At 40.7% G+C, this 144,179-nt stretch overlaps 1 protein-coding gene across 1 annotated transcript; it reads right to left on the bottom strand.

The window, feature by feature from the left end:
* Positions 1-27,929: 27,929 nt before the first annotated feature.
* On the bottom strand, positions 27,930-142,236 carry LOC148149952 (uncharacterized). Its single transcript, XM_087987765.1, has 2 exons — positions 141,475-142,236; positions 27,930-28,229 (listed from the first exon to the last, which is right to left on the bottom strand). Exons 1-2 carry the CDS (start codon positions 142,234-142,236, stop codon positions 27,930-27,932), a joined length of 1,062 nt encoding a protein of 353 aa, XP_087843891.1.
* Between the last annotated feature and the right edge of the window lie 1,943 nt (positions 142,237-144,179).

Below are 144,179 nucleotides of genomic sequence, written 5' to 3'. Positions count from 1 at the left end.
TGGTCTCCTTACTTGAGAAAGGATGTACTGGCACTGGAGGGGTGCAGAGGAGTTTCACGAGGTTGATTCCGGAGTTGAGATGGTTGGCTAATGAGGAGTGACTGAGTTGACTGGGATTATATTCATTGGAATTCAGAAGAATGAGGGGGGATCTTACAGAAACACATAAAACTATGAAGAGAATAGATAAGATAAAAGTAGAGAGAATGTTTTCACTGGCGGGTGAAACTAGGACAAGAGGGCATGGCTTCAAAATTAGAGAGAGCAGATTTAGCACCGAATTGAGAAGGAACTTGTTCACCTAGTCCAGTGAAATATTTGATGCTACTTCAGTAAATGTTTTTAAAGCTAAGATAGATTTTTTTTGAACAATGAAGGAATTCAGGGCTATGGTGAGAGGGTGGATCAGTGGAGCTGTATCCATGAAAATATCAGCCATGATCTTATTGAATAGCAGACTCGAAGGGCCAGATGGCCTACTCCTGCTCCGAGTTCTTATATTCTTATGTTCTTATGTCACCAAAGTATAGAAAGGATGTGATTGAACTGGAAGGGATTGCAGAGGAGACTCACCAGGATGTTATCTGGGATGGAGCATTTTAGCTATGAAGAGAGGCTGGATAAACTCAGATTGTTTTCTTTCAAACAAAGAAAGCTGAGAGGTGATCTAACTGAGGTGTGTAAGATTATGAGGGGCATGGATAGGGTGGATTGAAGGCAACTGTTCCCCTTAGATAAAAAGGACTATTTTGAAGGTGAAAAGCAGGGGTTTTGGAGGGGATTTGTGGAAAATGTTTTTTTTCATGCAGAGGGTGGTGGAATGCACTGCCTGGAATGATAGTTGAGGCAGGAAACCTCACAACCTTTAAAACCTTGGATGAGCACTTGAAATGTCATAACATCAAGACTACAGACCAAGTACTGGAAAGTGGAACTAGTGTAAAATTAGAGCAGTTTTCGTCAGTGTGACTCCGTACACTAAGGGCCTCCTTCCGTACGATATGATTCTATGAATCAAATGTAGTTTATCTTCTAAAAAGGAGCATAGAATAGTTCAGGGAAACTCAGTTACCTTGAAGTAAAGGTTAGCTTGTGGGGAGATGGCAAAATAAAAAAAACTCAGGACAGAAGTGTTTGGTTAGATGTCAGCGGACAATTAAGAGATTGAGAATCTCTAAGTTTTCAATTTTGAGAGTGTTCACGTAAAGATTTCACAGATCATTTTCAAGAACTGGGAGAAGAAGAGAAGTCAAAATAAAGATTTGATATAGAAGGATGATTTCTCTGAATTTGTAACATTGTAATGTAATGGTGTTGGGGAATAAACGAGACTTTATTTTGCTGTGGGTTTAAAATTTTTCAAATTGTGTTCTATGTTTTGTCACCCCTTTTATGTAATAAGCTTTATATGTTTACTGTTAAAGGAAATCTGCAGCCCATACTTCAGTGAAAGACTACCATGTTCAGTAAAAATAGTGAAAATAAAAATGCCAGATTTCATTCTGTGTTCTGATTTGCCCGGTTGTAACATCAGCTGGGATTACAATAATATTTTTGAAGTAATAATGAGAAGAAATAGAAGAAAAACCAACAAAAAATAAATAAGAACAATATTGCATAGCAATAGATATTTTTAACATAGTACACAAATAGATGGTAAAGTTAATAGAATACATACAAGATATCAGAAGTAAGTGAATAAAATAATTAAATCCTTAAAACTCATTAAGAATAGCTGCTCATGTTTTATTTCAAGGCTGCAGTATGTGGAAGTTCTTGGATGCTATTGTGATCCAATCCAAACACTGTGTTTCCACTGAGTCACAAGTTAAGTTCAAATTGATGAAACTGAATTCACCAGTTGAAGGCTGAATTATAGGACCTGTAATTCATCAGAGAAAGGGAAAGCTACTTGGATTTTTGTACCAGGAGGCAGTCACAGTACTTGGGATTGGATCTTCTAAGTAGTTTAGGTGGTCAGGTACCGAGATGCGTGATGACGAGTGAAGCAGGTAAGTGGACAGCAGGATTTAAGGAATGTCAACCTCTGCAATTTTCCAATAAGTTTGAGCTTCTCTCAGCCGGTGTGAATGAGAATGTAATTGTAGGGTGAGAGTACAAATAGGTCATGGTACCACTGGAAAAGGAAGACTTCTGCTGGGGGAAGAACAAGGGAAGTAAAACGACTTGATAGTATAGTGAAGGGGATTGACACTGTTCTATGCAGCGAAGAGCAGGAGTCCAGACTGCTGTGTTGCCTGCCCAGAGCCAGGGTTCAGGACACTTACTCATTGCTGGAAAGCATCTTGCACTGGGAGGGTGAGGATCCAAAGTTTGTGGTCAAAGTAGGTGCCGGTGCCACAGGCCAAAGCAGGAAAAGAGTCCTGCACAGAGAGGCTGAGGAGTTAGATAGTAAATTACAAAAGGAGAACTTTAAAAATTAAAGTCTCTGATGCAACATGCAAATTGGCAGAAGTTACATACGTGGCTCAAAGACTGGTTGAGGAGAAGTGGGTTCCAGTTTGTGGGCCACTAGCACAAATACAGGAGACAGTGGAGGTTGTAATATTGGAATAGTTTGTACCTGAACCCTCCTGAGATCAATAATCTTGAGAACTGCATGACTATAGAAGTACAAAGGATGTTAAATGAAGTAGTGGGAGCTAGGAATCAGACCTGGTATATGGAAGAATATGGAAAAGATAAGAGAGGAAAATAGTGATATGGGAAATGAGATCCAGAGAATAGCAGAAAAGGGGGCAGAGAGAAAATAAATGTTAAGAACACACCAGCAATTAAGACTCAATGTGGCAAAGATAGCACAAGGTCAAAACTAAAGGCCTGTGATTATGTGTAGCATTCAAAATGAAGTAAATAATTTGATAATGCACATTGAAGTAAATAAATATAATCTGATTGCAATTATAGAGACATGGCTTCGGCATCGAGAGTGTGGTGCTAGAAAAGCACAGCAGGTCAGGCAGCATGCAAGGAGCAGGAGCATCAATGTTTCGGATGAAGGCATTCCTGATGAAGGGCTTATGCCCCAAATGACGATTCTCCTGCTCCTTGGATGCTGCCTGACCTGCTGTGCTTTTTCAGCACCACACTCTCAACTCGTCTACCGGCCTCACTTTCTTCCATGGCTTCAGCATAGCAACTATTGGGTCCTGAATGTTGAGGGATGTGTAACATTCAGGAAAAGTGGAAGTTGATGAAGGTGGAAGTGTAGAACTATTAATCAAGGATGACACTTGCACAATGGTTTGAGATGAGCTTGGGTCATATACAGATCAGGTTTGGGTGGAGATGAGGAATATTTGGGGAAATAAGTCAGAGCATGAATGGTCTACAAACCCCCAGCAACAGTAACTAAAAAACATACAAGAGCAAAATATTCAAGAAGAAAAGTGTGTGTTTGTGATGAAGGGGTGTACATAATAATGTGTGACTTTAATCTGCATGCAAACTGTAAAACTCAAATTAATGTTAATAACCTGAATCAGAGGTTCATAGAATGCTTTCCCAATAATTTCTTAGAGCAGCACATTCTGGAATGACTATAGTTTTCCTTCATGAAGGATATATTTTCTGTTGAAACAAGCAAATTATTTTTGCAGTCTCCCAGATTATTGAAACAGGCAAAATTTTCATTGTTATATCCTGGATCTCTGAAGGGGACAGTTTTGTTTTGACTGTATTCTGGATCTCTGAATATTTGTCCACCTTTGCCCATGGAGTTGTATGCACCAGTCTGTTTCACTTATTTTTATTCTCAACCTGCTGAGTTAAAGTGTATAGTCTCTCCTTTAACTTGTTGATGAGCTTGGACACATATTCAGCTTCAGTGATTGTATTATTGGTGAAAGCAGCATGTTCACTTTCTCAGTTCTGCTATTTGATGAGTGTTTCTTGCTGGCCATGATCTCTGTCACTCCTACTGAGGGTTCTTTCTGGGAAGATAATGAACTGAAGTTCTATGTTGGAACTTGTACAGTACTTATGTATGCCATAACTACTTTTCTTATTAAGTTGTGTTGCACTCTGTATTACTTCAGTTAAAGATTTGTGAAGGATATTAAATGGAATATGCTGCTCATTTGCTATCTAATTACTTTCATTCTCACAGAACCCTTGTTGATTCTTATAGTCTCAACTCTCTTCAGGATAGATACAGTAAAAATAATTCTGCCAATCCAGTATCGTTACAGGTTTCCATCTTTCCTACAGATTGAAACACATCTACCCAATAATGTGGAAAATTGTTCCAGTATGTCCTGTACATAAAAATCAGATCAAATCCAACCTGGTTAATTACCACCCCATAAGTCTACTCTCAATCATCAGTAAAGTGATGGAAGGTGTCATCAACAGTGCTATCAAAGCAGTACCTGCTCAATAATAATCTGCTCAGTGACGTCCAGTTTGAGGTCCGCCAGGGCCAGTCAGCTTCTGACTTCATTACTGCCTTGTTTCAAACATGAACAAAAGAGCTGAATTTCAGAGGTGAAGTGAGACATCAAGGCTGCTTTCAACTGAGTATGGCATCAAGAAGCCTTCGCAAAACTGGAATCAATGTGCATTGGGGTCAAACCCTCCGATGGTTAAAGTCATATCTGACACATAGGAAGATGTTCACAGTTATTGGAGGTCAGCCATCTCAGCTACAGGAAATCTCTGCAGGAAATCTTCAGCATAGTATCCTCAGCCAAACCATCTTCAGCTGCTTCATCAACGACTCTCCCTCCGTCATAAGGTCAGAAGTAGGGATGTTCACTGATGAATGCAAAATATTCAGCACCATTCACAAATCCTCAGATACTGAACCATTCCATGTCCAAACGCAATAAGACCTGGACAACATCCAGGCTTGGGCTGACAAGTGGCGAGTAACATTCATGCTACACAAATGCCAGGCTATAACCATCACCGATAAAAGACAATCTAACCACTGTCTCTTGACATTCAATGGTATTATCATCACTGAAGCCTCCACTATCAACATCCTGGGGGTTATCATTGATCAGAAACTTAACGGGACTCACCACATAAACATAATGGCTACATAAGCAGGTCAGAGGCGAGGAATACCTCGGCAAGTAATTCAACCCCTGACAGACCAAAGCCTGTCCACCAAGGCACACGTCAGGACTGTGATGGAATACACCCCACTAGTACATCCACAAACATCTACTCTCTCCAGCACTGATGCTCAGTAGCAGCAATGTGCACTAACTACAAGATGCACTGCAGAAATTGACCAAGGATCCTTAGATAGTACCTTCCAAACCCATGACCACTTCCATCTTGAAGGACAAGGACAACAGATATATGGCAACACTACTTCCTTCAAGTTCCCCTCCAAGCTAGTCATTATCCTGATTTGGAAAACAACACTATTCCTTCACTGTCACTGGGTCAAAATCATGGAATTCCCTCCCTAATGGCATTTTGAGTCAATCCACAGCAGGTGGACATTAATGGTTGAGTAAGGCAGCCCACCACCACTTTCTCAAGGGTAACTGGGGATGGGCAAGAAATGTTGGCCAGCCAGCGACGCCCACATCCCATAGAAATGTTGAAACATAGCTAAAATCGATAAATTCTGTCTTTTATTTGTGTTCTGCCATGAGTCTAGGGAGGCCTATGAAGTCTTTGACCTATTTTCATTTGAAATGTAGCGCCATAGCTGTGTCTATTTAAAACTGCTGTTTCTCGCCTTTTAACTAATTTGAATCATTGTATCTTCTGAGGAAGCTTGAGAATATACTTGGTACTCATATTCAAGAGTGAGAATTCTTGATTGTGAAGAATGCATAAATTCTCTACTATCTTGTATTTGTGACGGCAAGTTTCTTGTTGTATAACATTAATCCGAAGTGCAGTTCCTCCTGGACCATGTAGTTGCACAGCTATCACTTGTTAATAGTGTTTCCTCAGGCACGGTAAATTATCTGATAATGTTTGCCCTTCTAATGACCTTAAAATTTACTGAGATACCTATTCATGTGAATAACTTCATATCATATTTCTCCTTGTAATACTTTCAATTTTTCTTCTGTTGCAGCCTGTTCTATCTCATACATTTGAGTCACGAGCTATTTAATTTCTTGTTGCTCTGTGACTGTGTCTGATTTCAGAAAAGATCCATTGATTTATAGGTAAAGCATTCTTTTTGAATAGCTGGGTACTACTTGTACCAGAAATATTTCTTTGCTCCCATTCCCATTGGACTAGTTTTGTAGATAAGACCTTTGTGCTTTTGGACCTTAAGAACTGAATCACTTCTGCTGATCAACAATGTTGATTGTTTGTTTGATTTTCTCTGAAGATTGATCTGTGTTGCCTCCAGGCTTCTGTTTCACTGATCATTTGAATGGTTTTCTCCAGAGTCAAAACTTCTTTTGACCACAATAAAATTGACAAAGGCTCATCAGCAAATCCAACAATTCTGTCTGATTTAAATTCTGACTTGATATTTCTGGAGTCATGTTTTTCCACTGATATGTAGCAACTATTTGTGAAATTACTATCCCCTGGAAACTGAACTTTTTTGTTGAATATTACTCCTTCAAGAAATGTATTTGTTCTGAGGTCAAAATAATTGTCAAAGACAGTCAGTGCTTCTTCAAAAATATCTGTTATTCTTTTTATGCATTGACATTATTACATCATGTGCAATCTACCAATTGTACGTAAAAGCTTTTTAACTTTTGCAGCTTCTCACTTTGTATCTAATTTGGAAGTTATTCTGTACCTAAAATTGTTCTCTCTACAATGGCCAGCTCTGCTCTCTTTGGTCCATCTCTGAAATTAAGTATTTCTGTATGTATTATTTCTGATGTAATGTCTTCCCAATGTATTTATCTTCCTTGCTATAAAGTCTTTTAATTTTACAATATGGCATTGCTGCTGATGATGTGTAATGCTGTACTGGAAGGACTTTGCATGCCTGAACATTTAAATGGAGGATTCCCTCCTTCCGTGAGTAAATTGGAGGATTCGCCTCTTTTCCACAGCTTCACTTGATATGACTTGCTAATCATAGTCTTAGTAAATGATTCACACTTCCTTAACAGCTGTACTGAACAAATTGCCCTGTCTGCAGCTTTAACAGCCAATTTCCATCCCAATCAAGATTTCAGTAAATTTCTCCTGCTATTTGTGGCTTTCTAAGATGAATTTTGTTCCTTTCACTACTTTTCCGGATGTTTCCCACTATCTGCAGTTTACATAAAAGGTTCCTGCCCTTATCGCTGCTTAAGTAATAAGTCTCCCACATTTTCATCTTGACTGATTAAGTTTCTCAGGTGATCTTTTATTACTTTAGAACCCCTACAGTGCGGAAAGAGGCTGTTCGGTTCATCAAGTCCATAGCGGCCCTCTGAAGAGTCTCCCATCCAGATACAGTCCCAACCCTACTCCTGAAACCCCGCATTTAGCATGCCTAATCCACCTAACCTGCATATCTTTGGACTGTGGGAGGAAACTGGAGCATCTGAAGGAAACCCATGCAGACTGAAGGAGAATGTGCAAACTCCACATAGAATATCATCCAAGACTGGAATCAAACACAGGTCCTTGATGCTGTGAGGTAGCAGTGTTAACCACTGAGCTACTGTACCATCCTAATTTATTTAATTCTGGTTTGATGACATTTCCAGATCTGTGACCATGTTTTAATTTGTTCTTGTGGCCATTTATTTCCTCACTATAGCTGTGCTTTGTAATGGCTACTCGCTATGACAATGTTATTTGTTGTCACTGTAAATACTTTTCTCACTTCTCACTCATCCAGCCTGTAAACCTTCAGCAATATTTAATATATTCCCTTGCCCACCATGGATTTGAAATTTACTCAAGGATGCTTCGATACCCATTCACTTTCCAGATGAACTCTGACCTGGAGCTACTCCTACAGAACACCCTATGCAAATCGATTAATGCCTTGGTCTGACTAATGCTCCAGCTTCAGGGTGCTCTGAACACTCTTCAGCTGCTGCATCTCTCTTACCAGATCTGAAATGGCATTCCTACCATTTACTGTAAATATGGCCTTGTTGAATCTTGCCATGTCTGTTCTGTTGCATTCTTGAATGTTCTTCCCGGCAGAGCGTCCAAATAAGAAATCTTGTGAAAGCTGTCCAAAAATAGAAAGTGCTGGAGAAACACAGCAGGTCTGGTAGCCTCTGTTGAGAGAAAAACAAAGTTAATGTTTTGAGTTCAATCAGCCTTTGTCAGAACCCAGAGAGAGAGGGAAAGAATAAAAGGTATAAACAAACAAAAAGACAGCAGATGATAAGCCAAGAGTGAGTTAATACTAGAGAGGGTGCTAACAAGAAGTATGAATAGTTGAAAATGGGTTGTCTGCACAGGGAGCAAACTGTACAATGCAGGACCTAGGTCATTCTGATTCACTCTTTCTCCACTTCCAATACCTCCCCACACCTCTGTGACTCCTTCCCCTGCAATTGCAGAAGTTGCAACACTTGCCAGTTTACTTCCTCCTTCCTCACTATCCAAGGCTCGAGACACACCTTCCAGATGAAGCAGCAATTACTTGCACTTCACTCTATTGTATTTGCTGCTCACAATGTGGTCTCCTCCAGGGAAATAAAATGCAGACTAGGTGATTGCTTTGCCTGGTCTGTAAAGGTGACCTCGAGCTCCTAATTGCGTGTCGCTTCAACTCACCAATGTGTTCCCACACCAACATCTCTGTCTCAAGCCCGCTGCATGTTCCAGAGAGGTAAAAGCTGGAAGAAGAACAACTCATCTTCTGCCTCGCCACTTTATAGCCATCAGGGCTCACTGCTGTGTTTGACAATTTCCGAACGTGAACACCGTCATCCATGTCAGTGATCCTCCCCCCACATCCCTAGGTCCTGCGTTGTAGGGTTGCTCTCTGCACAGCCAACTCATTTTGCCATGCCTCTTCTGTTTCTCCAGCACTTTCTGGTTTTGTTTAAGATTACCAGCATCCAGTGTTCTTTGTGTTTATCTTCTTACAGCTGTGTGTGAAGAAATCTTCAGATAAAGACTGCTGTCAGCATATGGTATGAGACAGGAAAATCATCATTTTCCATCATGGTGTATGAACAATCCAGACTGATATTCACCATGTTATAGGAGCTCTCCAAACTATTGATCATTCTGGGATGGATTTACTGCCAGTATCCTCTTCCAGGGTAGTGACCTGTATGGTCTGACTGGTTTAGTGTGGTAGAAGAAAACCATTCAGTCTAATGAAAAGAGACCGTTGTCTTAAATAAAATGTAGTTTATGGTATGGTAGCAATTAGGTGACAGTCACACTGAAGTGACAACCATTTTTACAGAAACTACAAGGAAAACTGCACGGAAGACTTATGTGGTATATTTTCTTCCTTTGAGATCTTAAGCTATCCTCCCGCCAAGTCCATATGACATAATTATAGTGGATGATACTGAAGGCTCATTCAGTATTAACCTCTTTCAGGCACTTCTATCCTTATTCAACAGCTAACTTAACAATATTAATTTAAGAAAAATACCGGTACTATCTAGATTTGCAATACATCCATATGCTCATGTAACTCATATGCACAAGGAGATCATAGGCTAAAGTGTGGTTGGTTTACATGTAGGAAAATTTAAGGTAGATACAGATTCCAATCATATAGAAAGTGCAATAAATGTATTAATATTACATCATTGCTCATATCTCCTCTGTTGCATGTTCTTCTGATTAGGACTTGCTAATGTGATAGGAATAGTTGATACAGCACAATAAAAGATGCATACTGGGTTAATGCAGATGATATATTACATTCTGTACATTAAATGTTTTATATTTTAATGGACAAAAGCATGTGGCTTGGTATCAGTCTAAACAGTATATAATGTTAATTGGTTTGGTCTGACAGATTCCCTCAGCTGAAGTGGATAGGAAACATATTTTCCCATTGGTCTCACTTGCTACATGACAGGTTGATGGGGGAAGATTCAGTGTTAATGTGCTGTTGCTCTCCTCACTCATCACTTTGAACTGCCAAAAGGAAGACTGGAATATTGAAGATGAGGCTGTGGCATAGTGGTGTCACTAGACTAGTAATCCAGAGTGCTCTGGGGATATCTGTTTCAATCCTACCATAGAAGATGGTGAAATTTGAAATCATTTAGTATATCTGGAATTAACTGGCTAGTCAAATGACCAGGCTGTAAAAACCCATTTGGTTCGCTAATGCCTCTCAAGGGTGAAACTCTGGTCTGCCCTACCTGTGGTTCCAGATCCATATCAATGTGGTCGACTCATAATTGTGCTCTTAAGTGATAAAGTCTGATAAAAGGAGTGAATTGGATGGATCAAATAAATGACCCAGCATTGACCAAGGCAGAGGAAATAACCAGCCTTTTGATTCTAGAAAGTCCTCCTCACTAACATCTGGACGCTTGTGCCAAAATGGAGAAAGCTGTCTTGCACACGAGTCAAGCAACAGCATCAGGGGGCCTTGGTGGCTCAGTGGTTGGCACTGCTGCCTCAGCGCCAGGGACCCGGGTTTGATTATCACCTTGGGCGAATGTCTGTGTGGAGTTTGCACATTCTCCCTGTGTCTGTATGGGCTTCCTCAGGGTACTCTGGTTTCCTTCCACAATCCAAAGATGTGCAGGTTAGGTGAACTGGCCATGCTAAATTGTCCATAGTGTTCAGGGGTAATTGTAGAGTAATGGGGAATGGGTCTGGGTGGGTTACTCTTCGGAGGATCAGTATGGATGTGTTGGGCTGAAGGGCCTGTTTCTACACTGTCGGGATTCTATAAAGATGCAGGACAAACTGATGGAATCATATAGTTTGGACAATGTTTCAGACAACACCATCATCATCATCATGACAGGTTATGTACTGTTCAACTAGCCTGACAGACCTGCCAGAGGCAATGTACAGTCGGAGGAAAAAACAATGACTGCAGATTCTGGAAACCAGATTCTGGATTAGGGTGGTGCTGGAAAGGCACAGCAGTTCAGACAGCATCCGAGGAGCAGGAAAATAGATGTTTCGGACAAAAGCCCTTCATCAGGAATACAGGCAGAGTGCCTGAAGGGTGGAGGGATAAATGAGAGGAGGGTGGGGGTGGGGAGAAAGTAGCATAGAGTACAATAGGTGAATGGGGCTGGGGATGGAGGTGATAGGTCGGGGAGGAGGGTGGGGGAAGGTAGCAAAGAGTACAATGGGTGGATGGGAGTGGGGATGAAGGTGATAGGTCAGAGAGGAGGGTGGAGTGGATAGGTAGAAAGGAAGATAGGCAGGCAGGACAGGTCATGGGGACAGTGCTGAGCTGGAAGTTTGGAGCTGGCGTGAGGTGGGGGGAGGGGAAATGAGGAAACTGGTGAAGTTCACATTAATGCCCTGGGGTTGAAGTGTTCCGAGGCGAAAGATGAGGCTTTCTTCCTCCAGGCGTCGGGTAGTGTGGGAGCACTGGTGAAGGAAGCCCAGGATCTCCATGTCCTCGGCAGAGTGGGAGGGGGATTGAAATGTTGGCCACAGGGTGGTAGGGTTGATTGGTGCGGGTGTCCTAGAGATGTTCCCTAAAGCACTCTGCTAGGAGGCGCCCAGTCTCCCCAATGTAGAGGAGACCACATCGGGAGCAACAGATACAATAAATGATATTGGTGAATGTGCAGGTAAAACTTTGATGGATATGGAAGGCTTCTTTAGGATCTTGGATGGAGGTGAGGGAGGAGATGTGGGCGCAGGTATTGCAATTCCTGCAGTGGCAGGAGAAGGTGTCAGGATGGGAGGGTGGGTTGTTGGGGGGCGTGGACCTGACCAGGTAGTCACAGTGGGAACGGTCTTTGCGGAAGGCGGAAAGGGCTGGGGTGGGAAATATACTCCTGGTGGTGGGATCCGTTTGGAGGAGGCGGAAATGTCGGTGGATGATTTGGTTTATGTGAAGGTGGTAAGGTGGAAGGTGAGTTTCGGTGGGGGGGGGGGGGGGGGGGGGGGTTCTGTCCTTGTTATGATTGGAGGAGTGGAGTCTGAGGGCAGAGGTGCAGGATGTGGATGAGATGTGTTGGAGGGCACCTTGAACCACGTGGGAAGGGAAATTACAGTCTCTAAAGAAGGAGGCCATCTGGTGTGTTCTGTGGTGGAACTGGACCTCCTGGGAGCGGATGTGGAGGAATTGGGAATATGGGATGGCATTTTTGCAGGAGGTAGGGTGGGAAGAGGTGTAATCCAGGTAGCTGTGGGAGTCGGTGGGTTGTAAAAAATGTCAGTGTCAAGTCGGTCGTTACTAATGGAGATGGAGAGGTCCAGGAAGGGGAGGAAGGTGTCAGAGATGGTCCAGGTAAATTTAAGGTCATGGTGGAATGTGTTGGTGAAGTTGATGAATTGCTCAACCTCTTCGCGGGAGCACGAGGTGGCGCCAATGCAGTCATCAATGTAGCGGAGGAAGAGGTGGGGCATGGTGCCGGTGTAATTACGGAAGATGGACTGTTTTAAATAGCCAACAAAGAGACAGGCATGGCTGGGGCCCATACACGTACTCATGGCTACCCCTTTGGTCTGAAGGAAGTGGGATGATTCGAAGGAGAAATTGTTAAGGGTGAGGACCAGTTCCCTTCCCACGTGGTTAAGGGTGCCCTCCAACGCATCTCGTCCACATCCCGCACCTCCGCCCTCAGACCCCGCCCCTCCAACCGTAACAAGGACAGAACGCCCCTGGTGCTCACCTTCTACCCTACCAACCTTCACATAAACCAAATCATCCACCGACATTTCCGGCACCTCCAAACGGACCCCACCACCAGGGATGTATTTCCCTCCCCATCCCTTTCCGCCTTCCGCAAAGACCGTTCCCTCCGTGACTACCTGGTCAGGTCCACGCTCCCCTAACAACCCACCCTCCCATCCTGGCACCTTTCCCTGCCACCACAAGAATTGCAAAATCTGCACCCACACCTCCTCCCTCACCTCCATCCAACGCCCTAAAGGTGCCTTCCACATCCATCAAAGTTTTACCTGCACAACCACCAATATCATTTATTGTATCCGTTGCTCCCGATGCGGTCTCCTCTACATTGGGGAGACTGGACACCTCCAAGCAGAGCGCTTTAGGGAACATCTCCGGGACACCCGCACCAATCAACCACACCGCCCTGTGGCCCAACGTTTCAACTCCCCCTCCCACTCAGCCGAGGACATGGAGGTTCTGGGCTTCCTTCACCGCCGCTCCCTCACCACCCGACGCCTGAAGGAAGAACGCCTCATCTTCCGCCTCGGAACACTTCAACCCCAGGGCATTAATATGGACTTCACCAGTTTCCTCATTTCCCCTCCCCCCACCTCACCCTAGCTCCAAACTTCCAGCTCAGCACTGTCCCCATGACCTGTCTTACCTGCCTATCTTCCTTTCCACCTATCCACTCCACCCTCCTCTCTGACCTATCACCTCCATCCCCACCCCCATTCACCTATTATACTCTATGCTACTTTCTCCCCAACCCTACCCTCCTCTCATTTATCTCTCCACCCTTCAGGCACTCTGCCTGTATTCCTGATGAAGGGCTTTTGCCCAAAACGTCAATTTTCCTGCTCGTTGAATGGTGTCTGAACTGCTGTGCTTTTCCATCACCACTCTAATCCAGAATGTACAGTAGGAGGTCCTTAGAGTCATCAACATTGATTCAAGTCCCTCTGAAGCATCATGATATCAGGCCAAATATGGAGAAATAAACCTCCTGCTTATTAACATTGACAAAAGCCCCCAGTCCTAACTACAGCTGATGAATCAGTTCTCCTGTGTTGAACATCAATTGGAGGACACATTGAAAGTGGCAATGGTACAGAATGTACTCTGGGTGGGAGATTCAATGCCAGTCACCAAGAGTGGCTTGGTAGCATGACTACTGACTAGTGTTTCATCCTGAAGGATATAGCTTCTAGACTTGGTCTACAAGAGTGGAACGGGAACTAACAAGAGGGAAAACTGACATCCTCCAGGAGAAAGTGAGAACTGCAGATGCTGGAGAGCCAGAATCAAAAAGGGTGGTACTGGTAAAGCACAGCAGGTCAGGCAGCATCCAAGGAGCAGGAGATTTGACGTTTTGGGCATAAGCCTTTCATCTGGAATGATGAAATGTCGACTCTCCTGCTCTTGGATGCTGCCTGATCTGCTGTGCTTTTCCAGCACCACACGTTTTGACCTTGATCTCATCGTTACCAAACTACATATAGCAGATGCTTCCATCTGTGACAATATCAGAAGGAGTGATCATCACACAGTCTTTATGGATTTGAAGTCCCAGACCCTTATCGAGAATTCCCTCCATTGTGTTGTGTGACACTAACTCTGTGCTGAAAAGAATAGGTTTTGATCAGATCTTGTAACTCAAAACTGGACATCCATGAGGTACTATAGTCCATCGCAACAGAATTAATTCAATAACAATCTGTAATCTCCTAGCGTGACATATAACCTTACTCTACAATTACCAAGAAGCCAGGTTTTAACCCTGGTTCAATGTGGAACTGCAACATGCATAAATAAGAAGGAGGTGTCAACCTGGTGAAGCTACAATACAAGACAACTTGCAAGCAAAACAGCATAAGTAGCATGCAACAGCCAGTGTTAAGTGAACCCATGATCAACATATCAGATCTAAGCCCTACAGTCCTGCACCACCTAGTTATGCATAATGAAACAACTGAGTGGAAGAGGCGGTTCCATAATTTCTGATGAAGGGCTTTTGCTGCTCCTCAGATGCTTTTCCAGCACCACTCTGATCTAAACTCTGGTTTCCAGCATCTGCAGTCCTCACTTTTGCCTGGTTCCATAAATAACCCCATCTTCAAACATGAGGCAGTTGAGCACATCACTGTAAACGAGAAAGCTGAAGCATTTGTATCTATCTGCAGCCATAGGTATTTCATCCTGTGGTCTTAGCTCACTCTATGTGATATCAAGAAATGTTGAAGGCACTAGATACAGCAAAGGATATGTGTTTAGACAACATTCCATTAACAGTAACGAAGACATGAGCTTAAGAACATGTCTAAACAAGTTCTTCCAGCATGGAATCAGCAATGTATAAAATTGCCCAGGTATGGTCTAATGAGAGAAAGCAGGCAAATCTAACCTGACAAACTATTGCTTTATCAGTCTACTCTTGATCATGTGTAAATTGATGGAAGGAGTCACCAACTTTGCTATCGAGCGGCGTTTACCCAACAAAAACCTGCTGGTTAATGTTATTTTTTGTTCCATGAGACCCACTCAATGCCAGACCTCTTTACAGCCTTAATCCAAACATGGACAAATGAACTGAAGTCAAGAGTGAGAGTGAGGGTGAGCACCCTTCATATCAGGACAGAATTTTACATAGTGCAGCTTTAGGGAGCACTAGAAAATCTAGAGAACATGGGAATCAAGGAGAAAACTCTCTGCTGGCTGGAGTCATATCTGCCACAAAGGAAAATGCTTGTGATTATTGGAATTTAGGGCATCTCTGCAGGAATTCCTCCAGGTAGTGTACTCGGCCTAACCATCTTTAGCTGCTTAATCAATGACCCTCCATCCATCATAAGCTGTTATGTGGTGTTATTCTCTGATGAATGCAAAATGTTCAGCATCATTTACATCTCCCCACATACTATAGTAGCCTGTTACATGAGCAGAAAGACATGGACTACATCTAGGTTTGAGATCATCTCCAACTACTGCCCTTGACATTCCATGGAGTTGCCATCACTGAATTCCCCATATTTATTTCCTGGTGGCTATTATTGACCATGAACTGAACTGGACCAAATACATAAATACAGTGGCTAGAAAAACAGGTCAGAGTTTGAGAATCTAGCAACTTTATTCTAATGATGATTGATCCAAAATAAGATATTTTATGAGTCAGCGAAGATTTAGCATATCATGTTACAGATAATTCTGAATGTAGATCAATGGGAAATGTCTGTAAATTATACAACATTGTCATGTTCTAGAAGTTTTATTCATAGGTAATAATGCTATTGTAGCAAGTCATTCAATCAATTTGATATTAAAACTGGCATTACAATTGCAACAATAAATGGATAAAGTTAAAAATCACACAACACCACATTATAGTCCAACAGGTTGATTGGAAACACCAGCTTTCAATGTACTGCTTCTTCCTCAGGTCCTTTTTTACCACTCTTACTTCTTTTTTTACCCCAGCTCTATCCCCCATGCTGAGGAGCATCTCAAGACCTTCACTTCATTACAATTTCTGGACATCAGTTGAAAAAATAAAGAGCAGAAGATAGGAGGTTAGAACCTTAGCAGTTTATTGGTTAAGCAATATGACCCTACCTTGGCCACAGAATTATTCGAGTAGTTTGGCGCACTGACCTTTACACCGCTGAGGCCAAACGCCAGCTCGCAGATACCTCCTCCTACCGTCCCCTTGACCATGACCCCACCCCCCACCACCAAACCATCATCTCCCAGACCGTCCATAACCTCATCACCTCAGGGGACCTCCCATCCACCGCCTCCAACCTCATAGTCCCACAACCCCGCACCGCCCGTTTCTACCTCCTGCCCAAAATCCACAAACCTGACTGCCCCGGACGACCCATCGTCTCAGCCTGCTCCTGCCCAACCGAACTCATCTCGGCATACCTCGACACGGTCCTGTCCCCATTAGTCCAAGAACTCCCCACCTACGTTCGTGACACCACCCACGCCCTCCACCTCCTCCAGGATTTCCGCTTCCCCGGTCCCCAACGCCTCATCTTCACCATGGACATCCAGTCCCTGTACACCTCCATCCCCCATCACGAAGGACTCAAAGCACTCCGCTTCTTCCTTTCCCGCCGTACCACCCAGTACCCTTCCACCGACACCCTCCTTCGACTGACCGAACTGGTCCTCACCCTGAACAACTTTTCTTTCCAATCCTCCCACTTTCTCCAAACAAAAGGAGTAGCCATGGGCACCCGCATGGGCCCCAGCTATGCCTGCCTCTTCGTAGGGTATGTGGAACAATCCATCTTCCGCAACTACACTGGCCCCACCCCCCATCTTTTTCTTCGCTACATTGATGACTGTATCGGCGCTACCTCGTGCTCCCACGAGGAGGTTGAACAGTTCATCCACTACACTAACACCTTCCACCCCGACCTCAAATTCACCTGGACAGTCTCGGACTCCTCCCTCCCCTTCCTAGACCTTTCTGTTTCTATCTCAGGCGACCGAATCAACACGGACATCTACTACAAACCTACCGACTCCCACAGCTACCTGGACTACACCTCCTCCCATCCTGCCCCCTGTAAAAACGCCATCCCATTCTCCCAATTCCTTCGTCTCCGCCGCATCTGCTCCCAGGAGGACCAGTTCAAAATACGTACAACACAGATGGCCTCCTTCTTCAAGGACCGCAATTTCCCCCCCGACGTGGTCGACGGTGCCCTCCACCGCATCTCCTCCACTTCCCGCTCCTCCGCCCTTGAGCCCCGCCCCTCCAACCGCCACCAGGACAGAACCCCACTGGTCCTCACCTACCACCCCACCAATCTCCATGTACAGCGCATCATCCGCCGTCACTTCCGCCACCTCCAAACAGACCCCAGCACCAAGTATATATTTCCCTCCCCTCCCCTATCAGCTTTCCGTAGAGACCACTCCCTCCGCGACTCCCTTGTCAGATCCACACCCCCCACCGACCCAACCACCACTCCCGGCACCTTCCCTTGCAACCGCAGGAGGTGCAACACTTGCGCCCACACCTCCCCCCTCACTTCTCTCCAAGGCCCCAAGGGAAACTTCCATATCCGCCACAGATTCACCTGCACCTCCACCCACATCATCTACTGCATCCGCTGCAGCCGGTGTGGCCTCCTCTATATTGGGGAGACAGGCCGCCTACTTGCGGAGCGATTCAGAGAGCACCTCTGGGCCACCCGGACGAACCAACCCAACCAACCTGTGGCACAGCATTTCAACTCCCCCTCCCACTCCACCGAGGATATGCAGGTCATTGGACTCATCCACCGCCAAACCACAACAACCCGACGGTCGGAGGAGGAGCGTCTTATCTTCCGACTGGGAACCCTCCAACCGCAGGGGATGAACTTGGACTTCACCAGTTTCTTCATCCCCCCTCCCCCCACCTTGTCTCAGCCGGATCCTTCCAGCCCGGCACCGCCTTCCTGACCTGCAGTCTTCTTCTTGACCTCTCCGCCTCCATCCTACTCCGACCTATCACCCTCACCTTGACCTCTTTCCACCTATCACATTTCCAACTCCCCTCCTCCAAGTCCCTCCTCCCTACCTTTTATCTTCTCCTGCTGAACACTCTCTGCTCATTCCTGAGGAAGGGCCTGTGCCCGAAACGTCGAATCTCCTGTTCCCTGGATGCTGCCTGACCTGCTGTGCTGTTCCAGCAATAAAGTTTCAACCACAGAATTATCACTTGCAATCCTCACCACCCTCCAAGACCCAGAACTGAACAAAGTTTTGCCTAACTCCTTATCACACCACACTATAGCACTTCCCCACCCTCACTCATCCAAATCCTGGGATTCTTTACCTAAGGGAAGGAGCGCCATCAGTGTTCAGTAATGCTGGTAGTGTCAGATGATGAGGGTTGAGAGAGGGCTTTTGTGAAGCATAAACACTTAGTAAGGCCAGTTTCTGCTCAACATATTCCATGTGAAAGATGGAAACAGTTCAAGAACAAGGCCCACAAACATCTTCAAAGGGCAATTTACAGCAAGCAATAAATAGTGCACTTTCCAAAGCTTCTCACATCCTGAGAATAATGAAAAGACCTTTGCTGAACTCAGTGTAACAGTCAATAAGTTTCCAAAGGCCAGTTTCAAAGTTATGTCACAGAAGTGTGAATTTATATTGCATTGAGCTTGTATTGTGATTTACTGACATTGCTAAAATTACTCTCAATGTCAATAATGTCAGCGTTTATTGGCAATGTCATCTGCAACTGCCCCCATCAATAGAATCCATTATTGAGTGTTATATTGTTTATTCAATCATGGACAAAATTAATTTACTTTTACAGGACAGTGTTAAGTAGAAAACAATTCTTCAAATTCTTTTATGTAAAATTTGTTAGTATTCAGCATACATTTAAAATGCAACCTACATCTTTATTTTTAAGTTGAGAAAGCTTAGTGATGTGTCAATGGTCTCAAGAACTATAGCATAGTACTGACTAAGATAAAGAAGAATGGAAAACTAAGCTGTAAATTCCTTGGGCCAGTGACTCTGCAACTGAACTAAGCACCCATTGAGAATGCCTTCCATTGGCCCTAACAAAGCTTGCAGGATTAGAGAGAGGTTCCATAATTAGTACACCATTAACTGCAACCATAGTATCGGGAACATGTAGAAGAGATCATAGGTTACATAACTACACTGTAAATTCAAGCAGGTGTGTAAAAGGTAAAGTGAGCCAGTTTTTCTCTTCTCCTTTCATTATAAAATGATTGCTTCGAAAAAACTTAGACAAAATAGTCTTCTAAATTTCAAGGTTCCCAGCCATGATCTTCAACTGCATTCCTAGGTGCCAGCGAAGTACAACTAGTGAAGTATTGGGAAAACTCCACTGAAATCTTAGCCCAGGAACTCAAATACTTAGAGTTCACATCCAATAGGACCGATACCTCAATATAGGTGGGATGTATTGTGTGATCCCAGGCTAGATTTTGGCTTGTTTTTGATAATCTTATCGATTTTATAGTAGAAATACATCAGAATAGCTGTAAGATTTGTCAGTTCTGTGGTCACTTTCCAAGACAAATAAAGTACATAGAAAATATTCCCATTCTTCAACATGTAAAACATGTGAAGAACGTACAAATTAAACTATCTTTGCTTCTATTATAACCGTTTTACTTCTAAATTTCTTTGTAGATTTTGATCCTTAATCTATTTGGAATTTTATTGTTTGTGACAATGCCCTTTTCAAATTCAGTATTCTAAATACAGTGTTTTTATGGTAAATTATACCAGTGAAAGTGATCTAATTCAATTAATCAATTGAAATATATCTAAAACATTGATCAGCCTTGCCTGTCAATAATATATATTGAGGACTTTGAATGACTTAAGAATTGCAACCAGATTCTTTCCTTTTCCAAATTTTTTTTTTAAAAGTTGCTGTTCTGATATTAAGCAACTTTTCTATCTTTGACTATGAATGATCAGAGATTTAACTCCATGTTTTCTATTCTAGTGGAGGTAATCTTACGTTTTATTCACATTAATTTCATTAGTCTTCATTACATCCATTGATTTAATTTGCCCATGGTTTTAAACATTTTTAATGCTGTGGTTTATTTGTCTTCTGGTCTTTGTCACCTGTCAATCTTGGAGTATTGCTTGAAGTACACTTCCCTCCCTCATTTATAAATAGTGTGAACAGCCAAGAAACCAACAATAAACTCTGACACATCCCACAGCATGTTGTCTCTCATTCATATTTTTCGAAATTTTACTTCTACCGACTGTCCAGTTTTCAATTCAGCCAATTATTTAGCTTATAATTTCATTAGATTCAATCTCCTTTAAAAGCTTCACATGATATAATTAATCTTTATTAAAAAAAAGTATGTTAGATGAAGCAGCCAAGCAATCTAAATGTTTTCACTCTTTCATTTGACAGTTTAAGCAGGAACAGATGTCTCTCTGCTCTTTTCACCAATGCAACTGTCACCTACTTCATATGTCAACATATGCTCTCTTCACCAATGTAACTACAATACATTGCTGATGTCACCAATTCCACTGAAATCATCAACAGACCTACAGAACAGATATTCTGGTAAATTTTACAGCAAGTTGACTCTGGTTTCAAATTGTTTGCAGATCTGCTGAACCTAAATGCTGCATTACACCCTAATCTAAGAGGGTCAGTTAGTACTAATAAATTTATAGATTGGTTGAAAAATTAGGTCGTGCAACATTTGTTCCTCAGCCTTCTCAGTTCCAAGTTCTCCAAAAACAGCAACATACTTTGAAGGATGACAATAACTAACTTATCGGTCAAAAGAATTTAACTATGAAAAACATTCCGTTTTTGCAGGAATGTCTGTAATGAAGGCAAAGAGTCAGTCTTCCATTATTAATGCTCATACTGCTCTTAACTACAGTGGCAATTTGTATGTGTGCTTTTATTACAAAAGTCATCTTCATTGTGAGATATAAAATTGAGCTGGGAAGTATGACAAGTGGTATAGATAAATACATGTGCATAATGACAGTAATGGAGACAGTTATCACTTCCAAGTTATTATTTGGCTTACTTCTCATGAAAGGCAGAGACTGTGTTATATCATAAATTAAAGTATTTTTAACTTACCGATAGAAGGATGAATGCCTTGGAGGAAGGAAGTGAATGTACTGTAGCCACATTTGCGGGCAACCACAAAAATAGGTGGAAAGGCAGGCTGTGAGAGGGACACAAACAGTTTGCAGAGAGATATTGATAGTTAAGTAAGTGGTCAAAAAGTTGGCAAACGGAATACAATGTTGGAAAATGCAAATATGTGCATGTTGGAAGGAAGAACAAAACAAACAGAATATTATTTAAATGGAGAAAAACTGCAGAAAGCTTCACTACAAAGTGACTTGGGAGTATACATGCACAAAACACAGAAAGCTAGCAAATAATTAGGAAGCCTAATAGAATGTTGGCCCTTTACAAGGGGGCTTATGTATAAGAGTAGGGAATACTTAATAGAACTGTATAAGATGCTTGTGAGACCACATTTAGAGTACTACAAACAGATTTGATCTCTTTATTTAAGGAAATACATCACTTCATTGGAGGCAGTTCAAAGAAGGTTCACTAGGGTGATTCCTGGTATGAAGGGACTGTCGTATGAGCAAAGGCTAAAGAGGTTGGACTCTGCTCACAAGAGTTTAGAAGAATGACCGGTGATCTCATTGATCATGATTCTTAGTGGGCTTGACAGGGTAAATGTTAAGAGGATGTTTCCCCTCATGTGAGTCCAGGATCAGACAGCATAGTTTCAGAATAAAGAGGTACTAATTTAAGACTGAGGAGGAATTTCTTCTCTCAGAAAGTTGTGAGACTCTGAAACTCTTTGCCACATAAAGATATGGGAACAGGGTCCTTATAAATATTTAAGGCTGAGATAGATGGATTCTTGATCAATAGGGGAATCAAGGTTTACAGGGAAAGGGCAGAAAAGTAGTCGTGAGGAATGACAAGTCAGCAATGATCTTATTGAATGGTGCAGTTGGCCTGAGGGAGCGATTGCCTACTTTGATATTGTTTTTAACCTTATGTGATGGCATGATTAATATTGAAATATGTACACATTTCTCTTCAAAAGTCATAATTATTTTACTTGATTACACTTTATAGATGTTAAAAATCATAGCCTAATTTTTACTGGTCACATTCAATGCCTCTGAAATGAAATTGAATTGTGCAGAGTTAAAAGGCATTTATAATGGAACATCAGTTATAAGCAAATTATTACCCCAGGGTCACAGGAAAGCAACATCATTTTCAAAAATTGTATTTCCTTTGATAGAATGGATTGAATAGTTGAATGCGCTAAAACGTTGATTCTAAACAATGATGGAGAAGAATAATTCAGGAAATACCACTTCTGTTTCACAGAAAAGAATATTTAATATTATAGCTTAGTTTTGCTGACAGTTGAATTTGTAATAACGTTATTGATCATGACGCTAATTCTGCCTGTTTTAGACCTGGAGTGTAATCAATACAACAAAATTATTAGCTGAGGGCATTGAATTGAACAAAATCTGCTTCAGACATTATCCACTGAATTATGGAGTAATGATCAGAATTGCTGCCAAGTTCACATGACTGCTTGAATCTCCAAAATCTAAACAAGAAAGCAATAAAGCATAGTTAATTAAAAAGTGCAATGTCAAAGTTATGTTCGCCTCAGCTCAGCATGAGACATTTTATGCATTCTGGTGTAATAGCAACAAAAAAGGGGCAAAAGAAAGCTCCAGTCATTTGGAAGGATATAAACCGTTTGATGTTAATGACAGTAATGATGATTCCTGCTGAGTTCCTCTACTGTGGCTCTTCTACACTCAATGTTCAACTGAGTTCATTTGAACATATCTATGATTTGCCATATGAACATTATGTAAGCATTGCAAAATATTGCCTACATGCTTTGAATGGATAAATTATACACATTATTTATGTATTAAGACTTAGCATTGGAGAAAATGTAATAGTTGTGTCCTTGGTTGTGGTATTGTTCAAAATGACTTAGAGAGCATTGCAGTGAACTGCATGAGTTTGCTAAATTGTATGAAACTTGCAGATGTTAACCTAAAGTTTGTTGGATTATATGAAATTAAATTAAAGAAATAAATATGCAAAGTCTGCTTTATTGAAAAGTCAATCAGTCCAATGGTGATTTAATAATTAGAAAAGTCCCTGGCTTTATTGTACTTTGTGTCTGAAAGAATGTACATTTGCATTAAGTGCTGTAACTCAGTAATAAAGCTAAAATCATGATAGTTTTAACTTGCTGTTGGGTTCCTTTCTACTTATAAAGAGAGATGACTGGTGGTGGTTTAATGTGATGATCACCACACCTTAGGCAAAGGAAAGGTTGAGAAGCAGAGACCTTCATGGTATCTTCAAAGTGTAGGAACTGAACCCATGTTATCCAGCCAACTAAGATAACTGACTTCCAACTCAATAGCAATAGATTAAACTGACATAATATGTCTGAAAGATAGGAGTCTTGGTTTAAAATAGACTAAGATATCAATATGGACTAAGCAGAAAGTGCTTGATCATATGATTGTGCTGTATAAAGAGATGGGCTTGATTGGATCACATAAAGATAGCAATAGTGTGAGCAAGCTACAGCTGAAATCAAAGTTACTTAAAATCAAGGGATGAGCCTTTTTTTCCAAGGAGAAATTAGTAAGTCTTAACAAGCAATTGCTCAAACTGAATGTGCAAAACATGACACATTTGTGATATTGCCAGTGGTAAAACTGATCAAAAATGCATAGTCTATCTATATGGAAGAATGGTACAAGAAAGCTTGCCTCAGAATAATAATTAGCTAGATCAGGAGGATGTCATCTGCTCATTGACTGATGATTGAGAAGGACTGAGCTGAGCATTTGTTTCAATCTAATTCTCAGATAAGCCCATTAAACTGGTTGATTTTAAGCATTGTATAGCTCTGAATCTTTGCAGTACTTTTCAGTGTATTTTGGTTTGATACTGAATATACATCTGGTTGTTAGAATTGCCTGGGGTTACCGATATCCAGAGTAAACTCAATGGACCAGGGAAAATATGAATAAAACCCTACAAATCTGAGGACTTTTTTTCCACATTAGTGAATGAAGTACACTAACAATAAATACAGTCTATGCAGAAATAGAAAAAAAAACATAAAAGTAATCAGCCTTGAGCAAATCTAGGACTAGAAGAATAACTGCAAATCAAGATTTGATATGTAGATTAGGTTTCCAACCAATGTAATAATACTGATTTAATTATGAACTGTAAAATAAAATCTTGAATAAATATTACACTATCAATAGAAATCTGAGAATTGACCCAAATGTAGCTTCAAATCTCTAAAGTTGTTAAATATTTCTGTCATTCATTTGCAAAGGTTGGATAGGTCTATGAGATAAATGACCTATGAAGTGTATGGGTTAGCTTTTCTCTACTGTAATTTCCTCAGTTTAGTCCAGCCACACATGCTTTAGCCAATTGTCAGTCACTATAGCCATAAAGGGCTGGATTCCTTTCCATTAAATGGTTAGTGTCTGGGTGGAACTTCTACCTGTGCCCAGAAACTTGGTAGAATAGCCTTCACTAGTTATGCAAACATAGATCCATGCTAGGGTAATTATTGCTGAATGGTGGAAAGAAAGGAAAATTCAGCTGTACCTCGGCCAATTGAAAGGTCTGAACTATTTTTGACTGGTTGCAGCAGAATTGAAAAAGGAAGGATCAGCAGCACGTATGTTAGCAACATGAAGATTTACTGCAATATCTCTGAATGGCTAGCAGAAATAAAAGGAAGAAGTGTACTCCTGCGGGTTGAAGGCAGAAAGAACATGAGGCTATGGTGCAGGCATGATAGATTGATAGAAGGGGTAATGGACAAATTTTCCACCACCTAACTAACTGTCACACGGTGCAAGAAGCATTTTCATCACCTCACCCTGCTAAAGGTGTAGGAAGGTATATTGCTTCCATGTATATACTTTGGGAAAATGGAGCCTTATCTCTCATGCAATGTTATTGCATTATCTGAGTGACAGATGAATTGACCAACTGACAGAAAGTCACTGGAAAAAGAATTAACATGATATCTCTGAATCGCTGTAAAAACTCACTGCCTGTCAGCATGGGTTTTGCTAGTCTTTAAGGAGTGGCATTTCTAGGGACAATAACTTGTCAATGTAAATAATTATGGTATGCATTGAAACTTTTGGATATAAGAAATGTTATCAACAATCAACAATACTAATAACGATTTGTGATGTTTCATGTTCCAAGTCCCTTGAAAAGATCATTATGAAACAAAACATGACACTCTTATATAAGGAGTTATCAGAGTATTTGATCATATGCTTAGATGGGAAAGTAGGTTTCAGTGAATGTCTTAAAGGTTGGATGTGAGATGGAGAGTCAGCGGCTGAGGAAGGAATAATCAGAGGTTGAGGCACAATCACCAAAGCTGGAGCAATTAAAATTGGGGATTCTCAAGAAGCAAGAATTAGAGGAGTAAAGAATTGTTGGATTGAAGGAGAAAACAGAGAAAGGAGTTGGCAAGGACAATAATTTGAAAGTCATGGAATTGCAAATTTGGAAGACAGCTTAGGCCAGTAAGGACAGGCCCATTGTGGTTATAGTGTGAGTTTGTGCAGCAATCTCAGATGAACTTCAGTTCACTGAGAGGAGAGTATGGGAGGCCAGTCAATTATCAAGTCTGGAGGAAACAAAGATATTAACGAGGCTTTCAAACAGATAGATTTAGGTGATGCTGTGGAGGCAGTTATTCGCGTTGCCCCAATTTTCTGGTTCGAACCTGAATTCAGGATCACATATGATAACAAGGTTGTGAACAGATTTGGTTGCCAAGGATCAGGATGGGATTGGGATTAAGGACAGTGATTTTGCAATGGGATATAAGATAATAGTTTTGGTCTTCTTAATTGGAGGAAATTTCTGCTCATCCAATATCAAATGTCAGATAAGCAATCTAACAATGTAGAGCAAGTGGAAGATTCATGAGAGATGGTGGTGAGTTGGAGGTTGTCAGTGTAAGTATGGAAACAGCTGTTTTGTTTTCAGGTGGTTTTGATGAGACGTAACAAACAGATAAGACAGGGAAGAATAGAATCTTGGAGAACACCAGTGGTAACTGTGTGGAAGCCAGAGAAGCAATTACAGATTTTCTGCCTGCAGTTAAATAGATATGTATAGAAACAAGTAAGAGTGGTCCCAACCAGCGAGATTATGGTTGAGATCTCTATAAAGATTGATGCTATGAGGACTGTGGGCAGCTTGACAAGGGGCAGGGAGAGGTAGTATACTGTCATCACAGTCACATAGGATGCTTTTGTGACCTTTAAAAGAACTGTCCTGTTTGCATTCATATTCCTTTCAGTTTATTTTCTCTCATTGCAGAGGAGCTAGTGCAGGACAAGAGAGAAACAGTTGCAGCTGGAAGTGATAGGAGCTATGGCATGATGCGGCTGTACAGGACATTGGTTAGGCCACTGTTGGAATATTACATGCAATTCTGGTCTCCTTCCTATCAGAAAGATGTTGTGAAACTTGAAAGGGTTCAGAAAAGATTTACAAAGATGTTGCCAGGGTTGGAGGATTTGAGCTATAGGGAGAGGCTGAAGAGGCTGGGGCTGTTTTCCCTGGAGCGTTGGAGGCTGAGGGGTGACCTTATGAAGGTTTACAAAATTATGAGGGGCATGGATAGGGTAAATAGGAAAAGTCTTTTCCCTGGGGTTGGGGAGTCCAGAACTAGAGGGCATAGGTTTAGGGTGAGAGGGGAAAGATATAAAAGAGACCTACGGGGCAACTTTTTCACACAGAGAGTGGTACATGTATGGAATGAGCTGTCAGAGGAAGTGGTGGAGGCTGGTACAATTGCAACATTTAAGAGGGATTTGGATGGGTACGTGAATAGAAAGGGTTTGGGCCGGGTGCTGGCAGGTGGGACAAGATTAGGTTGGGATATCTGGTTGGCATGGACGGGTTGGACCGAAGGGTCTGTTTCCATGCTGTACATCTCTATGACTCTATGACTTTATGTGTGGCACAATCTGGTGACAGTGTGGGAAGATTCACCTTTACGTCGAGATCATCTTACTCCATCTTCTGAGCTTTTCACAAGTGGCATGGTGAGATTCTTGTCAGGCAGCAGTAGTGCCAATTAACACCTGTTAAAAGCTTTGTTATAACCACAATCACCAAATTAATATTCAGCCTCCCATTTTACCCAGCTCACCAAACAAGCTTGATGTTGGAAAAACTCAACAAGTAAACCAGAATGTGTACTGAGTGGATTCAGCTCGCCACTTGCTCCAAATAACCTTCATGTAGGATACAAGGTGGCAATATCTCAGGATGTGATCTGCAGGCATTAGCTGCTCCTTGGATGCTGCCTGAACTGCTGTGCTCTTCCAGCACCACTAATCCAGAATCTGGTTTCCAGCATCTGCAGTCATTGTTTTTCCCTGCACACACCTTTGTCCATGGACATTGGCATTGCAGGGTGCACCAGCATCTAACATTGAAAGGTTGCAGCGTGGACACTCTACACACAGACACAGGCACCCAGCTGATAGTCTGGTTCAGACTGCAACCAGAACTGCTGGCTTGCCATCTTAACACTCATTCATGGAGGCATGATAGATGGTCACAGGATTAAGTACAGTGATGCAACCTCTGGTTAATGAGCGCCATTGTGTCCCTCTTTGCTTTCTGCTCCTGCTGCTTCACCCTGTGTATTTGGATGATGTCCTTTATTGTTAAAACTTTCAGATCATCTGCTACCTGGGGTTGAGCAGAGTGTTTCTTACTCAGTTGGCAGGACATAGATACTTCTGTATCTTCTGCTGCGAGGGCCAGGATCCTCTTCTCATCAGGATTGAGGACACGGATGTTAGGCACCCATCCACCTGTACTGGCTCTCTGTCTCTGTGCCGTGTTATGGACTGTCTTGTTCTGCAAAAAAAAATGCAGGAAAGATTCAGTGGATGCCAAACCTTCTGAAATTCTAGATTTAAAATAAAATCAATTTACAATGTGCAGACAGGAAACGCAAATGCTGAGATGATACAGTCTGAAGCAGGGTTTTCATAGCCACATCTTGTCAAGTGTATCTCTGGAGGACAACTGAACTTCCCTCTTCAGATTCTCAGCAACCATCCACCTGATGTGACACTGCTACTTCAAAACACTGTGTATCCACTCAGGGTAACCGTGGGGAATAGTTTAACATTTGTAAGTGCTGTTGGTTATGCCATGTTTTATTGTTTGTTTTTGCTTCTCATAAAGATTGATAAAGATGATTGGATGGTGGCAGAATTGATTATGCTTTTATTATGTAACTCAGGGGAAGGATATGAAATGATTGGATGCATTTAGTGTACTTCTGGATGGATTCTCAATTGTGGCATGTAATGCATATAACACAAGAGCTCTAAAGTCTGATTGGAGAGGATGTCTTCAAATGGAGGGTGATATTCACCTCTCTTAAGTCTGGCCCATCTACCAACAGGTTTATGGTGCTCCCCTTGTTGTATTATTGCTATTTGGAGTGATATCCCTTTAAGAAACCCACAATGCAAATCAGTCACATACTCTGAAGTTATCACATGTTCAGAACCCAACGGTTCCATGCATTTCAAAACTCTAGGCCTTGCCTGATAAAAAAACGAAAGCACTGTGGATGTTGTAAAACAGAAACGAAAGGAGAAATTGCTGGAAAAGTTCAGCAGGTCTGGCAGCATCTGTGGAGAGAAATCAGAGTTGAAGTTTCAGGTTGAGTGACCCTTCCTCAGTTCTGACTTCTCTTCACAGATGCTGCTAGATCTGCTGAGCTTTTCCAACAATTTCTATTTTTGACTGTGCCTGATAATTCCTGCATACTGTATATATTAGTTTACTTGTTAATAAACTCACCAGCAATCTGTAAATAAACAGAATCCATACACCTTGTTGTTGCATTTAGGTAGCACAAGAAAATCATTGCCTGGTGTGCTGCTGAGATATTTTTACAGAGCAAAGAAGAAACCAGCCTTACAAGCTTGAAGGCAAAGGCGCCAATATGAAACAAAATATAAAACTAACCCAGAAGTTTCCACAGTGCAAAACAAAAACCAAATGAAAGTAAGACTTATTTGTAACCTTTGAGTATCTCTGAATTGGTCAGTTGTATGCAGTCAGCCAACTGAATCAAACATGTCCTACCTAAAGACCATTTCAGATGTGAGTTGCTCTTGGGAGTCAGCTGCATGGTGAACTAAAAGAAACATAAAACAGAGGAAGAGAAAATGGCTATATCCATGAACATTGAAGGGCAAACAGAGCAAGCCAACACCATGTTAAAAAGATTAAAAAAAAGAAAAGAACACTGTGTACAGTGCTGAAAGTACAGATGTAAAAGGACAAAAGAATAACAGAGGATGGATATACAATCCCTCAGAATAAGCAGAAGCCATTGACCTACAAAGCAATAGAGTTCATTGAGCATTGAATCACAGAGCACAGACACAGGCCCTTCTACATTAAGTCCTGATGAAGGGCTTTTGCCTGAAAAGTCAATTCTCCTGCTCCTTGGATGCTGCCTGACCTGCTGTGCTTTTCCAGCAACACATTCTCGACTCTAATCTCCAGCATCTGCAGTGCTCACTTCAGTCTACCAAACTACACTAATCCCATTTACTTACACTTGATCCATAGCTTACTATGCCCTGGCATTTTAAGCGTTCATCCAAATCCTTCTTCTATATTGCGACAGTATCTGCCTCTCCACCATCGAAGGCAGCATATTCCATATGTATCCCCCAACCATTGGAAGAATTTTTTTTTCTCAGATCTCCTCTAAACTATTTGTTCCCCACCTTACACTTATACCCTCTGATCTTGGACACTTCCACCTTTGGGAAGTGATGGTATATCACTAGTCACAGGCTTCCAATTACAAAAGCACCATCACCTTTTGCATCCCATTTATCAACCAAGTTTTGGATTCAGTTGCCAACCTGCCTTGGATCCTGTGGGCTCTGACCTTTTGGATCAGCCTTCCATGTGGGACCTTGTCAAAGATCTTATAAAGTTCATGTAAACCACATCAACTGCATTACCCTCATCAATATATTTAGTTACTTTTTCAAAAAGTTCAAGTAAATCAGTCAGACAGGATCTCCCTCCAACAAATCCATGTTGACTATCCCTGATGAATCCCCGCCTTTCCAAGTATTGACTAATGCTGTCTTCAGAATTTTTTCCAATAAATGCCCCATCACTGATGTCAGACTAACTAGTTTGTTATGACTTGGCCTTCCTTGATGCACTTCTTGATTAAAGGAACCACACTAGCTATCGTTCAGTCATCTGGCACTTTGCTAATGGCCGATAAACTGTTAAATATCTCTGCCAGGACACCAACAATGTCCTCCCTTGCCTCCCATAGCACCCTGAATTACATCTCATCAGGTTCTGGGCAATTTATGCACCTTTATGCCTGCTAAGCATGTAATATCACCTCATTATTAATCTTAACATTTTCTCAAATCTCACTATACCAACTGAAATCCCTAGCTGCACTGTCTTTCTCCTCTGTGAGCACAATGAATAGTATTCATTTAAGATCTCAACCAAGTTCAAACTTTTTTATTGTTTTTAATGAAACTCTGTGGATTTCTGGTACAATTCAGTTCTCCGTGACCTTCCCTATCCTTAAATGCCACTTAAATATGATCTAACCTAAGAATCTCAATATATCTAGCTAGGTATAAAATATTACTTAAAACAGCTGAAGCCTTCTTGCTGAAGAGAAACTACGCCCAGTTATGGTAAGCTAATTTCTTTTGGGCAGAATTTTCTCATTTTCAGCTGAAGTATTTTGTTGGTGAGGAATGGCACCCAGTCCACCACGGCTCTGAATAACTTCTTCCACACAACTTTCTGCTAGTCAACTCATTAATTATGCAACCAGGGTTTTAGAATCATTGAATGTCTGCAGTGTGGAAGCAGGCCATTCAACCCATCGAGCCATACCTGCCCTGCAAAGTGTATTCTACCCAGACCCACTCCTTTTACCCTATAACCCTGCATTTTCCATGGCTAATCCACCTAGCCTGACACTATAGGCAATGTAGCCTGACCAATCCACCTAACCTGCACATCTTTGGACTGTGGGAGGAAACCCATGTAGACACGAGGTGAATGTGCAACTCTACACAGACAGCCACCACATGGTGAATCAAGCCCAGGTCCCTGGCGCTGTGAGGCAGCAGTGCTAGCTACTGAACCCCCATGTCATTTTGCAGTCTGTCATGGAATCACAAGGCAGGAGAGTTTGAAGAGTTGGCCATGAACATGAAGGACTGGTTGTGACCAGCCGCTGGTGTGAACTAAGACTACCCCTTTAGATGAATGTGGACTTATTGCTGCATTATCTGGATGAAGATTCTCAGAGGATGGTGACCATGGAGCATGCAAGGGAATTTTTCTGAAGAAATTTGCTCTGTTATTTACTCAATCTTTGACTGAAGAAGAAGAGAATGGAAGTGGCATGCAAACTAAGCAGACTGAGCCTTTATTGACATGGAAATACAATGGTCGCAACTTAATGGAGGAATTCTGTAATCATTATTTAAGGCTTGAAGGGAAATTAGGAAAATCATTCTCGATGATTTATTGAGTATATTCTTGGTGATTTCTTGAGTCTCAATTCACATTGAATATATTTAAAACTGAGATAGATACGTTCTTGATTGCCAAGAGGATCAAAGACGACTCTCTGTGTGGAGTTTGCACATTCTCCCCGTGTCTGTGTGGGTTTGCTCCAGTTTCCTCCCACAGTCCAAAAGTGTGCAGGTTAGGTGAATTGGCCATGCTAAATTGCCCGTAGCGATAGGTGAAGGGGGAATGGGTCTGGGTTGGTTGCGCTTCGGCGGGTCGGTATGGACTTGTTTGGCCTAAGGGCCTGTTTCCACACTGGAAAGTAATCTAATCATTACAGGGAGAAAGTGGAAAAATGAGGTTGAAAAAGCTTATCAGCTATGATTGAGTGGCAGAGCAGACTTGATGGACCAAATGGCCTAATTTCTGCTCCTATAGATGTTGAAATTTTTTTTTTTATCTGCATTGTACTTTGTCATCCTTTTTGCCATTGTGCACCACCGATGAAGGGAAAATTCTGCCCTTTATTTTTGATCCTCAGTCAATAAAGCTCCCAAATTAGCATTCTACAATTGTGGTCTTGCACTAATTGTTTGCTTACTTAAATTAGAAATGAAGTACTCAATGGTTGAAACTTCATAATTATATTTTAAATAATTCTGCCGTTCTGCAATTATCTTAGTTTCCACTTGTTAACAAAAGTGATGAGTGCAATTTGATACACTTCATTATTATGTACTCCTCTGACTGTACTTTTCAAAAAATATTACTGTATTTTTAAAACCTGTTTAATTACTATCCATGGATGTTAACTTATTCAAATTAGCCTCCAAGTAAGCTTTGTAAGTGATATCAACTAACTAAACAAATAGCAGCTGGAATCGATGTATACTTAATACTATCACAACATAAACTGGTGTTTACCATGCACAATGCAATAACAAGCTGAGCTTTTCAAAGAATGAGATGTCCTGTTACTGGGTTTGGACATGGAAATTGAACCCCGTGCAGCTGAGTGGCAGGACCCTGATGTAGCATTTTCCTCACAGTAGCCAAACAGGTCTAATTGTGGATGGCAACTAAATAGAGCCAGGAGGAGTATTTTCACCAGCAATGCTATAGCTGCAGGGGTAATCCATTGTGACTAGAGAGGTCTCATTACAGGTACAACCAGAGCCACAACACCTTCAGGAATCCTCTGCAAACCTATAGACTCTCCCTTGTTATTTCCTCACAGGGCAATGGGTCATTCCACTGCCACCAAATGTCATGGGGTGGTAATGGCCCTTAGGTTTTACAATGAGCATATGCTTGCCAGGAATGTCAGTTACTTTCCTATCAACGGTAATTAATCATGACAGCAGGATAATATTGATCTTCCCTTCTGAAGTCTTCCTCCAACATATTAAGAGTTTTTCCACATCCCAGCCCTCCACAACAGGTCAGCAACACAGCACAAGTAGGGTTTTGTTTTTTGCCTCCAGCAAAAGTAACAATCCTATAGATTGCAGAACTGAGATATGTAAAGTTAAAGTACTGGTGTATTCGTAGTGTTTCAACAGCAACATTTTAAAAAAGCATCATGTTTGTCTGTTTTCCTATTGTATGTCAATACAAGTCAATCAATTAGTACATGGGATTGCTAATCATGGCTTCAGAATGGATGGCATTGTTGGAAATCAATCCTCCACACCATAAATGCGAATATACAAGGTAGAATAGGGTAGGTCTTTCGGTTCATAAATCTACTCCATAATTTGATAAATCATGGCTAATCTGTTTGCACTTCCCTTTCCACTCTGAAACTTCTAAGTATTTTGTTAGTCATTCTTTTTTATTCACACCCAGGATGTGGACATTGCTGACTGAGTCAGTATTGATTGCCTATCACTAGTTGGCCTTGAGAAGGTGTTACTGAGCTGCCTTCCTAAATCGCTGCAGCTCATTTGATGCAGGTACACCTGCAAAGCTATTAAACTGGGAGTTCCAGGAGTTTGACTCAATGTCACTGAAGGAACAGTGATTTATTTCTAACTCAGTTTGACAAGTGGCTTGCAGGAGAACTTGCGGGTGGTGGGCTGTTCCCATGTGTCTGCTATCCTTGTCCTTCTAGTTGAGAATGGATTTGGAAGATGCTGCCTACGGATCTTTGGTGAATTTCTGCTGGGTATGTGAAAAATGGTATCCTTTGCTGCTACTGAGCATTGGTGGTGGAGGGAATTGATGTTTGTGGATATGGTGTCAATCAAGTTGGCTGCTTGGTCCTGCAAACTTCTCGAGTGGTGTTGGAGCTGCATTCACCCAGGCAAATGGGGAGTATTCAATCAGACTCCTCACTTCTTCTTCCTTGTAGTTGGTGAACAGGCTTTGGGAAGTCAAGAGGTGGAGTACTTGCTGCAATATTCATAGTCATACAGTCATAGAGATGCCAGCATGGAAACAGACCCTTCGGTCTAGCTTGTCCATGCCGACCAGATATCCCAACCCAAACTAGTCCCACCTGCCATTATTTCTAGCCTCTGATCTGATCTTATAAAAACTGTTTATATGTGTTGAAAAGTGTGGCGCTGGAAAAGAACAGCAGATCAGGTAGCATCCAAGGAGCAGAAGAATCGATGTTTTGGGCATAAACCCTTCATGACATTCCTGATGAAGGGCTTATGCCCGAAATGTTGATTCTCCTGCTCCTCAGATGCTGCCTGACCCACTGCACTTTTCCAGTGTCACACTTTTTGACTCTGACCCTCCAACATCTGCTGTCCTCACTTTCTCCTAGGCTGTGTTTATATGGCTAGTCCTGTTCACAGCTGGTCAATGTTAACCTGCAAGATGTTAACAGTGATCGTGATGCCGTTGAATGTCAAGGGACAACAGTTAGATTCTTTCTTGTTCAAAATGGCACTTGTGTGGTACAAATGCAAGTTGCCACTTTCCAGCCCAAGTCTGGATATTATCCAGGTCTTGCTGCCTTTGGACACAGACCTCTTCAGTACTTGATGAATCACAAATGGTGCTGAATACTATGCAATCATCAACAAATATTCCCAGTTTTGACCTTACGATGGAGGAAAGTCATGAATTGATTTAGCTCAGCCATAAACATATTCAATGACCTTGTATCCACTGCTGTCGAGGAGAAAGAATCCCAAAAATTAGCAAAGGTCTGACAGAAGAAAAAGATTTCCTAATCTTTGTCTTATATGGGACATCTCTAATTTTTAACTTATGTTCAAGTTCTAATCTCTCACAACAGGAAATTTCCTTTCTACATTCACCCTGTCAAAATCCCTCAGAATCTTATGTTTCAATAAGATCAATTCTCATTATTGTAAACTCTATTGGATATAAACCCAAACTTTCCACTTAAGATGTTCTTACACCCCAGAACTCTGTTGAATGAAATTTTGCTGCATTACTTCCAAATTAGTGATATACTTTCCTATAAAAAACCAAACCTGTACACAGTACTCAGAAGCAATCTCCACCACAGCATGTACAACTGTAACAACCACCTGTTACTTTTATAACCATTTTGATGGCTTTGGAATCACATATATATTTTAGCAGGCAAAATATGAAGTATAAAATGCAAATTTTGCATCAAACATAATGAGAAACCTTCTGCATCGAAATTCAGAAAACATAGGTTGAATTTTAAGATCTAATAAAGATCAGAAATTGGGGAGGCACTGAAACAAAGAACAATGGCTGTGAAACAATATGACTGCAAACCAAACCTGATATTACTTTGTCCACGTAATGGTTGAACACCAGATTTCCACTTTAAAACCAGGTTGAATTAATCACATCTATCTAAATACAATAAAAATTTTAATTATAATAAATGATTCCCAACACTATCACAAATTATCAAAGAGTATTTGTTCCCAATGTGTATACATCTTGACAATGATAAATACAACTCTGTGTTGTATAGATTTCAATATTAAGAACGAAGAACAAAGAAAAATTACAGCACAGGAACAGGCTCTTCGGCCCTCAAAGCCTGTGCCAATCCAGATTTTCTACCTAAACATGTCACCTATTTTCCAAAGTTCTGTATCCCTCTGCTTGCTGCCCATTCATGTATCGATCTAGATGCATGTTAAATGACGCTATCATGCCTGCCTCTAATACCTCCGCTGGCAACATGTTCCAGGCACCCATCACCCTCTGTGTCAAGAACTTTCCATGCATATCTCACTTAAATAGTTCCCCTCTCACCTTGAAATAGTGACCCCTAGTAATTGAATCCCTCACTCTGGGAAAAAAAGCTTCTTGTTATCCACCCTTCTAAACCTCTCATGATTTTGTAGACCTCAATCTCCATCTTTCTAATGAAAATAATCCTAATCTACTCAACCACTCTTCATGCCTAGTGCCCTCCGTAATAGACAACGTCCTGATGAACCTCCTCTGCACCCTCTCCAAAGCATCCACATCGTTTTGATAACGTGGCAACCAGACCTGTACGCAGTATTCCAAATGTGGCCAAACCAAAGTCTTATGCAACTGCAATATGACCTGCCAACTCTTGTACTCAATAATTTATCTGATGAAGGAAAGCATGCCGTATGCTTTCTTGATGACTCTATCAACCTGTGTTGTCACCTTCAGGGTACAATGGACCTGAACACACAGATCTCTTTGTACGTCAGTTTTCTCCAGAACTTTTCCATTTACAGTATAATTCACTCTCGAATTGGATCTTGCAAAATGCATCATCTCGCTTTGGCCATTTCTCCGCCTAACTCTCCAATCTATCTATATTCTGCTGCATTCTCTGACAGTCTTCTCCACTACCTGCTACTCCACCAATCTTATTGTAATCTGCAAACCTGCTAATCAGATCACCTGTACCTTCCTTCAGATCATACATGTATATCACAAACAACAGTGGTCCCAGCACAGATTCTTGTGGAACACTACTAGTCATAGTTCTCCATTTTGAGAAACTCCCTTCCACTACTACTCTCTATCTCCTGTTTCCCAGCCAGTTCTCTATCCATTTAGCTAGTACACCCTGGACACCATGCAACTTCTCTTTCTCCATCGGCCTACCATGGGGAACCTTATCAAATACCTTACTGAAATCCATGTATATGATATCTGCAGCCCTTTCGTCGTCAATCAACTTTGTCACTTCCTCAAAGAATTCTATTAAGTTGGTAAGAATGATCTTCCCTGCACCAAACCATGTTTCCTATCACTGATAGGCCTATTTTCTTCCAACTGGGAATAGATCCTATCCCACAGTATCTTCTCCAGCAGCATCCCTACCACTGACATCAGACTCACCACTCTATAATTACCTGAATTATCCTTGCTACCCTTTTTAAAAAAAGGGACAACATTAGCAATTCTCCAGTCCTTTGTGACGTCACTTGTTCAAGGATGCTGCAAAGACATCTGTTAAGGCCCCAGCTATTTCCTCTCTTGCTTCCCTCAGTAACCTGGGATAGACCATCTGGACCTGGGGACTTATCCATTTTAATGCCTTTTAGAATACCCAACACTTCCTCCCTCCTTATGCTGACTTGACTGAGAGTAATCAAACATCTTTCCCTAACCTCAATACCGTGGGCGACACGGTGGCACTGCTGCCTCACAGCACCAGGGACCCGGATTTGATTCCAGCCTCAGGCGACTGCCAATGTGGAGTTTGCACATTATCCACGAGTCCGCATGGGTTTCCTCCGGGTGCTCCGGTTTCCTTCCACAATGCAAAGATGTACAGGTTAGGTGAATTGGCCATGCTAAATTGCCCATAGTGTTCAGGGATGTGTAGGTTAGGTGTATTAGTCAGGGGTAAATGTAAAGTAATGGGGAATGTGTTTGTGTTGGATACTCTTCAGAGAGTTTATGTGGACTTGTTGGGTCAAATGGCCTGTTTCCACACTGTAGGGATTCTATGATTCTATAATTCTATGATTAACCCTGTTAGTTAAAGGTATTTCATGACCCCTTTTAGTCCTCTTAATTCCTCATTTCAGATTGATCCTACTTTACTGATACTTTTCCAAAGTTTTGTCCATTTTCCATTGCCTCGACCTCATTCCTGAAGAAGGGCTTATGCCCGAAACGTCGATTCTCCTGTTCCCTGGATGCTGCCTGACCTGCTGCGCTTTTCCAGCAACACATTTCCAGCTCTGATCTCCAGCATCTGCAGACCTCACTTTCTCCTCGACCTCATGTATGCTACCTTAGCTAGTCTCACAATTTCATCTGTCATCCATGGTTTCTAATCTTGCCCTTTCTATCCTTCATTTTCTGAGGGACACGTTTGTCCTGAACTCTAATCAACCTCTCTTTGAAAGCCTCCCACATACAAAATGTGGATTTACCCTCAAATAGCTGCTCCCAATCCACATGCCCCAGCTCCTGTTGAATTTTGCTATAGTTGGCCTTTCTAAATTTTAGTACTCTTCCTTTAGGACCACTCTCTTCTTTGTCCATGAGTATTTTAAAACTTACGGAATTATGATCACTATTCCCAAAATAATCCCTATTAAAACCATCTGGCCGGTCTCATTCCCCAACACCAGGTTTAGTATGGCCCCTTCCAAAGTTGGTTGATTTACATACTGCTCTATAAAACCCGCCTGGATGCTCCTAACAAATTCTGTTCCATCTAGACCTCTAACACTAAGTGAATCTCAGTCAATGTTGGGAAAATTAAAATCTCACATCACCATCACTTTGTTGCTCCTACATCTTTCCATAATCTGTTTACATATTTTTACCTCTATCTTACACTTGCTATTGAGAGGCCTGTAGTACAGCCCCAATATTGTTACCGCACCCTTCCTATTTCCGAGCTCTGCCCATATTGCCTCACTGCTCGAGTCTGCCATAGTGCCCTTGTTCAGCACAGCTGTGATATCGTCTTTGACCAGTAATGCAACTCCTCTACCTTTTTTGCCTCCCTCTCTATCCCACCTGAAGCATCTATATCCTGAGATACTGAGTTGCCAATCTTGCCATTCCTCAACCATGTCTTAGTAAAAGCAACAACATCATACTCCCAGGTATTAATCCAAACCCTAAGTTCATCTGCCTTACCTACTACACTTTTCGCATTAATTGCAAATTAAGGGCAAATGTAAGAAGTCAATGTATAATGTATAATGAATTGATTAGGATCAGAAAAAAGTTTAAAAATTTTGAGTATATTCAAAGCTACTTTATGATGCTACTTATTTATTCTGTTTCAGTTGGGCATAAATTTACACTTTTGAAAGCATTTTTTGGTGTTTCTTCAATATTTCTCTCCAACGTAATCCATTTCTACCATTTATCATTTCAACATTTCTTTGACAGGATATTAATGCTGGAAAATGCAAGACCATAAGATGTAGTAGCAGACAGAGGCCATTCTGCCCATCGAGTCTGCTTTCCATCCAATGATCTGATAATTAGATTACATTACAGTGTGGAAACAGGCCCTTCGGCCCAACAAGTCCACACCGACCCGCCGAAGCGTAACCCACCCATACCCCTACATTTACCCCTTAGCCAACACTATCCCCACCTCCAATTCCCTGTTCTTTCCATGTAACCCCTAATTCCCTTACTGATTAAAAATCTGTCTGCCTCAGATTTTAATATACTTAACAACTCAACCTTGTCAGCTGTATGAATTCCACAGATTCACTACCCTCTGTAAGAAGAAATTCCTCTTCATCTCTGTCTGAAATATGCAACCCCTTATTCTGAGACCATTCCCTATAATCCTAGACCTTCCCACAGTGGAAACAACTTCTCAGTATCTACCCTGTTCAAATTCCCAAAGATTGTGCATGTTTCAATAAGGTCACCTCTCTTTCTTCTAAAATCCAAAGAGAACAGGCCCAACCTACTCAAGCTCTCCTTATTAGACAATCCCTCTTTATCTGGTGTTAGCCCAGTGAACCTTGTCTGGACTGCTTCCGGTATCAGGATATTTTCCTTCGATAAGGGGCCCAACACCGTTCACAATATTCCAGCTGTGTTCTAACTCGTGCCTTGTACAGTTTTAACAAAACATCCCTACTTTTATACTTCATTCCTTTTGAAATAAAGGACAATATTCCATTTTCCTTCCCTGTCACTCAATGAACTAGGATGTTAGCTTTTTGTGATTAGTGGAAGAAGACTCCCGAGTCTCTCCAAGCTGTGGCTTACTGCCATCATTCTCCATTTAAATAATATTCAATTCCACCATTCTTCTGCCAAAGTGCATAATCTCAAATTTTCCCATGTTGTATTCCATCTGCCAAGTACTTGACCACTCAATAACCTGTCTATATCCCTCTGTAAACTCTTGGTGTTATCCTCGCCACTTCCCTTCTTATCTATTTTTGCTTGCCATGATGAAAATAGCCCCATCACTGTCTTCTACTAGTCTGTAAATCCTCTAACATGTTAATATATGTCAAGTCGGTCGTCATTAATGGAGATGGATTTGACACTGACATTTTTTACAAACCCACCGACTCCCACAGCTACCTGGATTACACCTCTTCCCACCCTACCTCTTGCAAAAATGCCATCCCGTATTCCCAATTCCTCCGCCTCCGCCGTATCTGCTCCCAGGAGGACCAGTTCCACCACAGAACACACCAGATGGCTTCCTTCTTTAGAAACCGCAATTTCCCTTCCCATGTGGTTAAAGATACCCTCCAACGCATCTCATCCACATCCCGCACCTCCGCCCTCAGACCCCACCCCTCCAACCGTAACAAGGACAGAATGCCCCTGGTGCTCACCTTCCACCCTACCAACCTTCGCATAAACCAAATCATCCACCGACATTTCTGCGACCTCCAAAAAGACCCCACCATCAGGGATATATTTCCCTCCCCACCCCTTTCCGCCTTCCGCAAAGACCGTTCCCTCCGTGACTACCTGGTCAGGTCCACGCCCACCTACAACCCACCCTCCCATCCTGGCACCTTCCCCTGCCACCGCAGGAACTGCAAAACCTGCGCCCACACCTCCTCCCTCACCTCCATCCAAGGCCCTAAAGGAGCCTTTCACATCCATCAAAGTTTTACCTGCACATTCACTAATATCATTTATTGCATCCGTTATACCCGATGCGGTCTCCTCTACATTGGGGAAACTGGACGCCTCCTAGCGGAGCGCTTTAGGGAACATCTCTGGGACACCCGCACCAATCAACCACACCGCCTTGTGGCCCAACATTTCAACTCCCCCTCCCACTCTGCCAAGGACATGGAGGTCCTGGGCCTCCTTCACCGCCGCTCCCTCACCACTAACTCAATATCTTCAAGCTGAGAAATTGAGCCCATAATGTTTACCTTACACACAAGTGCCCTAAAATTGTAACACTCTAAATTGATTGGTAGTAATGAGCTCATATCTTCAATAATCACTTTCATGCAAAAGTCAAGAATAAAATTTTCCAAATAGCCCATCACCAATTCTCAGGGAGCCATGCAAAACATGTTCCAGGTAGCTGACCAAAAATGTACTAATCTAATGTGACAAACAGCACAAATAGTGCTCTGTAATGACTTGTATCCAAAGGCATATCTCTCATTTCTAAAATCTTAGTTTAGTGGAGAAAATTCAGTTCAAGACAAGCCCTTACATCTTGCCCTCTGCCAGGTGTACAAACGTATACAGCCAGAACTCTGGGGCATCTAGATTGACTAAATAATTTGGTGGAGAAAGTGAGGACTGCAGATGCTGGAGATCAGAGCTGAAAATGTGTTGCTGGAAAAGCGCAGCAGGTCAGGCAGCATCCAAGGAGCAGGAGAATCGACGTTTCGGGCATGAGCCCTTCTTCAGGAAATAATTTGGTGAGTGAGACTGTCAGAATCTTTTCAGCAACTGTGATACCATCCTCTATCTTTTCTTATTTGCAATCACACTAAAGCAAAAATGTAATTAACTGACAATTAATTTAACTGCTAGGGTTTAATTATTATTCTGCAATAGAGTTCATGATAAAGGTCACATATACTCATATTATTCATTGCAGCTGAATAATGATATATTTCAGCTGTATTCTTTAGACTTGATTGATAAAATGTCTGATTTCTGCTCAGAGCCAGTTTGTTTGCCTATAAATGCACACAACTGCTTTGTGAGGGACTAAGGTGTGTGACTCTCCAAGAACAATTTACTTAATGTTATCTCTTCCACACGTGTGCATCAATTTTAAACATGCAAAGAACACATAATATAAATTGTGGGCAGTTATAAATAATACAAACAGTGCTAATATTTGATACTAAGTACATGGTGCAACCAGAGAAAAAAATCATTCGATACTCAATAAAAAACAAGTGATTAGAAATTATAGCAGTGTAAGTTAGGGAGCTCTGTATCTTTTAATGCTGGGAAGAAAATAGCAGATTGTAGTGTGATTCTTCAGTAAGAAAAATTTAAAAATTGCAGTAAAATAAGTAAAGACTTCATCATCTGTAGAGGATTCTGGTTCTGATGTAACTTATCAGCAAGATGATATATCACAGCTGCAAGTACAATTCTGCCTTGAAACAACACATATTTTCTTGGAACTAATTCTCAGTGTTTACCTGATACAGTTTTCTGCCTCTATAGGCAGGGAGCTTATCAAAGGAAGGATAAATGAAGACTTCCATTTATATAACTCCTTAAAAGCACTGGAATTGCCAAAGCATTTCATGGCTAATAAATTACTTTTGAAAGGGTTGTTGCTGTTATAACATAAGAAACGCAGATATCAATTTTCACACAGTAAGCTACCGCAAATAACAATGCGATAATTCTTTTATCATGTTGTTTGATGTCAAGCTATGAGTTTCGATTCAAATCAGACTAGTTGAGAAGAAGGCAAAGTCAAGGCAGTCATCAGACTTAGACATTACAGTAATAATACTTAATATCCTTTCATACTAACCACTGCAATACATGCTAATGACAAATATACCAGGCTCTGACTTATAGATACATTATAGAGTCATAGAGTCATAGAGATGTACAGCACGGAAACAGACCTTTTGGTTCAACTCGTCCATGCCGACCAGATATCCCAATCCAATTTAGATCCACCTGCCAGCACCCGGCCCATATCCCTCCAACCCCTCCTATTCATATACCAATCCAAATGCCTCTTAAATGTTGTAATTGTACCAGCCTCCACCACTTCCTCTGGCAGCTCATTCTATACATGTACCACCCTCTGTGTGAAAAAGTTGCTTCTAAATTGTAAACTAACTAATGCTCCTCAATATTTACACAATCTGAGTATAAAACTCTCAATATGAACAATTTCCTATTATTGCACCTGAAGCTCCCTATGTCACACTGGTTAAAACAAAAGATTCCAGAAATACGAAGTACGGATAGGACAGCACAATGGCTCAATGGTTAGCACTGTGGCCTCACAGTGCCAGGGACTCAGCTTCAATTCCACTCTTGAGCAACTGTCTAAGTGGAGCTTACACATTCTCCCTGTTTATGTGTGGGTTTCCTTCCACATTCTAAAGATGTGCAAGTTAGATGGATTGTCCATGCTAAGTTGCCCATATTGTCCAGGGAGATGTAGGTTAGGGAATTAGTAAAGGGTTGGGTCTGGGAGGGATGCACTTTGGTTGGTGTGGACTTGATTACAAGTCAGCTAAATGCAAATTTTGAAAAGTTTTCTGAAGGTTTCCTTGCCAGGCGTCCTAATGGACTTTCTAAAGCTATCTTCCAGACTTGCATCATTACCTATGTACTATGCCCCTATGGTATCTCTTCTATTGTATTCTTCCCTTCACTAAAGGCAGAATCACTGATCACTGCAGGGAGTTCAGAGGATTCCTGTCACTGGTGCCAGCTTTATAGCTCAGCCATGCACCCAGTCCACAGGTGCCCCACATGGTTGCTGACATTTTCCCCTGACATGTTGGGAAATTGGCAGCCTACTTTGCTGATGGGGATTTGGAGGTCCTGGTGGATGGGGTGTGTTTAGTTGCTGTCCATGGAACATGTCCTGAGATGTAGGTGACTGGTGTCCAAAGGGCGTGAGGAGTGACCCCCCTGAATTTTATGACAGGAATTATCATTCTCTGGATTCTATCTGGCAGGCAAATAGGAATGAGGTGAGCATACTTATTAATAATAATCGTAATAATGAGCTAATGCACTCAAATAGGTCTTTTGCTAGGTTCTGGCAAGAATCTGATACTTCAACACTTGGTTGGAAAATGGGACGTTTTACTTTTGACTTCAAGAATCTCCATACTGCCGATCCTAATGTGATTCTCCCGACTTCCTCACCATTGCCCGTGTTATTCAGTGACTGGGAAGATTTTACCCCACGTTCTCAAGTGAATGTATAAATTTTCTGAAGTAAAGCTCACCTGTCCATACAAAGTGATAAAAAGCAACAGTCTTTTCTGCAATATAGGAATCATATGAAATTGTGACACATACCAGATGTACATTGTTTATGACTTGAAATGTGATGCATTTAGATTTTTGCCATAGTGCTAGTTGCAACCTAAAGTACATCTTTACCCCATATAGATGGTACTTCCCTTGAATTACAGCTTAGTAGCATTTGGGAAACATGTAGGAGCTGAGGCTGTATCATCCTTGGTAATACAGAACAGACATTCCAGCTAACATTGCCAGCAAATTTCAGGCATGGTGAGATATCATCTACTAAATCTCACAAAGTTCTACATCTGCCATATTTGACCTGATTTTCTTCCCCAGTATTCATCATAAAGATAGGAATAATTTCTTCCTCCCCGGCATCCAACGACTTTCTGAAAACATTTGGGTGGGGAAACAAGGCAGCATCAAGTATTTGCATAATTTCTCTGGAATGTTTGCTCTAGAAATTATACTTGAATGCTTCAAATTTGTGACCCAATTGACATTATTTGGTTTACAATTAGTTTATAAATTTTTCCCTTCAAACTTGTTTCTGTCCTGTCGTATTAAAAGTAACTTCTCTCAGTAGTTACATTCTTACTACATGGTCAAAGAGATTGTAGGCCTCAGCCCTGACTGGAGAGTTTGAGCACATCATTCAGGCTGGTATCCCAATGATCTGAATAGATGCTGCAATGATCTGAACTGCTGCCTTTTCCCAGTCTGAATTGTTTTCAGAGTTCTGACTGAAAACTGCAGAAACAGTGAAACTGCTCTCGATCTCTACAATTAGCCATCTTTAGAAGTGTTCTGTAGAAGGGTCACTGGACTCAAATTGTTAAACCTGATTTATCTACACAGATGCTGCCAGACCTGCTGAGATTTCCCAGCGATTTCTGTTTTATTTCAGAACTCCCCCATCCACAGCTCTTGTACTCTTTTTATCAAATATTTAATACCCTGCTAAGTAAGTGTTCAAAGACAGAAATAAGGGTCCAAATTTTATACTTGTGTGTTTGAAGCACATGGTGGGGACTGTCAAATCCAGTAGGGCATCTTCCCATTCCCATTCTGTGTAATTTTACAGAGGTCAATGGATGTGCCAGACAGCTCACCAATAATGGCAGTTTAGTGCCCATCCCATCCCGACTGTTAGTTTTACCTAGTGTTCCACATCTTACAGTAAGACTGGCAGCTTCAGCAGGTCAGGTAATTGTTGGGCACGTGTGAAAGTCTCAGTTTCAAGCAAATAATGCTGCTCTCAATTTTAAGTTGCTGCAGGGCATCCATCCTGATTGTGAGTGGGATCTCCACAGACATTTTAGCTGGGAGTGTGGAGCAGAGAATGCAGCCCCCTGTCAAATTTCACCCATGGAATCAGATGGCGCAAATCATAAAGTTGTCCACAATTGGTCAGGTCCATGTTGACTGTAGGTATCATTAGTTCACTGGATCACCTCTCCTCATAGGATTGATATTTTAAACTGACTGTCCCTTATTTGATTAAAGTTTCATCACCATGCTGGAGGCCAGTTCTTACTTTCCAACGTTCTTCAGCCGGACTCAGCTGTGTTGGCATACTTCCAAACAAATCTGTGTCATTAGCCTGTCAGCCATTGTCAGTTGGAAATGTCTTATCTAAAGTAATCAAAACTCATCAGTTCTCAAGGTCGCAGCACAGTTGTTACATCTCCCAGCATGAAGGCTTTATTCAATTTAATAGCATGAGCTTCGAAAATATGATTATTGCAGAGCACTGAAATGGCAGTTCTGAGGAAGTGTGACTGGACCCGAAACGTTAACTCTGATTTGTCTTCACAGATGCTGCCAGACTTGCTGAGCTTTTCCAGCAACTTTTGTTTTCATTTATGGGAAGTTAATCTGTTTGCTATGGAGTGGACTTATAAAAGACTACTGTTCACCATACTAATCCAAGAATAGCAGACTAATATTCATCACTCACCACTACCAAAACAATTAATTAATCTTTTTACTCTGTTGCTTTTTGTCATGAACAAATTGGCAGTTGCAATACATTTCCAAAATAAGCGGTTTACATTTCAGAAATAATTAGCTGATTGTGAAACACTGTGAGATGTCCTGGGGATGTAAGGGGTGTTGTAGAAATATAAATGGCTATGTTTTCAGAAAAACATGATGACAAGCTGGGGCAGGGATTGATCTAAAATTCACTGTCACTTAGAATGTCTGAGCAGCAGAATTTTTAAAAAAATGGCTGTAATGCATAATTCTGATCTCTTTTTCATTTTATATCAGACTGTCAGGTGGAACGAGACACAGGGAAAATATCCTTGCATCAAACAAGAAGGCTCAAAATCCAATCAAAATTGATTTAATTTGATTTGACTGATTTATTGTCACATGTACCTAAGAACAGTAAAAAGCTTTGTTTCCGAGCAGTGCAAGCAAATCATAATGAGCAAAGAAGTACATAGGGTGATAAAAAACTTAGATGGAGGCATACATGTTACATCGTACAGTGCATGCGCTAGGCAAGATCAACATTAGCAAGATCAGTATTATCTGAAGTTATAGAGTCCATTGATCACTTTAATATTGACCAGGAAGAGGCTGTGCCTGAACCTGCTGGTGTGTCTGTGTGTGTTCAAGCTTCTGTATCTTCTGCCTGACAGAAGAGGTTGTATGAGCACATTCCCAGGGTGTAAGGGGTCTTTGATTATGTTGGCAGTCTTCCCACAGTAGTGAGACATTTAAATGGAGACCATGGATGGAAGGTTGGTTTCGGTGATGGTCTGGGCTGTGCACACAACCTGCTGTAGTTTTTAAATGGTCTTGGGCAAAGCAGTTGCCATACCAGGCCGTTATGCATGGGACAGTATACTTTCAATAGTGCATCTGTAAAAGTTGGTGAGTGTCCTTAAGGACATGCCAAATTTCCTGAGCTACCTGAGGAAGAAGAGGGGTTGTTGTGCCTTCTTAACTGTCGCATCTACATGGAAAGTCCAGGGAGGCTGTCAGTTATCGTCACTCATAGGAACTTGATGCTCTCCACACTCTCAACATCAGTTCCATTGATGTAGATGGGGGCGTGTTGTCCTCCTTTCTTACTGAAGTCAATGATCAGATCTTTAATTTTGCCGACATTGAGAGAGAGGTCACCAAGCCCTCTATCTTCGATTGATAGGACTGATGTGTTGCAGATGCCAATTGCACATCTCCAGGCAGCTTACTAGAGATGCTCAGATGAAATGTTAGGTCAGACAATCACAATATTGAGGGCAGTGAAAGAAGGAGGCCAAGGGGAGACCAGCAATTTTACTCGAGGTGATTCTACTTCTTCCACTGTGAAGCAAATTACCTGTCGAAATAGCCCTTTTTACACATGGTTTTCAATGGGCTTGACTGCAAACATACTAAGTAATTCAGAGCAGAGCACCTATTGGAAAAAATAATGTTTTGAGTGGATATTGGAAATGGGATTGGACCCTCTCTAGCACAATTAAAAGACCTAGTGCCTGTCTACCATGTGTATATACTTGAACCAACAGAGGAACCAATGTTGTTCAAGTGTGGGAGGTTGATTTCTAAATTGGAGTGTCAGCTCACTCAGTAGCGATCTCACTCAGAATATTCTGAGTAGCGATCTCACTCAGAATATTGTGGCTCAGATTTTCACTGTGACAGAAAACTCTCTATTATGGCAAAAATGGCAGAAATCCCCCAAAATTAGAAGTACAGATCTTCAATGTGCCATGTCCATTTTTTTGCATGGGTGGGTTTGGAAAAGGCCCAGAACTTATGCCTGTAAGATTCTAGGAGCTCGGTGCTCATTTAAATAGCTATCCATCTCAATTTAAATGTCATTTTGGCATCTCTCCTGTCTTGAAGCCTCTGTGAATTTATTTTGTGTAGCCAGGCTATGCTATTGGAGAAGTGAAAGTGCACCAGAGGATAAGATGCAGAACATCTAGGAATGGAGTGGGGTGGTGTCAGGTTTCTTTGGTACTCTTGTCAGGTACTTTTGTGATTGTACAACATAGACAAGGATGTGTCTAAATAACAAATGCACTCATGGAATTATCAAAGCTGTTAAAGAACTGAAAAAGGTTTCACAGCTATCAAAGAACTGTCAAGGCTGTCAAATCTGTCGGACCAACTTAAAATGCAAATGTTTGTTTTCATATGAGATCTGTTCAAAGATTTTAAATGTATGATTTTTATTCATGGGTCATAAAGTCATAGAGTCACTCAGGATAGAAACAGACCCTTTGGTCCAACACATCTATGCTGATCAACAAACACCAAACTACATTAAACCCATTTATCTGCACTTGGCCTGTAGTCTACTAAGCACTGGAATTTTAAGTTCTTATCTAGATGCTTTATAAATATTGTGAGAGTACCTGCCTTTACCATTCTCTCAGGCAATGTATTCAATATTTCTACCACCCTCTGGATGAAAAAAAGACTTCTCAGATCTCCTCTAAACCGTGTTCTCCTCACCTTAAAGTTACACTCTCTGGTCTTAGACATGTCTGCCACGGGGAAAAGATTTTCACGATCTACTCTGTCCTGCTGTAATAGCTCAATCAGATCCACCCTCAGCCTTCTCTGCTCCAAGGAGACCAAACCCAGCCTATCCAGTCTCTCCTCATAACTGAGACTTTTCATCACAGGCAAATCTGGATGTATCTCCTCTGCAAGTTGTGCAGAACAATGACATCCTTCTGATAGCATGGCAACAAGAACTGCACTCAGTATTCCATCTGTAGCCTAGCCAATGCTTTATAAGGTTGTAAAAAGATTCCTTGCTCCTTTTATTATTAATATAGTGGGTTTTTAAATTAAAGTCATGATGTCATCAATTCACACATAAATTTATTTAATGTCAGCATGACTTCTGAGGTATGTCCATGAATATTAGATGAGACAGAATGAAATGGAGAGGGCGAAGGTTCGTGGATGGGGCATGAGAGTTGTCATAAGTTGGTACTAAGTGACACAGAGATTACAAAGGTGTTGGATATAAATTACCACAGGGGTTATGTTGGGCCAGGGTTTTGAGTACAGAGCCAAGGTTTGACACTGGGTGTGGGGACCATGGAGTGGGAGGGGACCTTGGGGGGCTAGGGAGCATTCATATTTCTAGAATGGCAATATGGGGTTATAGTGGGCCGTGGGATCAGTGGTTATGTGATGCCAATTGATTGATGTGAGTGGGCATGGCAATTTTACGGTAAAGAGAATGATGTAAGAAGTGAAGGCTGGAGGGATTAACTTGGTTGCATCCCTTTTTTGTATTAAAATACACAATAGTGCTGGTGCAGGAGGGCAGCCTTGAGCCCAGTCTCCACTTTCATTGTGGGCCTATATGGCCCACTAGCCAAGGAGTCCTTCTACTCCAGAATGGATGTCAAAGGGCATGTTTTTGTGGTGGTGCACAGTCAGACAATGTTTTGACTCTAAGCTGCCAAACTGGAAGCAAAGATAATGGTCTGTGCATCTAAATCTGACTCCAGGACTTCAACATAAATATCAAGTATGACACTCTAGTGCCCTACTCATTGAAGGCCTCATTTTGCAGATAAATATTAAACCAAGGCTCATCTGTCCTTTTGGTGGACACTATGTCACCTTTGGTGAAGAAATCATTGATTTTTCTTTCTCAATCAACAGAATTTCTCAATACTGCTGTAATGGTACTGTAGTAACTTTTTATGCATAGCCTTGGCTGCCATGTTCCATATTTATAAAACTGCTTTATATTTCCACAGAAATCTTGCTTGATTGTGAAGTGTTTTGAGATTCCCAAAAAGTGCTCTATAAATATAAGGTTTTTTTTTGTTTAGCTTGTACATTAAGAATATCCAACTTCTCAGCACATGAAAGCAAAGTATTGTTATGCTGGAAATCTGAAACATAAAACAGAAAATGGTAGAAATATTCAGCAGGTCTGGTAGAATCTGCAGAGAAACAGAGTTAATGTTGGACACTACTTTCCCCCACAAGTAGGCTGAAAGGGACTGCAGTACAGTATACAGATTGGAAAGGGTTAATGTCCGGAACAGTGCAACACCTCCTACTCTGATGTAGACTTGACAGACAGAAGCATTCTGGCTGCAAAAAGGTTGGTCCCGCTGCTGGAAAGTTGTACGTAGTTCCTCAATATGTAACAATCCTACAAAATGCTCAATAATAGCTCAGAGCTGAATTAGCCAAAAATACAACAGCAGGGGTACCATACAACAGGACGAGAGAGCTTGGGTTAGAAAGGTCATTGTCTCTCTAATGCCAGCCAATTAAACTCAAAAAAGTCAAGGTTGAAGATGATCTTCCTTCATTTTAAGTCAATATGATTCTTCTTGATTTGATTTATTGGATTTGATTTTTATTGTCACGTGTATTCAAGTACACGAGTACACTGAAAAGTAACACAAGATGCCATTTTAGGTATAAGTACCAGGCTACAGAAGCTGAAGAGCTAGGTGGAAAGAAAGAACAAAGTTAAAAGTTAAACATTGCAATAATTATAGTATAATGTAAAACATACAACATAAGGTTAAAAGATACACATTATCAACCTTCTTAGCTTTAAGGAGAAATGAAGAAATAAAGCTGAAAGTTCAAATCTTACAGTCTTTCTTAAGTGCTCGGCCACAGTGGGACTGCACTTTGAGGTCGGAAGTCCATGCTGTGTTCACACTGGGCTGAGAGATCGCCATGCTGGGCCGAGATACCACCACACCAAGCTGTGAGACCACCACGTCGGGCTGAGAGACTACAATGCTCAGCCAAGAGACCACCACGCCAGCTGAGAGACTGCCACGCTGGGCCAAGAGACCACCATGCTGGGCTGAGAGACGGCCATACTGAGCCAAGAGACCACCATGCTGGACTGAGAGATCACCATGCTGGGCCAAGAGACCATCACACTGGGCTGTGAGATCGCCATGCTGGGCCAAGAGACCATCACACTGTGCCAAAACACCACCATGCTGGACTGAGAGATCACCATGCTGGGCCAAGAGACCATCAGACTGGGCTGAGAGACCGCCATACTGGGCCAAGACACCATCACACTGGCCAGAGACATCACGCCGGACTGAGAGATTGCCATACCAGGTCAAAAGACCACCATGCTGGGCTGAGAGACCGTCATTCTGGGCCCAGAGTCTGCCACACCAGGCCGAGAGATTGCCACACCAGGCCGCGAGATTGCCATACTGGGTCAAGAGACCACCACACTGGCTGAGAACCCATCATGCTGGGCTCAGAGACTGACACACCAGGTTGAGAGATTGCCACACTAGCCTGAGAGACCATCATACTGGGTCAAGAGACCACCATGCTGGGCTGAGAGATCGTCAAGCTGGGCAGAGAATTGCCATACTGAGCCGAGAGACCGTCACGCTGGGCCAAAAGTCTACCTCGCCAGACCAGGAGGCCACCATGTTGTGTCTGCACTGAGTCTGGGCCCGGGAGTCTGTGGCAGGGAGAAGAAAGAAGAAAGAAGGGAACGAAAGCCCAAAAGAGAAGAAGGAAGAGAGAAAAGCAAAGAGGGAATGGGCAGAGTGGATGAGCTCCATCTAAACATTCTATTCCAGTGCCATCTTGGGCTGAAGAAGAATCATGTTAGAATCAAAACATTAAATCTGTTTCTCTCTCCGCTGATGCTCCCAGGCCTGCTGCACTTCTTCAGCACTTTCTGTTTTATTTCGGCCTTCCTTCCCTCCTCTCCTCACAAGCCTCCCTGATCAGCCTATCTCATTGACATGAATTCTGAAGTTTCATAATTGTTCCTCTCTCTGGAACTTACTGCAATACCAGTAATGACTGCTGTTGCCAGTGTTGCTGCTGGTACTGAACAGTTAACAACTTTTGATTTGTTTGATAGCTCTTGGAGTAGGGACAGTTTGCAGGCAAAGTTCAAGAAACCCAAAACTGACCATGTTAGTGTCTTAGTGACTTTTAGTCATATGGGAGTGGCCCAGGAATGGTTGTGTGGGCTTTGCTGTCATCTCTTTGGCCAGTGGACAGGCATGTTTCAAGTCTGTGTCCTTTTGTCTGATTTAACAGACTAGCGTGAAGGATGATTGAATAATCCAGAGATAAACTTTGGTGCTGGTTCTGTAATGGGCGATGATAATATTCATACATTCCAATATATTTTGTGTTTGCTATTTTCAAACCAAAGCATACATCCTAATGTAATAGAAACATACTAGAATGACCTGCATCTCTGTATTTCAAACCCTTTCCTAGAACTATTCATGACTAGAAATATCCTTGGAAGAATGAATGACTTTCAAGTTAATTCAAAAGTCAGTGATTGAGATAAGAAATATTGTTAATTTATTTTTAACTGAAGACAAAATTTTGAAGTTCTATTGCTCCCAGTATCAGCAATGACAGGTTGTCACTGTCACCAAATCATTGCTGTCTGAATTTACACTTGAACTCACTTCTATGACCCTAAATACGTGCTTGTGATCTTAATGAAACTTAAAGCCTTTTATCTGCTACTAACCATTGTGGAGATACTTCATTATTTAATATTGGGATGCACCTTGCCAAAGGCATTTGGAACAAATCTGAGATTTTAAAGCAAAGGACATTTGTGTTATCCAGTGTGGATACTGCACTAGTCATGTTGAATATTAGAACAGTAAACAGATAATATAATCATTTTAATCATTGACTGTTAATATATGGTTTACAAATCTCAAGTCTATCTGTTGTTGGTTTATTGACCACCCTGGAGTGTTTATGAATCTCCCAGTATTTCAAATAAATCTCCTGGTCATTACCGTGAGAGGGTCAAAGGGGAAATGCAGAAATTGGTATGAATTTCATGCTTCCTGGTAATGGTTCAAATCAACAGTGATTTAAATAGCTTTGCTTTAAAAAGGCATATTTTGTCAAAGATTTTCATCCTATACTCTACAGGGCAATTTGCAAAAATTGTCAGTTTAAGGAAAAATAATATTAATGCTTATGAGAGGAGAGTATTGGTTGGTTAGCATGTGGACTCTGATTGATTAAAGCATTACTATAGTGATTTACCAGTTAGATGATGACTGACAGTCCACTGCCAAGCTATGTACAAATTTTAAGATTTAAATCAGGCAGTTTGAATCTGAATGCTTGTATACCTTTGTTATTAGCAAGTTTAGCTAGTTGAGGGCCTTGTGGAACTATGCTACTAATAATCTGCCAGTCTGAAAATGAATCATTTATCCAGAATTTCCATTTTGCATTCATTAACAAATCCTCTATCCATTTTAACATGTTACGCATACACCATTGGCTCTTATTTTGAATAGTACCTTTGCTATGGTGCCACATTGAATGGCTTTTGGAAATCTAAATGCTACCACATCTATTGATTTTCCTGTATCTATCTTCTTCACACAATTTATTTTTTATCAAATCTAATTGACTTTGCTTAATTGTGTTATGATTTCCAACATGTTCTGCTACTATGTCCTCAATAATGTGTTCTACCATTTTTGTCCATGGCAATTGAGATTCCCGATTTCTATCTACCTCCTTTCTCAAACTGAGATGTTACATAAATAATTTTCATTGGGTTCTTTCTAGAATTTATGAAAGTTTGCAAGACCACAATCAATTATTATTTATTATACTCGCCACATCTTTTAAGACGAAAGCCATCAGTCAAGGTAGTTTGGATACAAGTATATTCTGGTAAAGAGGAGGGATAGTACATCCTTGTCCTTGTCAACCTTTAGTTCTAACAGTTTTCCTCGCTATCTATTGCCCAGTCATTGTGGGTTATTTTTTACTTCTGCTTTCAACCTCTTGATTTTCAAACATGTTTGCAATGCATTTCTTGAGTCTACTACCATAAAAAAAGACACAACATATCTATTCAATGCTTTTGCCATGCTTTTCCCATGATTAATATCAGATTCTCCACCTTTATAATGCTCATTTTAGTCACTTTCTTTCTTGTTGTCTCTTATAGAAATGTTCTGTATTTGTCTGTATTCTTTTAGATAGTTATTTCTTCTTCTTCTTTATTAGTCATTCTTTGTTGATTTTTAAAAACTTTCCAATCTTCTAACCTACCAAATCTTCATGGTTCTTTGTGTATTTTTCTTTTAATTTGAGACTATGTTAAACTTCCTTAATCAAGGACACACACTTTCCTTTCTCACAAAGGTTTTCAAATTCAATAGAATGCATCTTTCCTCAGAGTTATGGAATATTGTCTGAAATGTCTGCCACTGGTTTGCTTTAATCTTAACCTTTAACCTATTTTTTTCAACTTACTTTAACTCTATCCTCATATCTTTTGATTTACCTTTATTTAAGTATTAGACTATTGTGTCAGACCTACCTTTTTCATCCTCAAATTGAATGTACAATTCTATCATGTTATGACAGCCGCTGCCTGAAAGCTCTTTTACTATGAGGCCTCATTTTTCATTGTGCATTGCCACATCTAAAATAATTTGCTCCCCTGTAGGCACTAGAATGTACTATTATAAGAAATTGCTCCAAAATCCTCTATGAGCGCATTTCCCATTTGCCAATCTGATTAGCTCAATTCATATGAAGATTAAAATAATTATTGATTAGACAGCATCCATTTGTCATACTCAGTGGAGGTGGGTAAATGATGGGCAAAGAGTCCATTCCCCATCATATCAACCAGTTTCATGCCCCCTGTCTGCTAACTGCTCTGGTAACAGGATGAATAAAATCCTGGCCAATGGTAAGGAAGACTATCATTGCTCAAAGTTGATGGGCTGGATTTTTATTACAGATTCAAGAAATGGGAGTTGGGTCAATTCCTGACTTCACCCACAAATTCCCAACATTTTTGGACACATGCTGTCACCCTGTCCAATTGGGACGCATACTAAGTAGCTGATGGAAACAAAGATGTAGATAGCAGGACTTCACACCAGAACATTTCAGTCCTTCTTGGCTATGGGCACAGTGCCAGAGGAATGGAGGATTATAAATGGTGTATCACTGTTGAGAAAGAAGAGAGGGATTAACTTGCTGATTACAGAACAGTCAGCTTTACATCAGTGTTGGGAAAAGCTCCAGCAATCATCATTAAAGGCTTAATGAAATCTCATTCAGAAAAGCATAGTTTAATAATGGACAGCTAGAACATATTTGTTATTGACAGAAAAATTCTGACTAACCTAATTGCATTAACAGAGAAACATGTTAAACTCATGCAGTAGATGGATTTTCAAAAGACATGAGAAAAGCACAGATCACAGTTATTCACAAATGGAAGCACATATATTTAAAGATGGTAGCTTGAATACATTTCTAGCATAAGGAGTAGAAGTTAGGAGGTAGGACAGAATAGATTCGATGCTTTTTTTACTGAAGAGGAGTATGGTGGTGGTCTCTACTAGGAATTGCTGTTAGGACAATTGCTTTTCTAAGTAATGAGTTTGTGAATTGAACCTGAGGAAATTGAAATTTGAAGTTTATGAATGCTGCAACTGTCACATCATAGTGAGGAAAATGTAGAAGCCATTTAGAGTACTAGGATATGACAGGGTCTTCAGATACATATTCCCAAGTCTTTGAAGATGCAGAGTGGTTGAAAAGACAGTGAAAAGAAACATTTGGATGACTTAACATTGTAAAGTCAAGCACTGAATACAAAAACAAAGAAAGCCTGCTGGACATTGCCATCAGAAAGCACAGGTTAGACCTCAGCTTGAGCACTGCATACAATTTTGGGCATCACAGCAAGGGCAAAGATGTTAGACTTCACATATATGGAGAAAATGAAATTGTTCTTCTTACAGCAGAGAAAGCTAAGGAAAGATTCTGAGTGATGCACATTCCCTGTTCCAAAATACTTTCATGATAAACTATCACTATTAGTATCATCAAGAATAATTTTGAACTTATAACTGCTGACCTCACCTTGGTAATACAAATGGTGAAAGAAATTATAATAGGCATTTAAATGCTGAAATATTTTGCATGTTGAAGAAATAACATGGAGGTTATTTGTCCACACTAAATCTACATATTGTTTTCTATGCAAGATTAAAAGAAGAAATTAATTGTTGTTATGCCTCACTGCAATTTCAAGACCCACTATTTTCAGTGTCATCACAAATGTTAAAATTTTTATAAAAGCACACACACTACCCCATTATACATTTTTATTTAATCCCAGATTAACAGAAAGCCTGGACCAGGACTCTTTATTAAGAATTACTACTTATTATAAATGAATAGATTCTAGCCAGAGGTTAAAAAAAAACTATGAACAGTTGACCTGTATCTCTAGTAGTTAAAACTTAACCCCATTCTAAAACTCTGTCAACATACACATAGACAAGAAAACATCGATGTTATGGTAGATGGGAAAACTGGGAAGTTCAATGCTCCCTGTCTGCAGAGTTCAGTGATACTATCCTTTTGCTTGTCAGGACTTGATTTTGTTGATCTCTCTTCTCCAAATACAGTGATACTGCTTTACAGATCGAAAGACCTCTTGTCTACTGACTAAAAATTACAGTTTATAACAACCAGTAACAGAATTAAATTAAGCTACTTTACAGTTTAGGTATCTTTTTCCTGCAAAGAGAGAGAGAAACCACCTTCTGTTTTGAAGATCAGAAGGCTTCTGAGCATATTGTTCACACCCGCAGTCTGCTCAACTGCCTAGGAATGAATCACATAGTTTTTGGCAGGTTGTTGTGTGCAATTGACAATTAGTTAGCATTCCACAGCCCAATCAGCTAACTATTGCTGATTAAATCTCATTTCGTATATATCCACTGGTGCCAGCACATCTGCAGTCAATTTGTCCCAATACATGAAAAAGAAACAGTATAAAACTTGGCAACTTGTTTGGAAAAAGTGCTGTCTTCCTTTCCACAAACCTTGGTTTTTAAATCATTAATTTTCCCACTTTGCTCCACAATAAAAAATACAGAGAAAAAAAAAAGAAAAGATTCAGTCTTTACATTGTGGAAGCTTATAATAAACGATAAGTTTATGGAAACTTGGTGAAGTAACTTTGTCTTTACATAGATGGGCGGATGTTACAGATTTGCACTCCAGATGCAGAGCATAGCATCATTAAATCGATCTGGTAGAACATAATACACTTCAGAGTGTTACTAAAACTAATAAACTATAAATTATATCATAAAGTCTTCAAATCATCTGAATAAATCTTTCATAAAATAATTTATGTAAAGGAGACAATGGTATATATATCATCCAATCATCAAAATCAATATCTCGTTTACTTTCTAATAGTATTGCTTTGTTCACTTAATGTCCTTGCAAAATAAAGATTCCAAAATTAACATTGCTGTGCAGGGACTAAAATAGAGTAAAATACTTGTCTGAAATACTTCAAGTGCTAGTGTAACTGACAATATCTTCATGTTCACATTTTCCCAATAAAAGGTAATTAACCAGCACAGATTACTTTGCAGCAACATTGAACTGCCTAATAAACATTCTCATGTAACTTACGGCTCACTGGATAATTATAGTATACAATTGATGTAAGAGTTTAATCTTAATATTCATCATGCATTTTTGTTGCAACAAAAGCAGAAATTGAGGGAGGCATTGAAATTTTTGCTTGTTCAGGAAGTATTAAAAGTAGCCAAACAACTTATTTCAAGGGGATCTAATGACACATGAAGTACACAATTGTCTTTTATTTCTCTGTTTAAATCCTATCAAAACTGAGAGATTGAAAATTTATTTTGTCTTGTGGCTTGAGTATCTTGTGTGACATTAGGCCAGTCACCTCAAGCTCGAATCTAACAGGACAAACGTATTCCTCATTCTCTGCTAATTGGCAGCTTTCCTTCGGAAGGTTAGTGTGAATAATGGAAAAATGGTCCAGCAGCGAGTTTTCTTGCAAGGTTTACAGCTGAGTTATGTTGGGACACAGTTGTCTCACCTGACTTAGGAATTTTTGATGTTGCAATGATGAAATAGGGAGAATTTCACTCCTTAGTAATATTGCCTGTTTTCTTAAGCATACACAAATAATACAAAAAGCTCTAACATTTCAAAAAGATTTCAACAGTAAACTCAAGACAAAGATGTAAATGTTGATCAGAATAGATTCCCATTTTGCCATTTGAATCTATGCCAGTATCAGGCCAATTGTATATTAATGTTGTCTATTCAGTTCCTATCATTTAAATCTTGATTTTTAACATAGCGGCAATTTTAACCAGGTGAGAAAGAATAGTTTGGGGGTGGATCTATTGTAAATTCAGAGGAAATAGAAACATGATTGTAACCAAACTTCAACATGCGATTCTTGGATTTATCTGAGGTTTCACTGCTTGCAAAGAATTGACTCAGAAGAGTCATTTGGATACCAGTGAAACTGATAGTTCATCATTGTGAGAAAGATGTGCTGTGGTCGGATCAGTTCGGTAAACAGTAGAAGGGAAATCAATGGAGGGCCCAAGGCTACAAGATGCATTATCCACATCAGAAGATATAGGGACAGACAGTCAGCTTACTCAGTTTCCAGAACAATTGTGCATCTGTTTATGACAACAAACTGAGATTGTTAAGTCAGATTGGCTATGAAGATAATAGCTAATATTGGAGAAACTGTCTATCCCCCTATGTTTGGATGTACAAAATTCCATGACACTAACAGGGTAAGTATCTGCTGGCCCTTGGTAACATTTATCCACCAGGCAATAATTTTAAACATAGATTTAACCTTGCATCAGACATAAAGTCATTGACCTGAAATGGAAACGCCATTTCTCTCTGAACAGACTCTGTTCGACCTGTTGGACATTTCCAGTGCTTTCTGTTTTTGCTTCAGAGTTCTAGTGTCCTCAATCATTTTTTTGTTAAAAACGATTAACTCATCATTAATCTCATTGTTTTCTGTACAATGTTCTTCTCCATAATTTTGCTGCAACATTTGCCTATATAGTAGCAGTGACTAAATCTTCCATCTCCTCAACTATGATGTGCTATGGAACATCCTGCAGATATGAAAAGTCTTAAGTAAAAACAAATGTTCTTTTCTGTTAAATCCCATGAGTATTTCTGCTTTGCATGTTGGGAAAACAGACTCCATGACTTTCCAGCCATATATTTGTATTGAACATGCTGAATGATGGATGAGGTTAGATTCCTAACTGAAGAGCAGATATTGCCATTTACCACACATGCATGTCAATGCTGTCACACACAAGGGCTCTGTCAGTGTGCTCAAACTTAATCAGGAGAAATAGTCAAAAGAACAAAATGAACCTCAGTAGAGTAAGGCTCCCATATTGTGATTAATCCTTATAACATGGATAAGTTGTGTTCCATTGCTTTGAAATTTCAAGGTGCTTCAGTGGAGAAGATAGAGTTACACTTACATGCCTTCACCTTGTGACTTACTGATCTCAGGTAAGTCATTGTGGAAGTTATAGATATATTACATTATATGTGACACATTACATGTATTGACTAAACTCAAACATCTACAGCTTTTTGTTTTAGATTACCTTTCAACCACACATCTCAGACATCACTAAGACCTTTTATTTCTAGGTCCATAACATCACCTGCCTCTGTCCAGCCTCAGCTTTTTTGCTATGAAACCTCCAGTGGTGATTTTGTTACCTTCAGACTTGACTATTCAAATATAGGCTGGCTTCTCACCCTCCATAAACCTGAAGTCATCTTTGCTACCTGTCTTCTAACTTAAACCAAATTCCTTTTACCCATTTCTGGTCTGCTCACTGATCTACCTTCGCCCCCCAGGTAAGCAATATTTCAATTTTCAAACCATTTCATGGCTTGATTCTACCTGCATTCCTCTGCATCTGGTTTCTCTACTATTGATAGCCTTCCCTTCAGCTTTCTCAACCTATCTGCCTCTGTACATGACTTTCCTCATTCCTGAAGAAGGGCTTATGCCTGAAACATCGATTCTCCTGTTCCTTGGGATGCTGCCTGACCTGCTGCGCTTTTCCAGCAACACATTTTCAGCTCTTTCCTCCTTTACAACATTCTTTAAAACCGATCTCTTTAACCCAGATTTAGTAAGTTAATGTTAATATTTTCATATGTTGTCTTGGTGTTATATTTCATTTTATATTGAGCTTGTAAAGCACCTTGGGACTTTTTCACATGACATATGCCACACAAGTACAAGTTGTAGTTGCTGCAAGGTATAAGAACAGAGTGAAAGACAAATGAAAATTCAACATTGATTGTCCACATAAAGCTCACAGCTAGCTTCAGAGTGCAATTGACAGAAAACCCTCCTTATCAAGTTGTGGGAGCACTTCAGTAAAAAGTCAAAGACAATCAATGATAAGCATCAGTTGTCTCAATTTTCTTAATAGTTGTTCTGCAGTGGAAACTCAACTGGACTCACCACATGAACACAGTGGCTGCAAGAGCAGGTCAGAAGCTTGCAATGATGTGGTGAGTAACTCACCTCTTGACTCCTCAAAGCCTGTCGACCATCTGCAAGTTAGGCGTCAGGTGATGGAATACTCCTCGGTTGCCTAGATGAGTACAGACCCAACAGCACTCAAGAAGCTTGACACCATGCAGGATAAAGCAACCCACTTGATTGCAATCACACCCAGAAACATCCTCTCCCTCCACCACCAACACTCAGTAGCAGCAGTGTGTACTATCTCCAAGATGCACTGCAGAAATTCATCAAAGATCCCCAGACAGCACTTTACAAACCCACAATCACTTAAATCTGGAAGGACAAGGCCAGAAGATACATGGGAGCACCACTACCTTCAAGTTCCCCTCCAGGTCACTCACCACCCTGACTTGGAAATATATCGCCGTTCCTTCACTGTCACTGGTTCAGAATCCTAGAATTTTCTCTGTAATGGCATTGTGGGCCAACCCACAGCAGGCGACTACAGCTGTTCAGGAAGGCAGTTCACCACCACCTTCTCAAGGGTATCTAGGGATGGGCAATAAATGCTGGCCAGCCAGTATCACCCACAACCCATAAAAATGAATAAATAAAAAAAGTCAAATGCACCATTAATTTTAACTAATCAGTCATAATTAGTAATTCAGAAACTATGACATTTATTTGCCTACTTTTTTAACCAAGGTATCAAGACATCCAAGATAAAGTACAACATTTAAAAAAAATAAAGTATATCCAGACAAAAGATGTCCAAAGAAATATTTTATCAATATTGTTTATGCTCTTTGAAACATGAAAGATGATAGGACTTGAGCTGTCTACCAGCATCATGCCTGGAATAGCAACTATTTAATCTGCCTCTGCAATCTTGTGAAGATTAGATGGAAGGACAATACACTAGACAGTGAGTTGCTCATCTGAGCTGACATGCCAAGCAACTATACCATACTGAGTCAATCACAACAACAGGCAGCTGCTCATGTACTGAGAATGCTTGAAATTATCTTATTGAAGTGCAACTTTGTGAAAAGCTTGAGTCTGGAGTACACTCTTACCGTGGTCAAAGCAAATGATACAAGGACACTCCGAAGGCTTCATTTGAGAGTCATGATATCAACCTTAATCCATGGGAGAAGTTCCTCAGGATTTCTGTACTTGATACAACCAAATGGCAAATTGTGCAGCCTCCTTTAAGTTCAAGTGCATTATCAGAAGGGAAGAAAGAAATGAACGGAGTGGAAATCACAAGCCAGAAACTTGTCCAGATCGCAATCATCTGAGATATCCTGCCCTATTTACAGTAGAACATGCTGGGCACAAATTGGCTTTAGCAATCAATTATGTATCGCTATAACCCGAACAAACTACCCAAATGATCGACACAGTTGCCTTCATCTCAATGACTGAACAAGTGAGAAGCTTCTTCATCGAAGTATTTATTTCTAGTGACTTGATATTACAGAGCTTGATTACTGAAAAAGGACACATTTTGTTGAAGGTTTTCAATTTACACTTGTCATAACCATTCACAAGAAATATAAAGGAAAGAGAGATCAATTTTTTTTGTGAGGAGAGTGCTGATTGTTTGGCAGATAGACTGATTGGTTGGAAGAGTTGCCATGGCGGATCCACTAGTAAATGCTGACTGACATTTAACTATCAAGTTTTGTTTACACTTTAAATAGGGCACATTGACATGAACCAGAGAATGTTTGTCCTATATTTTGTTGCATTGAATCAGGCACAGTGTGTGCACATGTTCTTTCTGCCTGCAAAGAACAGGACCCTATGTATTAATATTTATAACTTCCAATACAAGCAAGCAGTGATTCTGAGAGCTCTATTGACAATCCTAAATTGGCTGCTAGCATAATTCTTCATTAACTCAGGATTATGTAGTAAAATATTGATCAATTGCAGAATCACATCTGAAGTTGGACACTGTGTTGTGATTTTTGTAACCAATACATTTACGGTGTAAATGCAGTCAACTTAAAGAATAGCACTCAAACCACAGAATTAATATACCCAAGAAATGCAATTTTCACCACTCTTTTTAGTTTTACCTTTTGGCTTAATCACACAAGCTAGTATTCACAGTGTGTTCTTACCATTTTGATAAAGAGGGATCGTATTCATTATTATTGATTGTTTGTTAGAAAGAATTTGTTATGATATAGTATTGTCTTCCTCAATCACAGAGCAAATTTAAGCTCTGTATATAAGCCAACTAATTTTAAGGATGCATAATTCTGTGTGAAGTCTTTGCATGCCGGTAATGGAAGCTTCCAAAAATTTACTTTCAGCAATTATCATTAATACTTCATTAATTGTTGACTAATTTCTCAGCTGAAGTAATGAACAATTTTCTTTAATTTTACAGATGTTCCAACATTTAGCAGTTATAATCACAAGTAACTAAAAGGTCAAGTCAATCACCAAATAGATTGCAAAGCAAATTGCTCCATCAAATGGAACAATACACTACTGTCCAGAACAACAAAACCCAAAGTGTTTTGTACAAGTTGTAGCCAAAAGCAAAAGCATTATCATTTGCTTCTGTTTGTAAACAGCTCCAAAATGCTCAGATATTAGAGGAAGTACAACAACTAATACCTCCTGATGAAGGGCTTTTGCCCGAAACGTCGATTTTGCCTGTCCTCGGATGCTGCCTGAATTGCTGTGCTCTTCCAGCACCACTGATCCAGAAGACAATAATTTAATAGCCAAACAGAATAGTTATCCACATTTCCCATGACGAAAGCAAACTCATGACACAGAACTAAACTCAGTACAGCATACATCATGTACAAACACATGTGTGTTCATATATTTCCTTTAATAACCTCAGGACGATACAAAGCATTTCACAGTCAACAAAGTGTGTTTGAATTCTAGTTATTTTTATAAAAAATAAGAAATGAAGAAGCCAATTGCGCATGGCATTGTCCCACAAATATCTATGAGATAAGTGACCTGATAATTTCAATGGTGTTGCTTTAGAAATAAATATTGTCCAGGACACACGGAGATCTCTTTACTCGTCTTTAAGTAATGCCATGGGAACTTTTACATCATAGAAACATGAGAACAGAAATAGGCGACTGAGGCCCTTGAGAGTGTTCATTCAATGAGATTATGATTGAACTGTGACATAGCTTTTTTGCCCTACATTTGCTGATAACTTTGGTTAACAAAATGAACCTATCAATTTTGAATTTTAAAATTAACAAACTATTCTAATTTCAATTGTACTTAGAGAGAGGATATGCAAAATTCTATCATCTTTCCATGCAGAGTTGTTTCATATTTTTAATTCTGTTTCTTCTGGCTCTGAGTTTTAAACAGTGCCTCTCCTCGCCAGCAGAAACTGTTTTTTTTTCTGTTCACCCTACCTGTTTCCTTCAATACCTTGAAAAATGTGATCAAATTACCCTTTAACCTTTTACATTGTAGAGAATACAATGCTAGCTTGTTGAACATTTTCCTTAATTTTATCCTTGGAAATCTACATATCATTCTAGTATATCTATACTGCACACTATTCAAGATCAATATGTCCTTCCTAAAGTATGGTGCCCAGACTATTCAGGGTATATCAGCTGTGTTTTAACTAGGGCTTTGAACAGCTGAAACCTGACTGAAATCTAGGATAGAAATCTACAACCCCCACTTGTGAAATTGAGGGGGCTGGGGTGGAAGTTGATGTGGGGGGAGGGGGTGGTGAGGTGGGGAGATGCAGACCAGAAAGAAAAGCTAGCCAATCTGCTTCCCATCCTCCCCTGAACTGTCCAGGGTAGGTGACAAAACCAGTTCAAACACCCTTAGGCCTATTGAAATTAAAGAGCAGTTAAAGGCATATTTCCGCCTCAACTGAAGGACGTGTGCATACCGTCAGGTGGCGAGGTTCCCCAATGGAGGGCTCGCTACATGGCACTTCTCTCACCTTCCATCAGGGTCCTCAGGCAGAGGATATTACATGCAGCAGTCCTGTGTTATCACAGATTGTGGTGATTTACAAACTCCCAATCCAACTGGTTATTTTGCAGTGTTGTGGAGTCCGTGGATCACGTATGTATTGGTTGCAGCCAATTGGACCACGTTTTCAGTTACTTGAAAAATCTTACATTGTGCTTTTGGTTGCAATTCAACCCCACATCCTGATCTTTGGACACCCAGTGGAGATGTGTGAGTAAGTCAGAGGACCACCTTATGGGTTGCTGCTAGGCCTGACCAACTTGCCAATAACAGGCCCAGGCAGCAGGCTGTACAAGGGGTTAAAACTGCTGAATGACTACATTTGCGCCTGGGTGTCCTTGGAGAGAGAGCACATGGTGTCCACAAATACTCTTAATGTCTCCAGCCAGAGATGGTCACAACATGGTGTAGAGTGCTTTATCTCCCTTTGCTACTCCATTTCTTTATATATAAATTAATCGATTGGAAACCACGTGTGATTTGCGGGTGATGTTTAATAAGTGAAAAAAAATACTGTGAATTATTTGGCCATGGAAAACAACGCATTGAGTTGTGTGTAAGAACACTTCTGGATATAAAAAGGAAGAATGCATGTACTGCAAAAGGTGGAATGAAGAAAGCCAGGTCACCAACTCGAGCAAAAAGGCAGAAAAGAAGGAGAATGCCCTGTGCACGTTGAGAACACCTCCCAGTACTCTCTTTTTTGTGATCTTCCCCCAGCACCCAAACCTGATACTCCCACCCACCCAGTCCCCACTGCTCCACCAGTACATCCTCTCTTCCTGCTGGTTCCTCATCCCTCCCAACCAAATTACCTTTCAAACTGGCATCCAGGTACCTTCTCGTCAGGATGGATTGCAGTGTGAGGATAGTCATAACTGAGTTCTGGCAATTTTCCAGCCAGTCTGATTGGCCAACAGCTCTCAAGAGTGGGATTTCCTGTTGATGATGGATAGAAGTCCCACTCTCCATTAGTTCTGGCCTCCCCTACAATATTGTGGCTGCAGGATGGCCTTTATGGAATTGGTTGGAAAGATTAGCTTTTCTACGGGGATGGTGTAGTGGAATAGAATGATAGAAAAATTAATCTTGCCCAGTGGCAAAATGACAATGCCCTTTGCCCCAGCCACAAAATGCACTTCCTAAATTAATTCATGTTTCAAACAGAGGCCATTTGACCTCTTGACTCCATGCTTGTACTCTTTATAGCAAACCAGCGCCTGTCCCATTCCCCCATTCAATTCCCATAGTCGTTTACTGTTATTTTCTTCACCTGCCCATCCAACTTCCTTTCAGAGTCATTAACCATCTCATCTTTCTCAACTCACTTGGACAATGAATTCCAGATCTTAACCACTTGCTACATTGGATAGAGGTGTCACTGGTTTAGTTAGTATCTACTCTCCAGCCCTAATCATCCAGAGGACAGTTGAAAACCAACCAAAATGCTGTTGTCACTGGAGTCACATATAGATCAGACCTGGTAAAGATGGCAGATTTCCTTCCCCGAAGGACATTGATTAATCCGTTCTCATTTTAACAAAAAGTAATCATCAATGATTACTATTAGGCTAGATTTTGAATCTAATTTTTGTTGAATTCAAATTTGTCCATTTGCCATGGCGTGATTTGAACCCATTACCAGGGCAAAAATAGATTTTTTGTCTAATGGCATTACCATTACAACACACAAGTTACCCTTACTCAATATGTTAAATTTACATACCCCAGTCCTTACACCTATCAACAAATGGGAACAGATTTTCTTTATACAACCCTGTAAAGCCATTCTGAGGCAGGCTTACTGGATCCAAAATATTAACTCTGTTGAGCTCTTTTACTGGGACAATACACACATCCTACGACAGGTGAAACAAAGACACACACAAGAATTCTTTGAGGCATGGCATTCTAACCAGAACTCCATCAATAAGCACATCGACTTAGATCCCATCTACCTTCCCTTGAAAAAAAGAACCACAAATGACATCACCCACCTTAAGAAACCAAGATCTATAAATAGAGAGGCAGGACGTACCACCAGCACTTCACCGGAGACTCTCACTGATGATGCTACCTAGTCATGGTGATGAAACGTCTGAAAACAAACCTTCCAGCTCAGCGAGCTAACTTGCATACTTATCATTAACCTGAGCTACAAATCTTCTCAAAAATCTAACAACTTCTGTTATTGTTTTTGTTTCTGTAATCATCTTGTACATTCCTATCAAACATGACTTCAATCTCCTCTGCTCCAAGGAGAACAGTTGGAACTCCTCCACACAAATGTTATAAATAAAATTCCTTCACCCCTGAAACAATGCTGGTGAATATTCTCTGCACTCTCTCAAGGGAGCTCACCTAAAATACGGAAAACCAAATTAAATGGTCTACTCGAGTTGAGGCTTAACCACAGTTTTAGAAAGCTTCAGCATAACCTTCCTACTTTTGTGTTCAATACCTCTATTTATTAAACTTAAGCTTCCATTAGTCTTGCTAACCACTCATTTGTCATTTTCAAAGAACAATGTACAAACATCCTAGACATCTGTATTCCTCACAAACCTCAGAAATGTGCAATAGAATCTCTTTGTATCTCTTCTACCAAAATGTATCATCTTGCACTGCTCTGTATTAACTTCCATCTTTTCTTTCCATTAGAATGCTTTGAATCAAAGAATTATACAGTACAGAAGTTTACCTATGTCCTGATGGAGCTGATTCGTATTGTTTTAATTAAAGCAAAACACTGTGAATGCTGGAAATTTGAAATAAAGACAGAAAGTATTGGAGAAGCTCAACAGGTCCACTAGCATCTGTGGAGAGAAAAACAGAGGGAATGTTTTGAGTCCAATACATTCTGAAGAGTTGGAGATGAAGTTCAAACTGGAACATCACCGTGTGGGAGGTGATGAGTTGAAATAGATTGTCAGAGTAGTGCAAGGTAATAGGGAACATTTAGGCGCTTGGAGAGCACCTGGTGATAGGCTGGTCCTGGTGCTGCCTGTATCATCTCCTGCCATTACCTCCCCTTATTAGATGCAAAGTGCTACTAGAAAATGGCTGGAAAAATGCTCACTGTGGGTGGGTGGGGTAAGTGTCAATCTGGTAGGGGAAAGCAAAGAGACCACACTTGCTGGATGTGGTGACATTATAACAACAGATATATGGAACATTTGCAATGTGCGGATTTAATACTGCCAGGGATGCAATGGAGCAGACCATAGAGCTGTTGAAGGAATGGTTTTGCTGCTTGAACAGGTCTGAGATGGTGACCTTCAGTATAGTTAGGACAGAACGTAGCACATAATGTTGGTGTGCTGTACTCTGTGCAATCACAGCAGGCAGCAAGGCTGGTAGGTAGGATAGATGCTGAGGAACTGGAAGTATCAGTGTAGTCTTCTTTCTCTTCTGAGGAAGTTGCCTTTGCCCATGAGCTCGGTTGCCATTGCTCCTAGAGCTTGGTTGTGTTGGGCGCTACAACCCTGACAGATGCTCATTGACACCCAATTGAGAACTGGCAGCAGCAGACCATTCTGGACAACTCTTGAATTCGAAGAGTGGTTTCCATTGTCAGGATGAGCGACAGCCTTTACTGACTTTTGTTTGTTTCCTTTTGCTGCATGTAAATAAAAGCTCGTGTTTGGATTTGTCAAATTGCTTACCCATAGATAATGCTCCACCACTGAACAATGACAAGCTGCGGTTCTACAGTGGGGATAAGGCAGCGCTGCCTTACAGGGCGATCAGACAGGATGTAACTATGGGCAGGTTAAGTGTATGGTGTGATGGTTAACCTGTGACTAAGGTAAAAGAATCCAATTGGATGTGTGGGGGAGTGTCAACCATGCTGCATTGCTAACACTTCTCCAGGTACACAGTTAACTTTCAAGTATGGCACAGACACAAGGGATGTTACCTGCTGAGTGGTGAGTAATTCTGGGTATGGCACGTGGTAACATGGAATAGAAATCAGCCATGCGAGGCACCACAGGAGTAGAGGAGGTAATTAATTTGACAAATTTAGTAACAACCAGCGAGTAAACTCATTGGGCTGCATAGCGAGTCTCAGACCAGAGGAAATCATCTCAGAATAAGGGATCACACATTTAGGACAGAGATGAGGAAGAAGTTCTTCTCTCAGAGGGCAGTGAATCTGTGGAATTATTTTATTGCAGAGGACTGTAATGGCTTGGTTGTTAATTATACTCAAGGCTGAGGTAGAAAGATTTTTCATCAATAAGGGAATCAAAGGCTATCAGGTAAAGGCAGGAAGGAAAGTTGAGGATTATTGGATCAGCCAATGGCAGAAATGAATTTATGGGCCAAATAGCCTACATCTGCTCTCACATCATATGGTCTTGCAGGCTTAAGGAAACAGATTGGGTTAAGCAACACTGAATTTGAAAATGCAAAGCGAATTAATTTTCATTGCTAAGTACCATGCATTTGCAGTAAATACCATGTCTGAAACTCTTGGAGAAATTATTCTTGGAAGAATTTAAAAAGTTATTACCTTTAGTAATTAAAGTCCAAGTTGAAGAGCAAGGGGCAGCAACTGTGAAGCAGACAGCAGTGATGGTAAACATAAGTGAACTGATCTATAAAACAAGACCTCGTTTTCATTACTCCATAGGACCAGGAAGGATAGATGGTGGGACAATGTAAGGAAGGCAAGTAACCTGTGCAGAGAAGACACAACTGGGAAAGCTGCAAGATTTCCTCCTTAGACTAGAAAAGAAAATGTTGTGGGTGGAATTGAGAATTGAAGACCACAGTGTTTCCATGTAACAAAGTGGGATATTTCATTCAGAGCATTGCAAATGGCACGGGAGGTTCATGAGACTTATTGAGGCTCTTCATAAAGAAAATCAAGTCCAAAAAACAACCTAAATCAAGCAAAATGTTCAGCTCAGTTGACTGAAACCAAATTGAGGATTTCTACAGTCAACAGTAAGGGATATCATCATTAGAAATCAAAAGAACCATAAGAATAGCACCTTATTCTCCTCCTGTAGTTTGGATTCTTGATCCACATAATTTATGCTTTCTTGATGATGTTTTCCAGACATGTTATTTCTGCCAGATTGGCTGCCTTTAATCCATTTTGCCACTTGTTAAAGGATGTTTGTTTATAATAAATACTGTTTTTGTGTTTATTTCTGAAACCTGGTGAGTTTTTATTTTAATCTTAGGGATCAAATTCGAGCATATTAACCATTGAATTGGATATTCATATTAGATTAGATTCCCTACAGTATGGAAACAGGCTCTTCAGCCCAACAAGTCCATACCGACCCTCCAAAGAGTAACCCACCCATGACCCATTCCCTTACTATCACTATGGGCAATTTAGCACGGCCAATTCACCTGATCTGCACATCTTTGGACTGTGGGAGGAAACCGGAACACCCAGAGGAAACCCACGCAGACACGGGGAGAATGTGCAAACTCCATGCAGACAGTTGCTGGATTCGAACCTGGGTCCCTGGCACTGCGAGAAAGCAGTACTAACCACTGAGCCACCGTACCGCCCCACTTGTGGAATAGTAAAGCTTAAATTCCAGGATACTTTCTCATTAGCTTTATGGCTAACAATAAGAACAAGTTGTATTTCTGTAGCACCCTAAACATAATAAAACATCTCAAGGTGCTTCATAGCTGCATTATAGCAAGATGTAGAAATATTAATCATGGTGAACAAAAGCTTGAAAAAGAGTTATGCCTAAAGGAATCGTGGAAGATAAAAGTGATGTAGGGAGTTGGAACGGTTAAGGAAACTGATGGCAAGACCTTCAGTGATAGAGTGATCAGAATTGAAGAACAGGTTTGGAGAAAATATATGGAGAAGACAGAGATAATGGATTAACATTCAGTGACTTCAAATAGACAGAGACTTAACAAGAAGAGATAATGAATGAGCTGACTATCTCTCACCTCTTGGCAGAAAGCTGCTTCCTGCAGACTTGTCTGCTTTATCCTGCAGGTTTACACAAGGACAAGGATTAAAAAAATACTTTCAATTCGACTTCCCTCATCACCCAGTGTTTCAGGGAAATGAAGAACCTTTCTCACTCCAAATAATGTAAACCAGTTTGAAAAATAAAGAAAACAGGATGAATGAACTTAAATCAATATAGAAAAAAATGAATCTCAAGAAGTGACTATTGAATTGCCTTCATCAATGCTACCAGCACCCACCATTGCACCAGCTGTAAAGTTCAACTCCCTTCTTTCTGAATTGAATGTCTTCTTTTTAACTTTTATTTTTATGGATTCACCTCTCATCTGTGATCCCTGTGCAGGCGTGTTGTTTTTCTAATTCTTCTTGTTTTGAATAATGAATAAACTCAATCTTTTTATTAATTCAGGAAAACCTGGTTAACTTGAGTCCTTGTAAAATGTAAGTTTATCCAGGTCTGGGGAAATGGTTTCCATAAAAAAATCTTTCTTTAAACGTATCCATGTTGCAACCGATCAAGAGAGTGGATGAATAAAAAAGGGGAGCCACATCAATCTTTCTTTATCCAGGAACTTAAAAGTTTGGATTATTTTGCCTGAAACCATACTGAAATGGAGAACCTTTCTCAGGATCTGGCCATTGACATATTAAATGCTTCTTGGACATTTGTGAATACCATTCAACCACATTTCTCTGTCCACCACTTTAGTCACCCCTATTTAAAAAAAAATAATCAGGTCTGTCAAATGATAGTCCCCTTTCTCAAAAATATATAGACTCTTTATGGACATTTGAAAGTCTTCAAGATCATACCATCCGAACTTGTAATCTAGTAATTTTCTCACATAAAGTAAAATTACTATAATTCCCTGGTTTCACTTCACATCTTCTTTATGTAGCATTGTGGCTTGTGCAATTTCCAATCAAGGGAAAGACTTGCTGAATGAAGAGAGCTTTGCAAAATTTTACCTGTCGCACTGAAATGTTCTAATCCAGTTCTCTTAAAATACTGAGATGGAAATGATTTTGTCCTCGGGATCTGTCATTCTTCAGTGCCATTTTGGATTACTGTTATTTTGCTGAGGTTAACTTTGATGGGAACCTGAGCCTGATTTAATATCACCTTTTATTTTGGAGTGTTATTGGCCCCTCCACAGGGAGTCAAAAATTTAGATGTCCCTCAGAAAAACTAATGCTGGCAGTTATGGAAGAGAAAATTGCAAAGATATCAAACAGCCTTGGGTTTGCATTTCAGAGACTAGAAGCAGCAGGTTAGTACATTCTTGTATGCATTCTGGCCGAGTGCTGATGACATCGTCATGAGGCGGGGATAGAAGAGATCAATGGAGGATTCAAATCCAACATGAAGACACTCGCTGCATCCTTCAATCTCAGCCCAAACTTTGTGTTGAAAAGGTATCATTTAATCAGGGATTCCAGAGGCCTGAGGAATCCGTCAAGTCAATTCTTAATGACTATATAAGTTTGTCAGTTGTTGTAGATGTGGAATATTGAAAGATTGTTTTATTCATGATCAAAAAAAAATGTTCATTGTCAATAAGTGATTGAACACTTGAACAAGTAGCAAACACTCTGCATGTCATCAATCAAATGGTCACATCTCAAAGTGGAAAGGAGTGCTTTCTTCAGTTAAGTCCAGAGAGATACTCTTCAGTCAAGGTTTCCTGATAAAGTAAGTCAAGGGCAGTGTCTGTGTGCAGTCCAGGGTCTTGGGCAGGGTCAGTGGTCTGTTTGTTGTGGTCAGGATCTGAGGATCCATCTCAGTACAGTCCGGAGAGTTGGCCATAGTTAGTCTTGAACAACAGTGGAATGGCATCAGGATGTGGAGGCAGCCAATGCTGGGGATTGTGGACAGTAGCCTGGGTTGTGAAGGTGTCAAGAACAGTGATGGGAGGAGAAACTCAACATATAAGGAAGGATGGAGGCTGGTAAATCATGGGAGGATATAAGAGGCTATGGGAGGTGGTTGCCACCCCTGTGGCTCTGAGGGGCACCACTCAACTGCAGTGAAGGGGGCTCTGGAGCTGAGGAAGATGGTTAGAGTCTCAGTTCAAGGTGTGAATGGAATTTGCGTGGCTTTGGTTCAGGTGGGCTATGCAGGTAGTACTAGGGAGAAAGGACACAATGGCTTGGAGAAGAACTAGTAAGCAGGCAGACTCTGGTATCACAATGTTCAGTGTGACCTGCATTTCATTCCATCATCTGCTAATTGCTAAAAGCACCCTGAGGATGGAAAATAGTTGGGACCACAACTAGAATTGGTAGAATCAGTGTCAGGTAATCACAGCCTCCACATCTCCATGACGGTAGCTCCTGTAATAGTAATTGAATAATACAAAATATCAGCAGTGTAAAGGTTCATATCTCTTGCAATCGTATTATTGTGCACATGTCAGCAAGGGTGCAAATATAGATCACAATAATGTCAATAATGTCATTGATCCTTGTCGATTGCAGAGGAACATTTTTGTGAAGCAGAAATAATCACAGGTGACCTTAAAAAGACATCTGGGGATCACGCTAATATAAAACAGCCTGAAGTGCAAAGGGACACAGAGGTGATTACCTCTCCACCTGAACTGCAAGTAAAATGCGAGACTCTCATGTACACCCGCTACATGGGTGATATGCGGGGAAGGGTTCCTTCACATGCAGCACTTAGATTGTACTGCTGTCGATTTGCCACATGACCGTTGAAGAACTCATAAAGATAAGGTCTTAAGACAAAGTACCAAGATGAGTTAATACAGGGAATGTCTCAATTGAAATACTCAGTTCTCACTCTCTGAAGCTCAACATTAAGCCATCATTTATAAGTGATGCAATTGCTGACTGTTCTCTTTCGAGGAACCTGTGAGTTCCTTATGTTACCAACACATCCTCATTATAATAATTAGCTCCATTTTGCCAGTGGCAAGAAGAGAAGGAGAGGTGAAGCGAGGGCTGCCGGGAAGGGTGAGTTTTCCCGCATTGAAAGGGACTTACCTCAGGAGTCCGGCCTCCATTTGCTGAGAGGTGCGATGGAGGAGCGATTTCTTGGAAGTCATATATTTGTGTGGTTGCGTTACCCGAAATACTACTCGGGTAGTGTCTCCCACCCATCCTCCTCCTCTAACCAAAAAAAAAGGACCTGTGCACCAGATTGGTAAGGTAACGAGTTCTTTTTTATTCCTTATTTTTTTCAGCAGTCTCTTTGGGAATTTAGAATAGTAGGTATGGTGGTTAGGGCAGGTGAATCTTCTTTCTGCAGAATGTGGGAGGTAAGGGTCACCACTACTGTCCCTGCCGACTACATCTGTGGGAAGTGCACCCAACTCCAGCTCCACGAAAACCATGTTACGGAACTGGAGCTGGAGCTGGATGAACTTTGGATCATTTGGGAGGCAGAGGGGATTATTGAGAAGAGTTACAGGGAGGTTGTCACTCCTAAGGTACAAGAAAAAGGCAAATGGGTTACAGTCAGGGGATGGAAAGGGAACCGGCAGGCAGTGCAAGGATCCCCTGTGGGCATTCCCCTCAACAATAAGTATACCGTTTTGGATACTGTTGGGGGGGGGGGGCGACTTACCAGGGGAATGCAGTGGGGTACAGGGCTCTGGCACAGAGTCTGTCCCTGCTGCTCAGAAGGGAAGGGGGAAGAGGAGCAGAGCAGTAGTCATTGGGGACTCCATAGTTAGGAGTACAGATAGGAGGTTCTGTGGGGACGAGAGAGACTCACGGTTGGTGTTGCCTCCCAGGTGCCAGGGTTCATGATGTCTCTGATCGTGTTTTTGGGATCCTTAAGGGGGAGGGGGAGCAACCCCAAGTTGTGGTCCACATAGGCACCAACGACATAGGTAGGAAGAGAGATGGGGATTTAAGGCAGAAATTCAGGGAGCTAGGATGGAACCTTAGAGCTAGGACAAACAGAGTTGTTGTCTCTGGTTTGTTGCCCGTGCCACGTGCTAGTGAGACAAGGAATAGGGAGAGAGAGGAGTTGAACACATGGCTAAAGGGATGGTGCAGGAGGGAGGGTTTTGGATTCTTGGATAATTGGGGGTCTTTCTGGAGTAGGTGGGACCTCTACAAGCAGGATGGTCTTCATCTGCACCAGAGCGGTACCAATATCCTGGGGGGCAAATTCACTAAGGCTATTGGGGTGAGTTTAAACTAATCTAGCAGGGGATGGGAACCAAAATCGAGTATAGAAAAGGTTGAGAGTAGGGAGGTCCGAAATCAAATTTCAGGGACGCAAGATGGCACCGGCAAGCAAGAAGTTGGTTTGAACTGTGTCTACTTCAACGCCAGGAGCATCCGGAATAAGGTGGGTGAACTTGCAGCATGGGTTGGTACCTGGGACTTAGATGTTGTGGCCATTTTGGAGACATGGATAGAGCAGGGACAGGAATAGTTGTTGCAATTTCCAGGATTTAGATGTTTCAGTAAGACCAGAGAAGATGGCAAAAGAGGGGGAGGTGTGGCATTGTTGGTCAAGGACAATATTACAGTTGCAGAAAGGATGTTTGGGGCCTCATCAACTGAGGTAGCATGGACTGAAGTTAGAAACAGGAAAGGAGAGGTCACCCTGTTGGGAGTTTTCTACCGGCCTCCGAATAGTTCCAGAGATGTAGGGGAAAGGATAGCAAAGATGATTCTCAATAGGAGTGAAAGAGACAGGGTAGTTGTCATGGGGGACTTCAACTTTCCAAATATTGACTGGGAACACTATAGTACGAGTACTATAGATGGGTCAGTGTTTGTCCAGTGTGTGCAGGAGGGCTTCCTGACACAGTATGTAGACAGGCCAACAAAGGGCGAAGCCACATTAGTTTTGGTACTGGGTAATGAGCCCGGCCAGGTGTTAGACTTGGAAGTAGGTGAGTACTTTGGTGATAGTGATCACAATTCTGTTATGTTTACTTTAGTGATAGAAAGGGATAGGTGTATACCACTGGCCACGAGTTACAGCTGGGGGAAAGGCAATTACGGTGCGATTAGGCAAGATTTAGGAAGCATAGGATGGGGAAGGAAACTGCAGGGGATAGGCACATTAGAAATGTGGAGCTTATTCAAGGAAAAGCTACTGTGTGTCCTAGATGAGTATGTACCTGTCAAGCAGGGAGGAGGCTGTACAGTGTGCGAGCCATGGCTTATGAAGGAAGTGGAATCTCTGGTCAGGAGGAAGAAGAAGGCTTAGGTTAGGATGAGATGTGAAGGCTTAGTTAGGGTGCTTGAGGGTTACAAGGTAGCCAGGAAAGACCTAAAGAGAGAGCTCAGAAGAGCCAGGAGGAGACATGAGAAGTTGTTGGTGGATAGGATCAGGGTAAACCCTAAGGCTTTCTATAGGTATTTAAGGAATAAAAGAATCAAGGATAGTAGTGGGAAGTTGTGTGTGGAGTCAGAGGAGATAGGGGAAGCACTAAATGAATATTTTTCAACAGTATTCACTCTAGAAGATGACAATGTTGGCGAGGAGAATACTGATGCAGCCTACTAGACTAGTTGTGATTGAGGTTCACAAGGAAGAGGTATTAGAAATCCTGCAGAGTGTGAAAATAGATAAGCACCCTGGGCCGGATGGAATTTATCCTAGGATCCTCTGGGAAGCCATGGAGGAGATTGCTGAGCCTTTGGCATTGATCTTTAAATCGTCATTGTCTACAGGAATAGTGCCAGAAGACTGGGGGATAACAAATGTGGTTCCCCTGTTCAAGAAGGGGAGTAGAGACAACCCTGGTAATTATAGACCAGTGAGCCTTACTTCAGTTGTTGGGAAAGTGTTGGAAAAGGTTATAAGAGATAGGATTTATAATCATCTAGAAAAGAATAATTTGATTAGGGATAGTCAGCATGGTTTTGTGAAGGGTAGGTTGTGCCTCACAAACCTCATTGAGTTCTTTGAGAAGGTGACCAGACAGGTAGATGAGAGTAAACTGGTTGATGTGGTGTATATGGATTTCAGCAAGACATTCGATAAGGTTCTCCACAGTAGGCTATTGTACAAAATGCGGAGGAATGGGATTGTGGGAGATACAGCAGTTTGGATCAGTAATTGGCTTGCTGAAAGAAGACAGAGGGTGGTGGTTGATGGGAAATGTTCATCCTGGAGTCCAGTTACTAGTGGTGTACCACAAAGGTCAGTGTTGGGTTCACTGCTGTCGTCATTTTTATAAACGACCTGGATGAGGGCGTAGAAGGGTGGGTTAGTAAATTTGCAGACGACACTAAGGTCGGTGGATAGTGACGAAGGATGTTGTAGGTTACAGAGAGACATAGATAAGCTGCAGAGTTGGGCTGAAAGGTGGCAAATGGAGTTTAATGCGTACAAATGTGAGGTGATTCACTTTGGTTGGAGTAACCGGAATGCAAAGTACTGGGCTAATGGTAAGATTCTTGGTAGTGTAGATGAGCAGAGAGATCTCGGTGTCCAGGTACACAGATCCTTGAAAGTTGCCACCCAGGTTGACAGGGTTGTTAAGAAGGCATACAGTGCTTTAGCTTTTATTAATAGAGGGATCGAGTTCCAGAACCATGAGGTTATGCTATAGCTGTACAAAACTCTAGTGCGGCCGCACTTGGAGTATTGTGTATAGTTCTGGTCACCGCATTATAAGAAGGATGTGGAAGCGTTGGAAAGGGTGCAGAGGAGATTTACTAGGATGTTGTCTGGTATGGAGGGAAGGTCTTACGAGGAAAGATTGAGGGACTTGAGGCTGTTTTCGTTAGAGAGAAGAAGGTTGAGAGGTGACTTAATAGAGACATATAAGATAATCAGAGGATTAGATAGGGTGGACAGGGAGAGCCTTTTTCCAAGAATGGTGACGGTGAGGACAAGGGGATATAGCTTTAAATTGAGGGGCGATAGATTTTGGACAGTTGTCAGAGGTAGTTTCTTTAATCAGAGAGTAGTAAGGGTATGGAATTCTTTGCCCACAATGGTAGTAGATTCACCAACTTTAAGTACATTTAAGTCGTCATTGGACAAGCATATGGACATACATGGAATAGTGTCGGTTAGATGGGTTTCAGATTGGTATGACAGGTCGGCGCAACATCGAGGGCCAAAGGGCCTGTACTGCGCTGTAATGTTCTATGTTCTATAATTGTGCCAGATGAATCCAGCCACAGCAGGTGTGACCATGGTGGTTGCTGCCATCCAACAATAGTTTAGGAGATGGTAGGGAAGCAGATGCACCAACAAGCCTTGGACCAGCAGCAGCCAGCCGCAAAAGCTCAACAGTGTCCATCATGTGAAGAAGTTGTAGCTGAAGGGCACCTCATGATGTGTCAGAGACACTGAAAGGCCATAGTCTGTTGTCCTGAATACCCTTTCCACTGGATGAGTAAGGCATAGTGTCAGCACAGACTGAGGAATGCTGGGATGCTGTGGCTGAACTATGCCAACTGCTGGACCAGGACCTGTGACCTGATGGAGTGGACGACCATCTTATCCTGGTGATCATCAAGGTGACAGCTGCTTTGAACTTTTATGCAATCCAACTCCTTCTGGGGGTCACAAGGTCCTGTTTGGGATCTCTCAATTATCAATCCACAAATCCATCTCAACTATGAAAGATGCCACTTGTGCCAGACCACACCAACTCATCTTGTTTGCCCATGATGGGATCAATGTTGCAGCCCAGGCAGTAGGTTTTTGGAAACAAAGCTGGCCTCCCTGGTGCAGCTTGTCAGATCTCAGACGGCCATTTTACAATGTAGCTGAGTTTATTCACGGAAACAGAGCCCATTCTGCCAACGTACAAATGATCTTTGATCACTAGCACCACTTTTTAGACATTTGTACTCAGTACCCTTGGAGCTGCCATGACTTTTATATCCTTGAGAATTCATATTTCTGCTACAACTGAGCCTTGACAATGGCTGGCCACTGAGGATATTCACTGTAACCTTGGCTGATGACCCCATCATGCAACCCACTGACTGAGGTGGGAAGCAGCTCATTCTTGAGTAGGGCCATGGTGGAGCCAGTGATAGGAATGCTGAGGATGAGATCCCACTGCCTAGAGTGGTCAGGTGCGGCCTTACAGTATGTTCCTGACAAGAGTGCCCTGCCTAATCCTAGCATTCTGTGTTCCTCATAACTGGAGCAAGCAATGAAGAGATGTGGTGGATGCTGAGTAAACTGTGAGAGTGGGAGCAGTCTTCCAAGGAGGAGGGTGAGGACATTGAGCAGAATGAAAATCACCTCATGTATGGGACAGAGTCTAACTGCGAGGAGAAAGTGAGGTTTCAGATGCTGGAGATCAAAGTTGAAACTTTATTGCTGGAACAGCACAGCAGGTCAGGCAGCATCCAGGGAACAGGAGAAGAAGCATTCCTGAAGAAGGGCCTGTGCCCGAAACGTCGAATCTCCTGTTCCCTGGATGCTGCCTGACCTGCTGTGCTGTTCCAGCAATAAAGTTTCAACAGAGTCTAACTGCATCAAGTGATGCAAAACAGACAGAAACCAATTGATACCCAGTTCCAATATGTGACAATACATTGGCTTTAAGAGGTGTATTTTGTCCTTTTTCTTTTATGAAGAAAGATTGAGACAGAAATACCAAGCGGTCTGCTCAAAGCCAGTAAACTTTGTGAGGTCTTGGGATTTTTTAAAGTTGGGACAATAGAAGCAGCTTGAATGGGTGAGGTCAAGCTCCCCCAGAACCAAAGTTTTTAGTCTGAGTTTTCTGCAAAAGCCCAATTTGGGGTCTTGAAGCTGGATGCAGAAGCTCTTATTCCTCTCTCTGTTACGGCTAGAAGCTGGGGTTCTCTTCCTGCTGCTAGAATTGCTTGTGAGACAATCTGTTTTACTGGATTTGCCATTGCCAAGAGTGTTAATGGGATGTTACTATATTGGAACAGTTAATTAGTCGTAGTTAATACTTCTATATAATTTTGTTAAGCATTTGGTAGAGTTACAGTTAAGTCAATTTGTTTACTTTATATTAATTTTATCTGTATTTTAACTAGTGTGGAAAAAAAAGTGTTTTCCTTTAAGTTAGGTAGTTTGACCAATCAAATTGCACCTGGATTGCAATGCCTTACATTTCTCTTTAAAATAAGAAAGAGTTAAGGTCTAGATTATCTTCTTAATATATTTTGAGGCAGTTCGGTCTGGTCCATAACAAATAGGTGTGAGTTGGATGCAGTGATCAATAATTTGGTTGTAAAGTACTTGCTGCTCAATATACAAATAGTTTGTTAGTATTTCAGAAGAGAAATGCAACTTCTGTTTGTTTGAGTTCTGTTCAGACTTGTGATTTGTAAAAAGAGAAGTTACTCTTTTGAATCATTTGAAGGTTTCCTTGTACATATGGCTCCACATTGAGCAATGATAAGATGCTGGCTGACAATGAAAGTTGCATTGATCTGGATAGGGCTTTAAGATTAGATGCATTTAAGGACTGGTGAATTGTGTAGCCTGATGTTTAAACAACCATAGGTGTAGGAATGTGCAGTTTTATGTGCAAAGAAGTGTAATCCATGTCACCTGTATGCCATTACATTGACAGTGCAGGGCAACACCAACCTGCTATCTTGTGAGGTGCATGGAAGAGGTTCAAAAATAGCACTGGTATTAAGGATAATGGTCTTCGAGGATATCCTGTGAGTTTGTCCATCTATGATTGGGCTAGCATTGGATAACAGGGGTATCATCGAGAATGATGTGTAGTTAATGAGGTGGGTTTGGGACAATTGCACAAGGAAACTCACTAGGCTTTGTAGGGAGAATCCCTCCATAAAACAGGACAGAAACGATACTTAGCCAAAATATAAAATTCAGCCCTTCATGTCTTATAGAACCAAATAATGTCATTATTAAGCAGACATGCTTAAACAACTAGGTTGGGAAAGAGTAATAGAAAGTCCTGCAGCAGGACAATAGGACAGCATTATATTGAGAATTCCCACATCTTCTTCATGATCTCAGTAAGATCAAGAATGAATATCACGTTATGTTGCTTCAAGTTGGTATCAAGCTCAGAAGAGTACCGCATTCATTGTTGAGGAAACTTCAAGAAGATCTTAATCAAATGTTACACCGAGGAGTAATATCACCATCACAGAGGTTGTGTTACGTTTAGGGCACGTAACCAGCAATATGTCAGTGCACAACGTTACACATTCTACAAGGGAAAAATGTGCCATATAGATGGCATAATTGCATATGGCACAGCAAAAAGGGAACATGACCAAAATTTTATGGAGTTTGGAGCATTTCAGAATATAAGTCTCACATTGAACACAAAGTATGACTTTGTAAGAACAAGAATTAGATTATAGGATCCTATGATTTAAGAAAGAGAAAATGATAGATTCTCAATAACTGAAAACCAGAAGTGACTCTCTACAATCAATGAATGTCAAAGTCTTGGCCTCAACCACATGCCCTTTATGGATCTTTTGAGAAAAGGTCAACAATGGTTTTAGAGTATCAAGCAAACCATGGCATTTCAGAAGGTAAAACAAATTAATTTCTTCAGTTATGCTGCAGCATTATAATGCAGGTTGTCAAAGGTGATGGCTGTGGAGGCATCCTTAACAAGCTTATGAACAGCACTCATTCTGATCACATTTGAAAAAAGTTATATAATTGCTGTAGAATCAATTCAGAGAAGAATCAAATGACTCTTTCCTGGGATGAGAAGGTTTTGTTATGGAGAAGATAGAACGCATTAGGTTTATACCCACTGAAGTTTAGACAAATGAGAGGTGATCTGATTAAAACTTGTAAAATATTGAGGAAACTGGATAGGGTGGATAACCAGAGGATGCTTCCTCTTGTGAGTAGAGGTAAAACTTGGATACATATTCAAAGAGGTGCTGGAAAAGCACAGCAGGTCAGGCAGCATCTGAAGAGCAGGAAAATCCATGTTTCGGACAAAAGCCCTTCATCAAGCTTTTGCCTGAAACGGCAATTTTCCTGCTCCTCAGATGCTGCCTGACCTGCTGTGATTTTCAAGCACCACTCTGATCTAAACTCCGGTTTCCAGCATCTGCAGGGAGTTTTGGGGAAATAGCTTTTCTCTCAGAGAGCTGTGAACTGTGAAATTCTCTTCCTATGAAGGTAGATTAGATTAGATTACAGTGTGGAAACAGGCCCTTCGGCCCAACAAGTCCACACTGACCCGCCGGAGCGCAACCCACCCATTCCCCTACATTTACCCCTTACCTAACACTACGGGAAATTTAGCATGGCCAATTCACCTGACCTGCACATCTTTGGACTGTGGGAGGAAACCGGAGCACCCGGAGGAAACCCACGCAGACACGGGGAGAACGTGCAAACTCCAAACAGTCAGTCGCCTGAGGCGGGAATTGAACCCGTGTCTCTAGCGTTGTGAGGCAGCAGTGCTAACCACTGTGCCACCGTGCCGCCCATCAGTAGTGGTGGCCAGGTCTTTAAATTCATTCAACCCTGAGTTCTGTAATTTTCTGATAAATAGGGAAGTTCAAATGTGATGCGATGCAGAGACAGAAGTGGTAAAGAGACCACAACCACAGCATCTTTGATCTTAAAAACTGAAAGAACTGTGGATGCTGTGAATCAGAAACAAAACAGACATTGCTGTGAAGAGAAATCAAAGTTAACATTTGGATCTGGTGACCCTTCCTCGGAACTCCTTGATCTTACGGAATGATGGATCAAGTTTGAAGGGCCAAAAGGTCTATGTCTGCTCATAGTCCAGGATGGTGGTAGAAGTGAGCCAATCTAGACCAATAATGGAAACAGATGAATTTTGCACGATCATAGAAAAAGAAGCATTGAGAGTAATGTAGGGATGTGATTGATTCTCAGACTACTTGATGGAATTGTAGCTTTAAATTGTGACAGAGCACAGACCATTGATTACACCTTTGGATTCCAAAAAGATCATCAAAATGTTAAGTATCCAGAAACTCAGACATAGATTGATAATGTATTATGATCAGGCAATGTTTCAGATCACAGCCAACACAGTGGATAAAGCTGAAGCAGAAAATTTAGCCCTTCTTTCAGAAGTCGAAACAGTTTTATCCATTAAAATAAATTCTTTACCAGCTTCTAAGGAGTTACAATAAATCAAAGAAGCAAAAAGGACAGAGGTTGAGTATACACAGAACAGGAAATTCTGTCAAGAGGTTCAGTCAAATGTTTCGCCTTATCCCCGTTCTAAAAGGTTTTCCCTTTACGCTAAGGCTATGCCCTCGAGTCCTAGTCTCTCGTACCAATGGAAACATCTTCCCAAAATCATTCAGTATTCTGCATGTTTAAATTAGATCCCCTTCATCCTTCTAAACTCCATTGAGTATAAACCCAAAGCCCTCAAAAGTTCCTCATATGTTAAGCTTTTCATTCCTGGGACCATTCTCGTGAACCTCCTCTGAACATTCTCCAGGGCCAGTACATCCTTCCTGAGATATGGGGCCCAAAACTGTGCACAATACTCTAAATGAGGACTGACCAAAGCCTTACAGATCCTCAGAAGTACATCCCTGCTTTTACATATAAGTCCTTGAGAGAATCCTAGACTGAAACTCCCAATTCTTTTTCCACTCCCAAGTCTTCTGAACTTTCTCCCCATTTATAAAATAGTCCATTCCTCTATTCTTCCTACCAAAGTGCATGACCTCACAGTTTCCCACGCTGTACTCCATCTGCAACTTCTTTGCCTACTCTCCTAACCTGCCCAAATCCTTCTGCAGCCTACCTGTCTCCTCAACGCTACCTGTCCCTCTACCTATCTTTGTATCGTCGACAAACTTAGCCAGAATGTCCTCAGTTCTTTCACCTAGATCATTAATGTATAAAGTGAAAAGTTGTGGTCTTAACACTGAGCCTCGCAGAGCACCACGTGTCATCCTCTACCATCCTGAGAATGACCCTTTTATCCTCACTCTTTACTTTCTGCCAGACAGCCAAGCTTCTATCCATGTTAGCACCTTGCCTCAAACACCATGGGCCCTTGTCTGATTCAGCAGCTCCGGTGTGGCACCTTGTCAAAGGCCTTCTTGAAGTCCAGGTAGATAACACCGATTGGCTCTTCTTGGTCTAACCTGCTTATTACTTACTCAAAGAATTCTAGCAGATTTGTCAGGCATGACCTCCCCTTGATGATTCCATGCTAACTTTGCCCTGTTTTACCATGCACTTCCAAGTATTCAGACATCTCATCCTTACATGGATTCCAGAATCTTACCCATGACCGAAGTTAGACTAATCAGTCTGTAATTTTCCTTCTTTTGCCTTACTCCCTTTTTAAACAGATGTGTCATGTTAGCAATTTTCCAGTCCTCTGGGATCCTCCCTGATTCTAGTGATTCCTCCACTATCTCTTCAGCTATCTCCCTGAGAGCTCTGGGGTGTAGTCAGTCTGGTCCAGATCATTTATTCACCTTCAAACTATTCAGTTTCTCTAGCACCTTCCCTTGGTGATGGCCACCATACTCAGCTCTGTCTCCTCACTCTCTTGAATGTTTCAGATATTACTCGTGTCTTCTACCATGAAGACTGACGCAATATAATTATTCAGTTCCTCAGCCATTTCCTTATTCCCCACTACTATCTCTCCAGCATCATTTTCCAATGGCCAATGTCCACTTCTGCCTCTCTTTTGCTCTTTATATATCTAAAGAAACTCTTACAGTCTTACTTTATATTACTGGTGAACATACCCACATATTTAAACTTCTTCCTCCCTATTTCTTTTTTAGTTGCCATCTGTTGGTCTTTGTAAGCTTCCCAATCCCCTTTATCACTTTTGCTTTAATGCTATCCCTGACTTCCCTAGTCAGCCATGGTTGCCTCATCCTCCCTGTACCCTGCTTCTTTTTCCTCAGGATGAATCTCTGCTGTGTCTCCTCAATTACTCCCAGAAACTCCTGCCACTGCTGTTCCATTGTCTTTCCTGTGAGGGTCCTCTCCCGGTCAATTCTATCCAGCTCCTACCTCATGCCTCTGTAGTTGCTTTTATTCAGCTTTAATACTATTACCTCTGGTTCCACCTTCTCCCTCTCAAATTGCAGAGTAAATGGCAGTCGCGCATGTTTCAAGTGCGAATGCACAACATCCAATTTATGGCTACAAACCTGCTCAGTGTGGGGATTGAATCCATAACCTTGGTATTTTTCACACCACACTCTAACCATTTGAGCTAACAAACCAACAGATTGTGTCAATAGTTCTGCTTCTCATCTAACAGACAATGGAGAAGCCAAGTCAAACCCATGAAGATGTCAATCCCTAGGAAGAATGATTGGGTTTCAGCTTTACTGAATTACAGAGCAACACATCTGAGTCATGGATATTCACCAGCAGTTATTTATGGGTAGTAGGCTAAAAGCAGACATTTCAATGCATACAACAAAATAGAGGGAAATTTGGCCAATTGGATAGAAAACTGGCTAACCGGTCGAAGGCAGAGAGTGGTGGTAGATGGTAAATATTCAGCCTGGAGCCCAGTTACAAGTGGAGTTCCGCAGGGATCAGTTCTGGGTCCTCTGCTGTTTGTAATTTTTATTAATGACTTAGATGAGGGAGTCGAAGGGTGGGTCAGTAAATTTGCAGATGATACGAAGATAGGTGGAGTTGTGGACAGTGAGGAGGGCTGTTGTCAGCTGCAGAGGGACTTAGATATGATGCAGAGCTGGGCTGCGGAGTGGCAGATGGAGTTCAACCCTGCCAAGTGTGAGGTTGTCCATTTTGGAAGAACAAATAAGAATGTGGAATACAGGGTTAATGGTAGGGTTCTTAGTCAGGTGGAGGAACAGAGGGATCTTGGGGTCGATGTACATAGATCTTTGAAGGTTGCCACTCAGGTGGATAGAGTTTGTAAGAAGGCCTATGGAGTATTATCGTTCATTAGCAGAGGGATTGAATTCAAGAGTCGTGAAGTGATGTTGCAGCTGTACAGGACTTTGGTTAGGCCACAGTTGGAGTACTGTGTGCAGTTCTGGTCGCCTCACTTTAGGAAAGATGTGGAAGCTTTGGAGAGGGTGCAGAGAAGATTTACCAGGTTGTTGCCTGGAATGGAGAGGAAGTCGTACGAGGATAGGTTGAGAGTTCTCGGCCTTTTCTCGTTGGAACGGCGAAGGATGAGGGGTGACTTGATAGAGGTTTATAAGATGATCAGAGGAATAGATAGAGTAGACAGTCAGAAACTTTTTCCCCGGGTACAACAGAGTGTTACAAGGGGACATAAATTTAAGGTGAAGGGTGGAAGGTATAGGGGAGATGTCAGGGGTGGGTTCTTTACCCAGAGAGTGGTGGGGGCATGGAATGCGCTGCCCGTGGGAGTGGTAGAGTCGGAATCATTGGCGACCTTTAAGCGGCATTTGGATAGGTACATGGATGGGTACTTAATCTAGGTTAGAAGTTCGGCACAACATCGTGGGCCGAAGGGCCTGTTCTGTGCTGTATTGTTCTATGTTCTATGTTCTATCTGACCAAATATCATACCTGAAGCCCAACTGAGAATGACAGAAAGAGAACACAGATGGTTCAGGGCAAAGCATTTATCAACTTCAGTTCCAGTCAGAAGATAATGGTCAAAGATTGGAAGTTAAATGTTACAGTCTCCAAGTGAGCAGAGCAATTGTTGGGACTGTAGTGGAAATGTTCAGAAAGAACAGAAAATGTTAGCACTACTAACTGCAGAAATGAATGAAAATGATGACCACATACCTTGTGATAATGAGTGACGAATTGCATTGATTCTCTCACACCTGATTAATCATATTAGAGAAACAGTTGAAGACCATTACCTTTGATCAATGTGAACAGAACAAGGTCAAGCTGAGTTGTATTATCTAAGTGCCATTATTATATTATGTCAGTAAATTATGAATATTAATGAGATAGTATATGAGCCAAAGGAATAGTACAGAGACTGAACCTGGCAATTTCAGATCCTGTAGTACATGCCCACGATGCTCTCAGACAAAAACCTGTGCAAGGAACATCACCAGCTGCACAAGCTTCAGCCCTAGGTTTCAGAACTCGAGCAGTAGCTAGACCCACTGTTGTGAATCCATGAGACTGAAGTCTGCATGGATAGCACATAGAGGGAGATTATTACACCACAGATTAGAATCTACAGGCTGAGAAGGAATGGGTGGCCACCAAGTAATATAAAAAGGCCAAGCAATAATGTTAGAGTCCTCTGTCATGCTTGCCAATTTGTATTCCATTTTGGAATTTCGTGAAGGCAATGCTTACTCAGGGTAGTGTAGCCATAGACAACTCCATGGCACCAATGGAGTCACAGCTACACAACAGGTTGAGAAAAAGAAGAGTGGGAGGGCAATAGAGGTAAGGGATGTAAGAGTCAGGTTATCAGTGTGCTATTTTGTGATATTAAATGCGATTCCACAATGGTAAATTATATCCCTGGTGCCAGGGTGAAGAATGCCATGAAGTGACTGCAGTAAATCTTTCTAGGAGAGGGTAACAGCCAGAAGTCATGGTTTACATTTGTACCAAAGACATGAATAGGAGGAGAGATGACTCTTAAAAGCAGATTTCAGGAAGTTAGGAAGAAAGTTGAAAAACAGGGTACCTCAAGAATTGTAACCTAAGAATTGTTCCCAGTGTCTTGTGTAATTGAGCATAAGAACAGGAGACAGTCAATCAACAGCCAATCCATTGAGCACATGGCTGGAGAACTGGTGCAGAATGTAGGGCATCATATTTTGGAAACTTTGGGACTAATTCTGGTATACGTGGGGCCTACACAAACTGAACATATACATCTTAATAGAGCTACTACTAATATCATCGCGGGGAGATTTGCTAGTGCTGTTGGGGTTGGTTTAAATTACTTCGTTAATTGGATGGAAACTTGAGGGGTGACCTAAATGAGAAGGAGGTAAAGTTGATAACTGGGAGTGCAAAAGCTGGAAGGGAGAATAGAAAACAGGAGAGACAATGATGAACCTTGAGTATGCTTTAAATGCAGATATGTCAAAAAGAGCAATTTTAGGGCACTCTAGCTGCAATGAGCACTGCATTCACAACAAGACAGACAATCTAGAAGCTCAAATACGGCTAAGTAGTTATGATCTAATTACCATTAGTGAAAAATGGCTCAATGGTGATCAGACTGGGAATTGAATATTCAAGGATATTCCATACTGAGGAAAGACAATCAAGCAGAAAAAGGAGGTAGAGTTGTGGCAAGAATAAGGGGCAGAATCAGTACAAGGGAGGATTGCAGATCAGAAGAAGAAGGTGTGAAATCCAGGTGGAACTCAGAAACAGCAAGTGGTACCAAACATTGGTCGGACTTCTTTATAGGCAAGAGGTAGCGATAGTGTGGGGAACAATATAAATCAAGAGATCATAGATAAATCAATCCTTGCAACAAGGACAATGCAGTTATTGAAGTGACTTCAATCTACATGTAGACTGGGTAAACCAATTGACTTTATAGCTGTGGGGGAAGGATTTCTGATGCATGTTGGAGGCAGTTTCCTAGACCATCATGTTAAAGAACTAATTAGAGGACAGGTTGTTTTAGATCTTGTATTATGTAATGATCTTGTGATAAAACAACCTTAGGGGATGAGTTAATCACAAATTAATAGAACTTTACATTGTTCTTCTAAATGTGTTAGATCAATTTGAAGCGAGAGTGTTAAATTTGAATGAATGAAGTGAAGACATGAGGTGCAATTGGTTGAGACTAATTGGAAAAGTACAATTAAAGGCAGTGGATACATTTTAAAGATAGCGCATAGTTTATAGCAATTACACATTCCTCCAAGGTACAAAACTCAAAAATGGTCTGTCAAAGGAAGTTAAGGATTTTATAAAATTAAAAGATAAATCAAATAAAGTATCCAGATATAATAATGAACCAGTGGGTTGGAAAGCTTTTAGAATACATCAAAGCACGACCAAGCAAAAGAAGATATAATATGAATGCAATCTTGCAATAAACATTAAAATGGAGTATAAAAGCTATAGGTACATGAAAATGAAACACTTGGCTAAAATAAATATAGACCCATTATATGCAGATTCATAAGTAGAAAAATAGCAAAGAAGCAAAGAAGAATGTGAAATTGTATTATTTTGATTTGATTTAATTTGATTTGATTTATTATTGTCACATGTACTGAGATATAGTGAAAAGTATTGTTTTGTATACTAACCAGACAAATCATATCCAACATCAGTATATCAGCGTAATAGAACAGAATGCAAAATATAGTGTTACAACTACAGAGAAGGTGCTGAGAAAGAACAACTCTCATATATGAGAGGTCCATTCATAAGTCTGATAGCAGCAGAGAAGTAGCTGTTCTTAAACTTGTTGGTAAATCATCGAAACATGGAAGGGCTTGACAAGGTAAATGCTGAGAGAATATTTTCCCTTAAGGGTGAGACTAGGATCGGACAACAAGGGAATAAAGGGACACCAATTTAAGACTGAGATTATGAAGAATTTCTTCTCTCAGAGGGTTGTAAGTCTTTGGAACCCTTTGTCATAGAGTGCTGTGGGAGCAGCGACCTTGTGTATATTTAAGGCTGAGATAAATAGATCCTTGATCAGTAGGGAATTAAGGGTTCACGGAAAACACAAGAAAGTGGACATGAAGAATGTTGAATCAGCCATGATCCTGTTGAAAATTAATTATCTTACTGAATGATGGAGCAGGCTTGAGGAGCTAAATGGCTTGCTTCTGTTCCTATTTCTTATAGCTTTACTGCCTATCTCAAATGCTAAAAATCACACAACACCAGGTTATAGTCCAACAGGTTTAATTGGAACCTGTTCGACTATAACCTAGTGTTGTGTGATTTTTAACTTAGAACACCCCAATCCAACACCGGCATCTCTAAATCATATCACAAATGTGCTTGTCTGCTTATTCAAATGTATATTGAAGTTAAAATTATCCAATTAAAACACATCTGCCACTACTGTACGGTTTTCCAATCTCTGCAATTATACATTCTACCATTTCATTGCTATCACCAGAGGGCCTAAAGACATCCACCGAAAAGAACAGATGACATGTTATGCACTGGGCATTTTTATACCAATCTCAATTTCCAAAATAATATCTTCTATTGAGCATGGAAGGTAGAGCTAGTTATGAATAAATTTAGATAGCTGAAAATAATGAATTGAATTATTCTTCCTGTCATCAGATTTCTAGGAAAAATGGCAAGAGTTTCTTGAAAGAATCTCCCATAAACATGATTGGAGCATGATTAATCAGGATTGCATCCATAATGCCATATAGAAACAGGCCATTTGCCCTGCATTGTCTGTGGAGTCACTATTCAAGCCGCCTCCTGTTTTTCCTCATCTTACTCTGTTAATATAATCCACTACTCACTCCTCCCTTTGAGGTTTACCTGTAATGCGACGAGATTATGCATTACAACTGTGAAAAGATTCTCTCTTTGGCTACTCTTGCAAAATCTTGCAAAATGTTAAATAGATCTGATGGATCACCTCTTGGCCTTCCCTTCACAAATGAAAACAGACACAGGCCTGTTAATTCTTCCCTGATACAAATCCATTCACATTTCTGATATTGTCTTTATAAATTCTTTTTGTATCATCTCTAATCCTTCAAATTTTTTGTGTTAGTTTCGTCATCTGAATGAAATTAGGCAATGGAAATAAAAAGGGAAAGGCTCAGTGTAAAATAACTTATATTTGTAAAGTCATCAATCTATGTAGATGAGAGCATTGATAAAATATTTTTCCCTTCAAATCCATCACAATAATATTTCCATAAAAATATAATAAGGGAATTGTTAAAGAGAAAGTGAAACTTCTACTTTCTCTCCTAAATTTATTTAAGTGTTGCATTATAGCTGTGATTAAAACTTTCTGAATCAAATTTGGACTTATAGATGCGTAATGATGTGTTAACATTGTTTTTGCTATAACTACATAGCCCTTAAACACCCCAGTATTTGTCACATTCAATTAAATACAGAGATTACATTGTATTTAAAAATTGCTATTGGAGTGACAGTAACTAATGTTACAATTTTTTTGGAAAGTAAAACATATTCAAATGCTTTATAATAACAATGACAAACAATTTGTTGCACTGGTATCCTGTCATGCAGCTTTTCAAACTCTCATTCTTGTTTTCAAATCTTTCCATGGCTTCACTCCTCCCTAATTTTTGTAATCCCATTCAGACCCACAATTCTCCAAGATGTCTGTATTTCTCTACTTTTGGTCTCTTGCTTATCCCTGATTTTCATCGTCTCATCATTGGTTGCCACACCTTAACTAGCCTTGGCACCAAGCTCTTGATGTTCTCTCTCCATCTCTCCATCATTCTACTTTCTTCAAGCCAACCCTTAAAACCCTGATGTAAATTTTGATTGTCTCACCCAGTAGCACCTTATCGAGTTTTGGTATCATACTTTGTCTTATAATGTTTATAAGAGGTGCCTTAGGGCACTGTGTTGTATTAAAGGTGATATAAAATGTTGCTGTTATGCTGAAACATATTTTAACACATATTTTAGCTCCTTCTTTATGAAATGGCATTGCTTGTTACATTCAAATGTATAATATAATAGGAAATTTACAGGTTACCAATCATTATGTATGAATATAATTACTTATGAAAAGTCTGCTACAGCCAGAATTCTTTAAGCATTGACAGTTACATGATTTATGCATCAACATTAGCATTTAGCTAATATCATTAACATACTTAGAACAGAAGCTTTGTGTTCCAGGTAACTAGTGCAGTGACATTGCCGTGACACTATCATCTCCCCATGTCTTACATTTGTAGAAGTCTACAGCACAGAGAAAGACCCTTCAGGCCCATCAATTCTGTGGTGTATTCTGTGTGTTTTGAAATTGTTCAAATTATGTTATATGTAAATAGCTTGGTTTGTTCTTCTTTCAGCTTCATTTCATTTGTGTAATAAACTTCTGTTCTTTGCTAAAACCACAGTATTATGTATTTATGCTTCAGAGAAAGACCATCACATTAAATAAATAAAACAAAATTCTATAAAGCCAGTTTCAGTCTGGGATTTGGCTTGTCCAGTAGTAACATCAGTTGGTAGCATAAAATTCGAACACGGGCAACAGGTTCGGATAAACTCGCGTTTATGGTTTGCATTGAAAATGGAAAACCAACAAGGAATGGAATATTTCATTCTTCCATTCATTCTTAAGTTTGGGGGTAACAAAGTAATAGATAGTATTCCAGTAGCAGAGAAGTTGAGCCAGAGCCAGAAACGTTGGAACCTAAGAAATGGGAGCAAGAGTAGGCCATTCAATCCATCCAGCCTGTCCACCATTCAACTGAATGAGAGCTGACCTTTTATCTCAATAGCATTTTCTGATGCTATTCTCTCTATCTTATTTATAGCTTGAAATATATCAATTTCTATCTGGAACAACTGAACCTCCACAGGAAAGCCTGGGTCAGAGAATTCCAAAGATTTGCCAACCTCTAAGTGAAGATATTCTTCCTCCGCTATCCTAAATGGCCTGTCCTTATTTTGGCAATGTGCTGTAAGTTCCAAAACCCTCAGCAGCTAGTGGGAATATCATTCCTGACTTCTGTAAATTTCCACAAGACCATGTCTCATTCTTTGAAACTCTAGAGTATACAACTCCCATCTCCTCAATGAAAGGACAATGCTGCCATCCCAGTGATTGGTCGAGTGAGCCTTCATTGCATTCCCTTTATGGTACGTACATGCTTCTTTGGGGAAAGAAACCAAATGTGTCCACAATAGTCCCAGTGACAGTCTCAACAAGGATCAATGCAATTGTAGCGAACCATCATTATCTATGTCTATAAATCCTCTTGGAAGTTGCCTTCCTAATTGGTTTCTGCACTTGTGTGTAGGTTTTAGTGACCTTAGATTCAGTTCTCTTTGGATATTAGCACTTGCAAAGGACAAAGAGAACAATGAACAAAGAACAATACAACACAGGAACAGGCCCTTCGGCTCTCCAAACCTGTGTCAACATATTCTGCTCTTCCATATTAAAACTGTCTTCTCATCAATTATGAAATGCTCTCCAATCCTGTTTTCCTACCAAAGTCAATAACTCATTGTTTTTTCACATTATGTTTCATTAGCTATGTTCTTGCCCATGATACATGACGAGTTTGGTGATATTATAGAGGTAGAAATGGACAAACATGGTGATAGAAAGAAAAAAACTCAGAAAAACTCCTCAAGGTCAAATAAAGTTGGCTTGTGAAAATTCTGATTCAGCCTGAGACTGTGAGAAAGGAAATGCTGTGCAGGCAGTCCTGTTAAACAATGATGGCTTTACTCCCTTCAATGAATAACTGTAGGAAATCATAGTGTACCAGAATGGGATATTAGCTATACAAAGGTAGTGGGAGGAAGGGGTGGTTGATGAGGCAATTGTGTGGATACTGAAATTGCATAATTTACATTGTGTTGTACAATATTCACAGCATCGAAATAGAAACTCAGCCTAACAGGTCCATGTGAGTCTTTATATTCCCACAACAATCATGTCTCTGAACATCTCCAGATGAAGTCATAGAGTCATAGAGATATACAACACAGAAACAGACCCTTCAGTTCAACTCAGCCATGCCAAGAAGATAATCTAATTTAATCTAGTCTCATTTATCAGCATTTGGCCATACCCCTTGAAACCTTTCCTATTCATATACCGATACATATGCCTTTTAAAGGTTGTAATTGTACCAGCCTCCATCGCCTCCTTTGGCAGATCATTCCATACACATACTATCCTCTGCTTGAAAACGTTGCCCCTTAGGTCACTTTTAAATCTTGCCCCTCTCGTCTTAAACCTATGTTTTGGACTTCCCTACTCTGGGGAAAAAACTTTGACTCTTCAACCTATCCATGCCCCTCATAGCTTTATAAACTTATATAAGGTCATTCCTCAACCTCCGACACACCAGGGAAAACAATCCCTATTCAGTGCTTCCTATAACTTATAACCTCCAATCCTGGCAACATCCTTGTAATCTTTTCTGAACCCTTTCAAGTTTCACAACATATTTCCAGTAGCAGGGAGACCATAAGTGAATGATGCATTCCAAAAGTGGCCTAACCAATGTTTTGCACAGTTGCAACATGACATCCCAACCCCTATACTCAACGCACTGACCAATAAAGGCAACCATACCAACTGGCTTCATCACGGTCCTGTCTACATGCGAGTCTGTTTTCAAGGAACTATGAACCTGCACTCTAAGATGTCTTTGTTTAGCGACACTCCCCAGGACCTTACCATGAAGGGTATATGTCCTGTACTGATGTGCCTTATCAAAATGGAGCACCTCACATTTATCTAAGTTGAACTCTATCTCCCACACTGGGCCCATTAGCCCATCTGATCAGGGTCCTGTTTTATTCGAAGATAAACTTTTTGTGTAAGGGTGCACGGGTGAGAAGTCACTACAGGAGGTCCTCTTGCAACAACTCCATTGAAAAAGTGGAAATAGATGAGGGTAGTTCCATTTACATGGACAACAGAGGACTATTTTCAGGGAAGGATAGTCATGTGATTGAAATTGATCTAATTTTTGAGTTGTGTTCATGTTGAATCTCAAGTAGCTACTCAGGGTGCTCAGTTAAGTAGGATTACACAAGGCATTGTGCAATGGGGTGTGTGAAAATGGGCTCTGATAGCATTAGAAGCAACGTAAAATAAAATCACCTTTAATGTTCTATCATAAAAGCCCTAGCTCCCCCTTTAAAGGACATATGAAACAAATCAGCAATGGCATTTATTCTTATTACAGCACCTCAGGGAAAATATAGTATAAAAATTGACTGTTTCTATTATTTCATAGCAAAGAAAACTAATAATAATCCATTAGCTAAGAGACTCAATACACCCACCATAAGGTGTTCCAGATTGCAGTATACTTATGCATCTGGTTTCACATTCAAAAGAAAATTGTTCACAGGAGCCAATGTCTAATTGTGTTTAAGATCAGATTCCAGGGGGAATTTGTTGTAAATTTTTCTAGTATTAAGATTAAGGTTATGTTGCTGACTCCTAAAATTTGTTGTGTTAAAAACGGATCTTGACTCAAAGGTAGTTAATCAAAATTGAGTTTGGTTCCAGCACCAAAACTGATGACCAATCAAAGTGAATTTTTGTTTTATTTACTACAATAATACATACTTTATTTCAAAAGCTTTCACATGAAGATATTCCTCCAAAAAAGGAGAAAGAATACCTGCTGACACATTTCATATCCTTCAATACAGTAATGGCATCCTTTGTGGAATACCGCGTGCCTATATCATGTAACATTCTCGTCTATGTGGAGGATTGTGGATGGATCAACTCAAACTTAATTGTATCTCATGTCAGGTTTGGCAGATGTCTGTATCTCTGATCAAAGACTCAACTTTGCAGATTGTTAAAAAGTGTTTGTCTGCAAATTTGAGCAAATTATTGATAGGTATTATTTTCTCGAAGCTTTGTAACAGTTAGTGGTTCCAAAATATCTTTGAAGAGGAGCATAGAGAAGTGGTGTCATTTCTCCCTGTATTTTTTTTTGTGAATGATTTTAATTAAAGTAACATAAAATAATATGACTTGTGATAATTATTTATTTTATGTTTTATGACTCAAAAGAAATCTGTAAATGGGGCAAGCAGCAGTGAGAGTAGTCAACAGACAGCTGGAGCCATGCGTCATTGGAAGATGAGTTAGACAAATCCTCCTCAATGTCTATGCAGAAGCAATGATATAAGAACTATTTGAAAACACAAAATCTGGTCGTAAGGTTAGTGGACAATTGATTGCTCCAGTTAAATTTGTAGATGAAAAGCACTTGTGGAAAGTGAAGAAGAAAGTTTACAACAACTAGGAAGATTGGAATGAAAGTGAAGATTGGCAAAACTGAAGTTGTGCCTAACTCCAAATCATGAAGAAATATTCATACAGGTACACAATCCTTTATCTGAAACCCACAGGGCCAGCTGGTTTTTGGAATTTAGAATTTTTCAGATTTCGGAATAAGTGACAGTTTCACGGTAAAATAAAAAATATTACCGAACAGCAGACGCACCTGTGAGTACTACAAGCGCTGAGACAGAATTGACGCCTGCCAGTGCTGGGCCAACCTGCCACATCACATTGGACAGATGTTGGTCGAGTTGGTGTGAAGTTGGGTTAACTGTTTGCATGCCAAACAACCTTGTTATGAAGAAATATCTTTGTTAGAAAAACTTTGGATTTCGGTGTTTTTCAGAATTTGGAATTTCGGATAAAGGATTGTGTACCTGTACATTAATAGAAAGAGAAGCAGAACAAGTAGAAAAATTCAATAATCACGAAGTTTGGATGACTGTTGTGTATGGATGTGAAAAGTGGAGGCAGCCAACTTGTGAAAAAGCTCTGAAATGTATGTTTGGAAGAGAATGGAAGGCATCAGCTGGACAGAAAAAAAACAATGAAGTGCTATGGAGAATGGAAATTTGGATTTGACATAAAAATGTGGTCCTAATTTTTAATTGCCATGTGGTGGTAAACCAACCATCTGCAGATTCAACATACAAATACTGATGACTCCTCATTCACTCAAGAAATGGCCTGCTCATAAAACAATATTTTGTAGGTTGGTTCAGTGACTGAGAGAAAAGTTCTCAAATGCAGCATTGAAGGAGATGCAAAGGAAGCAAGGTGTCTTGCACCTGATGAAGAAGCAGTGATCCGAAAGCTTGTGATTTCAAATAGATCTGCTGGACTATAACCTGGTGTCGTGTGACCTCTGACCTTGTCCATCATTGTCCATCACCAGTACCTCCATGTCATAGCTTACCCTGATGAAATTGATCTTTGAGTTAGACATCCATGAACAAGCATTCCCTTTCTCTTGGTGACTCCTATAAGGTATCCAATAACGTGGAGTAGCACGTCACACTCTTTTCAACTAAAACCTTCGAAAACTTTCCAAAATAAATTTTGCTTGATTGTTAATGGAGACTTGGCAAAATATCTCTGAAAATCTTTCAGTATGTTTCCAAGATTCTCCACATAGCAGAGCAAGTGAACTTTAACATTTGAATATCTACTTAAGTAGTTTAGCATTTGAAATCAACTGGCAATGCCATTTTTACTCTCAAACAACTGGCCATTGTTAGTGGGAAGCATGATTAAGGCAGATTTTGGCTACCAAGTTGCCATACAGTCTCTTTAATGAGCTATAAAAGAAATTTTAAGCAGCCACCTTGCCCCTTACTAAGCCTCTGATTAGTTGTTCCTGATGCAGGTTGCAAATCCTGCATCAACTACTGCCTTGTACCGAACCACATTGCAATTTGGCAATTGCAAAGTATTGCTAGTAACATACAAACATTGAGGAACATGTTGTACTTCTCCAATTAGAACTTACTGACCTTCAAAAAATCTGAAGGGAAATTAACACAGAAATGATTGATTTCAAGGGGAGAAACAACAATAAATGAGCTTCCAAGTTACTTTTTTTCTTTAAAATTATTGAAGTGATTATTTTTTCCTCCTTGGAGAAAAAATTAAAGAAACTTGCTAGAATATATTTTCCACTATATTTATTATTGTTAGAATTGCGGAATCCAATAATCGGCTCCAGTGACAGAATATCTATAACTTCCTGAAGAAATTGAGAAAACATTGGAGTCATTGATCTTGAAGGCATCTCAATGTCGGAAATGCTTATTCCAGGAATATGAGCACACATGAGGTGAGATCAATCATTGCCAAAATGAAAACTGGGTTGAACAGGGCTCATTGTAAGTTGCACCTGATTTGCATTTTTATTAATAGCTTACTCTAGTGTGGTTGAGTAATTTCACTCCTTTAATCTAACTTCACTAACATGAGGACAGAATTGAGGTGAGTCACTTGACCTACATGGTCATAAATCGTGTTATTTGGATGGTATTGGAAGTACAGATCTAGTCTGCTCCTAAAAGAAACTTAATCTTGAAAATGCTAAAAGTAGTGTTTTTTTACATGAAGAAGGTTTATAAAAATCTTGTTTGGCATTGGCAAGGAGGGGCTTCACAGTCATCTTGAGTTTGCCATCACCTCTTTTCTGTGCTTTCTGCAAATTCTAATATGATGCCTTACATAATTATTGTAACACTGCGCAGGAGACAGGGTTTGATGAAAGTTTTTCACACCAACAAGGGCACTGCAGAGACATTCATGGAAGAGAAAGCTGCTAATAAATGCAATTCTCCATCTTTCGCACCTTGTCACTTGTCTCACTCAGCCAAAAAGCAGGCCAAGCCTGACAGCGTCCTTAAAATCAAGCACAATGACATCAATGGCTCAAATCAACTTAGATCCAAGAAGGAAACAACATCGAGTTTGCAGAAACCCTACTAACTGTCAGAGATGAGACTCTTCATTATCTTGAAGTTCAAGGAGAGCATTTAGAAGGTACTTTACATTGTATCATGGGAGATACTTACCTACAGATGAAAAAAAAGCACTGGAACAAAAATATTGAAAATAAATAATTGGAAATGAATTTACTAGTGCAGAGTTCATTTGCACATATGCAAAGCAGTAACTGATCAGATGTGGAGACATTGTGGTTCAGAATGTCGAGCCACAGCATTGGCGAAATGTACTGGTAATGCTTATTATGGAGTGAATGTTCTTCATGAATTTGTTGCTTCTTGGAAAAAATTAGATGTTTCCTTCTTGCTGCAACTGTAGTGAGGTGGCCACTGTCTGACTAGATTTCAGCGTATAGTCTCCATTATCTTCTGTCTCTCTAGAAACTTACTGACGTCCAACTATGGAGCTAATTGCTCACTATTGCCTTCTCAATTAAGACCTTATCAAGGTGACAATATTTTGTTTCAACTTACACCAGCACCCCTTTTTAATTTAAATATTCTTAACTTCCGTTCCACCACAATTTTTTCTTTTGCTGCTAACTGCCCTGTCCCCTGCTGTAGTTGCTTAAAATTGTTTTCATCAATAAGTTTCACCAGTTCTGATGAATGCTTATTGAGCAGGGCAGTTAACTTAGTTTCACTCACCAGAGATGTTACCTAATCAGCTGAGAAGTTACAGAATTTTCTGTTTCTAGTGCTCATTGCATACTCACATAATATCTATAGTGAAGTTTTGTGGCTTAACTTGCATTCTTCCCGCTACAAATTTTGGATTCTGATTTATGTAAACTAGAATAAAAGCAACAACCGCTAGTTCCACTTTTCATATATATCTAATTTCTTTTTCAAAGTGGATAATAAATCTGCTTATACCACACTTTCAGGCAGTACATTCTGATCAAAATAATTTGCTGCATAATAAGACATCACTTCACCTTGCCTCTGCTCAATTTGCCATTCAGGTATTTTGTCAAGACTCTTCCAACCTGCTCCAGAAAGGTGTAAAGAAATTGAATGCTAAGCGAGAAGTGAAAGATAAAGCGGAGTAATCACATGCTTATGATTACTTAAGTAGAGTTGTGACAAAATGGGAAAGAGGTGGAAAGGTAGGAAACCAAATTTGAGAATGTGAAGCTTTTGTAGCTGGAGACACTTCTATTGCTGTTGCGTTAAGATGGGGTGGAGGGGATGGTGGTGTATATATGCTGTGATGTTTGAGGGTGCAGAAGAGTTAGAGATACGGGAGGTTGTTGTTGGGGAGGGGATGTTTGTAGGGCTATTAAAGGGTTTAAACATAGAAATTATAACAAAGTTTGAGGGATTGGGGAGTTGGAATTTGATGTATGTCAAAGAGGCATCAGGTGCAAGTATCCATTATTGTTGGGAGACTGTCAAGAACAACACTGGAGCAATAAAATAAAAATAAAAACAAAAATGCTCGAAATACTCAGCAGGTCTGGCAGCATTTATGAAGAGAGTAAAGGAAAGTTAAGGTTTCAAGTCGAATATGACTTTTTCAGAATTGTTCAGAATGGAACAGACGTACTATCGAGAGTCACAAATCTAAGTAAAGAGAAGCATTTAGTAAACTAATTTGAAGTAATGACCATTTATGTTCAACAAAGCTCTTTTGATCCACACTACAGACTGCTCCTTTGAGTAATCCAGTGTTCAAAATTGGAAATCTAAATAATGGTTGGTAAATTGAATTAGATTTTATTTGTAACAACATATAAGTTGACAGGAACTGCATGTCAAATTTGTTGTCTGTGTGTAATTACATCAATATCTACTCGCAGTCTAAAGCAAAACACTCTGACTTATATTTACAGAACGGCCTTACTGATGAGAAGAGTTGTTACCTCACAATCTGGGCAGTTTGGAAGTAGAGTTATAGAGTAAGCAGGTTTAAACAGAAGCTTCATTGCTCTGCAGTGGGACTATAATCTGAGCAGTGTGGTCATAGATATGACTCAAGATCAGGCTCATCAGCTACATAACAACCCGTAGAACAAAGGATCAGTGACAAGAATTTCCTCAGTGGCCAGTCATATGTGTTAGCCAATGATTGCTGATGATAAATTGAAGAAGACATTGGCCAGAATTACATGAGTCTTGTGAAAGCTGGCCTGGAGATGGGACAGTGAGGGTAATCCAAAAAGTCATTGTGCAGTGGCAGGTGGCTAATCACTGGCAAGTAACTGACCATTTGGAGTTAGATTGGAGACAACACAAGGATTCAATAGTGTCAGATTAATCTCACAATGTAAGTGAAGCATGGCAGATCCCTGAAAGCTTTCCCCAGAGGCTAGCACTCCAGTATAAACTCAGACAGAAACTTAAATGTTTCAATGTGATCACTTCTCATTTTTCTAAACACAGAGCATATAAAGCTAATTTAGTCAACTCTCTCAACCCATGCACCAATCTGATCAATTAATAAGAGGTTGCCTTCAATGCAGGTATATCTGTCCTTATCTCTGGAGAGCCATATAGCATATCGCAATGCTATATTAAATTCCATATTATTATAGCATGATTTATTTATTATTGCACATGTTGACTTTGCAATAAAGGACAACATGTATTTCCTAGAATCCCTAGAGTGTGGAAGAAGGACATTCAGCCCATTGATTCCACACTGATACTCTGAAGGACATCCCACGCTGACCCACCTGTTATGAAGATGTGGGTAATACTGTACCTTTAAGAAAGTTAAAAGCTAGCAGAACTACCTGACAGCATCAATGTTCTGCACAAGATACAGTATAATTTTTTAGGCCAGCAGTTAGTGTAGCTGGTTGCCTGGAGACAAAAACAAATTTGAATTAGGCCAATCAGTTTAAATTATACCTCAAAAAATACCCAACTCCAATCAAGTTTGAATTTAATATATTGACAATATTAAAACTCAATGGAACAATCTGATGCTTTGGGATATAAGATTGGAAAAAAATGAACAGTTGAGGGAGAACTGCCAAGCCACCAACATGTACAGACTGCCTGAAAAATAGCTCTCTTAAAGGTACCTTTATCAATCAGTGACATGTGAAACAGAAATCCCTAGGAAGAAGAAAAGAAGACAGAGGAAGGTATAAAGAGAAGATACGACAGCTGGCTGGTTTTGAAATTTGAATTTTGGTAAATCTTAATCAGGGGTTTTATCAGACTAGTATTATAGAAGGAGAAAAAGTTAGAGGAGGGTTAGAGGAAGAAGTTGCTAATAGTTGTTTAGTAATTATTCTCTGTTATACTTTAAGAAATAAAGTTGTTACTTTTACTTTAACAAGTTCTTGGACACTCAAGTTTTCACAGATTATTCCATGAGATAAATCTTTTCTGGGTTGTAGGTTTAAATTAAGCAGGAGAGTTTACCCTGTGACATAACAGTTTGGGGGCATATGGTCTGGATTTGAACTGGTTTAGACACATTTGAATAGATTTGTGGGTACAAAAAGTTCCAGCAGATTTAAACACTTGCAAGTTAGTGTGTTAGATCTTTAAAAAAAAATCGTAGGTGAGACAATTTGTTTAATGTCTGTGACTTGTGGTTGATTAAATTAAGAGTGAGAGAAATGGCTCTTAAAATTGCTGAAGAGGTTCTGGAATTTGAAGATGATTCACAAATTTGCCAAGAAAGCTTAGAAGGAAAGAAAAAGAATTAGCAAGTAAGTTAGATTTTGGTTTAACCAATGACAAAAGTAAAGCTGAAATTGTAAGGGAGATACTCAGATACTTAAAGGTATCAGAGAAACAGGGAAGTGCAGTAGAGGTAGAAAAACTGAAATTACAATTGTGGAAAATGGAGTTAAAAGATAAACAGAGAGAGAGAGAGGAAAGAGAGAGGTAAAGAAAGAAAAGAGGACAGAAAGGGAGAAAGTTCTTAGGTGAACAAAGAGAGAGAAGAAAGGGAGAGACAAAAAGAGAGAGAATTTGAATTTGAGAAGTTGTGACTTTGTCAGCCAAGTCAAGTTAACAGGATAGAATTAAAAAAGAAGGTAGTGATATATAAAAACATGTCAAAACTCTGCCATATTTTGATGAGAAAGATGTTGAAGCCTTCTTTATTTTATTTGAAAAATTGGTTCGGCAGATGAAGTGGTCCGAGGTTTTATGGGTAGTGTTAGTTCAGACAAAACTGGTAGGCAGAGTTACTGAGGCATTTGCCGCATTGTCAGATGAAATGTCAAGAGATTACGAAGAGGTCGAACAGACTATTTTAAATGCTTATAAATTGGTACCAGAAGAATATAGACAATGGTTCAGAAACACAAGAAGGAACCAGGTCAGATTTATGTTGAGTTTGAAAGAATTAAACATAGTCATTTTGATAGATGGGTGTGTGCTTTGAGAAAAGGTAGGATCTTTGAGGCTCTATGAGAGATTATTCTGCTGGAGGAGTTTAAAAACTCACTTCCAGAGATGGTAAGAATTCACAAGGCGGAACAGAAAGTTCAGGAAGTGTGAAAGGTAACAGAATTAGCAGATGAATACACGTTGGTGTATAAGACAAGCTTCTGGCCAGAATTTCATCCTGTGAGAGATAGAAGTTGGGAGAACGGAAGATCTTGCACTATGAAACCAAGAGTAGAGAGCACTGGTAAGAATTTGCCACAGGATAAAAAAGGAGCCCAAGAGGTTGGAAAGGAGGTGAAAGACCTCAGGTGTTTCCACTGTGGTAAAGTGGGACATGTAAAGTCACAGTGCTGGCCTTTAAAGAAAGGCACTGTGGGAAAAGATGTGGTAAAAGAAGCATTAGTGGAAGTAGTAAAGGAAACCCCAAGAAGAGCCAAGGAGCTGCAGGAGAGTGCACAGCCTAAGCAGGGGTTTGGTATGGAGTTAGTAAATGATCTTGACAAAGAATTTGCCTCTGTGGATAAAGTTTACTCAGAAAGAACAAGGGGAGAAGGGCAAGAAGTTATAATTTTGAGATATACAGGATCCAACCAGTTGCTGATATTAAGAGATGCGCGAATATGCACTCTTTCTGATCTGAAACTTGAGAGTGTGGTAATGTGCGGGATGGATGGAGAGAAATTTAGTGTTCCCCTATGTAAGATCAGGTTGGAGCGTCATTTCAAGACTGGGGAAGTTACAGTGGGAGTGATTGACAGTGTCACTTCCAGAAATTCAGTTTGTTCTTGGGAATGGTTTAGCAGGGTCCAAGGTGGGAGTGACACCCCTTGTTGTGGAGAAGCCCAAGGAAGACCAAGAAACCGAAGAGTTAAAACAGAAATATCCTGGCATTTTCCCAGACAGTGTGGTGACCAGAACCCACTATCATAAGTCACAGCATGAAGCGTAAAGAGAAAGATGAAGGTGTTGAGGTTCAGTTAGCGGACACCCTGTTTGGCATAATGGAGCAAGAAAAACCTGAACAGGCAGAGGGTCAGACAGAAGTGTTCAGTACTGAAAGGCTAAGGCACTTGCAACAGCAAGAAAGATGATAAAAGATACATATGTGGATGCGTACTCTGAAAGAAGGTAGAGAATATTCCAGAGGGTTATTGTCCGAAAGATATAATCCGAGAAATGGAGACCACGGCAGGTTAGTGCAGAGGAGAAATGGGCCAAAATGCACCAGATTATGTTGCCGTAGCATACAGACAGGAAGTGTTATGGGTAGCACATGAAGTACCTGTAGGAGGTCACCTCGGGATACAAAAGACTCAAGCTAAGTTACAAAAACATTTTCATTGGCCTGGAATGCTCAAGGATGTGGTTAACTTTTGTTGAACATGTCATACATGCCAAATGGTAGGTAAGCCACAGGCGGTAATAAAACCAGCACCTTTGTTGCCAATTCCTGCATTTGAAAAACCTTTCACGTGGGTTATAACTGATTGTGTAGGTCTCCTCCTGAGAACTAAAAGTGGGAACCAATATTTGTTAACCATAATGGATGTGTCTACAAAATTTCTGGAGGCAATTCCATTACGGAGTATCAAGGCAAAAAAGGTGGGAGAGGTGTTCAAAGCTTTCTTCACAAGGAATGGCCTACCCAGAGAGATTCAGACAGACCAAGGGCCAAATTTACTGCTGGGCTGTTTAAGGAGGTTATGGATAACTTAGGTATACGCAATCTAAATCCAGTGTATATCATCCTGAATCCAGGGAGCTTTAGAAAGGTGACACCAGATCGAGAAGATTACGTTGAGAGCATCCTTTCAGGATTACCCAAATGATTGGGATGAAGGGATCCCATTTGTATTGTTTGCCATTAGAAATGCCCCAAATGAATCTGCTCAGTTGACTCCCTTTGAATTAATATTCAGGCATGAAGTGAGAGGTCCTTTAAAATTAATTAAACAAAAATTGACAGGACCAAAGTCGGAGATCTCACACTTAGATTATCCATTGGAGGTGAGGGAGAGACTAAATTGAGTATGTGAGTTAGCTAAACAGTACTCAAAGAGAGCACAGTATGGAATGAAGCAGGTGGCAGATAAAAGCTCTGAGACTCAAACGTTTTCCCAAGGGAATAACTTGTGAGTACTATTTCAAGTGATAGGAGATCCCTTCAAAGCTAGGTTGAGTGGGTCCCTATCAAATTGAGAAAAAGTTGAATCAGGTGAGCTATCTGGTAAGAATGCCAGATAGAAAAGAAAGGTATCAGGTATGTCATGTGAACATGTTGAAACCGTATTATACTAGAGAGGAAGAACTGGAGAAACAGGTATTAGTTACTGCCCCGCAGAGTGAGGAATCAAATCCAGATGATGTGGATTTTGATGTGCCTCAAAATAGGTTAAAAAATGAAGAAGTCCTTGAGGAGTAGGATAGGTTAGTAAGCTATCTGTCTCATGAGCATAGAACACATTTAAAAGATTTGTTACTGCAATATAAGGACATATGATCAGGTGTATCCAAGAACTCTGTGGGAAGCTAGAGAACTGATTGCTGAGCCTCTTGCTGAGATATTTGTATCATTGATAGTCACAGGTGAGGTGCTGGAAGACTGGAGGTTGGCAAATGTGGTGCCACTGTATAAGAAGGGTGGTAATGACAAGCCAGGGAACAATAGAACAGTGAGCCTGACCTCGGTGGTAAACAAGTTGTTGGAGAAAATCCTGAGGGACAGGATGTACATGTATTTGGAAAGGCAAGGACTGATTCAGGATAGTCAACATGGCTTTGTGCATGGGAAATCCTGTCTCACAAACTTGATTGAGTTTTTTGAAGAAGTAACAAAGAAGATTGATGAGGGCAGAGCAGTAGATGTGATCTATATGGACTTCAGTAAGGCGTTCGACAAGATTCCCCATGGGAGACTGATTAGCAAGGTTAGATCTTATGGAATACAGGGAGAACTAACCATTTGGATACAGAACTAGCTCAAAGGTAGAAGACAGAGGTTGGTAATGGAGGGCTGTTTTTCAGACTAGAGGCCTGTGACCAGTAGAGTGCCACAAGGATCGGTGCTGTGTCCTCTACTTTTTGTCATTTACATAAATGATTTGGATGCGAGCATAAGAGGTACAGTTAGTAAGTTTGCAGATGACAGAGGGTTACCTCAGATTACAACAGGATCTGGACCAGATTGGCCAATGGGCTGAGAAGTGGCAGATGGAGTTTAATTCAGATAAATGTGAGGTGCTGCATTTTGGGAAAACAAGTCTTAGCAGGACTTATACACTTAATGGTGAGGTCCTAGGGAGTGTTGCTGAACAAAGAGACCTTGGAGTGCAGGTTCATAGCTCCTTGAAAGTGGAGTCGCAGGTAGATAGGATAGTGAAGACGGCGTTTGGTATGCTTTCCTTTATTGGTCAGAGTATTGAGTACAGGAGTTGGGAGGTCATGTTGAGGCTGTACAGGATATTGGTTAGGCCACTGTTGGAATATTGCGTGCAATTCTGATCTCCTTCCTATCGGAAAAATGTTGTGAAACTTGAAAAGGTTCAGAAAAGATTTACAAGGATGTGGCCAGGGGTGGAGGATCTGAGCTATAGTGACATGCTGAACAATCTGGGGTTGTTTTCCCTGGAGCGTCGGAGGCTGAGAGGTGACCTTATAGAGGTTTACAAAATTATGAGGGGTATGGATAGGATAAATAGACCAAGTCATTCCCCTGGGATCGGGGAGTCCAGAACTAGAGGGCATAGGTTTAGGGTGAGAGGGGAAAGATATGAAAGAGACCAAAGGGGCAACGTTTTCACACAGAGGGTGGTACGTGTATGGAATGAGCTGCCAGAAGATGTGGTGGAAGCTGGTACAATTGCAACATTTAAAAGGCATTTGGATGGGTATATGAATCGGAAGGGTTTGGAGGGATATGCGCCGGGCACTGGCAGGTGGGACTAAATTGGGTTGGGATATCTGGTCGGCATGGATGGGTTGGACCGAAGGGTCTGTTTCCATGCTATACATCTCTCTAACTCTATGACTCTATATGTAAGAATCAGATGAGGAGGGCTAATGCTATTGTACATGACGTAGACATAGAGAGTACTGTTCCGATAAAACACCCATATCAGCTTAATCCTTTGTGGAGACCATGCTCGACGAGGATATCATTGAACCAAGCCAAAGTGAGTGGAGTTTGCCAATCGTCTTAGTTACAAACTTGACGGGACTCAATGATTCTGTGTGTATTGTTGGAAGGTCAATGCCGTTACAAAATCGAACTCATACCAATTCCTAGATTGGAGGGCTGTATCAAGAAAGTCAGACAAGGCCAGTTACATCACCAAGTTGGTGCGTTAATGCGTGGTTACTGGCAGGTACCTTTATCAGAGATGGCAAAATAAACCTTTGTGTGTAACCCCAAATGTGCTATGTCAGTTTAGAGTGATGACATTTGGAACGAAGAATGCACTCGCCACATTCCAAAGACTCATGAACAGAGTTGTGGCTGGGTTACCAAACTGCGTAGTCTATTTGGATGATGTAATGATCTTGGAAAGTTCACATGGTACAGTTGGCAGAGCTCTTTAAATGACTACGAGAAGCAAAACTGGTGATAACCTTAAATAAAATTGAATTTGCAAAGCAGAGGTGACATTTTTGGGACATAACATCAGTCTTGGAAGGTTGACCCCATGGAATGCAAAGATGAAGGCCATCAAGGAATTTCCATGACCAGCCTCGAAGAAAGACATGCTTCGATTCTTTGGACTCAGCAGATTCTATCGGAAGTTTGTTCCAAACTTCAGCAGTGTAGTGGCACTGTTAACCAAATTGCTGAAGAAGAACACAAAGTTTCGGTGGATAGAACCATACCAGGAGGCATTCAACCATTTGAAATCAATATTAACCACCAAACCAGTTTTAGCTACACCAAACTTTTCAAATCCTTTTAAAGTCACTATTGATGCTAGTGACATTGGAGTTGGAGCTGTACTTCTACAGGAAGATGAGGATGGGATTGAGCTGCCAGTTGGTTACTTTTCAAAGAAGATCAATATCCACCAGAGGAAATACTCCACAATCGATAAAGAACTATTGAGCTTGGTACCAGCCTTACAACATTTTAATGTGTATGTCACGAACAATGTGTTGGAGACGATTATGTACACAGATCACAATCCTCTTACATTCTTAGAACACTTTAAAGACAAGAATATGACAGTGACTCATTAGGGTCTTATGTTACAGACTTCTAATTTAAAAATCGTACATGTTGCAGATCGTAGGAATGTAAATGCAGATGTGTTATCACAGATTAATTGATACAGTTTAGATGAGATTTGCATTTGTTTAATGTTATCTATATACGCACAGTTATATGTGAAGAGGTTAAGGTGAACTAAGATTAAAGTTATCTGCATGTTAGGGTAATGTGTTTAAAGAATAGAAAAAAAAAACATCTTTTCATTATGATGGTTCATTTTCTCTTAAGGGTGGAGGTGGTATGAAGGTGTAGAAGTATACAGTACCTTTAAGAAAGTTAAAAGCTAGCAGAACTACCTGACAGCATGAAGGATTCTGAACAAGATACAATGTAACTTTTTGGTCCAGCAGCTAGTGTAGTTGGTTGCCTGGAGACAAAAACAAATTTGAATTAGGCCCATCAGTTTAAATTATACCCCCAAAAATACCAAACTCCAATCAAGTTTGAATTTAATATATTGACAATATTAAAATCCAATGAAACAGTCTGATGCTTTGGGATATAAGATTTGGAAAAATTGAACAGTTGAGGGAGAACTGCCAAGCCACCAGGCTGCCCAAAAAATAGCTCTCTTACGGTACCTTTATTGATCAGTGACCTGTGAAACAGAAATCCCTAAGAAGAAGAAAAGAAGACAGAGGAAGGTATAAAGAGAAGAATCGGCACCTGGCTGGTTTTGAAATTTTAATTTTGGTAAATCTTAATCAGGGGTTTTATCAAACTCGTATTATAGAAGGGGAAGTAGAAGACAAGTTAAAGGAAGGACTTGTCAATATTTGTTAGTTAACTATTCTCTGTTATGCTTTAAGGAATAAAGTTGTTCCTTTTGCTTTAACTAGTTCTTGGCCTCTTGAATTTTCACAGATTATTGCACGGGATAAATCTTTTCTGTATTGCAGGTTTAAATTAAGCATAACATCCCTCCACACACACACACACTCTATCCCTCTAAACCTACATTTCCCACAAATGATCCACCTAACCTACACATCTTTGGACTGTGGGAGGAAACCAGAGCACCCAAACAAAACAAATCTGGGGCCCTGGTACTGTGAGGCAGCAAACCTGACAACTGAGCCATCTTGCTGCCCTTATTTGCTTTCTCAGTTGTTTGTTCTACTTAAGAATGTGGTGGTGAGCCACTTAATTAAATTGCTGCAGTCCATAAAGACGTACTTAAAAAAAAATTATTCATTTGTGAGATGCAGGCTTCATTGTCTGGGCCAGTATTCATTTGCATCACTATTGCTCTTGAGAAGATGATCGTGAACTACTTTCTTGAACTGCTGCATTCTAAATGGTATAGGCAAACAAACAACATGCTGTTAGGGATGGAGTTCCAGGATTCTGTCTCAACAGCACTGAAAGAAAGGCATTTTCAAATCAAGAGGTTGAGTGGCTTGGAGAGGACTCGCAGGTGGTAGTGCTCGTATTCTTCTAGGTGGTAGTATTCATGGGTTTGGAAGGTGCTGTCTGAGCGACATTGTTGACAAACTGCAGTGCATCTTTTAGATAGTATGCACTGCTGCCACTGAGCATCAGTGATGGACAGAGTGAATGTTTGTGGATGCAGATAGATGGTTATTCACCTGTGAAGGTACAGCCATATAATTCAGAGTATTTCTTTATTCATGGGATGTGAGCTTCACTGTCTGGGCCTCCATTTATTGCCCATCCCAAATTGTCCACAAGGCAATTAAGAATCAACCACATTCTGGGGGGTCAGGAGTCACATGGAGGCCAGACTAAGTGAGGATGACAGTTTCCTTCCTGAGAGGGCATTAGTGATCCAGATCTTCAGAATTTTTTCAACAATTAGCAACGCTAATAATCATGATGATTATTAGACTCTTAATTCCAGATTTTTAAAAATTGAATTCAAACTCCACCCTCTGCCATGGTGGGATTTGAACCCCCAGTACCCAGGCAAGAACTGAATTTCTACATTAATAGTTGAGTGTTTTACCACTAGGCTTTTGTCAGGATGGTGCGTGGCAGGGAGGGGAGCAGGCAGGTGCTGGGATTCCTATGCACATTCTGCCTTGTCTTTTTAGGTGATAGAGTTTGCAGTTTTGGAAGATGCTGTGGAAGGAATCTTGCTGAATTTCTCCAAAAAATAAATCAAGTGGAGAACTTGCAATCCATGGTTACCTGATCAAGTTGAAGGTAGTAACAAAGTCAAACAAAAAGCTGATAGTTGTGCAAAGATGAATGGCAAGTCAGGAGATTGGATATAATATAAAAATAGCAGAGGAGGACGAAAAGATGTAAGAAGGGTAAAATTAGACTATGAGAGAAAACCAGCTAGAAATATAATAACAGCTAGTAACAGTTTCGATACATATTTCAGAAAATAAAGAGTTAACAAAGTGATCATTGTTCTGACAGGAAGTGGTCTGATAATTAATATTGGAAAGTCAGAAAATGAATTGAACAGATATTTTGCACTCTTCACTGTGGAGAATATGAGTAACATCCCAGAATTGGTGATAAACCAGAAAATGGAAGAGAAGGAGAAGGTCCAGAAAATTACAGTAACCAGGGAAATGATACTGGGCAAACTGTTGAAACTGCAAGTTGACATGTCCCTCAGTCCTGAGGAACTAAGGCCTTAAAAATAGTGACAATTAAAATAGTTGACAAATTGATTTAAATTCTGATTCCCTGGAAATAGAGATGGTTTCCAAAGAGTTAAAAATAGAAAAATGAACTCCTTTATTCCAAAAAAGAGGATAACAGAAAGCAGGAAACTAAGCTTGTTAACATCTGTCATGGGGAAAATGTTAGAAGCTACTATTAAAGGAAATGTAGCAGGGCATTGAGAAAAAAATGTTCTCAGGCAGTGTTAACATGACTTTGTGAAAGGGAACTCATGTCTAACCATTTTCCTCTTTGAAAGAGGAAAATGTGAACAAAAGGTTGGAGAGTATCGTATGTCCTGGAATGCTTCAGGGATCACTGCTTGTACCTCAACTATTTACAATTGATAGTCGTAATTTGGATGAATGGTTGCTAAATTTGCTGACAATGGAAAGATAAGTAAGAAAGTAAATTATTAATAGAACATAAGAAGGCTACAAATTGTAGATAATGAAATTAATGGGTCAGTGGAGTAAGCGTAAGTGAAAAATGTGAAATTGTTGATGTTAGCATAAAAAGTATTTAAATAATAAGAGATTATAGAGACTGAAGATGCAGAGGATCTGGTGACGCATTTCATAAATTTCAAAAGGTGCAGCAAGTAGTTAGGAAAGCTAATAGGATTTGCCACTGGGAACTGAATACAAAAGAGGAGAAGCTATGCGACAGGGCAGAAAAAGGTAATCCCATAATTCATCAACATCATTGACATGAAAGGATATTTCAAGATGGCTGCAGTGTAGGAGGCTCCAGCCAGAGCTCCTCTGCTCCACCCCTTTCTTTCCTTTTTCTCTTTTATCCCCCTCATTTCTTGAGTGTTTTCTTTAAATTTTAAACTTTTAACTTACTCAGAGGGGAATGGACAAAGCCATTCTCGGTTGGTAGGCCATCGCAGAAGACCAGAACGGAGGCAATGTGGGGAAATGAGTCCCAGACTGGAGGCGGGCATGGAAGGGGTGTCCAAATCAAGTCTGACATGAGGAGGCAGGTCCCAGACCAACACGGAGAGAAGAATCCCAGACCAGAGGCCAGTGTGGGGAGGCAAGTCCCAGACTGGAGGCCAGCATGGGGAAGCAAGTCCCAGACAAGTCCAACACAGAGAGGAGAGTCCCAGACTGGAGGCCGCCATGGGGAGGGGAGTCCTGGATCAGAGGCCGGCGTGGGGAGGTGAGTTCCAGACCAGTCCGACACAGGGAGGTGAGACCCAGACTGAAGGCTGGTGTGGGGACGGGAGACCCAGGCCAGAGATAGGCATTGGGAGGGGAGTCCAAGACTGGAGGCTGGCGTGGGGAGGGGAATCCCAGACTGGAGGTACATGTGGGGAGAGGAGTCCCAAACTGAAAGCTGGCATGGGGAGAGGAATCCCAGACCGGGGTAGGAGTGGGGAGGGGAGTCCCAGACTAGAGATAGGTGTTGGGAGGGGAGTCCCAGACTGGAGGCTGGTGTTGGGAGGGGAGTCCCAAACTGGAGGTAGGTGTTGGGAGGGGAGTCCCAGACTGGAGGTTGGTGTTAGGAGGGGAGTCCCAGACTGGAGGTTGGTGTTAGGAGGGGAGTCCCAGACCAGAGGTAGGTATTGGGAGGGGATTAGATTAGATTAGATTAGATTAGATTACTTACAGTGTGGAAACAGGCCCTTCGGCCCAACAAGTCCACACCGACCCGCCGAAGCGTAACCCATCCATACCCCTACATTTACCCCTTTTACCTAACACTACGGGCAATTTAGCATGACCAATGCACCTGACTTGCACATCTTTGGACTGTGGGAGGAAACCGGAGCCCCCGGAGGAAACCCACACAGACACGGGGAGAACGTGCAAACTCCACACAGTCAGTCGCCTGAGGCGGGAATTGATGCCGGGTCTCTGGCACTGCGAGGCAGCAGTGCTAACCACTGTGCCACCGTGCCGCCCAGACTGGAGGTTGGTGTTAGGAGGGGAGTCCCAGACTGGAGGTTGGTGTTGGGAGGGGAGTTCCAGACTGGAGGTTGGTGTTAGGAGGGGAGTCCCAGACTGGAGGTTGGTGTTGGGAGGGGAGTCCCAGACTGGAGGTTGGTGTTAGGAGGGGAGTCCCAGCCTGGAGGCCGGCGTGGGGAGGCAAAACCTTGGGCTTTGAAGCCTGATGTGATCCGGAGGCTAAGTGCTGGCATGGACAGGGGTGAAAGGACTGTAAATTTAGTTCTTTTTTAATTCTTATTCTGTATTTTTATTTATTATTCTTTCAATTTTGTACAAAATACTTAAGCATCTGTACCTAGGTATCTTGTACCTAAGATGGCACCATTAGTGGTGACATTGCAAACTTTTCACTGCACTCACTCGACTGCACATGACAATAAAACTAATTCATTCATTCATTCTGAAGTGCAGTCATAAACACTTAAAGCCCAAGCTCTCAAGGACCTACGCCAATGAGAATGGAATGATACTCATCAAGGTCAGGGAGGCAGCCAGTGGATGCTGAAAGGATCACATTGAGGAATCCTTCAACTGAGATTCAGCCATTGATCTGAAGGCTGTTAGGTATACCCCACAGCATGTCAATTGCCACCACCTTAGCATAATGCCAGCCAAAGACATGCGTGAAAATGCCAGCCAATGGCTGAGAACCAGCAAGAGTGGCAATGCAGGTGGAATCCACATTTAAATATTGAAATATGGTGGGGAATCATTTTTTATGTCAATACATAGAGTCATAGAGTCATAGAGATGCACAGCATGGAAACAGACCCTTCGGTCCAACCCGTCCATGCCGACCAGATATCCCAACCCAATCTAGTCCACCTGCCAGCACCCGGCCCATATCCCTCCAAACCCTTCCTATTCATAAACCAATCCAAATGCCTTTTAAATGTTGCAATTGTACCAGCTTCCACCACATCCTCTGGCAGCTCATTCCATACCCGTACCACCCTCTGTTTGAAAATGTTGCCTCATAGGTCTCTTTTATATATTTCCCTTCTCACCCTAAATCTATGCCCTCTCGTTCTGGACTCCCCCACCCCAGGGAAAAGACTTTGCCTATTTACCCTATCCATACTCCTCATAATTTTCTAAACCTCTATAAGGTCATCCCTCAGCCTCTGATGCTCCAAAGAAAACAGCCCCAGCCTGTTTAGCCTCTCCCTATAGCTCAAATCCTCCAAACCTGGCAACATCCTTGTAAATCTTTTCTGAACCTTTTCAAGTTTCACAACATCTTTCCGATAGGAAGGAGACCAGAATTGCATGCAAGATTCCAACAGTGGCCTAACCAATGTCCTGTACGGCCCCAGTATGACCTCCCAACTCCTGTACTCAATAATCTGACCAATAAAGGAAAGCATACCAAATGCCTTCTTCACTATTCTATCTACCTGTGACTCCACTTTCAAGGAGCTATGAACCTGCACTCCAAGGTCTCTTTGTTCAGCAACACTCCCTAGGACTTACCATTAAGTGTATAAGTCCTGCTAAGATTTGCTTTCCCAAAATGCAGCACCTCACCTTTATCTGAATTAAGCTCCATCTGCCACTTATCAGTCCATTGGCCCATCTGGTCAAAATCCTGTTGTAATCTGAGGTAACCCTCTTCGCTGTCCACTTCACCTCCAATTTTGGTGTCATCTGCAAACTTACTAACTGTACCTCTTATGCTCACATCCAAATCATTTATGTAAATGACAAAAAGTAGAGGACCCAGCACCGACCCTTGTGGCACTCCACTGGTCACAGGTCTCCAGTCTGAAAAACAATACTCCAACACCAACTTCTGTCTTCTACCTTTGAGCCAGTTCTGTATCCAAATGGCTAGTTCTCCCTGTATTCCATGAGATCTAACCTTGCTAATCAGTCTCCCATAGGGAGCTTTGTCGACTGCCTTACTCTGAAGTCCATATAGATCACATCTACCGCTCTGCCCTCATCAATCCTCTGTTACTTCTTCAAAAAACTCAATCAAGTTTGTGAGACATGATTTCCCACGCACAAAGTCATGTTGACTATCCCGAATCAGTCCTTGCCTTTCCAAATACATGTACATCCTGTCCCTCAGTAAACAAGTTCTCCAACAACTTGTTTACCACCAAGGTCAGGCTCACTGTTCTATTGTTCCCTGGCTTGTCATTACCACCCTTCTTATACAGTGGCACCACATTTGCCAACCTCCAGTCTTCCAGCACCTCACCTGTGACTATCAATGATACAAATATCTCAGCAAGAGGCCCAGCAATCAAATCTCTAGCTCCCCACAGAGTTGTCGGGTACACCTGATCAGGTCCTGGGGATTTATCCACCTTTACCCGTTTCAAGACATCCAGCAGTTCCTCCTCTGTAATCTATACATTTTTGCAAGGTGTCACCATCTATTTCCCGACAGTCTATATCTTCCATATCCTTTTCCACAGTAAATACTGATGCAAAATACTCATTTAGTATCTCCCCCATTTTCTGTGGCTCCACACAAAGGCCACCTTGCTGATCTTTGAGGGGCCCTATTCTCTCCCGAGTTACCCTTTTGTCCTTAATGTATTTGTAAAAACCCTTTGGATTCTCCTTAACTTTATTTGGCAAAGCAATCTCGTGTCCCCTTTTTGCCCTCCTGATTTCCCTCATCTCCCTCACCTGAAAGGAGGAAACCATGTCAGCATATCGCTGAAATTCTATAATTATAATCATTTTTGAGAAAGGAGATATGATGCATTGCATTAACTACCTATGCCTCTCCCTCTGTCCTGTCTGCTGTAGTGAAGATCATTCAAAAGTACTCCCCAGTCATCTTTCTCAACTAGCTGAAGAGCTCCTACTAGAGACACAATGCAAGAGGCTAAATTATCAAGCCACGAAATGGACATGATTTTCATAACAAGACAGATCCGAGGAAAGAACAAAGATCAAAAGTAGTCTTTAAACGTGGCTATCGTCATACCTTAAAAAAACTTTCAGCTCAGTCAATAGGGTTGTAGAGTATTCCCCTTCAGTTAGGTTGTTTCTGTTCTCTGCACTGTTTCACAACATGCCAGCCACAATCCTCACTAGCGGATCCACACTGAACCAAACATTGCTAAACTGGGGTCAAGCAAGACTGTGTTATTGCATCAATGGATATTGCCATCTTCCTTGCCATAATAATGCAGCTGATATTCATGAAACTTTGCAGTCAAACTTCTTTACAGGATGAACGAGAAATTGTTCAACTTACAGCACCTCCAAAGCAGAAGTAAGACTACCCCAAATTTGTCATCAAGTTGCAATACTCAAGCAAGTTTGTGTGTGTACAAACTCAGATGCTGAGCTCCAAAACCACTGGTGTGCATTCACAGAGACATATGGGAGAATGGAACTCCATTTAATCATCCAGAAGATTAAGATCCTTCACCAGTCTGCTCTTGCCAGGCAACATTAACCTCCACATGTCTCAATACATGTCAAAGTTTCTGGACAACATTAATCAATTCCTGTATCTTGGCTCTGATCTCAGCAAGTTCAGCCATGTCTGGTGAAATTCAAAATTGTCTCCAGTGTGCTTGCATACCCTTTGGCTGCCGAAAGAAAGTGATAACAAATACGCTAAATCCATCAACAAGCTCATGTTCTTTGGAGCAGCAATGGCATTTGCTCTTATGAATGTGTTGCAAACATGGCCAATGTATAGCAGACATCTCTAATCCCTTGAGAAATATCATCAGCTATGCCTTCACAAAATTGTGCAAAACCCAATGGCAAGATAAATGCTCAACTGTCAGTGTCCTTTCACAGGCCACAGTTTTCAACATCAAGGTTTTGGATGCCATCAATTAGCTGTATTGGACTGGTCACATCACCTGGATGCCTGAAAATGAATTTGCAATACATGCTCTCTCTTCCAAACATTTGTCATAGCAAGCAGTTATCAAGAGGGCACAGAAAACTTTGATATCCTCAAAGCTTCCCTGAGAAAATGCCAAGGCACTCCAACTCCTGTGCATCTATTGCTCAAGACCATGGAAACTAGAGATGAAACACCTTCAAAGATGTCAACCACCTGAGAGTCTCTGACTGTTCTGAAGAAGAATGATTGCACTCAAAATGTCTCTCTCCACAAATGTTACCAGAGCTTTAGCACTTCCTTTTTCATATCAAGGATAGATGGTTAGGTTTGGTCTTGTTGAAGATGGTCATAGCCGAGCACTTACCACTTATCCCAAGCCTTAATCTTGTCCAGGTCTTGATTCATATTCACACAGCCTGCTTCAATATCTGAAAGGCCCTGAATGGTACTGACTTTGTGCTATCATCTGTGAATATCCCTGTTTCTGATGTTATGATGGAAGTAAGGCCATAATGTAACAATTCTTGGTGAGATCCTTCCTTCCTTGAATACAGTTGCACAATTGTGAACTTATTTTCTGCTTGCACCATTCCAGAACCCAGGGCATTTAAAAAAAAAACATAGCTAATGCATCCATTATTTCTGCAGCTACATTTGATTTACCTCAAGATAAAGGCTATTCATCCTGAGAATTTGTCGGAGTTTAGATTCTCCAGTGCTTCGCTGCTGATATTAATTACCATAATTTACCCACTCTCATTATCTCTTACTTTCTCCTTTATTTCTGTTGTGGAACTTGTATATTTTATTCTGACAAAAAACAGAAGTATTTGTTATTACCCCCGATTTTTTTTTCTGTCTCTGCTTCTTAGGGGACAATCTTATCTTTTATTACTATTATTAAACCTCTTATCATTTGCTTTTATATTCCTGGCTAATTTAATTCCTTGGTCTATGTTTTGTTTTTTTTCCAATTTTTAAAAAATTAGTCCGTTGTTTGTTTCTATAACACTCTTGACATTCAGATTTGGGAATGTTCTTTGTATAATTATAAGCCTATTCTTTTAATTTAACCTGCTACATAACCAATTGTTGGATCTTTCTTACTGAGTTTCCATTCTTAATGGAACTATTTTTGAACATTTTGAATTTTTTAAGAAACTGTTTATTCACCACTCAGCCTTTCAGTCTATTTTCTCAATCAACATTGATGAGCTCTTCTTTCATATGTATTTAATTGGTTTTGTTTAAGTTGAAGATTTTTGTTTGTAATTAGACTATGTCAGATTCAAACTGAATACAGAATTCAATTATATTATGATCACTGTTTCCCAATAGATCTTTAACTATGAAATTACTAATTAGCCCTGCCTAATTGTACAATGTTAGATCTAAATGACTTTATCACCAATTGGTTAAAAAATTGTTTGTTCAGCAAACTACCATTAAAGCAGTCCACAAACTTAACTTCCAAGCCTTATTTGCCAATTTGAGTAGTTCAGTCTGTATGAATGGTAAACACCGCAACAACTATTGCCAGACATGCCTCCCACCCTCTAATCTTACCTGAGGCCCTGAAGTCTGCACTTCTTCTCTTGGCAGAGGTCTACACCTTGTCCTCAATATGAACTTACACTGAAATCCTCGGCTCCATCTAATGGGAGAAGTTCAGCTGCTTCATGCATTGACCGACATCTATTACCAGATGGAACATGGCCAATCTAAACGTACTATATATGTGAATGCAATTCTTTAAAAAACAATCTGTTGCAAAATTTATTTTATCTTTAATGATCTATTGTATTTTTAAAGTTGCTTCAACTATTTATTATTACATGTGTACAGTGCAGTATTTCAACATGTGCACTGTTTTTATGAGGATGAAATTTCTAAAGGAACTTAACTCTGGCTTTAACATTGATTCCTATGGGAATCTATGAATCACTTAAAGTCATTTCACTGTAAGTAAGGATTTTATGTAGCAATTTATACTGTCCTCCATTGAAAAGAAGTCTGCTTTGCAAAATATTTACCTTTTGTTAACAAGAGCCACTGGGATTCAGAGCTCCTTGAATTCACAAAATAAATCGCTGCCTCAATTTTAACTAGTACACACTGCCTTCAGGCGATCTGTTTTAAACTAACCTCTTGGCATATGGAAACTGACCGATGCATACAATATGGGACAAATCTAACATGGCTTCACAAGTCTTCTGAGTATAAAATTAATCTTGAGACAGTCAATATTTGCTTATAACATTCTGTGATCAATCTCTCATAAATTGCACATTTCCTAAATTGGAAGCTTTCACCATTTCTTCTCCACCCAGTTGTATTTGATCACAAGTAGCCTTTAAAGAGAGCACAGAACAAATAGGCTAACTCCATCTTACCACATTGAGCTTTCTTTTTACTATTTGCTTTTTAGTTGTTCGTTCCTACGGCAGTCCCAAATCACATGAACACTTCATTTGAGAAACAATACTTTTTTCAAAATACATAGCAAGCATTTCATTTGTAAAGGACGATCTGGTAAAATAAACTGTAGGATCTTCTAAGCACATGGATGATTACAATTATATGGAGTGGTTTGAGATACTGAGACTATATTTAGGAACCAGGGAAAGCTACAGAGATTTTCTTTAATGCCATAATTTCGATAGACTGAATTGGAAGCTTTACTTCCTTGAATTGAGAGCACTTCCTATGGATCATGGGTTGTTTCAGAGTGCTTATTTTGCTTATTTTGTAGGCATGCTTGTATTATAACAAATAATGCTGATACCTTGTCTACAACAAGCTCTCACATACAGCAAAGTGATAATAACCAGTTAATCTGTTTGTTTGTGATACAAACTGAGGGATAAATATTAGCTGGCAAATTTGGAGACAGTTCCATGCTCTTTGAACTAGTGCCAATGATTGTTTATATCCACCTGCAAGAGCAGATAGGGTATCCATTCGATGTCCCATCTGCAAGGTGACATTTTGACACTGCAACAGTCTGAGTACTGTCCAGGAGTGTCAGCTTCAGATTTTGTGCTCAGGACCTGGAGTGGATAAATCCATAGCTATCCAATTTAAATTCAAGAATGCGACCAGCTAGCCCTGACAGAAATGAAAAATCACCAGGTTCAATTTGTCACTAAATGAGTGAGAAGAGAGGCCAAGAGTCATTTGCTTCAATTCATATGGAATCCTTTGCCACAGAGAGTGAATGTAGAAAGACTGTTGCAACTTTCAAAAGGAAAATTGTTTAATATTCAGAACTGAAGAAAGGACAATGCCATATACAGAACTCTAGACTGTGTGATTAGTTTTGAATAGAGCTAGAAAATGCATAGTTGGCATAAAACACCCTTCATTAAGATAATTCCCTGTGGTTTAGTGAAAATCAGAGGATGACTCTTCTTATGCATTTAACTCCTACTTTTACTTGAGTTGTATCAGGATTACACATGATTATCGATATTCTACCAACATTTGTATGGGTAACTAGGTAATATTCTTGGAAACAAATGTTCTTGGTAGTTTGCGTTATTTGAAGAAGGAGCATGAACTTTCATAGAGTCATAGAGATGTACAGCGTGAGAACAGTCTCTTTGGTCCAACTCATCCATACCTACCAGATATCCTAACCTAATCTAGTCCCATTTGCCAGAATGTACCTTTTACAAGAATAGTGTAAATTCAAAATTCCACTATTTGGATTTTGGTGAAGAGAAAAGCCACTTGAGAAAGCTCCACCAACACTGGTTTAAATTCTCTACCAACTTTACTGGATTCCGAAGAAGAATTATACCAGAGTCGAACTGTTAAGTTTGTTTCCCTCTCGATATATGCTGCCAGAGCTGCTGGGATTCTCCAGTATTCTCTGTGTTTGTTTCAGATTTCCAGCATTTGCAGCATTTTAGTTTTCTTAAAATTCCTATTATCTATGTGAGCAATTCCTCAGTTTGCCAACTGTGCAAGTTTGTGCTTACTCAAGTTAAGTTAATTTATGCTTACCAGAAATTTTGGGTAAGAGCAGCATTGTGAGTAATGCTGTTGGGGATCTGTCATGTCACAATTTTCATTCTTCAATTTCATTCAATGCTGTGCAGTTTTGAGAACCACACTTTTTGAGCATTACTGTGCTGAGAAGATGTTGAAAAAAACAAGAAGGATGATTTCAGAATTCAGCACTAAATTATGAAGAGATATTCACATACTCATTCAGTTTCGTTACAGCAAAGAAGATTAAGTAGCAACTTCACTAAGATTTTAAAAATGTTGCAAGTGATGGACGATGAAAATGCAAACAGTGTTATTTAACTTGAATTATATGTGCAGAACAGGAGTTAATTTGCACTGATTTAAAGTGACAAGTCTAAGGAAATGTGAAGGCTTTCTTCTGTGCTGTATAGTGAAATGTGGAATTCACTTCTGGCAAACAATGAATGTTGGCTATGGCTGGCTATTAGCTTTGGAAAAAGAGCATGACCAAATGTCTAATGTGACAAATTGGAAGTGTGAATGTTATCGACAAATAGAAGTATGACCAGGGAGATGAATCAAAGGTGCTACTTCTGAATTGAGCCCCAAGTCGCTGACCCAATCATAGTGACCCCACCCTAATCCCTGACTTAGACACTGTGGACCTATTCTAACACCACCCAAACACAATTGGGGGTGACTTACAGCCCAAGCCTTAGCTATTGAGTCTTGATATTGATATGCTGGATTTCTTCGTCTTCTGGTACAAAGAAGATATGGTTGTAATGATGATAATTGGTTTATAATATGAATGGAAACCTTGTGGCCCTGATAAGGATCTATGTTGACAGCCAGTGAGAAATTTGTATCATCTCATTTGGGAAAGGCTGCTGCATCTTTTGCTGCACAGGCACTGGACAGGCCAACAGTGGGCCTTCCAGGCAGAAACCCTGCTCACCAAGAACTGCAGGCAGATCAGATGATGGCAGCTCTTCTGTAGTTAGTGGCAATGGGTGGGACCAGTACCGTACCCTCATGGATCAAGGAGGATCCCTGACACTTGTAAATGATGGCAGGGAGGGGATTGCGGGGGAAAGGTGCAGTGATGCCAGCAGCAAGAGCAGTCACCCCTCCACACACAATCTTCCTGACGCCATCTCCCTCCTTCAGACACTTTGAGTGAGGGGCCACCCCAGGAGACTGCTACCCAACAAGCCAGGGATTTTCTGTTCAAGCTCGCTGGATGGTAAGCCTCTAGCCTGCTGCTCAGTTGATAATAAAAATTTTGGGATGAGGCCCTTAAGTGAGCATTATTAGCCACTTATGGACCCCAATTGACAGGTGGAGTGTTGGCCTTACTGCCACAGACTGAATTGGGGTAAAGGCAGGTAAGAGACAGCATCCCATTAACCAACCTCCTGTCTGATTTAGTGCCCCTTGTCACCAAGCTCACCTCAGGGAGGCACAAGACTCCATCCACAATATAACACCAAAATAAGTATTTTGGAAATTTGTTTGATTCAGTTTGGGAGGAAACTGAGAAACATTTTATGACAAGTCGCTCAAGAAAGTAAATAAGTGTGGTAACAGATACAGTAAAGGCTTTTAAGGGATTGGTGTTTTCAAGTGAACTTGCTTTCTCTCTACATTATGTTTTACTAATCATCCCTTAAGGTTCAGTTAATAATAATACCCATTTGATACTACTTGATGAGTAATTTATTCAAGCAATACCTTAACATTGTCAAGAAATAAAATAGCTGTCTCATTGATCCGTTCATTTATCTGCAAGCACTGTTGATAAATCCGTGTAAAATTGTCAAATTTGCACTTGCCATAAAAGTACTGATTTGGAGATAAAAGACATAACAATTCTCTGCACCAACTGTAACCAGAAATATGGAAACCTCATTCTGTGCAGAAGGATTGAGGATGACCTTGAAACATTTGCACATTGAGTTCTAAAAACTAACCAGATGATTCTAAAAGGAATTCACTGGATTGCAACTTGATTGTCTAACTTGTTCAGCAATTCTGAAAATTAGCAGGTAATGCCAACAGAGGGAGGGGGGGTTTCACACAAACTACTGCTTGCCAGTAAAATCCTCTTAATCTGCAATTCTTGTTCAAATGTTGAAAAGTTTGCAAAACCAGTCTGCTTGGAGAATGCATTAAGCTATGGGAAAACTATAACTTGCTCATTGAGAGGCCCATACAATTTCTTCAAGGCTTGTTGTGGTCCCATTAAGCAACAGGATACAATTTATGAGACATTTGTCCTTGCAGCAGTCTCTGGTTCTACCTTGTTAAGCGACCTGTTAAATGAAAAAAGGCATCTGGGGTGGCAGCTTTCCTCTATTAATGCTTTGCTTTTAAAGGTATCTTTTATACATCAGCAGAAACGACAGAAGTCATTTCTCATTGATAAGTGTCAATCCCATGTGAATGCCTATGACAAAATGAATGGTTAGAATATTCCAGGGCACAGATTTCCAATTTGCTTTTGCACACTTACAGAATAAAATCTGCCAAAAATGGCAAACATTGCTGAAGCATATTAATGAATAACCTGATATTAAATTGAAAATTTAATAGACAGAATGTGAATCAAAATTTGACAGTTTTATTATTGAAAATGAGCTGCTATAATACTACAAGGCAATTACAATCTTGTGCATTGTTTTACAAATTGAATTTTTTGCAGTGATATAGAACGCTGTTTTCCAAATTTAATTACGAAGATCACTTTCAAGATGTAAAGCTTGAAGGCCCAAATTTCCATCAGAATCAGAAATCCTATTTTTGACCCTGATCAAACAAAAAAAATACCAATTACATTCCTGAATAATCTTCTGATGAGAAATGATTCAAAACTGATTCAGCAACGCGACTCTTGATGGGAAGAGCAAAAGCCCTTTCAATGAAACTTTTCACACCAGGTGGGTAGGCTCGCAGGTGGGTAAGGTGGCGAGATGATGGGTTGGGAGAGTGGCAGGTTGGTGAGATGACTAAGATGGGTAGGATAGCAGGTATGTAAGTGAGGTGAGTAGATGAGTCTCAGGAGTCAGTTCAGATCAAGAGGATTGTCAGGGAGCTAAGCAGGGCAGATATGGGGGCAAGTGGTCAGGGAGGTAGGGTGATGGAATCAGCTCAGAGGGGAGGTTGAAGAAGGCTGAGCCAGGTCAGGTCAGGTCACGTGAGTTGGAATAGAAGGGCTAGTCAAGCAGATCAGAGCAGACTTATACAGCCAGTGGAGTAGTCAGAGGGTCAGGTAAGGAATTGAGGGAGGAGTTAGGATCTTAGAGTCTGTGACTGGAACATCAAATATATAGCTACTCAGGAAATATATTAAAATTTTTCTGCCTGATGTTTTCTGGATAACTATCCAGGCAGGTATGTTTAGATTAGATTACTTACTGTGTGGAAACAAGCCCTTCAGCCCAACAAGTCCACACCAACCCTCCAAAGAGCAACCCACCCAATTCCCCTACATTTACCCCTTCACCTAACACTACGGGCAATTTAGCATTGCCAATTCACCTAAATTGCACATTTTTGGACTGTGGGAGGAAACCCACACAGACACAGGGAGAATGTGCAAACTCCACACAGACAATTGCCCGAGGCGAGAACTGAACCTGGGTCTCTGGCGCTGTGAGGCAGCAGTGCTAACCAAACTCCTTCAATTCTATTTTGATTCTAGGTCAAACTCCATGACTAACCAGCGAGCTGATTGAGGTCTTTTATGGACACATTTATGGACAAATTTCTCTGCACTGTGTAATGGAATGAAATAGTTCAAGCAAAATTAAAAATCACACAACACCAGATTATTGTCCAACAGGCTTATTTGGAAGCACCAGCTTTCAGAACACCGCTCCTTCATCAGGTGGTTGGAGTGAAGGAACAGTGCTCCAAAAGCTAGTGCTTCCAAATAAACCAGTTGGACTATAACCTGGTATTGTGTGATTTTTAACTTTGTCCACCCCAGTCCAACACTGGTACCTCCTCATTGTCATTAAAGCAGACAGCATTGACAAATGAAAAGGAGCTTCATTCATAAAGAAGGAGATAGAAAAAGGGTGAGTAGGTATTAGATGGAATAATATAATTTCAATAGGAAAGGCCTCTTTTGAAGTATAAATATTAGTGTCGTCCAATCAAGACAAATTCACCATTCCTATCTGTCAATGGTTTGTAATGCAATGCAATGGAATTCAGATCTGAGCTTCTGTGTCTTGTCTGCTAAGTAAAGCATGCACAATTTGAAATGGTTATAATTGCATTGAGCCCTTGGCATTAATAGGTTGGAACAAATATATTGTTAACTCACTGACAACAAGATTCCCAGGTGAAACAATAATACTTTGCACATATTTTCAATTATTAAAATAAATTAATGTCACAATAATAACACTGAATATCAAGAAAGATATGAATATTATATTTGTGTTGAATACCAAAATCTTCAAAATAAAGAATGGTTCTATTCAATTAAAATATCAATCTTGCCAATTAAATTTTAGAAACAAACTAATCTCCTTGTAAGTTAACGGCAGAGTTTGATGTTTAATTCCTTCAACAGACAACTGACACAGTAGCCACTTCCGCCACTGTACTCCTGATGTTTGTAGTTAGACAAAAAGAGAAATCTTATCATGCAAAAATCGTGCCTTAAACAATGTAAAAGTGAAATTATAAGTGAAGAAATGAGCAGAAGAAAGTTACAAACATTACAACAAACACTGGAACATCTTCAAAAATCTAAGTCAATGCTTTTCCATGTGGCTAGTTTAGATGGAGAAGTCTATAAAGAGAGAGAAGGTATTTGCCAAATTAGTATGGAACATTAAGTCTCATTGGTATGGCATTGAAGAGAGAACTGCATTGACAGGTGTCACTTTTCACATGCTGTCTGCTGTCAAAGGAAGACTCAGAGGAGCCCAGAGCAAAGTGCAGTCAGGAGAGATCTCCCCAATGTCCTGGTCAACATTTATCCCTTAGGCAACAGTTAAAACATATTATTAAAATATAAAATGCTGGAAATATACAATGTGTCACAATGGAATGCTGCAGGAGAGAAAAAAAAGTCAATGATTATACACCAACTTAGTGCATGATCATAAAGTGAGACCATTCGTGGGTCATAAATGCAAATGGTGAAGTAGAAGACATTGTGCAGCCTTATTAACTAAACCACAATATTAATGTCTTGCCTCTGGTTTCCCTGGCCAATCAGGGATAAATGTAATAGATCTGTCAAAGGAAATTTTTTTGGTGCAGAAGACAACAACATGAGTTCAAACTTTACTACTGTTATGGACCAGTCCTCCTTAAAACATTTCAAAAAAGTAGCCTGGACCTTAACTTTTCTCATTGTTTTAAGCAGGTGTACAGTGAATATTCCAGGAGGGATGCAGCTGGCTCAACCATTTTGTTTAAAGAAAAAAATTTACTTGCATGAGTACCAAATTAAACACAAACAAAAGAAAACAGAATATAGAATAACAACCTATCTGAAAACCCAACTTATTGATGCTGTTCCAAATTCTGGCAACCAGCTCCATAAACACCCCTTGGCAAAAAAGGTAAAATCCAACACAGAGTCCTCCAGGAGAGAGAGATGGCAGAGAGATGCAGCATGGAACACCTTCTTCAATGAAGCTGTTTCATTTGGATTCCCAGCTTACAACTGACGAGTAGCTCTAAATAGCCAGACAGCTAAAAACCAAAACCAAACCAGAGTAAAACTGAGTTGGGAGAACTGGCCAATCACTTTTTACTCTACAAGTGTTTCTTTTTAAACTTAAAAGCTTGTTCAAGTAGATAAACCCAGCCATCTTGGCAACTCTGACAAAGGCAAGGACACCACAATCTTGTTAAAGAAGCAACATCGTCAAATGACACATGGATTCCTGAGCCTACAGAAGAATGGAGAAAAGATCTGGGAAAGGCTGACTGCTGGCTCTGTCAGCCTTATTTGGACATCGCACTGCAAGATCCAAAGGATTGCAATGAGATGAGCTCTCCCAATGATGAAAAGAGAACAATTTCTCTAATGAAACAGCTATTATTTGAAATGCAGGAGGCTGGAAGAACACAGCAGGCCAGGCAGCATGAGGAGGTGGACAAGTAAATGGTTCAGGTGTAACCCTCCTTCAGAAGAAGCCAAAATCCTCCACCACACACAACTCCCCCCCCCACCCCCACTCTATCAGCCTCCTCGGGGTACCCCTCCAAAGCCCACCTCCGAGCCTTATAAGTCCTGAAGAAGGATTATACCCAAAACATCAACTTCTCCACGTCCTGATGCTGCCTGGCCTGCTGTGTTCCTCCAGCCTCCTGCCTGTCTACCTTGGATTCCAGTATCTGGAGTCTTTTTGTCTCTGAATTGATTGAAATGCAACAGCAGAAGTGTACTCCTTCCAGCCTGGAGTTAGTGTTCCAAAACATCAGTTTTCTGTCGATTAGAGGGTAGCTAGTGTAAACCTCACAATTTCCAAAAAGAAGGTAGAAAGAAAACAGGGAATTAAAGACTAGTTAGCCTGAGATCTGTCTGGGGGAGGAATCCGAGAATCTCTTATAAAAGATCCAATTGCACGACACTTAGAAAACAGTGACAGGATTGGACAGAAACAATATGGATTTACCAAAGAAGAGTCACTGAGGACATGAAACATTAACTCTGTTCCTCTATTATATATGTTGCCATACTTACTGAGTTTCTCCAGTATTCTTTGCATTTATTGTCAATGTAATATCTCCAAATTTTCAGACAACACAAAGCTGGCTGGCGATCGAACTGTGAGGAGAAAGCAGAGATGCTTCAGTGATATTTGGACACCAATTATCGAAAGTAAACAGGGTAAAAACAATGACTGCAAATGCTTGAAACCAAATTCTGGATTAGTGGTGCTGGAAAAGCACAGCAGTTCAGGCAGCATCCGAGGAGCAGTAAAATCGACATTTCGGGCAAAAGCCCTTCATCAGGAACACAGGCAGAGTGCCTGAAGGGTGAACAGGCAGGAGCAGTTGATTGTGAAGAAGACAACTGATATGTCCATAAGGAGATGATTTGAATATAGAAGCAGAGATGTCTTGTTGCGACTGTACAGGGCATTGGTGAGACCACACCTGAAGCACTGTGAGCAGATTTAATTTCCATATCTGAGGTGTTCTAGCTATGGAGGAAATGCAGTAAAGATTTGCCATACTGATTCTTTGGGTGGCAGAACTGACATATGAAAAGAGATTGGATCAGTTAGGATGCTATTCGCAAGAAGAATGAGGGGAGAATATAAAGCAAAACCAGGTGCTCCAGTTTCCTCCCATTATCCAAAGATGTGCAGCTTAAGTGAATTGGCCATGCTAAATTGCCCATAATGTTCATGGATGTGTAGGTTAGGTGCATTAGTCAGGGGTAAATATAGGGTAGGGGAATGGGTCTGGGTGGTTTACTTTTCAGATGGTCAGTGTGGACTTGTTGGGCTGAAGGGCCTGTTTCCACACTGTGGGGTTTTAAATTTTAATTCTAATATGACAGCAACCCATCAGATTCTAAAAAGACTAGACAGTGTAAACATAGAAACAGATAAATCGTAGTTACAGAGCACCTTACGTACCCATCCTCAGTGTAGCATGTCGCTGCTTGGAGTTCTCATGGCTACCAGTCAAATGGTCTCATCCTCGTCCTTAGCTCATTAGTATACTCAGTCTTTAAATAAATAACACAACATCCCTTTTTTTCTCCCAAAATAAAATGACATACATTAATACATATGTATTTTTATGCTAATAGAACATGGTGTACCAACATGCAGCTCCAACTTTCAATATCTGATACCTTTATGGATTGAAGACATTTTTAAAAAGGACAAATGGTGCCAAAAGCCTGGAGGGTGGCTAATATTGTACCTTTATTTGAGAAAGGCTGTCAGGAGGAGCCGGGGAACTATAGATCTGTGAGCCTGACATCGGTGGTGGATAAGTTGTTGGAGGGGATTCTGAAAGATAAGGTTTGGAGAGGCAAGGACTGATTAGGGATAGTCAGCATAGTTTTGCGTATGGGAAATTTTGACTCACAGACATGATTGTGTTTTTTGAGGACTTAACCAAAAATTATGAAGGCAGAGTGGTAAACGTTAACAACATGGATTTTAGCAAAGCCTTTGACAAGATTCCACATGGTAGACTAATTCGTAAAGTTAGATCATATGGGATTCAGGGAAAGCTCACCAAAATTGGTTTGACGGTATAAGACAGAGGGTGGTAGTGAAGGATTACTTTTCAGACAGTAGTCGTATTGTTGAACAGAGAGACCTCGGGTTTCAGGTTAATAGTTCTTTGGAAGTTACTTCACAGGTAGACAGAGTGGTTAAGAAGACATTTAGCACACTTACTTCATTGCTCAGACCATTGAGTAGAGGAGTTGCGATGTCATGGTGAGGTTGTACGAGACATTGATGAGGCTACTTTTGCAATGCTGCATACAGTTCTGGTCACTCTATTATAGGAAGGCTATTATTAAACTGGAGAGGGTTCAGAAAAGATTTACCAAGATGTTGTTGGGACTGGAGGGTTTGAGTAATAAACATAGGCTGGATAGGATGAGACTTTTTTACTAGAGCATAGGAAGTTGAAGAGCTTCAGTTACTAATCATTACATGATTTCCTTTTAAAATTCCACCTCTGAAACATTTATATCATCTCCATTTGGCCAAAAGCATCTGAAATTGTCTGTCATCTCTTGTATTATGTCAGATCATCCTTCCATAATAAAATGATAATTTTCCATAATGCCCTCAGTCATGCTTCATCAGCTGTTTATGTTTGAAATTTGTTGCATTTGTGCTGATCAATTGACTTTAAGAATATCGTCCACTTAGATAGCACCAGGTGCTACTGTCAAGAAGACACTTCTTCCTCAGGTGGCTGAGACAATTCAGCAGTCCATAAGGACAACCACCAATTTACAGATACATCATAGAAAGCATTCTATACAGGTGCACAACAGCCTGGCATGGCAACTGCTCTGCCCAGGACCGTAAGAAGCTACAGAAAGTTATGTGCACAGCCCAGATCATCACAAAAGCCAACCTCCCATCTATGGGACTCCACAGAAAGGCTGCCAACTTATTAAAAACCCATGCCTCCCTAGAAATGTTCTCTTCCAATCTTGTCAGACAGAAGATACAGAAGCTTGAGCATATACACCAACATGTTCAAGAACAGCTTCTTCCATGCTGTTAATGGACTGATGAATGGATTCTCTAACTTCAAATAATATTGAGCTTGTTAATATTGATCTTGCTTTGTGCACCTCCTGTGCAGCCGTAACCTCGTAAACCTTGCTCTGTCTAAGCACCCTATGATCTGTATGTCCTTGTTTGCTATGATCTGCCTGTATGGATCACAAAACAAAACTGTTCACTGTACTCACTTCATGTGACTACAATAAATCAAATCAAATCAAAGTCAATACTGTGTACTTGAAATGTAAGTGGAATTTTCATATTCATAATTGAATGTGGTAATCTGCTCAATGTGTCCAAGAAAACCATTTTGGTACCAGGTTTGTTGCAGATGTCAAAGTCTTTTCTTGTACTTTTGCAAAAATCATTTCCAATGGTTTGTGATTGACTTCCAGTGTGAAGTGCTTACTGTACAAATACATATGAAAACTTGTAATGCTGAATACTACAACAAGTGTTCACATTGCACATTGGAATAATGGGATTCATTTACAGTCCAAATATATTCATTTACCATCTTGGATGGTGCATGCCCTTAGCCCTTTCAGGAATTCTTTTCCTTGGAAAATAGTACTGAAGGATATAGGTTTCAGGGCAATGTTTGTTTACATGATTCAAAGATGTGTTAACACTCATCCTGCCATACATAGAGAACATCCTTTCTTCAGAGCTTTCTTAATGATGATGTTTTACAGAAACATTTTGTATGAATGGTGCTAGGAAGTGAACAAAAATCTGCAGGTCTTCTTTGTCTTCTTTGATGATTAGGTATATGTCTTACATCTTCAGTGTTGTTTGAATCAGGACAAGTCCCATAACCTGAAGGAATAAAGGATCTGATCTACATTCATCTGGTTCTTCTTGCCATTGAAGATAAGACTTCTATGCTGTCGTCAGTGATTAAAGGCTTGAGTCTTGCTCTTCTTTGGTTTTGCCCTTCGCAGCAATATCATGCATGTACACCTGGGAATTCCTTCTGTAATTCTGTCCACGTGCTACTGGAACAGATCCTGACTGACCAATTGACTGAAAGGTAGTCTGTAGAGCAATATCTTCCAAATAGTATTCTGAAAGTCATAATTTCTTGATTGTTTGGCTAAGTGAACCAACCAATATCTATGTTCAGCATCCAGCTTTGAAACAAATTTAGCTCCTTGTGAATTTGGGATTCAATCCCTCTAATGTTGAAATTTTGTCTGGATATCTCTTGAAAGGTACATTTGGACAACTTGGATCCAGACATACCCTGATTCTGCCATCTTAATTTTGTGTATGTATTCAGACTATACTGGTCTATGTGCTAATGTTCATGACAAATAATAATGTCATGTTCCATATTATCTAGTTTACTTTAAGCTTTTTAAACATCTGAATGCTGCACTTTCTGGGAGAGTCAATTGACAGAGTTACAGAGGTACAACAATTCTCAGAGGTACAACATAACATCACCCTTTTAATTTCCTATAGCATTACACCTGTCTTGGCATATTTTCTCTAAGTCCTGGAATGAATTTAGTGCTTGATGAATCTGTTTCCTTTCAATGTGAAATGTATTGATGAATTCAGATATGTACTTTAATATTTAATTGTAAAGTAAGGCACCACAATAACTGCACTGGAACAGGACAGCCTTAAATATCATTACAACAATTTGTTACTTGGAAATTGTGAATTAACTTGTGTGTGTGGGTGCCACTTGTTCTGGCAACGATCCATTATTTTGTGACAACTCTGTGTACTTGTCATTTCATAAACCTTTACATCAGTCAGAATCACTTAACACTTGAACTAGTCAGCACCATTTTATTTTTACAACTTGATGCTTTTTGAATTAATATGAGAATTACAGTTAAATTAAAAATAAATGTTTCACTTCAGTCACAGAAATCATGCTAGAGACATAAAACGTGACTGTGCTCTTTGATTGATGTGGTGCCATGACTGGAAATGAGTAGGAGGATATGTTTACATTTGGCATCTGAAGTCATGTCAAATTGATAAGTTAAGAATATTTCAGCATGTGTCAAAAATATCCAAGGGGTGGTTGGGTGAACAAATAAATAAATAAAACAAATGTTAAAGAAAATGTCTTTTCCGTGAAATAATTGCAGGCTGCAGCATTTGAAAGATATTTTGCAATAAATGATAGTGAAGCAGTGGCATGTTGGTACTGGCTGCAGTTCTGTGAACCACTCACAATTCTGATTTGTATAACTGATATTCTGCTTCAGTAAATGCAATCAAAATTGGGCCAGATTAATGTACTATCATTTGTGAGTTTAAAACACACTGAGGAAAAATTTAGAAGTATGAAGCTTTGGAAATACCAATGTTGGGAAGGACATAACAGAATAGAACGTTTTGCAGCAGAAAGAAAATAGATACGTTGTTCCAGCAACAGGAAGTGCGGGAGCGTCAAGCAGGAGGCTGTTGGGATGGTGAACAAAAATGTAAAAACTCACCTTTATATTAGATTCCCTACAGTGTGGAAAAAGGCCCAGTCCACACCAAACTTCTGTAGAGTAACCCAGCCAGACCTATTTCCCTCAGACTAATTGACCTAATACTATTGGGCAATTTAGCTAACCTGCACATCTTTGGACTGTGGGAGAAAACCAGAGCACCTGGTGTAACCCATGCAAACACGGGGAGAACACAAATTGCACACAGACAGTCATCCAAGGCTGGAATTGAACCTGGGACCGCGGTGCTGTGAAGCAGCAGTGCTAACCACTGAGCCACCATACCGCCCCCAGTGTCAGGGCCTGCCATTTTATAGGAGCATAGGCAGTGGTGAACACCGTGGGCTGTCGGTAATATCGTTGGGCAGTGGCTGAACTTGGGACATTACATGTGTAGTGTCTCCCACCCTTCCTCCTCTAACCAAAAAAAAAGGACTCTGTGGTGGGTTGATAAGATAAGTTGGTTGGTTAAGAATTTACTTTTTTATCCATTAATTGCTTAATTGAATAAGACCATAGCAGAGAAGTACTAGAATTTTTTTAACTCAAATTTGTATTTATTAATTAGCTAGGTATAGATGTGTTGTCCGGTGATGTGCTGTAGCTGTATGATGTGGGAGCTGGCTGATCCCATTGTGAACTGCTATGACCACATCTGCAGCAAGTGTTGTTTGCTGGAACAACTCCGGCTCAGATTTGATGATCTAGAATCTGAATTTCAAACATTGCGGCACATCCGGGAGGGGGAGAGTTACCTGAATGCTTTGTTTTGGGAGCCAGTCACACCTGGTAGATTAAGTCATTCAAGTTCAATTAGTGATCAGAGACAATAGGGTGTGATTTCAAGTGAGGTAGATAGGGGATCCTGAAATCAGGAGTAGAGGAGCCTCAGCGTTTGAACTTATCCAACAGGTATGAGATTCTTGCTCCCTGTGTGGATCAGGAAAAGGGCTGCGGGGAGGATGAGCCATTTGACCACGGCACATCGGTGCAGAAGGCCATTCAACAGTGGAGAGCAAAAAGACAAGTGGTAGTTATAGGGGATTCTATAATTAAGGGGATAGAGAGCATCATTTGCAAGCCAAATGCCAGGGTGCAGGACATCTCTGACCAGCTTGAAAGGATACTGGAGCGGGAGGAGGAGGATCTAGTTGTTGTGGTCCATGTTGGGACGAACAAAATAGGCAAGGCTAGGAAGGAGAACCTGTTTGGGGATTATCGAGCACTATGAATGACATTAAGGAACAGGTCCTCAAGGGTCATAATCACCAGATTATTCCTCGAGCTACGTGCAAATTGGCTTAGGGACAAGAAAATTATGGAAGTAATCCCGTGGCTAAGGAAATGGTATGGGAAAGAGGGGTTCCATTTCGTATTTCATTGGGCATTGACATCAGTTTTGGAACCGGGGGTGAACTGTATAGATGGGACGGTCTCCACCTGAACGGATCTGGAACCAGTGTTCGAGCAAAAAGGATAAATAGGGTGGTCACTGGACTTTAATCTAGTTAGTCGGGGGGGAGGGAAGGGACAGGGAAAGCAACAGGAAATATGGTGATAAATGAAAAGGTAAGCAGCAGGTTAGCACGTATGCAGAAGGGTTTAGGTTCAAGGCAGACTATGAAAGAAGCAAAACAGAAGGATAACTCAGGAGATATTAGAGATGTTGTGAATCATGATGGTAAGAAAGCTAGCATAAAGGCACTCTGCCTGAATGCTCATAGCATTTGTAACAAGGTTGATGAGTTAACAGCACAAATCATCATGAGTGAATATGATTTGGTAGCTATCACAGAGACATGGTTGCAGAATAGTCATGACTGGGAATTAAATATCCAGAGGTACCAGACTATTCGGAAAAATAGACAGGAATGCAAGGGAGGTAGTGTACTCTGATATTCAAGGATGACATCAGGGCAGTGCTAAGAGATGATATAGGTTCTATGGAGTATGAGGTCGAATCTATTTGGGTGAAAATTAGGAATTCCAAGAAGAAAAAGTTACTGATAGGCATAGTCTATAGGCCACTAAATAATAATATCACATTGGGGCAGACAATAAACAAGGAAATAACTAATGCCTGCAAAAATGGTATGGCTATTATCATGAGGGATTTTAATCTAGATAGCCTGGAGGAGGAGTTTGTTGAGTGAATCTGTGATAGTTTTCTTGAACAGCATGTAGTGGACCCAATGAGGGAGCAAGCTATCGTAGATCCTAGGCATGATGGCGAATATCCTTGCCAACATTTATAGGTGCGCCATCGAGAGCAGTTTGTCTGGATGTATCACTACTTGGTATGGCAACTGTACCACTCAAGATTGGAGACGGTTACAGAGATTGATTAACTCAGCCCCGACAATCAAAAAGGCCAACCTTCCATCTATAGAAACCATCTACCAGGCCTGCTATCGAGGAAAGGCCACCATCATTCTTAAAGATCTATCCCAACCTGGCAATGTTTTTCTACAACCTCTACCATCGGGGAGATGGTACAGAAGCCTGAACATACGCACCAGTCAGTTTCGAAACAGTTTCTACTCTACTGTTGTTAGAATAATGAATGGATTCACAAACTTTTAACATTCGCCTGTACCTGTGTTTTTGTTTTTGCTGCTGTTTACCTATTATTTACTGTGTTAGGTAAGGGGTAAATGTAGGGGTATGGGTGGGTTTCGCTTCGGCGGGTCGGTGTGGACTTGTTGGGCCGAAGGGCCTGTTTCCACACTGTAATCTAATCTAATCTAATCTATGCTACTTAAGTCTGTGATCTGCCTGTATTGCTGGCAAGACAACGGTTTTCAATGTGCCTCGGTACACATGACAATAAATTCAATTCAATTCAATTCAATTCAATTCAATTCATCTGGTCCTATGTAATGAGACAGGAATAATTAATAACCTCATAGTCAGGGATCCTCTTGGAAGGAGTGATGACAGTGTGGTTGAATTTAAACACAGCTCGATACTGTGAAGATTAAATCCAATACCAGGGTTCTGTGCTTGAATAAGGGGGACTATGATAGAATGAGGGAGGACCTGCCTAAATGAGACTGGAAACAGAGACTTTATCACGCCACAGTTGACAAGCAGTGGAGGACCTTTAAAGAAATTTTTCAAAGTGCTCAGCAAAAATATATTCCGGTGAGGATAGACTGTAAGAGGAGGGATAATCTGCCATGGCTATCGAAGGAAATAAGGGAGGCTATCAAAGTGAAAGAGAAGGCATACAAGAGGGGCCAAAAACAGCAGGAATCTAGAAGTTTGGGAAAACTTTAAAGGTCAACAGAAAGCCATAAAAAGAGCTATAAAGAAAAGTAAGATAGAGTCTGATAAAAAAAACTAACACAAAAAATAAGGATAAATAGCAAAAGTTTTATAAATATATAAAATGAAGAAGAGTGGCTAAAGTAAATGTCGATCCTTTAGAGGATGAGACGGGGCAGTTAGTTATGGGATAGGATGAAATGGCTGAGGCATTGAACAGGTACTTTGCATTGGTCTTCATAGTGGAGGATAATAATAACATGCCCGTAAGTGACAAAGAAACAAAGGTAGGTGAGGACCTGGAAACAATTATTGTTATGGAAGAGTTAATGTTGGATAAGCTAATGGAGCTAAGGATAGATAAGTCTCCTGACCCTGATGGAATACATCCCAGGGTATTAAAAGAGATGGTGGGAGAAATAACAAAAGAACTGACAGCAATTTTCTAAAATTCGCTGGGCTCTGGAAAAGTCACGGCAGATTGGAAAATCGCAAATGTGACGCCACTGTTTAAAAAGGGAAGTAGACAAAAGATGGGGAACTATAGAGCAGTGAGCTTAACCTCTGTAGTGGGGAAGATGCTTGAGTCTATTATCAAAGAAGAAATAGCAGGGCATTGCAAAAGAATTTTTCCCATTGTACAGATGCAGCATGAGTTCATGAAGGGCAGGTCATGCTTCACAAATCTTTTGGAATTCTATGAAGATATTTCAAACACAGTGGACAACAGAGACCTAGTGGATGTGGTGTACCTAGGTTTCTAAAAGGCCTTTGACAAGGTGCCACACATGAGGCTGTTGTATAAGCTAAGGATGCATGGTGTGAGGGGAAGAGTATTAGCATGGATAGAGGATTGGTTGACTAACAGGAAGCAAACAGTTGGGATAAATGGGTGCTATTCTGGCTGGCAATCAGTGACTAGTGGTGTGCCTCAGGGATTGGTGTTGGGACCACAATTATTTACAATTTATATAGATTACTTGGAGTTGTGGACCATGTGTACAGTGTCAAAATTTGCCAATGACACTAAGATGAGTGGCAGAGCAAAGTGTGCAGAGGTCTGTGAGACTTTGCAGAGGAACATAGATATATTGAATGAGTGGGCAAAGGTCAGGCAGATAGAATACAATGTTAGTAAATGTGAAGTCATACATTTTGATAGGAGTAACAGCAAAATAGATTATTGCTTGAATGATAAAAAGTTGCAGCATGCTGATTTGCAGAGAGATCTGGGTGTCCTTGTGCATGAAACGCAGAAGGTTGGTCTGCAGGTACAACAAAGTAATTAAGAAGGCAAATGGAATTACTAAAGAGGTTGAGTTTAAAAGCAGAGAGGTAATTTTACAGCTGTACAAGGTGCTGGTGAGGCCACACCTGGAGTACTATATGCAGATTTGGTCTCCTTACTTAAGAAAGGATGGACTGGCACTGGAGGGGGTGCAGAGGAGGTTCACTACATTGATTCTGGAGTTGAGGGCGTTGGGTTATGAGGAGAGGCTGAGTAGACTGGGATTATATTCATTGGAATTCAGAAGAATGAGGGGGGATCTAATAAAACATATAAAATTATGATGGGAATTAATAAAATAGAAATAGATAGGATGTTTTGACTGGTAGTGAGACTAGGACAAGAGGGCAGAGCCTCAAGATTAGTGGAAGCAGATTTAGAACTGAACTGAGAAGGAACTTCTTCACCCAGAGGGGTGTTAATCTGTGGAATTCCTTGCCCAGGAAAGTAGTCAATGCTACTTCAGTAATCACTCTTAAAGTTAAGGTAGACACCTTTTGAAAAATAAAGGAATTAAGGGACATGGTGAAAATGCAGGTAAGTGGAGCCGAGTCCCTGAAAAGATTAACCATGATCTTATTAAGTGACTGGGCAGGCTTGAAGGGCCAGACAGCCTACTCCTGCTCCTGGTTCTTGTGTTCTTAGGTTGACAGATGCAATCACAGAATCACAAAAGTGTTGCAGTGCAGAAAGGGGCTATTTGGCCAACTGTGCCTGCACTAGGTCTTCAAACCAGCATCATTACCTAGTTCCAATTTCCCACATTTCCGCATATCATCGGAAATTATTTTTATCCAAATAATCATCCAAAACCCTCTGAATGCTTCAGTTGAACTTGCCTCAATCGCACATTTTAGCAACCCATTCCATACCCTAACTACTCACTGAGTGAAAAGTTTTTAGTCACATCATTCCTTGCTTCTTTTGTCAATCACTTTAAATCTATGCCCTCTTGCTCATGTTCCTTTTACAAGTGTGAACAGTTTCACCTTATCTACTCTATCCAGCCAACTTATGATTTTGAAAACCTCTATTAGATTTCTTTTTAGCCTTCTTTTATCCAAGAGAACAGTTCCAACTTCAAGCTATCTTCATAACTGAAGTTCCTGATCCCTGGAACCTCTCTTGGAAATCACTGTTGCACTCTCTCCAATGCATTCATATTCCTCCACCAACGTAGCACCCAGAACTGAACAATGTGCCAGGTGAGGTCTCACAACTGGCTTATACGAGTTCAGCATTAACTTCTTGCTCTTGTCCTCGCTGCCTTCTTAAAAAGCTGAGGATACTGTATCCTTTACTTACTGCTCTTTCCACCTTACCTACCACTTTCAATGCACATATCCACCCTCTGTCCTATCCCTCGGTCAATTTTATATCCATGTTGTCACTGACCCTTTCATTCTATTACCAGTAACTTTCCTCAAAGGACTGTTGTATGACACGATATCAACTGACTTCAAGGAGCACTTAGCATAATAACATTAGCAATAAATTCTTCCACTTGTCACCTTGGCAGCAATTTTTGACACACTGTGCCCTAATTTAACAACATGTAATAAATTACGATATCCAATTAATGCAGAATTACAATCATCATAGCTAAGTATCTGAGCATGTAAGGATGAAAGTTTTTGACCCAGTGCATCACCGAGGGGGAGCTGACCTCATCAGACAACAGCTCAATAAAATATTAAAAACACAAAGGTTTTGCTTACTGAGAGGAATAACCATGGAGAAGGTAGTGGTCAGGAGGACTGTATTTTTTTTGACAGGATTCACAGTGCACACATTTCACGGGAGTCTTGGTGACAGCTAAACATAATTTCCAGATTTTCTTTTAAGTGACTTAATGATGTGAAGAAAACCACAAAAGAAAACGATTCCATTGCAAACTCCAGGCATTAAGCTTTGTTCATTTAATATACTTAATTGGGCATAGTTCACAGCATTCTAAAAACAAATAGTGTAGGTCATGAATATCAATTTCAAAACTTGATTTGGAAAATGGTCTTCTATTTCTAATGGCTGGATTTGAAATTCCTCTCAGCCATTTTAGAAATCTCTGTAGTGTCTACTACTGACATTTACTTTAGGTGACATTTTACAACCTCACATTCATATTCCTTACACTAAATGGAATACACCATTAACTTTACAAACAAAAATGCATTGAAATGCCCCATTTAGCACAAAATCAAGGATGACTCTCTGGTGCACTATTGAGGAAGTACTCTACTGTCAGAGGTGCTGTCTGTTGGAAAACATGTTAAAACAAGGCCCGTTTGCACTCTCATTGGATGCAAGGGAACCTATGGAACTGTCTAGAATGTCACAGAGGCTACCCCCAGTGTCCTGGCCAATATTATTCCCTCAATCAACATTACAAAAACAGGTAAGATGCACATTAGCATATTGCTAGTTGTTGGTTTTTGCTGCACACATTTCCGACATACAATAGCTGGCAGTTTTGATGCACAATTGGCAGGGTAGGTGGGGAGTGGCAGGGAGTGGGCGGAGTGCGTTGACTGCTGATTGGGTACTCTGGTGACCTGCAAATGACCCATTAGTGATAAGAGTCCTTCTGATGAACTATTCCCACGCACCCCACAAAAAACACTAAATTTAGATGCAAAGTGGGCATAACAGGCATTTCTAATGGCATTGGCAGATAAAAATATTTGATTATGATTTGTGAGCTGCAGTACAATTCATATTGTTGATTGGCAACTTATTGGATGGTCAGGAAATCAGGGACAAATTATTCCCTTAAAGAGTAGCCTGAATCTCCTAAAAGGGAGGGATTTTCTGTTTACATTGCAAATGGACTGCATAATAAAGAGTTCAGAAACTTGGATAGAGAATAATGATCAATAGGTTAACCTACTACAATGCAAACATTACCTTCTGCAGGTTAGGTGATAATACCAGTAGTTCACTTTATCAGGCTATTGGCTTAACTTCACATTATATTTCTTTCACTCTTGAAAAGACAAAAAATTGGATGCATTACCTGACCGTGTCTTTTTCAGATGCTGCAAAATATGTCACGCAGGTTATTTTGGAATCCAAGTAATGTACCAATTAATGAATGCATTAGAGGATCTTACAAATAACATTCGAGTAATGTGAGGGTGGGAGTGAGAGAGGAATATTGGCAAAAGATTCTGAGATACATATTCATCTTTCAACTATGCTGTGGGTGGAAACCTAATGGACATTTCAGTGATATGTAGGAATGGCAGGCCAATAGCACTGCGTAAATATGTAAAGTATCTGATCAAAATGGGAACCTTTAGAATGTATTTATGTCCTATTTCTCGATCACTGTGTTTTTATGCCCACAAATAAACAAGTGATTGGTTAATTAGTTCTGTCTAATAAAGTTAGCAGAGCATAAAAGCATTTAAAAATAGTGGCTATAAAAGAATTGAGTTAAATGTAGAAATGGAATCAACAAAGAAGATTCAAAGATAAGTATGCAGGACTGAAAAAAAAATGAGGTTGATATAATGTGAAATCATATGGTCCAAATGAAGATTTAGTGAAAACATTTATGCTTCAACACTGGAAAACCAATCTCCAAGTATAAATTGATAAAACACCAAGTAGCTTTAATCTTTGATGGGAAAAAAGGGAATCAATCATTAAATAGACAATAATGGATAAACAGCAAAGCCTGTCAAAAATTTCATTCTGTGTTCTTCTAGTTGGACTTGAATACGAGTTTGACATAGATATTCCACTGAAGTTACGGCAATTGAGTTGGAGTACTCCAGAAGAAATTCCAAGTAAACAAGACTAAATTGCATTTTAAATGAAAGACTTATGTTGAAATAGAGCTAAACATGCTCAATCAAAGTTTGGGTGAAGATTTGTAGCTCGGGTGCTCGTTGTTGTGGTTCTGTTCGCCGAGCTGGAAATTTTTTTGTTGCAAACGTTTCGTCCCCTGTCTAGGTGACATCCTCAGTGCTTGGGAGCCTTCTGTGAAGCGCTTCTGTGGTGTTTCCTCCGGCATTTATAGTGGCCTGTCCCTGCCGCTTCCGGTTGTCAGTTTCAGCTGTCCGCTGTAGTGGCTGGTATATTGGGTCCAGTCGATGTGTTTGTCGATGGAGTTTGTGGATGAGTGCCATGCTTCTAGGAATTCCCTGGCTGTTCTTTGTTTGGCTTGCCCTATAATGGTAGTGTTGTCCCAGTTGAATTCATGTTGCTTGTCGTCTGCGTGTGTGGCTACTAAGGATAGCTGGTCGTGGCGTTTCGTGGCTAGTTGATGTTCATGGATGCGGATCGTTAGCTGTCTTCCTGTTTGTCCTATATAGTGTTTTGTGTAGTCCTTGCATGGGATTTTGTACACTACATTAGTTTTGCTCATACTGGGTATTGGGTCCTTCATTCTGGTGAGTTGTTGTCTGAGGGTGGCTGTTGGTTTGTGTGCTGTTATAAGTCCTAGTGGTCGCAGTAATCTGGCTGTCAGTTCTGAAATGCTCCTGATGTATGGTAGTGTGGCTAGTCCTTTGGGTTGCGGCATGTCCTCGTTCCGTTGTCTTTCTCTTCGGCATCTGTTGATGAAATTGCGCGGGTATCCGTTTTTGGCGAATACCTTGTACAGGTGTTCCTCTTCCTCTTTTTGCAGTTCTGGTGTACTGCAGTGTGTTGTGGCCCTTTTGAATAGTGTCTTGATGCAACTTCGTTTGTGTGTGTTGGGGTGGTTGCTTTCATAGTTCAGGATTTGGTCTGTGTGTGTGGCTTTCCTGTGTACCTTAGTGATGAATTCTCCATTTGGTGTTCTCTGTACCCTCACATCTAGGAATGGGAGTTGGTTATCCTTTTCTTCTTCTCTCGTGAATCGGATTCCTGTTAGTGTAGCGTTGATGATCCGATGTGTTTTCTCTATTTCTGTGTTTTTAATGATTACAAAGGTGTCATCCACATATCTGACCCAGAGTTTGGGTTGAATTTGTGGTAAGACTGTTTGTTCTAACCTTTGCATTATTGGTTCTGCTAAGAGTCCAGAGATCGGTGAGCCCATGGGTGTTCCGTTGATTTGTTCGTATATCTGGTTGTTGAATGTGAAGTGTGTTGTGAGGCACAAGTCCAGTAGTTTAAGTATGCCGTCTTTGTTGATAGGTTCCACGTCCTGTTGTCTGTTCTGTATGTCCAGCAGGTTGGCTATTGTTTCTCTGGCTAGGGTTTTGTCAATAGAGGTGAACAGTGCCGTTACGTCGAATGAGACCATAGTTTCTTCCTTGTCTATGTGTATATTTCTGATGATGTCCAAGAATTCCTGTGTTGATTGTATAGATTGTCTGGATCCACTGATCAGGTGTTTCAGTTTCTGCTGTAGTTCTTTAGGCAGTTTGTGTGATGGTGTCCCTGGTAGTGATACTATGGGTCTGAGTGGGATGTCTGATTTGTGCACTTTAGGTAGTCCATAGAATCTGGGGGTGTTGTTGCTTTCAGGTTTCATTCTTTGTAGGTCCGACCTGGTTATCTGTCCGTTTTTTTGTAGATTCCTCTGTGTGTAATTTATCCTATTGGTGAGCTGTGGGGTGGGGTCAAACTCCCTCTTTTGGTAGGTGTTGGTATCTGCAAGTAATTGTTGTGCTTTTTGGGTGTCTTCTGCTTTGTCCAGGATGACCATCATTCTGCCTTTGTCTGCTGGTAGTATGATTATGTTTTTATCGTTTCTTAGTGATTTTAGTGATTCCCTCTCCTTGGTGTTGAGGTTATGTGTTTGTCTTTTTCTTGTTATCAGCGGTACGATACTTTGCCTCACTGTTTGTCGTGTCTCTTCTGTCAGTCCATTGTTCCTGAGTGTGCATTCTAGTGCTGCGAGGAAGTCTGCTGTCCTGGCGTCCCTGTGGTTGTAGTTGAGTCCCTTGGCCAGTATTGTTCTTTCCGTGTCTGTGAGCTGTCTGTGGGAGAGGTTTTTAACCCAGGTGTGTGTTGTGGTGTCCTCTTTGTTGTGTGTTAGTTTGGCCATTTTTTCTTTTAGTGCCGTTTTTTTGCGGTGTGTGGTCCTGTTCTGTCCTATGGTGACAGCCCGTTCTATGGTCTGGGTCCATTCTTGATTAGTGGTTTTTGAAATTAACGACTTTTGGCGCGCAATTTCTTGTCTGTTGTGTCTGTTGTGTGCGTCTGTAATCATTACCTGGACCATCCTGAACCCGTTCTGTCTGGCTGTGTCTCTGGCTTGTGGATTGTTGACTGGTGGTCTGTATCTGACACATGGTGGAAGGATTCGATTCTTTCGGCATTCAAGCAGGAACCGGAGTTGTTCGTATGTGGCGCTTAGGCGGTTAGCGCAGGATTCCCATTTCCTGGCTTGTCTTAGCGTCTCTCGCCCGTAAGTGTTCAAAGTTTGGGTGAAGATTTGTAGCTCGGGTGCTCGTTGTTGTGGTTCTGTTTGCCGAGCTGGAAATTTTTTTGTTGCAAATGTTTCGTCCCCTGTCTAGGTGACATCCTCAGTGCTTGGGAGCCTTCTGTGAAGCGCTTCTGTGGTGTTTCCTCCGGCATTTATAGTGGCCTGTCCCTGCCGCTTCCGGTTGTCAGTTTCAGCTGTCCGCTGTAGTGGCCGGTATATTGGGTCCAGTCGATGTGTTTGTCGATGGAGTTTGTGGATGAGTGCCATGCTTCTAGGAATTCCCTGGCTGTTCTTTGTTTGGCTTGCCCTATAATGGTAGTGTTGTCCCAGTTGAATTCATGTTGCTTGTCGTCTGCGTGTGTGGCTACTAAGGATAGCTGGTCGTGGCGTTTCGTGGCTAGTTGATGTTCATGGATGCGGATCGTTAGCTGTCTTCCTGTTTGTCCTATATAGTGTTTTGTGCAGTCCTTGCATGGGATTTTGTACACTACATTAGTTTTGCTCATGCTGGGTATCGGGTCCTTCGTTCTGGTGAGTTGTTGTCTGAGGGTGGCTGTTGGTTTGTGTGCTGTTATAAGTCCTAGTGGTCGCAGTAATCTGGCTGTCAGTTCTGAAATGCTCCTGTTTATGGTAGTGTGGCTAGTCCTTTGGGTTGCGGCATGTCCTCGTTCCGTTGTCTTTCTCTTCGGCATCTGTTGATGAAATTGCGCGGGTATCCGTTTTTGGCGAATACCTTGTACAGGTGTTCCTCTTCCTCTTTTTGCAGTTCTGGTGTACTGCAGTGTGTTGTGGCCCTTTTGAATAGTGTCTTGATGCAACTTCGTTTGTGTGTGTTGGGGTGGTTGCTTTCATAGTTCAGGACTTGGTCTGTGTGTGTGGCTTTCCTGTATACCTTTGTGGTGAATTCTCCGTTTGGTGTTCTCTGTACCCTCACGTCTAGGAATGGGAGTTGGTTATCCTTTTCTTCTTCTCTCGTGAATCGGATTCCTGTTAGTGTGGCGTTGATGATCCAGTGTGTTTTCTCTATTTCTGTGTTTTTAATGATTACAAAGGTGTCATCAACATATCTGACCCAGAGTTTGGGTTGAATTTGTGGTAAGACTGTTTGTTCTAACCTTTGCATTACTGCTTCTGCATTCAAAATTTACTGGAATAAGGAATCTGATGATTTACAGCACTTAGAATGTAATATTCCTTCTCACCACAGTCTTAATTGATCATCCCCCTATCATCACATTTAAGTATCCTAATATTTAAGAACCATAAACCAACTGAAACAATCTTGCAAGGTTTACCCTATCAATCCCCTTCAGAATATCATGTGAATCGATTAAATCATGCTAAACCCCAGAGAATCTGAGCTGCATTCATTTAGCCTCTCATCTTAGGACAGCCTTGTCATTCAAAACTATCACACTGAACCATTGCATCTAAAGCAGGTACATTTATAAGCACATTAAAAAATAAAACAATGTTTCAAGAATGGTGGTACTGCTTGAAGATGAATCAAAGTCTACTTGTGATGGATTAAAGAATGACAGCATAATTAAGTATGTGACTTA

Source organism: Chiloscyllium plagiosum, unplaced genomic scaffold (genome assembly GCF_037043375.1).
Source record: "Chiloscyllium plagiosum isolate Xiang-an unplaced genomic scaffold, Cpla_swu_hap1 HiC_scaffold_5, whole genome shotgun sequence".
In the NCBI taxonomy this organism is placed as follows: Eukaryota; Metazoa; Chordata; class Chondrichthyes; order Orectolobiformes; family Hemiscylliidae; genus Chiloscyllium; species Chiloscyllium plagiosum.
Note: the sequence above shows the minus strand (reverse complement) of the source record. Positions and strands in the feature narration are given on the sequence as shown.

Bases quoted from the DNA above. Each gene is read 5' to 3' on its own strand.
- LOC148149952 (XM_087987765.1), bottom strand. From the start codon at position 142,236: ATGGCCAAACTAACACACAACAAAGAGGACACCACAACACACACCTGG. The intron at 28,230-141,474 runs GTAACGGCACTG...TTTTTTTTGCAG, and splicing joins AAACTATGGTCTCATTCGAC to AACAAGACAGTCCATAACAC.